Source organism: Leptodactylus fuscus, chromosome 1 (assembly GCF_031893055.1).
Source record: "Leptodactylus fuscus isolate aLepFus1 chromosome 1, aLepFus1.hap2, whole genome shotgun sequence".
Classification (NCBI taxonomy): domain Eukaryota; kingdom Metazoa; phylum Chordata; class Amphibia; order Anura; family Leptodactylidae; genus Leptodactylus; species Leptodactylus fuscus.
Genome location: NC_134265.1, coordinates 134465561 through 134580088, shown reverse-complemented (window position 1 = coordinate 134580088; position 114528 = coordinate 134465561). Strand labels below are relative to the sequence as shown.

The window sequence follows — 114528 nt, the reverse complement described above, 5'->3', positions numbered from 1 at the left end:
GCAGCAAAATCTGCAATATTCAGTCTTAATAACAATCTGAGGTCTGTGGAGCTTATAGAATTACACATTTATAAACCTTTACTGTAGCTCAGGGTTTGTTATGTTGGTCAAAAATGTTCACTCCCTAAACTAAGATCTCAAAAACCCAGCAATGATTTACTCATAGCGCTGCCTATATGGATGATTTGTGTGTATTTTTCAATATGTCTCATTGACTCACTGATCTGTTGCGTTATGTATATATTCTAGGTTGTATGGTCATGCATGTATACATAGCAACATGGTCCTCATACAACACTTGTCATACAGTCTTCAGTATAGATACTTTCTTTAAAAAAAAATGTACAAAGGTCAGACCAATGGGTTCTTTGCCTTATGAAAACCATTCACATTATTATATTATGACTAGAGATGAGCGAACACTAAAATGTTCGAGGTTCGAAATTCGATTCGAACAGCCGCTCAATGTTCGTGTGTTCGAACGGGTTTCGAACCCCATTATAGTCTATGGGGAACAGATACTCGTTAAGGGGGAAACCCAAATCCGTGTCTGGAGGGTCACCAAGTCCACTATGACACCCCAGGAAATGATGCCAACACCTCTGGAATGACACTGGGACAGCAGGGGAAGCATGTCTGGGGGCATCTAACACACCAAAGACCCTCTATTACCCCAACATCACAGCCTAACAACTACACACTTTACACACTCAATACCACCTCTCTGACAGTAGGAAAACACCTTGAAACATGTGTATTTGGCACTTGCAGTGAGGAGAGCTTGTCACCAGCAGTGAATTTGGCCCTTGTAGTAAGTTGAGGTTGGCACCAACATTTGTTTTGAAAATCAGGGTGGATTGAGCCTCTAACCAGCAGAGTTTGGGCAAATTCATGGTGGAGGGAGCCTCTAAAAACCCCAGTTTGGACCAATTCATGGTGGAGGGAGCCTCTAAAAACCCCAGTTTGGACCAATTCATGGTGGAGGGAGCCTCTAAAAACCCCAGTTTGGACCAATTCATGGTGGAGGGAGCCTCTAAACAGCCCAGTTTGGGCAAATTCATGGTGGAGGGAGCCTCTAAAAACCCCCAGTTTGGACCAATTCATGGTGGAGGGAGCCTCTAAAAACCCCAGTTTGGACCAATTCATGGTGGAGGGAGCCTCTAAACAGCCCAGTTTGGGCAAATTCATGGTGGAGGGAGCCTCTAAACAGCCCAGTTTGGGCAAATTCATGGTGGAGGGAGCCTCTAAAAACCCCAGTTTGGACCAATTCATGGTGGAGGGAGCCTCTAAAAACCCCAGTTTGGACCAATTCATGGTGGAGGGAGCCTCTAAAAACCCCAGTTTGGACCAATTCATGATGGAGGGAGCCTCTAAACAGCCCAGTTTGGGCAAATTCATGGTGGAGGGAGCCTCTAAAAACCCCCAGTTTGGACCAATTCATGGTGGAGGGAGCCTCTAAAAACCCCAGTTTGGACCAATTCATGGTGGAGGGAGCCTCTAAACAGCTCAGTTTGGGCAAATTCATGGTGGAGGGAGCCTCTAAACAGCCCAGTTTGGGCAAATTCATGGTGGAGGGAGCCTCTAAAAACCCCAGTTTGGACCAATTCATGGTGGAGGGAGCCTCTAAAAACCCCAGTTTGGACCAATTCATGGTGGAGGGAGCCTCTAAACAGCCCAGTTTGGACCAATTCATGGTGGAGGGAGCCTCTAAAAACCCCAGTTTGGACCAATTCATGGTGGAGGGAGCCTCTAAACAGCCCAGTTTGGGCAAATTCATGGTGGAGGGAGCCTCTAAAAACTCCCAGTTTGGACCAATTCATGGTGGAGGGAGCCTCTAAAAACCCCAGTTTGGACCAATTCATGGTGGAGGGAGCCTCTAAACAGCCCAGTTTGGGCAAATTCATGGTGGAGGGAGCCTCTAAACAGCCCAGTTTGGGCAAATTCATGGTGGAGGGAGCCTCTAAAAACCCCAGTTTGGACCAATTCATGGTGGAGGGAGCCTCTAAAAACCCCAATTTGGACCAATTCATGGTGGAGGGAGCCTCTAAAAACCCCAGTTTGGACCAATTCATGATGGAGGGAGCCTCTAAACAGCCCAGTTTGGGCAAATTCATGGTGGAGGGAGCCTCTAAAAACCCCCAGTTTGGACCAATTCATGGTGGAGGGAGCCTCTAAAAACCCCAGTTTGGACCAATTCATGGTGGAGGGAGCCTCTAAACAGCTCAGTTTGGGCAAATTCATGGTGGAGGGAGCCTCTAAACAGCCCAGTTTGGGCAAATTCATGGTGGAGGGAGCCTCTAAAAACCCCAGTTTGGACCAATTCATGGTGGAGGGAGCCTCTAAACAGCCCAGTTTGGGCAAATTCATGGTGGAGGGAGCCTCTAAAAACCCCCAGTTTGGACCAATTCATGGTGGAGGGAGCCTCTAAAAACCCCAGTTTGGACCAATTCATGGTGGAGGGAGCCTCTAAACAGCCCAGTTTGGGCAAATTCATGGTGGAGGGAGCCTCTAAACAGCCCAGTTTGGGCAAATTCATGGTGGAGGGAGCCTCTAAAAACCCCAGTTTGGACCAATTCATGGTGGAGGGAGCCTCTAAAAACCCCAGTTTGGACCAATTCATGGTGGAGGGAGCCTCTAAAAACCCCAGTTTGGACCAATTCATGATGGAGGGAGCCTCTAAACAGCCCAGTTTGGGCAAATTCATGGTGGAGGGAGCCTCTAAAAACCCCAGTTTGGACCAATTCATGGTGGAGGGAGCCTCTAAACAGCTCAGTTTGGGCAAATTCATGGTGGAGGGAGCCTCTAAACAGCCCAGTTTGGGCAAATTCATGGTGGAGGGAGCCTCTAAAAACCCCAGTTTGGACCAATTCATGGTGGAGGGAGCCTCTAAAAACCCCAGTTTGGACCAATTCATGGTGGAGGGAGCCTCTAAACAGCCCAGTTTGGACCAATTCATGGTGGAGGGAGCCTCTAAAAACCCCAGTTTGGACCAATTCATGGTGGAGGGAGCCTCTAAACAGCCCAGTTTGGGCAAATTCATGGTGGAGGGAGCCTCTAAAAACCCCAGTTTGGACCAATTCATGGTGGAGGGAGCCTCTAAAAACCCCAGTTTGGACCAATTCATGGTGGAGGGAGCCTCTAAACAGCCCAGTTTGGGCAAATTCATGGTGGAGGGAGCCTCTAAAAACCCCAGTTTGCTCCAATTCATGGTGGAGAGAGCCTCTAAAAACCCCAGTTTGGACCAATTCATGGTGGAGGGAGCCTCTAAACAGGCCAGTTTGGGCAAATTCATGGTGGAGGGAGCCTCTAAACAGCCCAGTTTGGGCAAATTCATGGTGGAGGGAGCCTCTAACCAGCCCAGTTTGGACCAGTTCATGGTGGAGGGAGCCTCTAAAAACCCCAGTTTGGACCAATTCATGATGGAGGGAGCCTCTAAAAACCCCAGTTTGGACCAATTCATGATGGAGGGTGCCTCTAAAAACCCCAGTTTGGACCAATTCATGGTGGAGAGAGCCTCTAAAAACCCCAGTTTGGACCAATTCATGGTGGAGGGAGCCTCTAAACAGGCCAGTTTGGGCAAATTCATGGTGGAGAGAGCCTCTAAACAGCCCAGTTTGGGCAAATTCATGGTGGAGGGAGCCTCTAACCAGCCCAGTTTGGACCAATTCATGGTGGAGGGAGCCTCTAAAACCCCCAGTTTGGACCAATTCATGGTGGAGGGAGCCTCTAAACAGCCCAGTTTGGACCAATTCATGGTGGAGGGAGCCTCTAAAAACCCCAGTTTGGACCAATTCATGGTGGAGGGAGCCGCTAAACAGCCCAGTTTGGACCAATTCATGGTGGAGGGAGCCTCTAACCAGCAGAGTTGGTGGAAATCAGGGTGGAGGGAGCCTCTAACCAGCAGAGTTGTGGGAAAGCAGGGTGGAGGGAGCCTCTAACCAGCAGAGTTGGTGGAAATCAGGGTGGAGGGAGCCTCTAACCAGCAGAGTTGTGGGAAAGCAGGGTGGAGGGAGCCTCTAACCAGCAGAGTTGTGGGAAAGCAGGGTGGAGGGAGCCTCTAACCAGCAGAGTTGTGGGAAAGCAGGGTGGAGGGAGCCTCTAACCAGCAGAGTTGGTGGAAATCAGGGTGGAGGGAGCCTCTAACCAGCAGAGTTGGGGGAAATCAGGGTGGAGGGAGCCTAGTATTAGCAGAATTGTGCAACGCTTATGGTGGATGAGTATGAGGATGAGGAGGAATTGCAGAGGTTGAGTACAGACATGGAGTTTCATGTTGGGGTGCTTTACACAGGTGGGCACAAAAATGAAGGCTCTATCCAGTGGTGGTTCATTTTTATCAAAGTGAGCCGGTCGGCACTCTCAGCTGACAGACGGGTGCGCTTGTCAGTGATGATGCCACCGGCTGCACTGAACACCCTCTCAGATAGGACGCTGGCGGCAGGACAGGACAGCACCTCCAAGGCATATAGGGCAATTTCAAGCCACAGGTCCAACTTCGACACCCAATACGTGTAGGGCGCAGAGGGGTCGGAGAGGACAGGGCTGTGGTCGGAAAGGTATTCCCGCAACATGCGCCTATACTTCTCACGCCTGGTGACACTAGGACCCTCCGTGGCGGCACTTTGGCGAGGGGGTGCCATCAAGGTGTCCCAGACCTTAGACAGTGTGCCCCTCGTTTGTGTGGACCGGTGAGAACTTGGTTGCCTACTGGAGGAACTGCCCTCCCTGCCGCCAACGTCACATGCTGGAAACATCTCCATCATATTCTGCACCAATTGCCTGTGGCAAGCATTGATGCGATTGGCCCTCCCCTCTACCGGAATAAAAGACGAGATGTTGTTTTTATACCGGGGGTCAAGGATTTCAAAGATCCAGTACTGGTTGTCCTCCATGATTTTGACAATACGCTTGTCGGTTGTAAAGCACCCCAACATGAACTCAGCCATGTCTGCCACAGTGTTAGTTGGCATGACTCCTCTGGCCCCACCGGAAAGTTCAATCTCCATTTCCTCCTCATCCTCCATGTCTACCCATCCGCGCTGCAACAATGGGACGATTCGAAGTTGCCCGGAAGCCTCCTGTATCACCATCACATCATCGGACAACTCTTCTTCCTCCTCCTCCTCCTCCTCCTCCTCCATTAAACGCAGTGAAGCGGACAGATGTGTGGACCTACTCTCCAGCTGTGACGGATCGGATGCTATCCCTAACTCCTCTGTGTGATCTGAGTTATCCCTGATGTCAATCAGGGATTCTCTCAGAACACACAAGAGCGGGATTGTAAGGCTCACCATCGCATCCTCAGAGCTCACCCTCCTTGTGGACTCCTCAAAGACCCGTAGGCTGTCACAAAGGTCTCTCATCCATGGCCACTCATGGATGTGAAACTGAGGCAGCTGACTTTGTGGCACCCTAGGGTTTTGTAGCTGGTATTCCATCAAAGGTCTCTGCTGCTCAACCACTCTATTCAACATCTGAAACGTTGAGTTCCAGCGTGTGGGGACGTCGCACAAAAGCCGGTGTTGTGGCACATGCAGGCGTTGCTGGAGAGATTTTAAGCTAGCAGCGGCTACTGTCGACTTGCGAAAGTGGGCGCACATGCGCCGCACTTTCACCAGTAGCTCTGGAACATTGGGGTAGCTCTTTAGGAAACGTTGCACCACTAGGTTGAAGACGTGGGCCAGGCATGGAACATGTTGGAGTCCGGCAAGCTCCAGAGCTGCTACCAGGTTCCGGCCGTTATCACAAACGACCATGCCTGGGCCCAGGTGCAGCGGCTCAAACCATATTGCCGTCTCATCGAGGAGGGCATCCCTCACCTCGGAGGCAGTGTGCTGTCTGTCCCCCAAGCTGATCAGCTTCAGCACAGCCTGCTGACGTCTACCAACGCCAGTGCTGCAACGTTTCCAACTCGTAGCTGGGGTCAATCTAACAGCGGAGGAGGAGGCGGTGGCGGAGGAGGAGGCGGTGGCGGAGGAGGAGGCGGTAGAGGAGGAGGAGGAGGGGGGTGTTCTTCTCGTGTCCCTGCCAGGAATGTTAGGCGGGGAGACGAGGTACACCGGGCCAGTTTGGGAAGCAGTCCCAGCCTCAACTACATTCACCCAGTGTGCCGTCAGTGAAATGTAGCGTCCCTGTCCGCATGCACTTGTCCACGCGTCGGTGGTCAAGTGGACCTTTGTGCAAAGCGCGGAACTAAGGGCCCGCCTGATGTTGAGTGACACGTGCTGGTGCAAGGCGGGGACGGCACACCGGGAGAAGTAGTGACGGCTAGGGATGGCATAGCGAGGTGCCGCAGTTGCCATCAGGTCCAGGAAGGCAGGAGTTTCAACAAGCCGGAACGCCAACATCTCCTGGGCCAGCAGTTTAGCGATGTTGGCGTTCAAGGCTTGCGCGTGTGGGTGGTTAGCAGTGTATTTCTGCCGCCGCTCCAATGTCTGAGAGATGGTGGGTTGTTGTAAAGAAGCGCCTGATGGTGCCTTTGATGGTGCAGGAGAAGGAGATAAGACAAGAACAGGGGAGGATGAGGGAGAAGTCAACAAAGTGGCGGAGGCAGATGAAGTGGTGTCCTGGCTCGTCCTCTGGAGTGCATCGCCAGCACAGTCAGCAGTGGCAGTGGCAGAGGCAGAGGCAGTGGCAGAGGCAGTGGCAGTGGCGTGAACGGCAGGCGGCCTTTGTCCTGCCGTTGCTGCCTGCCACTGATTCCAGTGCTTGGATTCCAAATGACGGCGCATTGAAGTGGTGGACAGGTTGCTCTTCTCAGAGCCCCTAATCAATTTCGAGAGGCAAATTGTGCAGACAACACTATATCTGTCCTCGGCGCATTCCTTGAAAAAACTCCACACCTTCGAGAAACGTGCCCTCGAGGTGGGAGTTTTTCGGGGCTGGGTACGAACTGGAACATCTTGGGAGATTCCGGGTGTGGCCTGGCTTCGCCTAAGCTGCTGACCTCTGCCTCTGCCTCTAGCTACCCTTTTTGGTGCTGCACCTGCCTCAACATCCACACTACTTTCCCCGCTTGACATCCCCCCTGTCCAGGTCAGGTCAGTGTCCTCATCATCCACCACTTCCTCTTCCAACTCCTGTCTCATCTCCTCCTCCCGCACAATGCGCCGGTCAACTGGATGCCCTGACGGCAACTGCGTCACATCATCGTCGATGAGGGTGGGTTGCTGGTCATCCACCACCAAATCGAACGGAGATGGAGGAGACTCTAGTGTTTGAGCATCTGGACACAGATGCTCCTCTGTTAGGTTCGTGGAATCGTGACGTGGAGAGGCAGGTTGAGGGACAATGAAAGGAGCAGAGAACAGCTCTGGGGAGCAGGGACAGTTGGGGTTATTGTTCTGTGAAGCTTGGGAATTTTGGGAGGAAGGAGGACAAGACTGTTGGGTAATAGGAGGAGAGGAGGCAGAGTCTGACTGGCTGCTGGACAATGTGCTGTAAGCGTTCTCTGACAGCCATTGCAAGACCTGTTCCTGGTTCTCGGGCCTACTAAGGTTTGTACCCTGCAGTTTAGTTAATGTGGCAAGCAACCCTGGCACTGTGGAGTGGCGCAATGCTTGCTGCCCCACAGGAGTAGGCACGGGACGCCCTGTGGCTTCACTGCTACCTTGCTCCCCAGAACCATTCCCCCGACCTCGCCCACGGCCTCGTCCACGTCCCTTTCCGGGAGCCTTGCGCATTTTGAATTCCCAGTTAGAAATTGGCACTATATACCAGTAGCAAAAATTGTGGGTGCACGTAACCGCAATATATTCTTTGAATTCCCAGTCAGACAATGGCACTATATACCAGTAGCAAGAAATGAGGGTATTTATAACCCCAATATATTCTTTGAATTACCAGTCAGAAACTGGCACTATATGGCAGTAGCAAGAAATGAGGGTATTTATAACCCCAATATATTCTTTGAATTCCCAGTCAGACAATGGCACTATATACCAGTAGCAAGAAATGAGGGTATTTGTAACCCCAATATATTCTTTGAATTCCCAGTCAGACAATGGCACTATATACCAGTAGCAAGAAATGAGGGTATTTGTAACCCCAATATATTCTTTGAATTCCCAGTCAGACAATGGCACTATATACCAGTAGCAAAAATTGTGGGTGCACGTAACCCCAATATATTCTTTGAATTACCAGTCAGAAACTGGCACTATATGGCAGTAGCAAGAAATGAGGGTATTTATAACCCCAATATATTCTTTGAATTCCCAGTCAGACAATGGCACTATATACCAGTAGCAAGAAATGAGGGTATTTGTAACCCCAATATATTCTTTGAATTCCCAGTCAGACAATGGCACTATATACCAGTAGCAAGAAATGAGGGTATTTGTAACTCCAATATATTCTTTGAATTCCCAGTCAGACAATGGCACTATATACCAGTAGCAAAAATTGTGGGTGCACGTAACCCCAATATATTCTTTGAATTACCAGTCAGAAACTGGCAGTAGCAAGAAATGAGGGTATTTATAACCCCAATATATTCTTTGAATTCCCAGTCAGACAATGGCACTATATACCAGTAGCAAGAAATGAGGGTATTTGTAACCCCAATATATTCTTTGAATTCCCAGTCAGACAATGGCACTATATACCAGTAGCAAAAATTGTGGGTGCACGTAACCCCAATATATTCTTTGAATTACCAGTCAGAAACTGGCACTATATGGCAGTAGCAAGAAATGAGGGTATTTATAACCCCAATATATTCTTTGAATTCCCAGTCAGACAATGGCACTATATACCAGTAGCAAGAAATGAGGGTATTTGTAACCCCAATATATTCTTTGAATTCCCAGTCAGACAATGGCACTATATACCAGTAGCAAGAAATGAGGGTATTTATAACCCCAATATATTCTTTGAATTACCAGTCAGAAACTGGCACTATATGGCAGTAGCAAGAAATGAGGGTATTTGTAACCCCAATATATTCTTTGAATTCCCAGTCAGACAATGGCACTATATACCAGTAGCAAGAAATGAGGGTATTTGTAACCCCAATATATTCTTTGAATTCCCAGTCAGACAATGGCACTATATACCAGTAGCAAAAATTGTGGGTGCACGTAACCCCAATATATTCTTTGAATTACCAGTCAGAAACTGGCACTATATGGCAGTAGCAAGAAATGAGGGTATTTGTAACCCCAATATATTCTTTGAATTCCCAGTCAGACAATGGCACTATATACCAGTAGCAAGAAATGAGGGTATTTGTAACCCCAATATATTCTTTGAATTCCCAGTCAGACAATGGCACTATATACCAGTAGCAAGAAATGAGGGTATTTGTAACCCCAATATATTCTTTGAATTCCCAGTCAGACAATGGCACTATATACCAGTAGCAAAAATTGTGGGTGCACGTAACCCCAATATATTCTTTGAATTACCAGTCAGAAACTGGCACTATATGGCAGTAGCAAGAAATGAGGGTATTTGTAACCCCAATATATTCTTTGAATTCCCAGTCAGACAATGGCACTATATACCAGTAGCAAGAAATGAGGGTATTTATAACCCCAATATATTCTTTGAATTCCCAGTCAGACAATGGCACTATATACCAGTAGCAAGAAATGAGGGTATTTATAACCCCAATATATTCTTTGAATTCCCAGTCAGACAATGGCACTATATACCAGTAGCAAGAAATGAGGGTATTTGTAACCCCAATATATTCTTTGAATTCCCAGTCAGACAATGGCACTATATACCAGTAGCAAGAAATGAGGGTATTTGTAACCCCAATATATTCTTTGAATTCCCAGTGAGACAATGGCACTATATACCAGTAGCAAAAATTGTGGGTGCACGTAACCCCAATATATTCTTTGAATTACCAGTCAGAAACTGGCACTATATGGCAGTAGCAAGAAATGAGGGTATTTGTAACCCCAATATATTCTTTGAATTCCCAGTCAGACAATGGCACTATATACCAGTAGCAAGAAATGAGGGTATTTATAACCCCAATATATTCTTTGAATTACCAGTCAGAAACTGGCACTATATGGCAGTAGCAAGAAATGAGGGTATTTGTAACCCCAATATATTCTTTGAATTCCCAGTCAGACAATGGCACTATATACCAGTAGCAAGAAATGAGGGTATTTATAACCCCAATATATTCTTTGAATTCCCAGTCAGACAATGGCACTATATACCAGTAGCAAGAAATGAGGGTATTTATAACCCCAATATATTCTTTGAATTACCAGTCAGAAACTGGCACTATATGGCAGTAGCAAGAAATGAGGGTATTTGTAACCCCAATATATTCTTTGAATTCCCAGTCAGACAATGGCACTATATACCAGTAGCAAAAATTGTGGGTGCAAGTAACCCCAATATATTCTTTGAATTCCCAGTCAGACAATGGCACTATATGGCAGTAGCAAAAATAGTGGGTGTATATAGCCCCAATTCTATTGCTAGGGGACTTGCAGTGTATTTCTGGGGTGAAGGTGGGGGGGCACACCGTTGGAACGGGTATCGGGGGTATATATCGGGTATACGGGAATACACTGTCAGTGTATTCCATTCAGGATCCTGGGAAAGCTGGGTTGCGGCGATTGAGCCCGTCAGTGCCACGTTACACTGACAAGCTTCTCCCTGGAATTGAAGTTATATGTAAGCCCAATATATTCTTTGAATTCCCAGTGAGACAATGGCACTATATGGCAGTAGCAAAAATAGTGGGTGTATATAGCCCCAATTCTATTGCTAGGGGACTTGCAGGGTATTTCTGGGGTGAAGGTGGGGGGGCACACCGTTGGAACGGGTATCGGGGGTATATATCGGGTATACGGGAATACACTGACAGTGTATTCCATTCAGGATCCTGGGAAAGCTGGGTTGCGGCGATTGAGCCCGTCAGTGCCACGTTACACTGACAAGCTTCTCCCTGGAATTTAGCTCTTATAAGAGCTGTTGGTTGTCTTCTCCTTCCTATCCTAGCCTGTCCCTGCCTACCCAGAATCTAAGCCCTAGCTAACTGGACGGAAACCTCCGTCCCCGGTGAATTGCAAGCTCAGAATGACGCGAAGCTGGGCGTCGCTGTTCTTTTAAATTAGAGGTCACATGTTTTCGGCAGCCAATGGGTTTTGCCTACTTTTTTCAACGTCACCGGTGTCGTAGTTCCTGTCCCACCTACCCTGCGCTGTTATTGGAGCAAAAAAGGCGCCAGGGAAGGTGGGAGGGGAATCGAGTAATGGCGCACTTTACCACGCGGTGTTCGATTCGATTCGAACATGCCGAACAGCCTAATATCCGATCGAACATGAGTTCGATAGAACACTGTTCGCTCATCTCTAATTATGACATTAGATACTGTATATGGGCATGGATGTCCACTCCTAGTAAGCTCCCCAATCAAAAAAAATATAAAAAATATTGAAATGCTACCAATTCAAGGAGTAAATCTTAGCATCTGTGGCTGTAAGTAAACAGGTATGGTGGTAAGATTCCTTTGGTGGTAAGAGTGGCATTCATCATCCTTCCACTCAGTGATATGACAATTAACTCCCTGATCCATTGGATATTCTTTTGATCTTCCTAACCCCTTGTGACAGGGTGCCTTATGAAGTGTGAAGCAACATACATCTAAGCATGTTTTATGCATAAGACAGATGTTGAGATGAAAGGCATGGATAAAAGACTGTATTGAGCTGAGAGCAACAGTCAGGAAACTGTACAGCAGCTGAAGTATGGTATGAAAAGCCACAGACAACCCTATAATTTGTATTAGATAAGGATTGTACGACTTTGAGGAATCTAGTTCAACTTCTGGCAGAGGAAGAGGAGAGCTCACTGATATATATTGTGGAGAAGGTAGCTCTATAGAAGCAGTGGTGCGGATCCAAACAGACAAGACAGGGACACAAACTATGCAGCAAACAAAAAAAAAAAATATCAAAAAAGGAGAATAAATAAACCTTTACATCAGATGCAAATGAGCAAAACAAAATACAGCCTTGACTTCAGGCAAAAATAAAACACATTCCTGCTCATCCGAGCCACTAACTAAACAGAATTAATAACCTAACTATACTTGTGGCTTACTACCAGCCACACAAAAAAAACACAAGCACAAATTGGTCTTGCTGGAGTCAGGGTTACAGGACAGACCCAGGCAATTCCTCTCCTCCCTGAATCTACCCTGAAGTACAGGTTTTGCAACTTTTTATGGGCCAGTAACAAGCCTATGTCCCACACCTGTGGCTGAAACTTATTCCAGATCCGCACTGGACCACATCGTGGCAACATTCTTCCTGCACAGTGGCGGATCCAGGCTTTGCGGCACCCTGGGCAAGGGGGGGTCTGGGGTCCCCTCCCCCCCCCACCCGGATTTTTTTAAAAATTAGCCCTAAAAATGCGGTTTTGAGATTTTTTTTAACTAGTTAGCTGTGTTTGACCAACTTATAAAACTGACCTTATTTGTGTACTATTATAGTAGTTTCTAATGTGTATGCATGTGCATCGGGAGCGCGCACGCAAGGCCAGAGGCATAGAAGCGACGTCATTTCGCTGCTGGCTTTCCATATGAAACACCGCCCACCAATTGACACAAGAAAACCAGGAAGAAAGAAGAGTTTACAGCAGCGAAGACTGGTGAGTAAGGGACATGGGAATATCCCTTTAAGGGCCTCGCGCTTCTAACCTACCAACCCGACCTGAGTTTTGTTAGGTGCGGGCAGGGCCGGCTCCAGGTTTTTATGGGCCCTTGGGCGACTGAGCCTCAGTGGGCCCCCTTGTGGAGCACATCATGTTGCGATAGTAAAACAGCAGGTACCACAGAGACCCAAATATTTTACGCTATACGCAGATACGCTATATTCAGCCAGGCTGAGTTCCAAGTGTGGGGAAAAAAAACCCAGTCCTCAAGCTCAGGGAAGGTGCAGACAGACAACCAAAACAGGCTGAATATAGGGGATCTGCATTACTCCGATTAACCCCTTCCCGATGGAACAGGCGCACTGCAGATCCCCTATATTCAGTAGACTGGGCACTTTCAGACACAGGGATCCCTAATGTGTATGTGTTTCACAGTCATTTTCTACTTTGAGAGCGGGTTCACACCAGCGCCCGATCTCCGTTATGCAGGTTTCCGTTTCCTGCCCAAGAAACTTTGCAGGAGACGGAAACCGGCAGGCAGTTTTAAAACCCATTCATGGGTTTGAAAAGTGTCCGCCGGTGTGTGTCTTCTACTTTCCGCAGCAAAATCGTTTTTTTTAACCAGACACAAAGTCATGCAAGACTTTGTGTCCGGTAAAAAAAACAAACAAAAAAACCCGGTTTCGCCGTGGAGAGCAGAAGACGCTCATAGGCGCTCACTGGCGGACACTGAATGTTGGCTTCTGTCTTCTGCTGACAGAAAACGGAAACCTGCATAAGGGAAATTGGGCTCTGGTGTGAACCCGCCCTTATATGTATTCTAGGGAAAGGAGTGATTTACAACTTTTATTTATTTTAAAACTTTTTTTTTCACTATTTTATTAATTCAGAGGGGCATGGATAGCTTGGAGTCCAAGATCCTGGTTACTGTTCCATCCGGAAAATACAGCTGATATACAATCCATATTTTATAGACCCAACACAGCCATGTGAAGCTGACATTACAGAAATGGATATTGTCTGTATGTAGGTGTTAATGGTGACCAATGGATGAAATAGTAGTATTTTGTTTGAAGAGTTAACATAGACGGAGAAAAGCAGTTGTCTATGGACAGAACAGCAAGCCAAGTGGAAAGGGATGTGGCACGTGTGAAGTAGATTGCCCTGAAGGAGAGAGGAAAGCCATAGGAACTCAGTGTGCTAAATGCCAAGACAGTGCACATCGAATAGTAGAGAAGAGTGGCTGGTGTGTCAAGAGTAGAAGAATGATCAAAAAGAGAAGAAACAGGAAACACAACCTTTCCTTTGCCTCTAAGGTTATTGTTGACTTTTGTTAGCATCATGTTGGTTCACTGTGGTAATCAAAAACCAAAAAAAAGTTTAGGAGGTGGAGGATTTGTAAAATAGGGTTAATATGGTACAGACAGGTGGCTTCAAGGCATTTGTGAGATGGAAACTGCACAGTAATTGGAAAGTAGAGAAGGGTCAAGAGATGATGTCTTTAGTGTAGAAGGTACGATTACATGATATGAGACAGAGGGAATGGCACCTATGTGTAGGAAGAGGTCAGACGGTACAGGTATTGCCAGAGACAAGGTACAGTGGAGTAATTGCACAAAGCCCACTAAGCGAAAATTGGATCGGCAGACAGGTTGTAGTGTAGATTATAAATCCGTAGTTTGGCTTCAAAAAATAATAATAATAATAATAAATTTTATTTATATAGTGCCAACATATTCTGCAGCGCTGTACAATTTGTAGGGTTCAAATACAGACAGAAAGATACATTCCAAAGAAAGTCATTTCACACAATGGGACTGAGGGCCCTGCTCGCAAGAGCTTACAATCTATGAGGTAGAGGGGGTGATACAAGAGGTAGCAGGGGCGGCATTGCTTATGCAGAGGTCAGACACTTTTGTAATAGAGGTGACTGTCATTACACAAACATAAAACTTTATGAGCCGTCAACAGTCGTGTCCTTTAACATGTGGATGGAGCTTGGACCTATAAAGTTAGCATGAGATGACATCATATCATGTGGGGAAATGTGGGAGCGGGGACAGAGGAGGGTTAAATTTTGGGGATTCTAATTATAGTACGGAAGGGTTTACGTTAGAAATGCAAAAAATGCATTAAAAAAACTGTACATGGAAATACAGAGATGGGTAGGAAATCTTACACAGTGGCAAGTGTGCTGATACAAGGTTCTAAGCAGTGTAGGCTGTGGATGGGGAAGGGGAAATAAGCATTAAAGTGACTATGACCAGGGAATTTATCTTTTGTTTGGAACTACAAGCCCCATGCTATACAGAGTCCATGGTCACTCCGAAGCAGTCCTGTGTCATCTGCCCTATCACATAAGGTCCTGACCATAGCCAAAGTCATAATGTTGTGCATAGACGGAGGTATGTGAAAGTAAAGAGGACTTGGCTGCTGCATATATTTGTCTTTTTGTACATTTTCCCCATCAGTATGTCTTTGGAGTGTGGGAGAAAATCCATGCAAACACGGGGAGAACATACAAACTCCTTGCAGATGTTGCCGTTGGCAGGATTTTAACCCAGGACTTTAGCACTGCAAGGCAGTGGGCAGCACGGTGGCTCAGCGGTTAGCACTGCAGCCCTGCAGCTCTGGAGTCCTGGGTTCAAATCCCCCCAAGGACAACATCTGCAAGGAGTTTGTATGTTCTCCCTGTGTTTGCGTGGGTTTCCTCCGGGTACTCCGGCTTCCTCCCACACTCCAAAGACATACTGATAGGGAATATAGATTGTGAGCCCTATGTGGGACAATAACTGTCAATGCCTGTAAAGCGCTGTGGAATATGATGGTGCTATAAAAATAAGCATAATAAATAAATAAGGCTACAGTGCTAACCATTGAGCCATTGTGTTGCCCCTTTGTATTTTTTGTCTATGTCTGATGTGGGTCCAAGTTACTTAGGGGTTGAGGTCTGAACTAATTGAGGGGTCTGGAATCTAAGTTTAAGGGATAGGTTTAGTATTCAGATTTGATATGGGGAACCTTATGCTGTTTTCCATGCAGATTTCATAGTATATTTGTTGTGGGATTGATGACAGATGATGTCAGAACTCCATCCTGGTGGTTGTAAAATTATAACAGAAAAATGATACTAATTAAAGTAGTTATAGGAAAGTTATATTATGTTAGAGACGGTACTACAGAAGGAATATATTATGGAAGTTACAGCCTCTTTGCATGAGCTGCAATGATCAGGAAAGGATGTTCCTCAATTTGTTCCGGATGTTTGTCTCATTATTTACACGCAGTACATCATCACTTACAAATAATTCATACATACAGTTTGCCCTGTCTACAGTTGTGATTTTTACACGTACATACATGATTCATTTACCTGATGATCAAGAGTTTGAGGCCTTTAGTCGGGTTGTCGTTACGTACATTTATACAGGTCAATTATCCGGAATGAGCAATCCTAGGAACACTTGTTCCCATTCATTACCCCATGTAAAGGGGCCTTTAGGTGGATGTAACAATGATTTTCCTGTTACTCCAAAATCATACACTTGGAATGAATACAAGCAAATAGGTGAATCTTGGCAATTTACTGACATGCATATTTATCTTTACAAACATAAAAATTAAGAATACCTATACTGACTGTGGATAGCCATGTCCCAGAAGCAGTAATAGGAATACCCAAAGATGAATGAAGATGTCCATGCCACACAAAATCATAGTAGAAGCTATAGAATCACTAGGAAGACTGATTCTCTGTTATGTGGCGGTACAGACATAAGCCTTTCATAGGTTTGGGGCAATATGACACAATGGAGGATAATGGAAAATTGATGTTAATTTGCCTGAGAACGTACAGCTAGAGTAAGGATATGTATAACAACTTAGTGGAGTTGTTAGAACAGCTGTAAACAGAGGTGAAACCACTAATGAACGAATCTTGTCGAGAAGGCATTACACCGAGCAAGTATTTTACAGCACTGAACTGCTGGGTATCCATAAATTATACACATCCAGAGACACAGCCTTATTAAATACAGCAAGACGAACAAGTGATGTAACTTATAGCAATGTCCATGGATCGGCATTCACATGTCTGGTTACATAAGAGCAGTATAAACTATTATCTTATTGCTTGCAAAAGGGTGGCACCATAGGGAGGTCCAGGAGCCTTAGGGGTCCATAAGCACTGGCTTCAGTATTGAGGCTGCAGCTTCCATCATAAACCAAGGAGACCCACAGATTACCCTAACTCGTACCCATCACTATCGAGAATTCACTGCAGGGATGAGGTAGGGGGCCACCGACAAAGATTGCACCAAGGTCCACAAGACTTTAGTTACGCCACTGAATCTAATGTGTATAGCAGGTTTATCACAGTGGCTTAGGCTGGAGGATAAATGAAGTGCATGTACTGTCTGTCTAAAAGTGTACACCGCCTATTTGGTGGCCTAGTTTGTATCAAAATTGTGTGTCAAAAATGGCCAAGATTTTTGTGTGCAGAAATACACACAATTTGGCACATTATAGGTACAGAAACATTAGTAAATCTACCCCAGGTTGGTATTTTATGCTGCTGTGGTTGGGCTGCCTCCATGTATCTACAGACAGGCCTGCACTAATATACTTTGGAGCAGATTTCATTAGCTAAAAATGCACCAGAATTGGGGTTGAATTTGACTGCCATGCACCACATCTATTACAAGGGGTAGCGTTTCTCAACTAGTAGACTATATAAATGTTGACTAGACAGTCTGGAGATAAACCTCAATCTAAAGGCCTTGTTATATGGGACAATGAAATGATCAGGCCAGTTCCTGAGAACAAGAGTTCCAACAAACAGCCCTAACATTCGATAGTCAGGTGATTGTATCATCTATGTATCTTTGTGTAAAATCATCTATATTGTAGATATAATAATCTGTATATAAGCACTGGCTTCAGTATAGTGTCAGCAGCACATCTCCCTGTGTACATGGGACAACGTGCTGACCACAAATGCTAACCGTATGGGGATGAACAATTTGTACATGTATGGGGATGAATGATTTGTACATGTATGGGGATGAATGATTTGTACATGTATGGGGATGAATGATTTGTACATGTATGGGGATGAACGATTTGTACATGTATGGGGATGAACGATTTGTACATGTATGGGGATGAATGATTTGTACATGTATGGGGATGAATGATTTGTACATGTATGGGGATGAATGATTTGTACATGTATGAGGATGAATGATTTGTACATGTATGGGGATGAACGATTTGTACATGTATGGGGATGAACGATTTGTACATGTATGGGGATGAATGATTTGCTACATATTAATCCCGATCATTGATGCAGGTGGGCCCATCTAAAGATGGTTTTAGTTTGCAGCGTCTCAAAATAAGACAGAATTGATAAATCTGTCCCTATGTTTTTACATGTATAGAACCAATTGACCAAGCATTTTGTTTATTTATTTATACAGACTTTGTATTTATGGGCTTTGTAATTTGGCCCCATAAACCAAAAGTTTGAAAATGTAATAAAGTTGTATTAACTTGATACATGAGCTATCTGTTGGCTTTCTAGCCAGTGATATACAGCGTTTAAATAATAGCATCATATACTTGGAAATTCTACTGGCATAACGTGGTCAAATAATACCACCACTGCATTCAGTGCCATACCCTGGAAAATAAAAGTGATATAAAGTGTCCAAAAAACAGTGCCCTGGTTATTTTATCTTTAAATCATACTATGCTGGGGAAAATAGAGATTTACCTCAAGGTCGGCTGGAGGTCTTAGAATGCCAGGTTTCTTGAAATTCTGTACATTTGTCCACATCTAGTCTAATCTACCATACTATAGACTGAGTATGAGGTGGATGCCTCTACATACCACATGTATCAAGGTCTCATCATCATCTTTATATGCCAATGTTATCTCTTTTTCTCATTGGTTCCATGATAAAAACAAATATTACTGTACCTCTACACTCCTGGAAATCTCTTTATTGGGCATCCTTAGATTGCAAAAAATGATGCTGTCAATATATACAGTATTGTGGACATGGTTCGTATAGAGCTGAATAAGCTCTCTGAGGACATTACAAATATAGATAGAAATTAAAGTGATTCTCTGTATATTGCATGTATACATTTTTGTCATTAAAGATAACGTATCACCTTGAAAGTAATATCAGTATACAGTAATTTTACATTTTGGGCCACGGAAGTTGATCCTATCAGGATAGACACACCGTAAGTAAGTTCTGTATGTAGTCCAGTTTGCTCTAATAGTGGCGCTAACATACATGTGCCAGACTTCTGTGCTGCTGGGGATGGCACATACAATGAAAAGCCCTGATCACGTCAGCTGGAAGGTAAGAGGTTACTAGAGAAATATGATATGGTTGATAACATGTTATATTAATTTATATGAATTTAATTTATATTATAAATTATATTTGTTTTGTATATTTTTGTGTACTGTATGTCAACCATCAAATGTAAAGCAACATGGAATTAATGGTGCAATATAAATAAATAAAAATAATAATAATAACAATGTCATTAAATGATTTCATTTTTGTTTATTGCTAATAACAATAGTATGTAAAGGTGCTGCCGTGGCTTTTATCTTGTATACTATACTATACTTTTATTGGAGTATGTATTGATCTCCTTTACAGAGGGATGCTGAATATCCATAACTAGTCTATTACTGTAATAGAAATCTCGTAGTGTTTACGGTCCATGCCTTGAATTTACCCACAGCACCAAAAATGCAAAAAGCGACACATATGTAGTAGAAATGTGTTACAGAATTTTCTGACCCAGCCATACATTTAAAGGCATATGACACAAGCAGATTTTGCCCAGGTTGGTTGGTTGATAGAAGCAGAAGCAGTTAAATGGCACAATGTGCCACCCCCATCTCTCGCCACTTCCCTTCTTTTCACTGCCTCCCTGTCTTGCACACACTCTCCCTCTCCATCTATCTCTCTCTCACCAACACATAAGCAGCACAGACTCTGTCTGTCTCTCTGCCTCTCAATCTCACACATATACGCAGTTCTGCTGCTGGATCCGCTCTCTTTATCCCAACAACCAGAGTGAGAGACTGAGAGAGACAGACACGCCAACACAGAAGCCAGCAGAACACCAAATACACAGGCAAGCAGGGAGGATAGCACACCCATTGCACATACACAGTGTATGCGTGATATGGGGGCATACTGTATAGGGGACATACATGGCTACTGACTCATAACCACTGTATATATTTCTATACATATCCTTAATCCTTGCAGTGAGGACACAAGCAAATACATATATATCTATATCTACATAGAGATAGAAGACATAATATACAGCCTACTCTGTACATATAAAACTAAACCCGATCACTCACAGGGGCTGCATGCAGCTGATGTTATGACAGAGCAAGAAATGCAGCAGCCATGAACCAGCTGTGTATGGAGCCCTGCAGAGCACTGCAAGGTGAGATGGAAATGTCTATCTATCTATCTATCTATCTATCTATCTATCTATCTATCTATCTCTATCGATCTAGCGCTGTCTCCATCATTTGTATGTGCAGATTTGTCATTATCTTGTACATTGTTTATCCTTTTTGTTTCAGTATGTTTCTTATGAATCTTTCTGTATATATGGTTATCTGTGCCTATATCTGTCTTATGCTTACACGTCTATACATCTTTTTTCATATGAAAGATCCAAAAGGTCTTGGGCACTTATTAAAAATAATTGGTTCATATACAACGTCCATTTGGACATATCATAGGTTGTAACTAGTTAGTACTATACACACCTACAGAGTGCCTTCTGCCCTGTGTATCTATGTGCATATCTAACTATCTATCTATCTATCTATCTATCTATCTATCTATCTATCTATCTATCTATCGGATTATATTAAAGCATAGTAAGGTATAAAATATATAAACTGGGAATATGGTGATAAAATCTGTGTGTTTTATAATTTTCTAAGTAATTGTGAAACCTACTAACGTATCTGCCGAGTGTTTACCCATTTTTGTTACAACTGTTGCTGGATAATGTCAGTCTTAGCCATTTTCTATCTAACTGTAGCATATACACTGCATGTCATCTGAGCATATATTGCCTTTCTGTGGCATTGGAATGGTTCCCAGCTAGCACTATACTAGCCCTACATTCTGTAGCTAGGCAGACATCATATGATAGTTCAGATTTACTGCTGTTTTTCCGTTTCATATCTGAAGTATCAATGTGCTCACTGGATTGTCTCACATTGTTTCCCCAGACAGCATTAGACAGCTGCTGAGCAGGGCTGGTGGAGAGTTTCGTCTCCAGAGAGTGCAACTAGAGACCAGACCAAGAAAGCTAGAAGACAGGATACTGGTGAGTAGCAAATGTGTACCAGTCCCTCATCCCCAGCACATATGTACCTGTCATCTCTGAATAAGGCTTCAGATTTTCCCTTATATAGATAGAAGATATTTCTTACTTATCCTCCAAGAAGGTGTTTCTGTGTTGAAAAGTGCTATAAGTAGTATTGATGTAGTAATGAGTTTTGAAATGTACATGATATTCTGAAAGCAGATATTTAGTCTTTGATGACAGAAAATGTATCTGCAATACTTTGTTGCTAAATTGGCCAATATCTTGCCCGTAAATGAGTTCTGAAGTTTTCATACTGATGACCTATCCCAAGGATGTGATCTGTAGGGGGTCCTATATCTAAACCAGTGGAACGTCGCAGCAACTCTGTTGACTATATAGTGGTGGTTCCAGGGAATTGCAGCTCCACTTCTATTACTTGAACAGGAGCAACCTGCGCGCTTTTTCTGTCCACTGTAAAAGTTGATCGATGTGGGGATCAGATGTTGAGCCCCACAGGTCACATAATGATGACCTATGCTGTGAATAGATCATCAGTATGAAAACTCCATTTGGGGCCAGAAAACCCCTTTAAGCTGAGGCCCCACATTGTGGAAACGCAGTTTTTTTTGTTGCAGATTTTGCTGTGCTGCAGATTTTTGAGCCAAAACCAGGAATGTCTAGAAAAGGAATGGAAAATATATAGGAAGTTCTTATACTTCTACCTTCTGTTCCATCTACTCCTGGCTTTAACTCAAAAATCTGCAACAAAAAAGGCCTCAGCCTTAAAGGGCGTTTTACACTAGGATCAACCCCTTTCTGTTGTTATTTCCATTATTCTGCTGTGTTGTAGGATCAGAGCAGCTATAAAAACCAAAGTTCTTGATTTGTTAAATGATCATAGACAAGGACAGCAACCAACAGACCCCACTGACTATAATGGGGTCCATTGAGTGTCTGTCATGGAGAACAGAAAGTCATGTCATGTCTGGTAAACTTTTCCAGTCTCTGACAATGTGAAACTGCTAAATCCCTCTACCTAAGTGAAAGCAATGAGAGTTGCATTGTAGGAGGTGTGCTTAAGATGCACTATATTAAAAAGTTTGTAAGGCTTGAAAGCAGACATAGGTCTATCCAGCTCACAAAGATAAAAAGACAAACACCGAGCGGCACATGGCATAAATCTGTGTTGTATTTTACACAGAAATTGGGTATTGAGGTATTAGGTATAATGACCAGTTGGCCTCTCATCTTAAGGTGCTGTGAAATTGTCACAACATCAAAAAGAAGCTTTATATTACTCAATTGGTGAGGTTGGCAGCAGATGAGTCTCGTGTCAGCAGTTCCCAGAGGTCAGACAATGCAAATGGAGATGAGTGCTTGCACTCAAACAAAAATAGACAATCCACGCTCTCCAAAACTCGTAGCAGTTTCAAAACGTCAAAAAGTTCATTGTGGTTTAAAATCACAACGCGTTTCTGGGTTAAAACCCCTTTTTCAAGTGCAATAATAAAACGTCATGGTTTTAACACAGGAAAATGTTTTGACATACCACAGTAACCTAGAAATCTATAACCTGTAATATAGTTACACTCAAGAAAGACATCCAGGCCCTTCTTGAACTCTTTTAGTGATTTCCGCATGGCTATCTCTGGCAGAGAGTTCCATAACCTCACTGCTCTTACAGTAAAGAATCTAATATCAGACAAAAGGCTACTGAGCAGGAGAGGATGAACATATTGATATTTCTGGGGGAAAAAATCAGTATATCCAGTCACTTACTCACTAAATCTCTGTTTATTCTATGCTTAAGAGTCCTGTGGGCAGTCTCATTCATTGAGGCTATATGACAGTCTCCCTGTACAACTATTTGCACAGATATAGATTTCAGAAGCCTAGAAAGAACAAGGATTTTGGTGACTGAATTACATCATAATGAACATTTTCCCTCAAAGCTATATATGAGCCTACTCAACTCCTCCTGCTCTATAACATGCTACTTACAGACAGCACCTCAAGAATGTCATCATTTCCCTTTAAGATGAACAGATTGATTTCTTTCTATTTACTTGATACAACAACCGGTAGAATACGATAGACAAATCGTTTCCACTTCGATTTCCCAAAAGTAAATCACAAACTCAGCAAGTCAATTCAATGTGTGCTAATGGGAGACTGGTGGAAAAATCAGATGGAAATCTCAAATTAGTTGGATCGATTTGCTAATCTGTATTTGTGAATTATAAACCATTGCTTCTATTCAGTGCATTACTTTACTATAAACATTACAATATAGGATTGCAACTGTATCCACAGCAGGGCATTCTATTCAACCTTATCAGTGGTATAAACTGATTTAGAACTAGTTATATTACTTTATGGATCAACACTGAGATACTTTTAGGTCCCATATTGTGTACTGAAGTAGTTTTACATTATTTGTTGGCACTACAGTAGAAGGTGATAGCGGTTTTTCTGATATACCTCCACTGAACTAGTTTCCAGAGCACAATTTATTGTATAGGAGTCTGAGTGATGTATATGGTCACACAGAGGCATCCAGCGCCGCACCTCCCATGAGGCGACCTGAAGTGACCGCTTCAGGCGGCGCTATGCCAGGGCCCCGGGGAGGGCGGCATTTTTGCTTACCTAAGTCAGTCCAGGACAAGCTGTCCTGGACTGGCTTAGCTTCACCGTCACCGAGCAGTGGATTGGGGAGGCCCTGTAGACGCAGCACTGCTCCAGCGGCCTCCCCTCACTCTCAGGCAGAGAGCAGGTCCTCTCCCTGCCTGCTCTCTGCCTGCTAATGCTGCTCCGCCACTCCCCCTTTGCTCCGCCCCTTCCACTCTGGCCCCTCCTCCCAGGGGGGCGGCTTTCTGTCGTCCGCTTCGGGCGGCGACAATGGTAGGTTCACCCCTGGGCATAACTTGAAGCTCCTGGGACCCCAATGCAAAATCTATTATGGGGTCCTACGTACCATGTGCTACCTATAATTCTCGTGTCCTCTTATCTTGTAGAAAGGCTTTTGTGCTCCCTCAGGCTTCAGGGCCTGGTAGTGATTGCTACGTGTGCACTCCCTATAGCTTTGTCACTGTGGTTGCATGCCCATCATATGCCACCATGTTATGCACAGGGGCTCGACAAAATGGGGCTAGCTGACTGGGAGAAAAATTACCTATTAGTAAATATTAGTAAGTTCAAAAGCATCATCATAAAATTATTCTGTACACATTACTTATAAATCAGACAACCCTCTTAAATGGAGACATTCTGTCTGTGTGCAGTCACCATTAGGGTAAGGTTAGCAATGTTCTGCATACTGCTTTTATTGCGTATAATGTGTAAGACAGGTATATTTTTAGCATTTAATGGGGTTTTGCCATTTCAGTGTCAAATTGGTGGGCAGGCCTAGCCTGTGAGTTGTACAGTTCAGGCCAATCAGGTGAGACTAAACTATACACTGTTATCTCTGGATTTACATAGATAACAGTGGCACTATGCAAGCACTGTTCTAGCCCTTATCAGGGCACAGCAGCTAAATGCACTTTGCAGAGCTGACAGAAAGCTCCATTAACCATAAATCTCAGTGAAGAGACAAAAATATACAAGTGGGTGACAGGGAACAGGGACTTTTAACACCAGCCAGCCACTGAAACCCATGTAACAAACTGTAAAAAAAACTCAGAGGCAGCACAGTGAGCAGTATCTAACAAACAGAGAAAGATACAAAGGTAGTCTGAAAAGTTTCTGACCTCCACGTGTAGATGGCAACACTCGTCAACCAAAGTTGGGGAATGTGTTCGCGCATGTGTTGGAATGTACTCACAAAAATTTCAGCCATTTTGCACCAGCGGTTTTTCTTTGACAGTCGTTGTAGTGAGTTGATGCGAGTGATTTTGTGAAAATGGATAAAATCGAATATCGAGCTGTCATTAGATATTTGTTTTTGAAAGGCAATATGCCTTCACAAATCAAAGATGAGGTACAGGGACTCTGTACTATCATGTACCACCGTCAAATTTTGGGCAGCTGAATTTAAACGTGGCCGTACCAGCTTGGTTGACGATGAACGTTCGAGACGGCCAAAAACTGCAACCATGAACGAAAACTTTGCTCAATTTCACCAAATGGTGCTAGAGAGCCTCTGCTATCTCTCTAGCCTTCATACGACGGTTCTCTAGCAGGTATGGTATGTTAAATCCAAAATGAGGAAGAGTGCAAAATGCTATCAGACCCTTTTGGCATCACTTATCTCATGGCGGGAGCAAGAGGCGTAAAGTATTTGGGATGCAAAAATCCAGTATTACTGGTTCTTGTTTGCCAGAGGACAGTCTGAGCATTCAGATGCAGACCGTCAGTAGAATACCCCAAATCTTATCTAATATGCATGACCAAGACCATATAAAGAGCTTGGTGGAATGTGGTCGAAACAAATTGCTATCTAATATTACCAGCTACCACAGCTATAACTGCTGTCACCTGCCCCAGCACACATATGACGTCATCAGACCACCACAAATATTACCAAATAATGCTTTGTACACAAGAGGGTAGAGATAACAGGGAGAAAAAAAAATAGTTCATATATTATTGTATATTTGTGAAAATAAGTGAAAAGTGTAAAACTCCATGTTTGTCCATTAAGGCCCAAATTATTACCCTAGCAAGGTAACTAATGTACAAAGGATGGAGAAGTGTACAGTTTGCGCTCACATCCCATCTTTGGTATAATAGGGGACCATCATCCTAATTATAATGTGATATGGTATATGATAATTGGGGCCCAGCTACAGGTTTTAGCTTAGGTCTAGGCAGGGGCAGGTTTGTGTTTGCATTGAGTTTCAAGCAAAATTATGTCTTGGTCCCCCATAATCATATTTTTAGGTCATACCGCCTCTTTACTGAAACTACCAACGCATTTGCAGGTCAAAAAATCCACCTTTATTATCCCACACTATATTGTCCCCTTTACAATATATTGCCCCTTTTTTAGGTACTGACATAGTATATTAACACCTTTACTTTGCCCCACACAGTACATTGCCGCTTTTAATGATCCCAACATGGTAGATTGCCCCCTTTTAGGTCCCCTGCCCAGTATATTGCTCCCTTTTATGGACCACATATTTTACATTGCCCCTTTTGCTGGGCTTCATCTGATTCATATAGCATATTATATTGTGTGGAGTCACCATGTGGCATTATACTGTGTAAGGCCACTGTGGAGCATTATTCTGGGGGGCACTGTGGGGAGCCCATTATACTGTGTGGGATTCCTAGGGTGTATATTATACTGTGTGGGGCCACTGTGGTGCATTATACTGGTGGAGCAATGTGGGGCTGCTGGGGAGTATATTATACACTGTGGAGCATTGTACTGGTGGACATTGCTGGGAGCATGTTATACTGCATGGAGCTACTGTGGAGCATTATACTGTGTGAGGGCTCAGGGGAGCATTATACTGGTGGCTCTGGGGGAGAATACTATACTGTGTGGGGATGCTGGGGAGCTTATCATACTCTATGAGGCCAGTGTGGAACATTATACTTTGGTCGTGGGGACTATAGGGAACATATTATACTGTGTTGGGCCATTGTGGAACATTATACTGTAAAGCAATATACTGTTGACGGCACTGTATGCTATGTCTGAATTGTAGCTCCCTCTCTAAAATCCTGTGCATTTGTGGTCAGTGCTCTGTGTTATTCCCCTTACAGTACTGTGCATGAACTGGCCATGGAGCTATTGGAGCATGCACAGTACTAGAGGGGAATAATGATACTGGGAATAACACTGGATATTCATCAATAATTCAAGATATCAGTGAAGAAGCCACGGTATAGGCTATTAGCAGGAAGATGTTGGGTAGGCCCCAGAACAAGCTCCTCTGGTGGGCCCTAGGCCCTTCAGTCCGACACTATGCCTCACCATATGTATTCTGCTGCTGCCACTGAATCTCCTCTAAGCTCCACTTAATGGAGGTGATCTAAGGTTATTCCGATACAGTTATCCTTGCTTCTACAAGTAATGGGGTTTACTACTATGACATGTTGTCTGCATTCTGCCACAGGGCACAGTTTTCAGCCTCATCTTATGTATTAACCCTTCACCTATAGCTTGGATTTTCATGTCCTAAACAAGGCATCACAGGACATGTGACGCTGGGTTCACACCAACGTCTGGACTCCGATATTAGGTTTCCATCTTCTGCATGCAGAAGACGGAAACCTATTATGCCGAGTCCGGCTGTGAGCACCGGTGAGCGTTTTGAGCTCTCTGCGGCTAAACGTTTTTTCTTTAACCGGACGCAGAGTACTGCATGTCCGACTCTGTGTCCGGTTTAAAAAATCTGGTTTCGCTGCGGAGAGCATAAAACGCTCACCGGCGCTTACGGCCGAACACTTTTCAAACCCATTCATTTGAATGGGTTTGGAAAGAATACGGCAGGTTTCCGTCTCCTGCTCTGTTTTGTGCAGGAAACGGAAACCTGCAGAACGGAGTGCCGGACGCAGATGTGAACGAGCCCTTACGGTTATTGCCTTAAGATTCAACTGAATTTACACCTTAAATAGTAAGGGCCAGTTCACACGGAGTTTACGGGCACGCATTCTGGCACGTATGTGAGCGCTCAAAACAGATCCCATTCATTTCAATGGGTCGTTATGGGCGTGGGATCTGTTTTGAGCGCTCACATTCTGACACATGTATACGTGCCAGAATGCGCGCCAGTAAACTCCGTGTGAACTGGCCCTAACATCTCTTTTATTGACCTCAATCCATATGGTGTAGAGGTGGGTCTCTCCCTTGGAATTCCCTTATATTAGCCAAAGCAGAGGGCCATTGTAAGTGTAGGTATGGGCTTGTTAAATTGAGGACCCTCCTGAGGTGAAAAGTGCGGTTACGTGCCAGTTCCCGGGGTCATGTCACAAAAGGATTTACTGCCAGAACTACAACAAACAAATAATGTTCAGTATGTTTTAGACATACTGAAATATAGAGGAGTGGTGGCAGGAAAAAAAACCTCCTGATTCACCTAGACTGCCCTTATATTATTTCCATTTTATTTTTACAATAGGATTGACTTATTGCTGAGATTTTAACTGCATCTGTGGTTGAGTTTTTCCCCAAACTTCTACTAGTATTACTTGTTCAGTGAAATAATATTTTCTGGCATTGCATATGATTTTACCCTCAACTAATATCACATTATGAACTTTTTAAATCTTTTTACATATTTTTTTCAATCACGTTATTCTTTTGTTGTTTCCTTAAACCTTTACAAAGTTTTTACATTTTTTAAAGGGATTTGCCCAACAAAAGAACTTATAAGTTGTAGATTGATGGGAATCCAACTGCTGGGATGCTCACGTATCACAAGAATAGGGTCTTAGCACCACCTAAATGGAGCCTTTGAGAAACAGCAGAGTACTAAGCTTGGCTACATCCAGCATTCCCTTTTTTCAACATTAAAAGTTTATTGAAAGTTTTACAAATTTTTACAAAAACCGGGGGGAAAAAAAAAAAAAGGGGGGGGGGGAGGGGGGAAATAAAAAAACAAAGGAGTCAAATAAAGGCGGAACATAGGGGTGAAGGGGGGGAGGGGGCGGGGAAAAAGGAGGGTACAAGGTGAAAAACGAATAAAGAAAAACAAATAACCAAAACGGGCAAACGCTCTGGCGCAGCAGAGCTGAAAAACAAAGCATATGTAAAAACCTCAGAACAATTGGAAATCAAGTATCAGAGGAAATAGGTACATGTTGAACAGACAAAACGCACAGGGGGACACTACACAGGGGACACAGAAGGGAAGAGGGAACGGAAGTCGGCAGAATAGTAAAAATGGTTCCAAAGGAGCCAAGTCTGCTGATGCTTAGTATCATCTTGGCGAAGCTCAGCAACCAGGGTCTCCATCGTTCGAAGAGCTAGAACCTCATTCAGCCAGCAAATGAGCGAGGGAGGGGTCATGGACTTCCATAACCTGGGAATGACAGAGCGCGCTGCCACCAACAAGAATCCGAGAAGTCTACGGGTAGGTTTAGAAAACGTCCGGGAGAACAGGGAAAGAAGAAGCGGGGCCGGGTCGTCCTCCAAGTCAATCCCCGTCACCTGCCGAATAACCTGTCTGACCCCAGTCCAAAAAGGGCGTAATAGAGGACATCCCCACCAAACGTGTGCCATCGTGCCGCGGTCGGATAGACATCTCCAGCACCTATCAGAGGTGGAGGGGTAAATATCATGCAGGAGGGCAGGAACTCGATACCACCTGGAAAGTATCTTAAAATTGGTCTCCTGCGCCCTGCATGACATAGAGAAGGTATGACACGCACGAAATGCCGAAGACCACACATCAGGAGGGAATGAGGCCCCCAATTCCCTCTCCCACCCACCAGTAAATGACGGAAGCGAATCCTCAGCCCCGTCCAGCAAGAGACCATACAGAAGGGAGACAGTGTGGGAGGGAGGAGTGGAAGAGATACAAAGACGTTCGAACAGCGACAAGGATCTATGAAGGTCCCGAGAGGGCCGCAAAGAGGAGTAGAAGTGAGAAAGCTGGGAGTATTGCCAAGAGGAGAGAGGTGTATCCGAACCAGAGGATTGAGTCAAAATCTCAGAGTGGGAGAGAAGCGAAGAGGCAGAAGTGACCTGCTTAAAGTGAAGGGTGGGAGAGCCGACGCGATAAGATAAGAAGGAAGAGCCCAACGCTGCAGGAAAGTCCGGGTTACCCGATATGGGAGTCATGGGGCCATCGTTCGTATAGAGGAGACGCATGGCACTATATCTACGGCATACTCCCGTAGTCTGGCGCGCTATATAGGGAAGCGGATACTGTTTATCATCAGTCCAATATTTCTCATGGAGCCAGGGAAGTGCAGTGAGGGGGACAGGGCTCAATGAGTCCTCGAGGGAAACCCAGAGCTTAGTCTTAGCCGAATGATGCCAGTCAAGAATACGCGTAGCGACCGCTGCTAAGTAGTATTTCATACAGTCTGGAGCCGCCAGGCCTCCTCTTCGTTTGGAACGAGCTAGCGTACTGCGAGCAATACGGGGGGGTTTCGAGGCCCAGACAAATTTGGTAAAGGATTTGTTAATCACCGAGAAAAAACACGAAGGCAGGATCACCGGGACAGTCTGAAAGAGATACAGCATTCCCTTTTTAATACATGGGATGGCAGCATGGCTATACCATGATTGCTCCATTGAAAATGGAGCATAAGCGAAACTGTTCTAGTGATCTATGGAGGTTCCAGCATTTCGACTCCCACCAATCTACAACTTATCCCCTGTCTTGTGGATTGAGTATATGTTTTTTTGCTGGATAAACCCTTTTAAAACTTTTCTGATCTGTTTTCTGCTCCACAATTTTGACAGCTCATCTTGGGTCCTCCAATTTTATCATTATTTATCTATAAGTGAGACCTCCAAAACAGGGCACAGTATTCCACAGGGGGCGTTCACACTCGCGCCCCATGTCTGGTTTGTGCATTACACCGGGTTTCCGTCTTCGGCCCCGGCGAAACTGGGCAAGGGACGGAGACCCGACAGTCAACTTTAAAATCCATTCACTTGAATGGGTTTGTAAATGTGATCACCGCCGGCTGTGTCCTGTCCCCGGGAAAAGCGTTCTTTTTAGCCCGACACAAAGTTGTAGATGCAGGACTTTGTGTCTGGCTAAAAAAAAAAAAAAACGGTTTCGCCATGGACAGGCGATCACATTTACAAACCCACTCAAGTGAACGGGTTTTGTGCTTCTTTTTGTGCCACTCCTTTGTTGCCTTGGCTGTATGTTTTGGATTGTTGACCTGCTGGAAGACCCAGCCATGACCCATTTTTAACCCCTTAAGGACACAGGGTACTTTGGGCCTTAAGGCTCAGACCCTGTTTTTCAAATATGACGTCTTTTACTTTATGTAAGGATAGCTTCGTAATGCATTTACCTATCCAGGTGATTCCAAGATTGTTTTTTCGTGGCACATTGTACTTTATGTTGGTGATAAATTTTGGTCATTATAATTTGCGTTTGTTTGTAAAAAAAAAAAAAAAAAAAAGGACAATATACTGAAAATTTCATAAAATTATCAATTTTGAAAGTTTCTGATATTCTCGTATAAACACAGACAGTCATATCACACAAAATTATTCCTAATTAACATTAACCATATGTCTACTTTATATTGGCATTGTTTCTTCAATGTCCTTTTACTTTCCTAGGAAGTTAGAAGTCTTATAACTTTAGCAGCAAATTGTCAGATTTTCAAGAAAATTTTCAAGATTTTGTATTCTAGGGACTTATTTAGATATGAAGTGACTTTGAGGGGCCTATATAATAGAAAACACCCATAAATGACACCATTGTAGAAACCGTAGTCTTCAAGCTATTCTAAATTGTATATAGGAACTTCATTAACCCTTTAGGTGTTCCTCAGGAATTAATGTAAAATGGAGGTGAAATTTCCAAATGTCACTTTTTTATACTTATTTTCCATTTTAAACCATTTTTTTGTAACAAAGAAGGGGTTAACAGCAAAACATACCATAATATGTATTACTCTGTTTCTGCAGTTTGTAGAAATATCCCGCTACTGTGCCCGCGCCATTACTGCTCAGTAATAGTACTGAGCTGAGCGTGAACGTGCTACTTGCGAGGACATACTATTACTGACCAGAGTGTTAAGGGGTTAATGTCCTGGCAGAGAGAAGGCAGTTGTCACTAAGGATTTTATGGTACATGGCTCCATCCATTCTCCCATTAATGCGGTGAAGTAGTCCTGTGCCCTTAGCAGAGAAACACCCCCAAAACATAATGTTTCCACCTCCATGTCTGACAGTTAGGGACGAAGTTCTTTGGGTCATAGGCAGCATTTTTCTTCCTCCAAACACGTCACGTTGAGTTAATGCCGAAGAGCTCAATTTTCGTCTCATCTGACCAATCTGGATGATTCTGAGAGTGATTGGGAGAAGGTGCTGTGGTAAGATGAGACAAAAATTCCCATAGAAAACTTATGGAGGGAGCTGAAGTTTCAAGTTGCCAAGCAACAGCCTCAAAATTAATGATTTAGAGATGATCTGCAAAGAGGAGTGGACCAAAATTCCTCCTGACATGTGCGCAAACCTCATCATCAACTAAAAACGTCTGAATGCTGTGCGCGCCAACAAGGACTTTGCCACCAAGTATTAAGTCTTGTTTGCGAGAGGGCTCAAATAGTTATTTTTCTATGCAAAATTCAAATAAATTGTTAAAATTTATACAATGTGATCTTCTGGATTTAATTTTTGATATTCTATCTTTCACTGTTAAAATTAACCTACCCTTAAAATTATAGACTATTCATGTCTTTGTTCATGTGGTACTGTTAGGAAATTGCTTTGATGACAATTCCCCAGTAGCTGCTGGAAACTCTGGAGGAGGGGGCACAAGAGACAGTGAGCCTTAAGCTGAAGCCCCTCACTGTCCCTTCCTCTTGCCGGTCCTATCCTAGGTAATAGGTGGCAACTTGGAGACAATCCCTTCCTATATACGTGAAATACAAAATGCAAACAAGACAAACAACAACAAAAGGAAGTCAGCTAGCCGAGGGTCCAGTAACAGTCGAGCAACGCAGTGTCAAAATTGAAATCCAAAAGAATAGTCAATAGGGAAAGCCAGAGGTCAAGGATTAGAATACAAGGAATTAAAAAGCAAGAGAAAGCCAGCAAGCACGAGGCAATAACAGGCACCAGTGTGAATGTGAGCCAAGACTAAATAGGGGAGGATGAACCCACCCTGGACTTGACAGGAAGGCAGGCTGTCAATCACAGGGCAAGACCAAATTTAACTTCATGAACAGAGGCAGACAAGGGCCAAAGACGGGTGTGGTGCAAATTCAATTAAAGAACTAGAGCAGTGTTCACACAGTGCAACCAAAAACTCTAAGCAAGGAACTAAACTGCACACGCCTCCTGCACCGCCACATGCGAGCAGAGGGTGGCGCAGTGACCTGAACAGGTAGAGATGTTACAATACCCCCCCTTTTATGAGGGGCCACCGGACCCTCACCAGATAAACCAGTTCTAGAGGGATTCTGAATTTTCTCTGCCTTGTATTTTAAATCTGCTTGAACAACAGACACTTGAGGACCAAGCGAACGTTTTTTTATTCACCTGGCTTTTCTGATACTGTTGGGTTTTAAGACTGGAGGGGCGCTCCCAACTTTTAGTAGTTGAGACCTTCTCCTCACAGACACAATGTAAGGAGTGCAAAGCAATACAATGGGATGAGCACTGATCTCCCAACTTTAACAACTCCCTTTTGCCCCAATCAAAAATAGGGTTATGGAGGTTCAACCAAGGGAGTCCCAAAACAACATCAGAAGACAAATTTTCCATAACAAAGAAACTTATGACTTCAGTGTGTGTTGAGCCCACTTGCAAGGAGATTAAGGGGGTTTTAAACCTGACTTTACCCCTGGCCAGTGGAGTAAAATCCGCTCCAGTAACAGACATAGGTGTGGCAAGTGGCAAAAGCTCAATGCCCAAAGATGAAACAGACGAATATTTGATAAAGTTTGCTGCAGACCCAGAGTCAACTAGGGCCTTGCCAGAAACAGATCTGTCCCCAGAGGACAAAGACACAGATAACATCATCTTATACCCCCCAAATACCTGGTTGCCTGAGTGGTTCTTCTGATTACCACTCAGGCACTGAAGTTTTTTCGCTGGTGTCAGGGGTCTGATCAAGCAGTCTCGTATGACATGACCAGAGGAACCACAGTACAGGCACAGGTTATTCCTGAGACGATGCTCTCGTCGTGTCTTGGTGTCCACAGCTCACAGTTGCATGGGTTCCTCATCAGAAGTGATGCGAGGAAAGGTAAGTTTTTCAGGAGAGAGAAGGAAGAGATAGAAAACTTGGAGGAAACAAGCCCTACTCTCTCTTTTAAATTTTCCCGGATCTTACGGTCAATACGGACCTCCAAAGTCATGGCCTGCTCAAGAGTAGGGGGATCTGGGTGACCAACCCAGAGCTCCTTCACACGGTCACACAAACCTTATTTACAGTGAGCTTTTAGCGCTGACTCACACCAACCTGCCATTACACTGTACTTACGGAACTCAGAGCAATACTCCTCTGCAGAGCGTTTTCCCTGCCGCATGGTGAGGAGTTGAGATTCCGCAAGCGCAATGTGGTCTGGCTCAGCATAGATAGAGCCCAGGGACTTAAAACATTTTTCCACATCAAACCACTCCTCAGCCTCAGGAGGGAGTTTAAGGGCTCAAGCTTGTGGATCCCCCTGTAGAAGAGATATTACTACTCCCACCATTTGGGCCTGGGATGCATGTGGATTAACACGAAAGTACAAGCACAAGACTCCCTGAAAGTCTAAAATTTTTCACGGTCCCCTGAGAAATGATCCAGCAGTAACATCTTGACCTTGTAAGGTGCATAAACAGCTGGGGATGATGCAGCAGCCTCAGTAAGGGTCTGAACCTGTTTAGCTAGCTCATCTACCAGGCCTGCCAATCCCTCCAACTTGGCTGCAAGGCCCTGAATAGGATCCATGCTGACCTGGAGGGAAGCAATGGTAGTAGGTTTTTTGGGCCTATTATTCTGTTAGGAAATTGCTTTGATGACAATTCCCCAGTAGCTGCTGGAAACCCTGGAGAAAGGGGCACAAGAGGCAGTAAGCCCTAAGCTAAAAAACCCCACTGTCCCTTTCTCTTGCCGGTCCTATCGTAGGTAATAGGTGGCAACTTGGAGACAATCCCTTCCTATATACATGAAACACAAAACGCAAACAAGACAAACAACAACAAAGGGAGGTCAGCTAGCCAAGGGTTCAGTAACAGTCGAGCAACGCAGTGTCAAAACTGAAATCCAGAAGAATAGTCATGACTTTTGGATATGGGATGTCCCTCACTCCTTCCTAAAAGCACCCAAGCTACGGTAAATATTGACTTCGGAATAAATGCACAAAACACTTTATTTTGGGTGTCAAAATGGCCACAGCTTTATTAAACTCACAGAAGTAAAATAATGACAGAAGGAGTCAGGTGAAGTGCTAGACCATTGGGATTCACAAATACTGTGAGATCCCCAGCTGTCTGACATACAGCAGACAGCAATAAATAAATAAAGGGGGTGGCACGCTCCGGCTTGCAATTCTAGCAGAGCCAGTACACTTTAAGGGCACCAACGACCCTGTGCTTAACCACTGTGCCCGCCCCTGGATGACGTTACTATTTCCAAAGCTCAGCCTGTTCACCACCATGAGGTTTAACCTCCTCTATTAGTTAAAATAAGTCCACAATAACTTTCCTGGCTCTTCCACCTGACTCCTCAACCGCAAAAGTAAAGCTGTGACAGTTTACCAATGGACCATGTGACATGTAACACTTTATTACACACGACTGACTAAACAATGGCAAACCCCTGACTCACAAAGAGTCATCCTACAGCACTCAGGAGAGGAAAAAACCCCTGTGGAGGAAACATCTAGGGAACCATGGCTGGAGGACTGCCCTTCCCTTGGGCTTAGAAGGATAATGCCCAACAATAACTCATCAAAGTCATCTCATAATTGAATATATAGAGCCAGATACACAATTACAGTAACACAGCAATAATACATTAGACAGGAAAATGTGAAAAAGCAAGTGTAACATAGTGATTAAAAGAGGGCGGGTGTGGGGGAAATGCTTCATCCAGGTCTTGTGATGAGAAAGAGGATGAAGATGGATGAGACAGGAAGTGACATCTATTCCTAACTCCTCCCTCCCTACAGTAACACACTAAGCACTATATACTAAAGTTGAATATACACAGATATATACTCCTAAAGCAGAATATACACAGATATACACTCCTAAAGCAGAATATACACTGATATATACTCCTAAAGCTGAATATACACTGATATATTCTTAAAGCTGAACCAGTCTGTATAAATGCGACCACCCCAGGAGAACCGTGCAGGAGGCTGGACTGTCACGGTGACCTTATTGGCACCAGAACTCCCAGGAGAGGTGCACAGGGAAATAGGCAGAGTCAGTTAGATGTGACGCCAGTTGGAGTATTGAGACACCCGCTGGTCCCTGGGCTGAGATGGTGATGTGGGTGCCAGTGCTCTACTCCAACAAAGAGCTTTAGCCCAGGGCTTAGCTGCAAGGAAGGCAATGTCCAGGCCAGGATCAGTAGAAGTGCTCACTGCTTTATTGTAACAGGCATCTGCTGGTCACTTGTCCTGTAGCAGTGAGCTGTGGCACAGTGGCTTGTAGCTGGCTGACACCTTCCCATGTATTAGCAGAGAGTCTAAGATGTCTGCAGGTCCAGCTTCTGGTATACTGCAGGGGCTCAGTTACCTTGTAGAGGTAGGTGCAGGCTGCCAGGGTTATAGCTCTGCTCAGCCTGATGTAATTCCTGTCCTCTTACTGATAGTGATGGGGGCGCTGTCACACAGCTTCTCTGCCCTGCTACTGCTGCTATGGCAATCCTCACAACACAGTGTCTGAAACACAAGATGGCCACTGCCACACTTCTCCTTGCTTCTCCTTCCCTGGCTCTTACAGAATACTACTTCCTCTCTCTGCTATGACTATTTCCTGTTCCAGCTACAGATCCACTCACCATAGTGTGTGTTGCTATGGAGACCACAGCTCACTAGGACAAGTGAAACCAGAGAACAATAGCTTAACAACATTACACAAATGAATACAGAATAAACATGACAACATATACAATCTATCATAACATATAAGGCACTTATATGGCCAAATAACCATTAGTAACTCCTGTGAGGGGGTTACATAAATCTACACAACTACTGCACGAAGAAGAAACTGCAGGAGTTATTGGTTCCCCTATCCCAAAGTCATGTCCCCCTTTGCTGATGGCTCCGGGGGTGTCTATAGGGAAAGCCAGAGGTCAAGAATCAGAATACAAGTAATTAAACAGCAAGAGAAAGCCAACAAGCACGAGGCAATAACAGGCACCAGTGTGAATGTGAGCCAAGAATAAATAGGGGAGGATGAACCTGCCCTGAACCTGACAGGAAGGCAGGCTGTCAATAACAGGGCAAGACCAAATTTAACTACTTCATGGACAGAGGCAGACAAGGGCAGAAGACGGGTGTAGTGCAAATTCAATTACAGAACTAGAGCCGTGTTCACACAGTGCAACCAAAAACTCTAAGCAAGGAACTAAACTGCACACGCCTCCTAGACCGCCGCATGCGAGCAGAAGGTGGTGCAGCGACCTGAACAGGCAGAAATGTTACACTTACAAAATTAGCAAGGAATCAAATACTTATTTTCTGCACTGTAAAAGCACCCATGTCTAATAGAAGAAATAACACAGGATATACAAAACAATCCATACATTTTATTTCATAATGTCATGTTAAAATCAACCATAAAAATCCTAGTGAAAATTAAAATGAAAATGGATAAAGCAGGTTGTGATTGGGGATTAGTGACCACATTGCTCTGTATAACATCATTATACTGGGGAACATACAGTAGGTCCTCTGTATATGTGATTTATGAGGTAAATACTATTGTTATTTTGACACGGCACTTTATGAACAATCCTTATAAGATATACACTCACCGGCCACTTTATTAGGTACACCATGCTAGTAACGGGTTGGACCCCCTTTTGCCTTCAGAACTGCCTCAATTCTTCGTGGCATAGATTCAACAAGGTGCTGGAAGCATTCCTCAGAGATTTTGGTCCATATTGACATGATGGCATCACACAGTTGCCGCAGATTTGTCGGCTGCACATCCATGATGCGAATCTCCCGTTCCACCACATCCCAAAGATGCTCCTCTATTGGATTGAGATCTGGTGACTGTGGAGGCCATTGGAGTACAGTGAACTCATTGTCATGTTCAAGAAACCAGTCTGAGATGATTCCAGCTTTATGACATGGCGCATTATCCTGCTGAAAGTAGCCATCAGATGTTGGGTACATTGTGGTCATAAAGGGATGGACATGGTCAGCAACAATACTCAGGTAGGCTTTGGCGTTGCAACGATGCTCAATTGGTACCAAGGGGCCCAAAGAGTGCCAAGAAAATATTCCCCACACCATGACACCACCACCACCAGCCTGAACCGTTGATAGAAGGCAGGATGGATCCATGCTTTCATGTTGTTGACGCCAAATTCTGACCCTACCATCCGAATGTTGCAGCAGAAATCGAGACTCATCAGACCAGGCAACGTTTTTCCAATCTTCAATTGTCCAATTTCGATGAGCTTGTGCAAATTGTAGCCTCAGTTTCCTGTTCTTAGCTGAAAGGAGTGGCACCCGGTGTGGTCTTCTGCTGCTGTAGCCCATCTGCCTCAAAGTTCGACGTACTGTGCATTCAGAGATGCTCTTCTGGCTACCTTGGTTGTAACGGGTGGCTATTTGAGTCACTGTTGCCTTTCTATCAGCTCGAACCAGTCTGGCCATTCTCCTCTGACCTCTGGCATCAACAACGCATTTCCGCCCACAGAACTGCCGCTCACTGGATGTTTTTTCTTTTTCGGACCATTCTCTGTAAACCCTAGAGATGGTTGTGAGTGAAAATCCCAGTAGATCAGCAGTTTCTGAAATACTCAGACCAGCCCTTCTGGCACCAACAACCATGCCACGTTCAAAGGCACTCAAATCACCTTTCTTCCCCATACTGATGCTCGGTTTGAACTGCAGGAGATTGTCTTGACCATGTCTACATGCCTAAATGCACTGAGTTGCCGCCATGTGATTGGCTGATTAGAAATTAAGTGTTAACGAGCAGTTGGACAGGTGTACCTAATAAAGTGGCCGGTGAGTGTAGGTATATACAACTGGTGCACATGCATTTTTCATCATGGGTATGTCAGTCTATATGGGTGAATTTAACTTCACATATAAATATTACTTTGTAGGACTCGTTTATCTTGTACTTGTTGTACCCTCTGTGACACCAGCAATGTATTCAGGTTTACTGTTTTGATTGTGTATTTTGCTTTTTTTTTTTTTCTTTATTTGGGTTTTGTCTTGTTACCCCTGTCCCCTCCCTTCCTTGCCCCCACCCCTCCCTGTGTTTTCCTTTTCCTTATCCCCCCCCCCCCCTCCTTGCTCCTGATCTCATCTGTTCTCTCTACAGTGACTTTAGTAACTGGTGTCTAGGAAATCCTTGTGTGTTTGGTTTTCTGGTCTTCATGTACACTGTTACATTTTTTTTTTTTACACGGATGTACTCTACACCTTGACCGCTGAATGGAGAAATGATCTTATGTTTAACTTTCTATTGTGCGATCCTCTGTTGGTTTTTGCTATTATTGTTTTTTTATGCTGTAAAACCTTCCTTTTTTCTTTTCAATAAAAATCGAATTTAAAATAAAAAAAATAAATATTATTTTGTAAATTCTGTGTTTAGTCTTCCATTATTTATAGCTGCTATTTTCTTTTGACAGTCATAGAAAGCAATGAGATTACTTTGACATTATCTTCTTTAAAGGAAAGCCATGCTGTTTAGGGTCCAAGAAGTTGCTGGTTTACAGGTGGTGACTTGTGGTCAATTTCACAATAGTTTCCATTGATTTTACCATGACTGATGTTAAAGGGCTTGTCCAAGATCTGAAATTTGACTGCAGACAGTAAAGGAGATGTCGAAAATAAAAATACATTTAAACTTACCGTATATACTGGAGTATAAGCCGACTCGAATATAAGCCGAGGCCCCTAATTTTACCACAAAAAGACTGGGAAAACTTATTGACTTGAGTATAAGCCTGGGGGGGGGGGGGGGGGAATGTAACAGCTACTGGAAAATTTCAAAAATTAAAATGGTCGGAGTTTTTGGGTGCAGTAGATGCCGGGTGCTGTGAAAGGGGAGGCGGTTTTTTGGTTGTCTGTCTGCCCCTTCCCTGAGATTGAGGACTGTTTTTTTCCCCCACTTGGAATTCAGTCTGGCTGAATATAGAGTATCTGCAGTGCTCCTATTCCATGGGGAAGGGGTTAATAGGAGCACTGCAGATACCCTATATGCAGTAGACCGGGCACTCTCAGACACAGGGATACCTAATGTTTATGTGTTTCACAGTCATTTTCTACTTTTGTATGTATTCTAGGGAAAGGAGTGATTTAGAACTTTTATTTTTTTAAAGCTTCTTCTTTTTTCCCCTCTATTTTATGGGAGATTCTATACATTGATATTGCAGCTGATCATAGACGCCCCCCACCCCCCTCATAAAAAAAAAAATTAATTTTTTTTTTGCTGACTCGAGTATAAGCCGAGGGGGGCTTTTTCAGTACAAAAACAGTGCTGAAAAATTTGGCTTATACTCGAGTATATGCGGTACCTACAGCTTCCCCTCCGTTCCTGGTCTGGGATAACCTCACCCTTGTTGTAGATGGGTACAACCTTGGTTATTCTCCAATCATCACAAACATTATTTACAGAAGGCACATTTAATGGGTTTTTGGGATTTTAATATTGATAACTTATCTTTACGATTGGTTATTTTAACAATGGCCCAGCTACCAGGCACAGCCACTATACAATGCCCAAGTGCCACAGCTTCTTCAACTAGATAATATAATAATACATTTTATTTATATAGCTCCAACATATTCTGCAACACTTTACAATTTCTAGGGTTCAAGAAAAGATAAAAATATACATTATAGAGTGATAGTTAATTCACACAATGGGACTTAGGGCTCTGCTAGGAAGAGCTTACAATCTATTAGGTAGAGGGGGTGACACTAGAGGTAGCAGGGGTGGCATAGGAGGTGACTAGCAAGGGTGCCAGATGTTGGACCCCACTTATCTGTTATTGATAAGGAATCAGTAAACAAGAGACTTCGTACTCGTAGAATATAGTGAGTATTATTCACCAATCAGTTGATTCACCAATCAGTTGTGAATAGGAATTCTATAGTAGATGTAATGTTTCGGTCAGTTGACCTTCATCAGACTCTGTAGTAGAATGTAGAAGAAGAAGGGCGCAATAGGAGAGTGATAATTTGCATAAGAGAGGAGATGGATATAGGATGGATGTTTATTTCCCTGTTAGTTCTCCATTCTTTATGCTGGAACCCATATAGAGAATGTTACACTATTCCCAACCAGTAGTGCTGCAATATAATTTATTGTATAGACATATATATATATATATATATATATATATATATATATATATATATGTATAGCTATATATATATATATATATATATATATATATATATATATATATATAGGTAGAGCTTCTATTCTGCACATGTGAATCACACAGAACTGAATGGGATACATTTGGTAGTGTTTTACTAAAGTGGATATCAAAATCCATTTTCCTAGTGAGAATCTGGGAAAGTAACTATTTATAGGATCTACCTGATTGTCTTCTCGGAGATAAACAATTCAGTGGGACACCACAAAGCAAAGCATGCAAGTTACCATAGCAACTGATCCGATTTTCCTTTTTGCCATGGTTGCACACACTTTCTCTTGGTATTGTGTGTATCGTAAAATCTATCACATCTATTTCTTCTCAGGTCACAACATGCTGGAGATTCTATATATTCTACGTCAAACTACCAGCAAAGGTGAGTCCATGAACAAGGTAATTCTAAAAGGAGCGCTAATATGATAAGAAAATCACTGCTACGTCTTGTTCAAGCGGCAAATTAATACAAATGAATTACATATGAATGAATTGACGTATAGCATATCAAAGAAAGAAGCAAATGAATCCTACCTAGACAATATGTAATACATGAGGAGTAGGTCCTTAAAGGGAACCTGCCTGCATATTGAATAGCATTTCCCATCTGACAGATTCCCTCCAGGAAGTTTTAGTCTTTTGTCTATATCGTATTCTGTAAATGACCTTGTTGTTTCCCTACTGTTATTTTTTTCAGGTTGAAAGCTCATTTAGTGTGCTGGAAATCCGATCTCTCACAGCTATCAGTCTTAGTCAGGTACTGAATATGTGTAAACCTAGCAGAACAGTGATATAAAACCACTTAGATCAATATTATAGCAATTCGTTTAAGGTGGTCTGATGATAAAGGACTTTTCACCGCCTCCACCCAAGTCTTTGCTTCCTTCAATAGGTGCACTTTCACTGCTTCCAGTTGGAATGTTTTCTCCAGCCCCCTGTTCTTGATCAGCACAATTTTACTGTTTACTGTCAAGTGGGTGGTCCCTGTTTTTCTACTCCCAGACCACTCACCTGACAGTAGAGAAAAAATCCATCTGCGCTAGAAACAGTGGAATGGTGCCTATGGAAGGATATGATGAGTTGGCATATGTGGCAGAGTCCTGTTTAAATCTTGCAACTGTCTGCCCTTATTAAAACACTTCTAACTTCAATTTTCTGTATGGATCAGGTCCAATGTAACACTGTGTCTTTCCTAGATAGTAATATATATTTTGGGATCCACAATATTACACTGTATGGCCCTATTCTCTGGGTTTGCGGTCCCCATACCACTATAACCTGATGATTATCCTCTTGCAGATACTTATCGAAACAGAGAAAGGAAGCTTCCAGCTGACGCTGACCGCTCAGAATACAGATCAGCTCATCAGCGGCATCCAGACCACATTGTCAAAAATATTCCCTTCACCGGATACAGTGTAAGTTTCCATTTTGAAATGCTCTCAGATTCGGGGCTTGTGACAGGCAATATCTTCATTAGAGCTCATCATAGTCCATTGGGAATTCTTTAGTTACGCCATTGTACAGAGGTATAATAAGATCATTCCTCTTTTCCCCAGCATCTGCCATTGGAGGAGAGTTGGGAGGCCCGTCATACACGATTAAATTCAATGCCTTTAATGCAGAATTTTACATCAAGCATATGTCCAGCTTAAAGGGATTCTATCATTAGAATGCCATTTTAAGCTAAATCCATGTCTTTATAGCCTTAAGAAAGCCTATTCTTCCCCAACCTTTAGATGTCTTCTCCGTGCCGCCATTCCTTAGATATCCTGGTTTTCCTCCATATGCTAATTAGATATCTCGCAGCACTGGGGGCGATCCCCTGCACTCAAACAACACTAGAGGTGTCCAGAGTGCTGCAAGAAAACCATCCTGCGACGCCTTCTTCTGTTCGCCATCTCCGCCTCTTCTTTCCTGTTCGGCCACAGGAAAATGGCCAACTGCGCACACTGTGCATGTTCGTCGGCCATTTTCCTGTGATCTCTCCCATTTGGCCACAGGAAAATGGTGACGGACATGCGCAGTTGGTGATTTTTGAAGAAGGCGTGATGGGACAAGGAAGAAGAGGCGGAGGCGGTGAACAAGAAGAAGGCTGCGATAAAGCTAATTAGCATATGGACGAAAACCAGGATATCTAAGGAACGGTGGCGCGGAGAAGACATCTAAAGGTAGGGGAAAAATAGCCTTTCTTAAGGTTATTCCGACGTGGGTTTAGCTAAAAACATGACTCTAATGATAGAATCCCTTTAAAAAGATGACACTCTTCAATCACTTGATATTGTATTGTATCAATGTCAATATAAAAGTAATACATACAGTAATGTGAAAAGTTTTAGGCAGGTATGGGGAAATGCTGTAATGTAAGAATGCTCTAAAAATAGAAGTGTTAATAGTTTATTTCTATAAATTAGCAAAATGCAAAGTGAGTGAACAAAAGAGAAACCTAAATCACATCAATATTTGGTGTGACCACCCTTTGGCTTCAGAATACTATCAATTCTTCTAGGTTGTTCCAAACATTTTTGAGAAGTAACCAAAGATCTTCTGTAGATTGGCTTGCTCAAATCCTTCTATTTCTTCATATAATCCAAGACAGACTCAATGATGTTGAGTCCATGTCTTATGAAAGTATTCTTACTATACAACATTTTTTCTACAACTGCCTAAAGCTTTTGCACAGTTCTGTATTTGTACTTGGAAGAAAAGGCAGCGAATGACTCCAGATAGACTAGAGTGGGACCTTTCTGTATGATGTACTTGGTATTAGTTACTGGCTTACTGTTTGTCTGCAGTGACCCTAAATGGGAGTCAACTACTTTTATATATTGATCCTTACAAAATGTATTCATGTAAATCCCTGCTGTATGTTCTACCACCCTCACTTATTCTTGTTGCTTATGGGTAACAGATGTCTGGTCAGGCGACAGTATCCCGAGTCTGCAGACAGTTCACGAAATTCATCTCCAAACTCTGACACTGCTGCGCTTCCTGCTACATCTGGGATCTGCGGTGAGGCTAAATGGCTGCGAGATGACATTTTATGCATGTATATTAATGTATAATATAAGATATTATATAATAGCCACAAAAATGTTTTGGTTTTAACTGAAACTTAGTTTCATATAAAAATATAATCTCTTTATTTTTTTTGCATCAATAAGATTTATAATTTATAGCTATAGATACACCCCAGAGCAATCAGATGTATCCATAGACATGAGGCATTACCCTTTAAGGCAAAAATTTTATTTTTTCTTCCTCTACACCCGTCTACATTATTTCCATAAATGGCATTAGACTTACAGTATATACCCATTACACATGTATCCAGTAACATACATGTATAATACTAGGAAATAATGTAGATGGGAAGAGAGGAAGAACCATTTTCATTTTGTCTTAAGGGGAATGCCTCATCTTTATCCCTACATCTGATCGCTCTGGGGTATATCTGTACATTAGGGTTGAGCAATCAGGATCGGAAAAGATCGGATTCCGATCGGCGATCGAGTAAATTTCACGATCGAGATCGGAATTCCGACCCGATCTTTTCCAGCGGGATCGAGATCGGAGGTTATCTCAAGATCGGCTCAACCCCAAAAGTGACTTTTCCCATAGAAAAGCATTGACTAGGGTTGAGGATCGGGATCGGAAAAGATCGGATTCCAATCGGCGATCGAGCAAATTTCACGATCGAGATCGGGATCGAGATCGGCTGGAAAATGATCGGAAATCGGATTTTAAAATCGATCTTGAAATCTCAAGATCGGCTCAACCCTACTGTACATATAATAGTTTGCTAACTTTTACCTTTATATAAGTCAGTATATTTATTTGCCAGTCACATTGTTCTGTTTGCGCAGCACTTCAGGCCTTTACTCATGTTGGTAATCTGTTTTCTTATTGGTTCTCAAGCTTCTTTCTGACTTCTTTGAGCTTTCTATTTCAGCTTATTTTATGATAACATAGAATATACATATCAGATCACAGATCTACTCCATTTATATATTAAAGGGGGTGAGCAAGGGCGAAGGGTCAATAAGTATTTCCTAATTGTATCTGTCCTATCCATATATTACGTGGACAGCCATTCTTCTGAAGTAGCTGATCACCTGGGGTCTTAGAAACAGTCAGACACGGGGTTGTTATTGTCATGTCACTATAAAGGCATTGGGGAAAATTTACTAAAACTGGCGATCCTTCCGCCAATCTTAATTCATTCTCTGCCCGGCGCATGATTCGCTACAGTTACTAAGAGGCTCTGACCTAGTAATACTAGCATATGTAGATGCGCCCGGTCGTAGATCTACTCCAGCCAGGGGCTGGTATGGATTTGTGGTATAACTCACGCCAGAATATATTAAGTTGTATATTATATACAGCATATACAGCAGATCATTATTATAGCTGCGAAGGTCTGACACCCAGGACCCCCGCAGACTACCTTCCATAGACTTTAGGATATGTTCACACAGCAGAAAATGGATGCAGTGCATCGGCATCCCGTCGCAGCATTCAGCTCCGGATTAGGCCCGAATGAATGGGTCTAATTGGGAGGGAGTCTCGTGGCGCAGACGCCGTGGTTGAGTCAGGAATCCGTGGGAAGAAAGGAAATGTTGCTTCTTTTTTCTGCTACTAGCTAGCGGAAAAAAGAAGCGAGCGGCTCCCATTGAAATCAATGGGAGCCGTTTTTGGCAGCGGATTTTGAGGCGGATTCCACCTCAAAATCTGCTGCCAGAAAACTCTGTGTAAACGAGCCCTTAGTGTGGTAGCACTGCAGTACATAAAGACACTACTACAGTTTGTACAAAGAGTGAACAGCATGGCATGCTATAATTTCTGAGAACCATTCAGTCTCAAGGTGAATTATCATCTGGGGTTCTGAGGTAGGTTATCAATATTAGAAAGTTGATAACCCGTTTCACCCAACACAGGGCCTGATTATTTTTCACCTTTCATTATAAGGGTTGTCCCATGGTAGACATTTATAGCATATCCACCTAATGTCTAAGAGATGCGGGTCCCAACTCTGGGACCTGCAACTTTCTCTAGTATATCCCACCCCAGACCCCTTCACGTTTTACCCAGTTCTTGCTAACAGCCAAGCCCAGGTAGCAGTACTAGATAGGATTACAAAAACAGCGGATCGGCCTTGGTTTTGCCTATCGGAGGAACTGGAGTCTATGGGAGTCCATTTTGGAGATGAGAGATACAGTAGATAAATAGGAGATAGACAGATATGTTCCTAGGAGAGATATACAGCAGATAGGAGATAGATAGATAGATAGATAGATAGATAGATAGATAGATAGATAGATAGATAGAAGATATAGAGATATAAATAAAGAAACCACAGATACCGTGTTTCCCCGATAGTAAGACGTAGTGGGACTTTTGGGGGGGTGGGCTAATGTAAGACGTACCCCGAAAGTAAGACATAGCTCGGGTAGTCAGTGACTATAAACAAGTGACATTACCGGACACAGCCCTCAGCCTGCCCGCGGGACTCCAGGCTGTCTGCCGTTATAATCGACCTATCCGGGTCTACTACGTCATAATGGGCGTGGTTAAGGGCAAGCCTACTGTGAGGAGCGTGTGGTAAAGATGGAGCAGGGCTGGGGGGGTGAGGTGAGCAGAGGACGGGCAGGAGCCTGAGGGGATGGCCGGGACTGGAGGAGTCACAAGAACTGATACCGGTATGTACGGATAGCTGGAGTGCGGCCCGCGCTGTGGTGTGACGTCATTGCATTGCTGCCTTAGGTGTCGCACGGTGAGGTCATAAGGGCGCAGCAGGAACCACGTGCGGTGATTTCTACAGGTGACATGTAAACTATGTATTACCCCCTATAAACTGGCTGCACAGTGTGAATGCAGATCTGATACTTCTGACCCATTTTTTTTCCAATATAAGACATATCCCGAAAGTAAGACATAGTGGGACTTTTGGGGGTAAAAAGAATGTAGGACACTGTCTTACTTTTGGGGAAACACGGTAGTTGGATATATCTTAGATAAATAGACAGATTGTAGATAAAGAAGGAAATGAAATTGTCTCTGCACCTTAAACCTATACTGTTGGGACTTGGAGAACAAGGAGTTGCTGACTTTCCTTGTGGAGCTTCTCACATGATATTCTTGTTAGCTGCAGGGCAGAGGTCTGTATAGAGAGAAGCAGAAGCTGCACAAGGAACATCTAACATCTGCTTCATCCTTGGCGCGTCTTTTCTCATTGCTCCAAACATAGAGCATTTTTTTGCTTTCTTATTGTTGGTGGTGCCAAAGCTTGCTTTGGGAGCCTTTGGTCACACCATGAGTGCTTCACATGTTAGCAGCAGAAGCATTCATGGCGACATCCAGCTCTAAGGGTTGTGAGAGAGTGAAGGGTGTGGTCTGGGAAGACAAGTATATTCCAGCCAGGCACCTAAAAGGTGTATGGTAAAGATTCACACCAGGGAGGTCAGCTGACTAATCAGGCCCTAATAACAGTCTGAGTGTGAAGACTAGCAGGGTGGCACCACACTGACAGAGTTGAACTGTCCAGACCGGACCTCCAAAGCAGGTACTATGCCACCCGTTGTTATTGCCAAGGTGGGAGACTGGTAACCAGTCTCCTGTATAGTCAGGGAAAAGTTTCCTTACGTTTAAGTTAGTTTCTCAGCCAAGAAAGGTTTTGTTTTGTTTATTCTGCGCGTCTGCAAAGGCAGTGTATGCGCTACAAGTGAATAAAGCCTAAACTTGTGTGCTACCCAGTGTCTGTGTCCCTGTTTCCTGCACTGCTACAAGCATCTACCTGAGCGATTCCCCACAGGGTCCATTCACACGAAGGAGAATGGCACTTCCCTTTGACTTCAATGGGTGCTGCTAGCTTTTTTTTCCACTAGTTTTTTTCTGCTAGTGGAAAAAAAAAGCTAGCAGAACTCATTGAAGTCAATGGGAGGCTTTTTTTTTCAGCATTGAAAATAAAGCGCCATTTTCCTCCGTGTGAATGAACCCTAACAGAAACTAGTGGAGGCCTCTGCTTCCTCTGTAGTGATGGTGGCCTCTGGATATGTGCCATGCTGAAACTGACCAAAAAAGGATAGCTCTATATTTAATCCAGATCCTAAGGAATTAAGCTGGTACATTTTGTACCACTTTGATTTAATGTTTTTTACAGATATCTTTTTGCAGGAAATTGAACAAACTCAATATTTAATTTGATATGTTTTACTAAACCAAAAAAATGAAAGAAACACTTAGACCTTGAATGTGAAAGATAAAGCTATTTTAGTTGTACAGATGGAAACAAAAACTAAATATAGATTAGTATTTCTTGCAGAAAAGGTGTGTTGAAAGGATATCTTATGACAGCTATTGATTTATACAATACCGTGTTACCTTAATATTTCATATGTACGATACATCAGACAAGTCTAATTCTAACTGCAGCATTTGCATCTAGGCCCGTCTGCTTGAAGGGGGCACAATGGCCACTCTGACAAGTAACAGGCCACTGGTATTAAACAGTAATTGGGACAAGATAGTTCAAGGTTGTTTTATAGATATTACCAACAAAGAAAGAGTTGACAAATGTTATTAATTGTATAATTAAAACTTGATGTATAGTCCATGGTCATGTGACGAGTATACAGGTGCACCGCTCATTATAGTCACAGCACAGTAATCAGACATCTACCTGATAACGAGCTGTGCACCTGTGTGGTCATCACATGACCATGGACTGATCTTTATCCAATGGAAGTAAGCCGAAGGAATGACAGCAAGCAGCACTTTTCTATCTGCATGTTTCGTGCGGAAACCACATGGACCCCTTTATTTAATGCATATAGGTTTCTGTTCTGGGGTCCCCATGCAGACTCCCTGAACGGAATACCAAATGCAGATGTGAACCAGGCCTTAGACACCTCTGCATCACACCGCCTTGTCTGCTCTGGTACATGACCACTCAGTTGATAGTATAGAGCCTAAGAAGCAAATCATTTGCCAAAAACCATCATCATTACCATGTCAGAATGACCATATTGGCAGTGTTTTTCAGTGATCATTGATCATTGTCTTTCTAAGTGGCTTCATGCAATTAAAGGGGCTCTATCAGCAAAATCATGCTGATAGAGCCCCACATATGCGTGAATAGCCTTTAAAAAGCTATTCAGGCACCGTAAATGTTATATTACACTACCCCCCCGTTTCAAAATAATACCCTAAAAAATAATGTGATCTACTTACCAAACGTGCACGCTGGGCGGGCATTCAGGGTGTGTCTTCATCTTCATCCACGCCTCTTCTTCCTCCGATGTCTTTGGGTCCCGTCCTCCTCCGGCGCTCGTGAACGGACATTGATAAAAAAAAAAAAATGACCTGGGCGCATGTGCAGTAGCACGCGGCTTCTACTACGGCTACTGCGCATGCGCCCAGGTAATTTTTTTTTATCAAAGTCCGTTTGTGAGCGCCGGAGGAGGATGGTACCGGAGGACGTCGGAGGAAGAAGAGGCGTGGATGAAGAAAACGGTGCACCCTGAATGCCCGCCCAGCGTGCACGTTCAGTAAGTAGATCACATTCATTTTTAGGGTATTATTTTAAAACGGGGGGTTAGTTTAATATAACATTTACGGTGCCTGAATAGCCTTTTTAAAGGCTATTCACACATATGTAGGGCTCTATCAGCATGATTTTGCTGATAGAGCCCCTTTAAATGTTGATGTTCTACCTGCCTGTGGCTTTCTCTCCTGCCACCCACTTCACTGTATACCAAATTTAGCCTTGGCATTGTTTCTAGTAGAGAATGTGACTCATCTGTAGTGTTTCTTCACTTGTTCTTTCTCTACAGTGTATTACTTGAATTAGCACACAAAATAAAATGTACATTGCAGTCAGAAACACAATGTTTCTAACCTATTTCATTTATTTCAAATCATTGTGTGAAGTGTTTCTCAACAATTTGGTATCTCAAGTGTAGCAAATGCAGAAAGTTAGTGTTACAAATTTTTTTGGTATATTGATTTTTATACTACGCTGTTTCTTCTCTCTTATTTTTGAGATTATCATCTATATTCCTAATAAGGTGTGTTCAGTTGGGGGTCCCACACCTAGACTTTGTGAAGATCAGATGGTCTGACTGCCTTTAGGCACCAGAAGTGATTGCACTAGATAGGGTCGGGAGCGGCTCTGTGCCTATAAAAGTAATAGGTGCAGAGTTACAAACCGACTTGTGCACCTCTGCACCTATAACTATAAAAGCAGGGCTGCTTCCAGCCCTGTGCGGTGCAATAGATTCCAGGCCAGAGTCTATCAGAGTGGCTGATTGAGCAGCAGACGTCCGCCTCGCGACACCTCCCTCCCGACTAAGCCCATTCATTTGAGCCTAATTCGGAGCAGAATGCCGCAACCGAATGCCGTTACACTACAACAGCATCCAGTTGCAGCTAGCCGTTTTTTAGACCGGTATCTGAGGTGGCTTCCGTGTCAAATTCTGGACCAAATAACTCATATGTGAATGGAACCTAAGGCTGGGTTCACACAGAGTTTTTTGGTGAGGATTTTGGAGAGGAAAAAATGCGCTTTAGGAATTAGGAAATGGTTTTTTGAAGTGTTTTTTGCAAAAATTACCTCAAAAACTGCTAGTGGTTTTACGGCCTCCCATTGACTCCTGTTGTTTTTTTTCAGGTAGAATCTGCCTGAAGAAATGTCATGTCGCTTCTTTTTTCCGCTAGCAGAAAAAAAAAGCTAGCAGATTACATAGAACTCTATTGTGAGGCGGTTTTTGGAGGTGGATTTTGACGCGGCTTCCATGTCATAATCCTGACCAAACAACTCTGTGTGAACTTACCCAAAGGCTGAGTTCACACGGAGCTTTTTGCAGGCGGATTTTGACACGGAATCTGCCTTAAAATCCGCCTGCACAAATGGCTCCCATTGACTTAAAAGGGAGCCACTGGTTTTTTTTTCCACTAGCTAAAAGCGCAAAAAAGAAGCAACATGACTTTCATTCAGGCCTAATCAAGAGCAGGATGTTGCAATGGAATTTAGATGCACTGCATTAGCATCCTGTCGCGGCTAGCCACGCCAAAAAGCCACACGGAGGAAAAAATTTTTGCTGTCTGAGCGAGCCCTAATGCAGGGGTCAGCAACCTTCAGCACTTTAGCTAGTCCCAGCATGCTCCATTCACTTCAGTGTCAGTTTTTTAAAACAGAAGAGCAAAAATGCATGCTGGAACTTGTAGTTTCACAACAGTTGCAGTGGTAAAGGTTGCAGACCCCTGTTCTAAAGTTTAATATGGAAATGGTCATCCTACCGACCCTACAGTCCGTCCCAAACCCTGGACCATAAAATCCAGTTACTCTGAGATTTATGTTATGAGATTGGCAGCCTCAGTGGTCTGTAACTACCATCCAGCACTTCCCCTGCTGAAGGCTTACATAAAATATAAGATATATTTATAAATATATAATTATATAAAGATATAATTTTAAAGATATTCTAAAACATTTGCATTATTGGTGACATGTAATATTTAAGTAATATTTACAATGTCCATTCCTTTAGGTGGTTTTTCAGAGACATATGCTGCACTTTGTGACTATAATGGTGTTTGTTGCAGAGAAGAGGTTCAGTGGGTAAGTGATATATAAGTAGTTTTACCTAAAATAAAGAGCCAATTAGACTCTGTCAATGTTGACAAAACCATTGCAAGGTCAACAGAGCTGGACTATTATAAAATGTACAGTCATAGTAGACCAGCCCTCATGCATGTAACCTATAGAGAAGAAACTGAATAGAAATCTACAATAGAAAATATATCACTCTCTCAAAAGGATAGCTGGAAGCACAGCATTAAAGAGGACTACATTAATAAACTAATTGGCCCCTCATTCCCTGACCTGATGCCAATACTAGATGCCCTCAGTGGAGTTAACCCTTGCTAGTGCTACCTCTGCCTGCTTCCTTTGGGAGCGCTGTTTTTTTTTTTTCCTTTTACCAACATTGGACGTTTCCAACAAAGACTACGCAGTGCACATATGAACATAGCATTAGGCCAGGTTCACCCGGTTGTAATACTAATATACAGTATTCTACGCTTTGTGTTACAGCCATAAGTAACGTTACATGACCTACATCTAGGGAATGAACTCCCTTTTTTTTTTTTTTTAACCATTATGCCATACAAAAAAGTTTCCCTACCCCATACAGTTATCTACTGTATATGATTGGCCATAGTGATTCCAGCTGCTACATCCATAATATGGATTCTGGAAGCACTAACAACGGAAATTGTGAAAATTGTTGAACACTGTAGGTAAATTTAGCAGATGTTCCCATGTAGCCTACATGCTGTTCTGTTCTAGCTTGCTGATAATGTCTATGTGTGATTTTTTTTTTTCTCCACTATGGCTTGCTTCCAATGTTTTTCTGTAAAAGTTACAACTTGCTGGTACAACAGAGCTCATACAGTATTTTCAGATACAGAAATGTTACTTTGTCTCATTTCAGGACGTGGATATGATTTATCACTCTCAGGACAGCCGAGAATTTAACTTGCAGGACTTCAGCCATCTGGAAAGCAGGTCAGGGGAAAGAGGTAAGAAACTGCTGTCAGTACTCATTGGCCACTATATTGCTCACACTGGATCTTTCTGTTCCTCCACAGGGACCTGGCTCTGGTTGTTGCAGCTTTGGCATATAATCAGTATTTTCTCAGGCTTCAGGCCGCAAATCTCAAATTGGTAAATAATAAATTAATGTTGTAAGTATTTCTGTTCTGTTTGTACACCTAAATGATAATATCTACAAAATACCTAATTTTGCTGTTTTTTTTTATAATCTAGGGATCGGAAGTGACAGAACAGATCTTACATTGCGTGGGCCGATCGCAGCACCTAGAGGAGCTTATCCTAGAGGACTGCGGACTGAGAGCGTGAGAGAGGGAGACAGAGAAAGAGGGATTTATAGATGGGATACCGAGATAAGGGTAGAGAAGGAGCTAGGGAGATATTGGAGGAAATCAAAGAAATTGGTAAATAATGTTATATGTAGAGAGGGTGGTAAATAAATGGTGGACGGAGGGGTGGCTAATGAATAAACATAATGGGAGTTATTATTAACACATCACAGGATATAATATACCACTGACTGGGTAAAACTGGGCAGAAAAATAAGAAATGAGATAGCAAGGCAGGAATTGAGAAATTGATGATGGAGATAATGTGAGATTAGCTTTTTATCTCTAGCAGTACAGTACCCCTTCCCCTCACCTTCCCTCTCTCTCTCACCCCTTATCCCTCTCTCTCCATTCCTCCTCTCTCTGTCCCTCTCTCTCCTGCAGTGATTTTGCTCTCCGCTTGGCCTCTGTGTTGTCAGATAATGCAGCCTCCTCTTTGCATTCGCTGAACCTGTCACACAACCCGCTAGAAGACCGAGGTAATCCATCTAGTACAGTGCATATACAATATATTGTGGTTCTGTGTGTGTGTATTACAGCATGATACAGGTTATAATACACTAGTAATCCATACTGGGTAGTCATATTATTTTATTTTTCTTGCTTAATATCACCATCATATTCTGTAGAGCTTTTCAGATATTGTCACTACTGTCCCAAGTAGGGCTCACAATATAAATTAACTATCAATATGTCTTTGGGGTTTGAGAGAAAACCAGAGTACCCAGGGGAAACCATGCAAACACAGGGAGAAAATACAAACTCCTTGCAAAGTTATCTTTGGCTTAATGCGAACCAAGGACCAGGGCTGCAAGGTTACAGTGCTAACCACTGAGCCCTATCTAATAAATAAACATATCCTACAATATGGATATTATCGTCATTGTGGAAGAAGTCTTCTCAAGCAAAATCTCAAAAATCTCAGCATTTTTTTTTTGGATGTAGATAGAGTTCTCTGTGCTCTCTATTTCCTCATGAAGCCTCAGTGTGACCATAAAGTATTCTGACCAGTCATCCTTATAAATAAATCCTACTGCTAAATAACTGCATCAGGCTCAGTTCACATCTGCCTTGTGTATTCCATTATTCTGTGAAAATGAACCTAAGCTCAACAGATACCAGTGGTGCCATCATGGTGTCGGTCATTTTGACTGTGCGCTGCATGCTGTGCTATTTCTTCTTTCAGATGTGACTAAATCTTTGACAAGGGCTCAAAGCCAAGGGCTTAATTTGAGGGAGTGTAGATGGTGCCCATAAGGTGTCTCTTTCCAATAAGTGAAGTCCAGTACTATAAATGATACATTATAATTGAAAAGACTGGTACAGATTTTGCAATGGGCAACCTTCATATTAGACAGCAACTACCAATATCCATAGCCATGCACAGAATGACTACCTAGGGTATACATATCACAGAAGCCCATTCAGCTGCCACGGGCCCATAAGAAGGTGAACTTATCTTCTCTGTCCTCTCAAAGATCATAGCAAAACAAGACCAAACAAGTTATTGAGGAAAGAGGACAGAGGCTTATGTTATTTGCTTTCTCCTATAAGAGTTTGTGAGGACAAGTCCTGGAGCTACTGTATTCCAATGCATAGGTAGAAACATCTTTGATCTGTGAAAGTTATACTAATATAAAATATGTTGCTGCTTTCAGGAATCTCTGCTCTCTCCCAGCAATTCCTGTATTTTCACGCCGGACTTCGGAGCCTAAATTTGAGCAAAACAAACATTACTGCTAGAGGTACAATAATGTCTAATACTCTACTGCATGTAACTGTGGCACTGTTATAATGTCTTACAGTGCCTGCCTAAACTGTGTTCTTGTTTGTAAGAAACTGGGTGATAGTGGCACTGTGTGTGTGATAACCTGGCATGTGCAATGCTCTACATGTACGTATATTACTGTTGGGCTTTCTTTCTGTAGGAGCACTCTCTCTGTGTCAGTCTCTCTGCCAGAATGCTCTTTTCTCCTCTTCGTTGCACTCACTGACCCTCAGTAAGAACCCTGGACTTCTCGGGAGCGAGGAGACCAATGTGAGACTGACCCCTAACAACACCCCCCAGCATGCATTTATAACCCTCACCTTATCTGTTATTTCTACTGTAATTCTTCACTGTCTCTACATCTTATCTGCATGCAGGTCATTCCCTACTAAAGTATCCACTATCATTTATACACACGTTTACTTATTCTCTAACCTGCTTCTACTTATTAATTGCTCACTATATCACACTATATACGCTATACTCATCACATTTTTAGCCTCATAAACATCCCTATTTGCTCATTTGTATTTTTTAAGCATTTACATTTATAAGTATCCATATCTATTGCGACTTCTATACCATACCTACATTGTTTGTTACTTACATATCATTACACATGAGTAATATTTAGAATGATGATTAAGTGATATTATACCATTTCATGATCAAAGGGTTACACTGTCACTTGCACATATTACTGGGTTGCGATTGGCTGGAGAGTCATCTTTCCATTAATATCAGAGCTTATATTAAAAAAAAAACAAAAAAAAAACAACTTGATAGTCTTCAGTAGTTAATACCTTTTTAATGGCTAACTAATAATGATGACAGATTACAACGTTTCGGAACTCTAGGCTCCTTTCTCAAGTAAATTTAAAAACCATTTCTGGAGGATGCATAACATACCCAATGTAGTGTATTTAATAATGTGCACCAAATGTCCTACTGAAAATCTGTATGTTGGAGAGACTGGTCAGAAGCTTAGAATGAGAATGAACGCACATCGCCATACAATTAGAGAACGAAGAATAAACCTTCCCGTATCAAAACATTTCTGCAATGAAGATCATATTCATAATATCACCAATCACATGAAAATTTTGGTTTTAAGAAGGAATTTTATGGTTGTTTTAGATAATGATGGGCTTTCCACTTCAACTGATATGTTAAATGTTAGAATAGGAGGAAATGGCACGTAGAATTCTGTAGAACCTGGCATGTACAGCTAAAACGTAGGTTTGTAAGAAAGCTGTAGAATTAAAGGTATCCTGGACACCATAAATTGTAGTGATATAGATAGCCATTAGGGCAGAAAAAATATGAAAAAAAGGGCCCTTCTCCACTGCCCATTGACTGCAGCTACCGCATGCACAACTCATAGTTCTCATCTTTCTTTTCTGTCATACCGAGTTTGAGCCCTGATCATGTCCTCCTAAGCATGTGCCCCCTATTTATATACCAAGTTGACTCTTAGTAAAATACCTCTCATATCCACTGGAAAACCAAGAAAATCCTGAATTGTGGCATCTGACTGAAGAAAGCCCCACTGGATTCTGAAATCTCCTCTCGAGAGCGCCCTTTATATCGGTATCCCCTTCCACAGGACCACTGGACAGAATGCAGCATTAAGACCATTATATTTTGGTCTAGCCCAAACATCAGTATCTTGTAATTACCGTTTTTTTATATTTCACGTACGGATATAGAATTACTTAACATGACTTTCTGTGCCTTGATATAACAAAAGACAACCAAATTGATTGAAAGAGTTGAGTCAACATTCTGTGTTTCAGTGTTGTTGACGTGTGCTACATCTATTCTTCAATGTATATTATATATTTTTCCTGTTAAACTTAAATAAGAAATGGAAAGACAGGCGTCAAACATAGAACATACATTTCCAGGAATGTATGTACCATATATACAGTGATAAATATAACGGAGGAAAGGCAAGTTTTATAAGGACACCCCAACCCAATTTATCAACCCAGCCCCAGAGATAGGTTAGGGTCACCTGAATCAAACATTGTTTTTCCCTTCTTTGCTGAGATATTGTCTATATCAAGGAGTACAAGTAGGAGATATGGGTGGGGGGTGGGGGGGGGAGAATGGGACTCCATACTTTGTCTGCACGCGGCCCTGCATATAGACATGATATAGAAGTCTCAGTATAGTCAGTGATAGTAAAAACCAACATTAAAAATGGATGTTTACTGAACACATAAAAACAGATGGTAAGACATGTGACTTATTGTAACAGACAGCGATGATCACCATAGTCCAAATGTTTTATGTTTTACTTTATTATGCTTTATAGATTTTTCACTACAGATTATTGCAGTTAATTTACTAAAGATTTCATATACAACTATGTAGAACAGATGGCGCTATATTCAATAGTCTTATAATAGGAAAAGACTGTTCCTTCCGTTAGTAATCTAAGAAATATGTTTTATTAAATACATGTTGTACCCAGTATTGGATGTAAGAGTGCTTTCTATGAAAGGTAGGGGTAGGGGTAAGAAATGTCAGTGGACATAGAAGAGAAAGGGTCACATAAGCAGATATCCCACATACTTTCCTCTCCGCATGTTTAGTGCGGAGATCGTGCGGCAAGCACACGGACCCCATTATAGTCTATGGGGTCCTTGCGCATTTACTGCACACTGCTTGCAAATGCATTTGGTAGTCCGTTCAGAGGATCCCTATGCAGACTCCCCGAACGGATTACCAAACGCAGATGTGAACAAGAGGTAAGAGCTTCCTATATATTTCCTATCCTTTTTGTGGCCATTCTTGGCTTCGGCTCAAAAAACGCAACAAAATCTGCAACAAAAAAACCTGCGTTTCCGTCGGGCCTCAGCCTTACCGCTCGTTCACATCTGCGTTTGGTAATCCGGAATACCAACGCAGATGTGAACAAGGCGTTACATAGGTTCTTGTCAGAGTAGGGAGGCAAACAGGTGAACACTAATCCAATGCACATGGAAGATACTCAGGCCGAGCACATGGTATAACTACAAAACAAGAAACTAGAAACAAATCTATCCAGCACCCCGATAAGTATAAATCCACAAAAACTTTATTCAGTGCTTATTCAATTCTGCAGTATAGCGAACAGCAAAGACAAGATCTACATGTTGTGGACACAGATACTGCTAGCTAAAGGTGTTATCCTTGCTGTTACTGTGGTTTGCGATATGAACCAAATACAGTGATAAGTGATATGAGATAATGCAGGTCCTTAAGGGTTCTTGTGACTTGGTGGCAAAGGAAATGGGCTAGCTAAAGCTGATCAGCCTCTGTCTATGCCCTCAAAGGTTAGAATAAGAAATTCAAATGGGGATATTGGTGGGAGTTGATGGAAATTGGTTGATATTTCTATGTTAGAAAGGGGAAAGCTTTAGGATACGCTACTTAGCTGAAACCAGGAATAAATTAATCGAACATGGACAGTTAGTTGGCACAATGTGTAAGGGGAGAATAAACTATGTACAGAAGTAATACATGGGGAACATGGCCCCAGATGGATGTTGTCTACTCACTAAGACTACACACATACATAATTTACATTGAAATCCATCTACATTTTCCAGTCTTGTAGTTGACAAGTAGCTACCTCTAGAGTTGTTAGATAGTGGACATTGGGGCTACCCATTTCCATCTACCACTCCATAAGCAATCATTGTATTAGTCTTCCATGTTTTATACATCTCACATAACCTTAACTTACAAGTACCTCTGATATAAACTACATTTCATCTATGTTACTGTTTCTTTTCTCTGCATGATTTTAAATATCATATAAATCATATAAATGATCTTAAATAAATGACAATAAAATCCAGACATCTTTGAATCCTTACACTTACTTAATGCTCACATACTTAATAACATATTAAAACCCCCATTACCACTCTGTGTCCCATTGCCTAATAACCACTAAATCTCTGTTTTCTAGGCACTTTATACTTTCTTGTCTCATCCAAATTCGTTGGTTTATTTGGATCTCTCAGGAACAGACTGTGCTGTGGACACTGTAAGAGAATGAAGGCAAATGAGCCAAGTGTGAGAGTAGTGTATGGGATATTAGCAGTGCATGATGTGACTGGGGGCTGTATATGGAGAGAACTGAGTGCTCAATATCAATTATGCAGAGGAATGAATGGAAAAAAAAGAAAACACTTCAATAACCTGAAGGTATTGCAGCTATGCTTTCTCTTGATTCAGATTTTTGGTGCATTAGCTCTTGGCTGTTGCTCCTGTCTTTCACATCTTGACCTCTCTAAGAACTCTCTATCACATCGGTGAGTGTCCTAAGTTTTTCACAGTATTTCACAGAATATCATAAGGGTATCACATAGGTGTCTGTTATGCTATACTGTTTGTGAATGTTGTTGTTGATGATCAATTCTCAGTGTAATAATCCTAATACCCTAAAACATATCATGTTTGTTTTAGTTCACCAACTATAAATGGGAATATACAGTACAACCATATTCTGCTCTGATTTCCTTTCTAACAGAAGAACACCAGAAACACTGCCATCTGTGGAGAAATTTTTTGGCAGCTCCTTGTCCCTGTCCCATGTATCATTAAGTGGAACCAAAGTGCCCCCAGAACTCTTGAGGTGAGAAACTAAGGTTCAACCATTTGATAACCCACTACTTCAGTAGACTAAATCTATGGGGAAAAAAAAGATATAAAAATGGTATAATATAAAGATTTAGATGTTTAATATTTAGAAACATCCATGTTTAACTACTCTAGCTTTAAATAGTTTGTACAAAGAGAATAGAGATGACCATACACCTTTAATAGCTGCCTGCTCAAAGCTCATACACATGTGCACGTGTTTCAATAAGGAGAGGGTTATACCTTGTCAAATACTTCTGGTGGCACCTAATCTCTCCTGAGAAGAAAGGATTGGTCATACTAATATTAAACATGGCCAGTCCTTTGTTTCCCTGACAATTGTCAAACAAACATTAAACAATATTCATATCTTGACCTTCAGGAGATCATGCACATGAAATAAAAGATATTGGCAGATGAAAACACATATACAGCTCACACTCTAGACAATGTCTTCAACTGACTGTTTCTAGGTTGTATAATGGTTAGGGTCACAATTCCAGTGGCATATTAAAGCTGAGATCATTCTAGGTCATATACAGCCCAGATACAGCTATATAAAGTGCCCCTTTTCCTCCGGCCTCTGTTGCTCACCTCACATGGTGATGCATATTAGGTGAAACTCCAGAATCACCATTCTAGATCATAAACCTATATAAGGACCTGTTAATGGCAGCAGTGGCGTAACTACCGTGGTAGCAGCAGTAGCAGCTGCCACAGGGCCCGGGACATTGGGGGCCCGGTGGCAGCCGCTACCGCTGCGTTTTTTGTTTTTTTTTAATAGGCCGTTACCGGCTGGAGTTACTCCAGCCGCTAACGGGCCCTATACATACCTCCCAACTTTTGAAGAACTGAAAGAGGGACAAAATGTGCGGCGCGCGTAGCGCGCCGTGGCAAATTTAGCCCCACCCACTTTTATGTTGACTCCGCCCACTCGTTAATTTTTCATGTGCCCGCACACAGTATAATCCTCCTACAGTCACCCGTAAATTATATGTCCCCCCTCTATCTCTCCCCCAGTTTCATATACACCCTTCATCTGCCCCCAGTTTCATGTCCCTCTTCCATCTCTGCCCCCAGATTCATGTCCCTCCATCTCTGCCCCCAGATTCATGTCCCCTCCATCTCTGCCCCCAGATTCATGTCCCCTCCATCTCTGCCCCCAGATTCATGTCCCTCCATCTCTGCCCCCAGATTCATGTCCCTCCATCTCTGCCCCCAGATTCATGTCCTCTCCATCTCTGCCCCCAGATTCATGTCCCCACATCTCTGCCCCCAGATTCATGTCCCCACATCTCTGCCCCCAGATTCATGTCCCCACATCTCTGCCCCCAGATTCATGTCCCACATCTCTGCCCCCAGATTCATGTCCTCTCCATCTCTGCCCCCAGATTCATGTCCCACATCTCTGCCCCCAGTTTCATGTCCCCCCATCTCTGCCCCCAGATTCATGTCCTCTCCATCTCTGCCCCCAGATTCATGTCCCACATCTCTGCCCCCAGATTCATGTCCTCTCCATCTCTGCCCCCAGATTCATGTCCCACATCTCTGCCCCCAGATTCATGTCCCTCCATCTCTGCCCCCAGATTCATGTCCTCTCCATCTCTGCCCACAGATTCATGTCCCCACATCTCTGCCCCCAGATTCATGTCCCACATCTCTGCCCCCAGATTCCTGTCCCTCCATCTCTGCCCCCAAATTCATGTCCTCTCCATCTCTGCCCCCAGATTCATGTCCCCCATCTCTGCCCCCAAATTCATGTCCCCCATCTCTGCCCTCAGATTCATGTCTTCTCCATCTCTGCCCCCAGATTCATGTCCCCCATCTCTGCCCCAATGTCATGCCGTCCTCTCCTTCATCTGCCCCCAGATTCACGTTCCACCTCCACATTAAACTTACCTTCTCCTCCGCTCCCTCGCCGCCTCTCTCGCTGACACATGCGGCTGAAGGAAGGAGCTGACACAGGTCAGCTCCTCGCTTCGCCGCTGCCCGCGTCTCTCCCTGACACACGCGGCTGAAGCTGCTCGCGTGCTCGCTTCGCCGCTGCGTCTCTCTCTCTCGCTGACACATGCGGCTGAAGCGAGGAGCTGACCTGTGTCAGCTCCTCGCTTCGCTGCTGCCGCCGGCTCCTGGCGTGTACATCGCGTCTACAAGCCAGGAGCCGGCGGCAGCAGCGAAGCGAGGAGCTGACACAGGTCAGCTCCTCGCTTCAGCCGCATGTGTCAGCGAGAGAGAGAGACGCAGCGGCGAAGCGAGCACGCGAGCAGCTTCAGCCGCGTGTGTCAGGGAGAGAGGCGGGCAGCGGCGAAGCGAGGAGCTGACCTGTGTCAGCTCCTTCCTTCAGCCGCATGTGTGTTCAACTCAGATCTGCGTCCTCTGGACGCAGATCTGAGTTGAAATTGGGACATACCTCCCTCCAACCGGGACCGCGGGACATGTCACCCAAATCGGGACTGTCCCGCGGAAATCGGGACGGTTGGGAGGTATGCCTATATATTTACCGATCCTGGCAGGGGCCGGGATCGGTAAGTGACACTGCGGGCCCCACAAGCACTATTATACTCGGGGGTCTTTTCGGACCCCCGAGTATAATGATCGGAAGTGCAGGAGAGGTAACTGAACATAAAAAACTGTGTTACTTACCTCTCCAGGCTCCGCGCAGGCTTCGGCCTACTTGTGTGACGTCTCAGACGTCACATGATCGGGGCCTGCGTCCTTATGCGTCGCGACGCAGGCTCCCGGTCACATGACGTCCCTGACGGCATTGAAGATGGCCGCCAGCGGGGAGTCGGGAGACAGGTAAGTTACAGTGTTTGTTTGTTTTTATGTTGTTCTTCCCCTGGGTCTCCGATTATTATACTCTGGGGTCTGAAAAGACCCCAGAGTATAATAATTGTTAATCGGTGTCCACAACGGGGCATAATAGTGGGTGAAGGGGCCACAATGGGGGATAATACTGTGTGTAGGGGCCACAATGGGGCATAATACTGTGTGCAGGGCCACTATGGGGGATAATACTGTGTGCAGGGCCACTATGGGGGATAATACTGTGTGCAGGGGCCACTATGGTGCATAATAGTGTATGCAGGGGCCACTATGGGGTATAATACTGTGTGCAGGGGCCACTATGGGGTATAATAATGTGTGCAGGGGCCACTATGGGGTATAATAATGTGTGCAGGGGCCACTATGGGATATAATAATGTGTGCAGGGGCCACTATGGGGTATAATAATGTGTGCAGGGGCCACTATGGGGTATAATACTGTGTGCAGGGGCCACTATGGGGTATAATACTGTGTGCAGGGGCCACTATGGGGTATAATACTGTGTGCAGGGGCCACTATGGGGTATAATACTGTGTGCAGGGGCCACTATGGGGGATAATACTGTGTGCAGGGGCCACTATGGGGTATAATAATGTGTGCAGGGGCCACTATGGGGTATAATAATGTGTGCAGGGGCCACTATGGGGTATAATAATGTGTGCAGGGGCCACTATGGGGTATAATACTGTGTGCAGGGGCCACTATGGGGTATAATACTGTGTGCAGGGGCCACTATGGGGTATAATACTGTGTGCAGGGGCCACTATGGGGGATAATACTGTGTGCAGGGGCCACTATGGGGTATAATAATGTGTGCAGGGGCCACTATGGGGTATAATAATGTGTGCAGGGGCCACTATGGGGTATAATAATGTGTGCAGGGGCTACTATGGAGCGTAATAGTGTGCGGGGGGGCCCATGTCAAAGGTTCGCCACGGGGCCCCGCCATTCCTAGTTACGCCACTGAATGGCAGCGACATATCTCTACTGAAGAAATGCATCACTGGCAGGGAAAGGGTTAATGTGTATGCTCTGTTTTGCCAATTGAAGCTTTTCAAAGAACTTGTCATAACACTTCTCGCTATTATCTTGTAAAAATTCAAGTCAATATAGGAATAAGGTATACTTCTTGTAATGTATCAGCTAAGTCTATTTTCTTGACATAGAGCCATGCTTCAGGGGCTGTGTTCCAACACTCACCTACAGGATGTGCACATTGACTTAAGCAGCTGTGAGGTAAGTGTGAGTGTATAAAATAGAGAATACTTACAGTAAGTGTCAAGTAAGTGTCAATCGCTGAATGGTCATAGAAACGTAACACAGTCTGTTACCCGTGCCAAAAACAACAAGTGTAAAGAATCACTAGGGTTTCTGTAAAAACTCTTACCCATTAGATACATGGAGGACTGCCATACAGTCAACTTGTCTGATGTCTGCACACGTTACCATATACCGTCCTACACCATATAATTTACAAAATTACTGAAAGATTTAGTGACTGAAGGCACTGACAGACCCCAGACAAGGTGACCTCTTCAGTCAATTTAGAGGAAGTGTAGATCCACCATATTATGCTGAAAAAAGTTGTGGGCAGATGGGTACAATGTATGATTAAAATGGAGTCAGCCACGGCCCCATATACACAATGCAGTAAACATAATTATTCAGCACTGCCATACAATATACCGTAAGTTAAATGTGCAGGTACTTTGTCAACAACAGAGGGGCTCTCACAATTTGATCAAAATGTATGCTAAGAACCTCACTGACGTCATATTAATGCTCATGGGGTAACAAGAGTGCTGCTTCATATTGCTGCATTCTGAGTCTGTCCAACCTGTTTTCAACACATTATAATAGATCTACATTTCCACTAAATTCATTTGGAAGCCTAGGTCCAGAGAGAGGTGAGTTTATGTAGTGTAGGGATCCATCTAAAGTGGTTACTGTGTCACTGGGAGATGTGCTCTCACAATTTTGACAAAAAGTGCGCTGTGAAATCTATTGACGTCAATATTAAGTCCCATAAAAATAACACAGGCAGACAAAGAGATCACTTTTTGTGTCAGTCTTAGTGAAGTCTACTCTCGCCAAGTGTTGGCCTGGTCCTTCCTGCTGGCCTTCATCCTGATGGACTCCTCCTCTGCTTCTGTCTCTTCTACTCCTGGCCGTCTGGGTACCAGCTTGTTGTTAGTAAATGGTATGCGGTATCTGTCATTAATGGGACACCCGCTGTGGCTCAGGCTGTGTGAAATGTTGGAGGAGGCTGAGAGTGAGCTCTGAGGCCAACCAAATTTGATTGGGATTAGGGCCTGTGCAAGGCCAGGCCCTGGATGGCTACCTGATGGGGAGGTAGGGCAATAAGTGAGAGGGACTATGAAGCTACTACGTGACTGGGGTTGGGGTGGGTGGACTACGTGACTTACTAGGGCTGGGAGCTGAGCCCTTCATTCGTATTCACTGCACTAAAGCTGACTTCACAAATGAAGTGGCTTGCAGTTGTCTCTGACGCTAGTAGTAGCACAGGCTAGCTGCGTCACAGAGACACGGTCAGTGTATACGTGAATAGTTTTTACGTCTCTCCTTCTTCCTGCTGGGCTGAATATGGCGGCGGTGGGTGGTAAAATGAAGCAAATCCAGGGACAGCATCAGAGATGAAAATCATATATGTGTATATACCAACCCCTGGATCTCCTTTCTGTTGAGCTGGGGCTATACCTCTGCCAACATTAAAGCCAGTAGTGACCTGATGTAAGCTCTGAATACATGTACTGTATATAGCTATAGCTACCTGAAAGCTAGGTGGCAACCTACTGTACGTGGCAGCTTTATTTCAAGTCATACTGGTTGTCATCCAGTTTTTCCAACAATAATATAATGTATCATTTTTTAAACCTCATCAATTCATCAATTAGATTTTATTTCTTGCTATTTATGTTACCTTTGTGCTATTTTTTTAGCTGCGGTCTGCAGGTGCACAAATATTACAGGAACTTTTCCCACCGATCAGCAGCGTTGGGAGTCTGAATATTTCTGATAATGGTAAGAAGCATATGCTCTGATGTCACTTTAAAGGGAATGTATCATCAGAAAATGACCTATAGTCTAAATCATGTTTTGATATTAAAATGTTTTTACTCTTTCCACAAAATCTGCATAAACTAAAAGCACAGTTTGTGCATGTGGGGGAGTAACATTATTTTGTACTTTATATGACTAGTAATCTGCATTTTGTAGCAGTTTTATCCTCTGCGGCCCGCATCTTTAATTTTCAGCTGTATCAGGGCTAAACCAACCTATTCTGATGTGAATGAAGGACTAGGTGTGAGTTAGAAAGTGTCCTTCCTGTTCACCTGCATTAGGCTCTCTGTGCCTCTCTCCTCTACAACTAGATAAAGACCTCCGCACTCCAGTGGATTGTAGTTAAGCGGGTGGATTATTGTATTTGTACAGTATAGCAATCCATACAATATACTGTAACGTTTTGGTCTTCCCGAACCTTTCTCAGACAATCTGGATAAGAAAAGATATATAGATGTAACTAATGTCCAGCAACTAATATTGTAAAGCAATGGACAGTATAGGATATGCTGCATATATCACATCAATAGGACCATGACGAAGATAAATATACAGTCCATGATTACAGACAAAGTGATAGGGTGGTTCATCTATAGGGGGTCCGTGTGTTTTCTGCGTGAAAGAAAAGCACTGCAAACAGCACTTTTCTTTCTGCATGTCACATGCGGACACCACATGGTAAACACAAGGACACCATTATAGTCTATGGGGTCCGTGTACTTTCTCAGCTATCCGCTTTTTAATGTGTTCGGTATCCCGTTTGGGGGGGGTCCCCAAGTGGACTCCCCAAACGGAATACCAAACACAGATATGAACCAGGCCTGACAATTCCTGTTAACTTGATATCATTTCTCAGTCATCTCATTATCAAAACAGAGAGAATTACCCAGTAAGATAAAGACAAAGAGCATACCTAGAACATTCTATCATAGAAGTCATTGGGGGATTTTGAGGACTGGTAATTTCATCAGCAGCCTTCATATCTGTTGCGCTGGTGGCGGATGCTCTTGCACTAAAATCTATTTCAGGCATCATTTACACCAGAGGTTTGTGGTGTAGGTGACTAACAACTCTCAAGCAAAGAGCCATCTCCAGACTAAAGGTTCCTAAAGTCCTTGTGCCTTCTGTAAAGCACATGAATGATGTTATCAGCAGTGTAGACAATATGACAGCCCTGGTATTCATGTGCAATAAAAATAATTTTAAAAAATCTACGTCAGGAAATGAAAACATATTAGAAATGGACCTGAACATGTTTCAGTATCTGGCTTTGATTTGTAAAAATAAATTATGTCATTCCTTCCCTTTAACTGTTTTATTTCTTCATTTGTTTGTATCTTTACCTTTGATATGTTTATTGTGTTTTGTTAGGATTAGACTCTCACTTACTCACTCTTGTCCCTGCTTTGGGCAGAAGTAGACATCTCAAACACCTTTCGATTGGCAGAAACTTCTCAGTTAAGTCACGGTGAGAATTTCTCAAACAGTGATGAGTATAACACTTTGGTTTTACAAGATTTTATTTATACACTGAGTTCCATTTAAAAGGAAGATCAAACTTAGATACAATTGAGAAAAAATTTAAGCAAAAAGCAAACACTTACTTGGCAATGCTAGGTTCACACTTGCATCAACTGTCCATTGTTCTGGTATGTTAAAGGACCAGAACAATGGACAGACAGACTGCTAAGATAGCAGTTACATACAGACTTAGATGGACTCCATTGATTTTAATGGGGCCTGTTGGGTCTCCATTGTTTTTAAACTAAAAGCTGAGGATGAAGAAGTTGTGCATGCAGGATTTTTTCATCCCACATTTTCAGACAGACATTGCAACAGAATCTCATACAGAGACTTCAAAGCCCATGTGAATATAGTCTAAGACTATGTGTCATCAGCAAATATCCACACAAAAGTCTAAAGTAAAATAATGAACTTTATTATATCAATATATGTTAAACTAGAATGAGCTAAAACCATAAGACTGAGTGAGGGTGCATATGTTGTCAGTGATCTCTATAATGTAGAATACAATTGTGTAATTGAAATGAATGAATGAAAAGTTATATTACTAACCATACACATATAGCATATTAACATTCAGCCAGTAAAGTGAGCCCAACATAGATGGTAATACAATGGCATATACAGCCCACTAGCACCAATATGGAAGCGTGTTTCACGTCCAGCCTAATGCGCGTTGATATTGGTGTTTAGTGGTCTGTGTATGCCATTGTGCTACTTATTATTTTTGTTACATACACTTACTTATATATTCAGATACATATGTAGCTTGTAATGCAGGTGTTTTTTTTTCTTTGTTCTAAGTCTGTTTCTCAGTTTCAATATATTGACCAAAATGTTAAAAAGAGGCATGTTGGGACTTAAGGAGTAGGGGTTAGGCTTGCGCAGTATTACTTGCAGTTATGTCCAGTTGATGCCAAAGACAAAGTAGGTTAAAGGATAACTAAAATTTTGGACAACTTTTGATTTTCTGGCGATATTTGTCTCATTAATACATTTTGTAATATACTTTTGGATCCTTTCTGTGAAATCCTGCATTATCTCACTCTTCCCAATGTTTCTGTATTGAGATCTGTTTCGGCCTCTCACTGAATGTTGCTGTGTAAGGGAGACTAGGGGCTGTAACATGTAGACAAAATGAGGGTAGGAAAGGGTCACTTCAGTTATATCTTGGTAGTTTAGTGTCCCAAATATATCATGTAGTATGACTGTCTGCCCTGGGATTGTTTAATTAAAATGCCATAATACGTATCCAGAGAGTCCGGTGAGTACAAAGTTGGATATTAGATACGTGTAGAGTAAAGTTGAGGTGTACTCCAGGTTCACTGAGAACTGTCCATGCAAGTAATTTTATTAAACCGCTCCAGTGTACATACTATTGGCTTATTGAGGACAAGAAACCACAGGTTCATAAGGACATGCTATAAGGAAAATGTTTGTTTTTGTACCGTGTTAGCCAGTGGTTATGAAATATAAAAAACAAAAAAACTTTGCAAGTCTTCAGTAGGTGATACCTTTTTTAATGGCTAACTCATAATGATGACAGAATATGATGTTTCGAAGCTTCCTCTGAGCTCCTTCTTCAGATATATCTAAAAACACTTTCTGCAGGCTGCATATATATTATATGTATATATAACTGGATACAGGGATATAATTTCAGGAGGGAGGGGGGAAGAGGCTTATTACTATATACATATAAAAACAAATAATCAATCCCCAGTTCCCAGAGTCTTTATCTTTTTGGATGTCTTAGTTCAAAGATTTGTATAAAAAGACATAAATCTAGACATGCTAGTGGATTAGTGTCCCATATTTACCTGACCGCTGCCCTTTAAGGTAAAAGCTATATGGTGTTTAATGTTGGTTTTAAATGTTTTCCCATGAGGACATTTGGAGAGAAATAAGTGTGCTGAGGAATGTCTTAATAATCAAGAAAAAATATAAAAAACTTTATCTCAAACTGCTGCATTACAAGCTGTAGTGTTTGTCTTTGTCATTGTGAAAAAAACAGGAGAGAACAGAAAAATTCCAGATAGATGCCATATGGGAAGCTGTCACTGGGGCATTGGTGCTTTGTGTTTGTACAAAGTGAGGATGTTAATGTATCTGTATTCTGTGGACTTGTACAAGAAAACATTGCAGTTATTAATGAAAGACTGTTATATTCTGTAACCTTGCACATAGGGTCCTAGAGGAAATTCTTCAAAGAATTGTGAATGTTCTACAGGATGAAGACTGTGTGAGTACCACTGAAATACCCACAGCACATGAAGAAATGTATTATAGACAAATGTTCCTAGTTCCCTGGGACAGTGACAGATCTTAACTATTGTCCTGAGAGATTATTTTGTCTACAAGTGGCTGTATGCACACCTGTGGTATCTTGGGTTTACATTTAGCAGTATTGTCTTCCATCCTATGAGCTAGTTCAAATTATTGCTTATTAAAATTACTATAAAATACCAAATTAAAAATTTGACTTCCTTTTACGTGCAATCTAAGATTTAAAGTTCCTGAAATTGTACATACAGTGGTGCTCATAAGTTTACATACCCCAGGCAAAAAGTGTTTCCATTATTACGAAAAGTTATTAAATGAGGCCTAAGAAGGAAATAACAATGAGGGAACAAAATGTTCTTGTTTAAAACATTCTGTTTGTGCTTCATATTGTGTATTGTCTTTTTGCATCAATGATCATTTGAGGTCACTGTAGAACATTCACTGCCACTGAACAATCCCCAATTGGTTTTAGTCACAGACCCTTCATTCACATCCGCGTTCGGTATTCCATTCGGAGAGTCCGCATGGGGACCTCCCCAATGGAATAGCAAACGCAACTGCAAGCACTGTGCAGTGAAAGCACACGGACCCGATAGACTATAATGGGGTCCATGTGCTTGCTGCACACTGCCCGCACAAATCATACGGGCAGGAAAGTAGATTGTGAAGTGCTTTCCTGTCCGCATGATCCCTGCGGAGATTTGGCAGTAAGCACACAGACCCCATTATTATCTATGGAGTCATGTACTTTTACGCCACCACCACTTGCAGTTGCGTTCGGTATTCCGTTCAGGAGGTCCTTATGCAGACTCTCCTGGATTGAATACCAACGCAGATGTGAACGAGGGGATATTTGCACAGCATGTAACAATGCAGAGCTCTGATACCAGTACTGTAATACCAATATTCTAGCAAGCACACAATGGCTGATGCACATATAGGAGCTGAAGAGTCTAGGCCAACTTCTGTTCTAATGTCCCAAACTAAAAGTATAATCTGTAACTACTATAATGTAAGTTTGTGTCATTAGACTATCATTCAGTTGAATCCCTATGGGGCCACAATACAGGTGTAATGTTATTGTAGTTGTGTGAATCCAAACTTACACTATTTACCTATAGCTAGATAGAAGTTCATACCCTGGAAGCAAACAATGGAGATTTCTATTGAATGACAGCCAGCAGAGATCCTGGAAACATGAAAATTTGATACTGAAGTATATTGTAAATATATAAAAATATAATGTTTTATTACATCAAAATAGATAAAATTGAAAAATGAATGATAAAACTGTTATGGTAGCATATATTCATGAATAAAAATATACACCACTGAATATTCATGATTATTGTGTGTATGATAGAGTGGGGCTCAAATATCATGTAATAAATCTCTTGCCGAGATTGTCAACCAAAACTGTAGCCTGTGATTTATCGTCCTTTGATGTGAAGTCTGTGATGGAAATGGTGGTGACAGATGTAATTCCAGATTAGCAGATACTCATGCTTTTCCTTCCACTGTGCTGTTGTCTCCCAGGGTGAGATTAGAAATATTCCATCGGCTGTAAAGCATGTGAATCAGTAGTGCAGCTTGTAAATCCTGTCCCTATGGAGAGAGCAGTTCTGCATATTTACTGAATCGTTCCCGCAACACCATTAGCTAAAGCAGCAGAACCTATCACAGTGTAATATACCCAGATAGCTAATGACTGGAATAATCGTCTAGCTGTATGTAAATGAAGTTTAATCACTGTATAATGAATAGTAATGCAAATTTGGGTTGTGATTTCTTGCCATTTCCATGATCCCGGCTATCTGCCAGCAACATTCTAATGTACAGATAAAAATATAATGCCTTGTTGATTTGTGGCAGCAATGAGTTAATGTTGCATCATGTTATTAAATCGGCCCTGAAGTATTTCACTTGCATATTTGGATAGACTATCTTTGTGCTAAAATATATATAGATTAGAAGAGAGACTGCTGTGTTATAATAATATAAACATCTACAATACATACAAGCTACATTTGTAAGCATCTATTTCCATATTCATCTAAAAGTACAGCACAATAATATACAAAAGCATTTATCCCTGACATGTTCTCTCTGTCTCTTCCAGTGTCTCCAGTCTCTGTCTATCTCAGACTCTCGCCTAAAGTCCCGCACATGTATTGTTCTCAATGCTCTGGGGAGTAACACATCTCTTCAGGAGTTGGATATTAGTGGTAATGGGATGTCTGACATTGGTGCCAAGATGCTAGGAAAAACCCTGCAGATAAATAGTACATTGCGGTGAGTGCACAGGAATCATTGCTTGTATTACTGTTACATTGTCTGCATTAGAGCAAGCCTATAGGAAAAACAATAGGGCTGGACCACTAATGTCTTTTGTTGTTCACTCCTGTTTCTATCAGTGCAGGTTTGCCTCTTCTTTCTTCCTGTCTATTACTACCATCTCTGTGGGGACTAAAACGAAATTAGGGGATGATGAAGACAAGTGAAGGCTACATGACATCTGGATAGAAACCCTATGTATACATTATTGATCTAGTGAGATAGGGCTATATCTTAGGTAATTGTAGGGTCTTACTCAATCTCTTCTACATAGTTAGCACTAAATAGTGACTTTTCTTCCTTTGACATCAGGTATAAGGAAAATGTTGTTTTTGTACCGTGTTAGACAGTGGGTAGGAAATATATATATAAAAAAAAAACTTGAAAGTCTTCAGTAGATGATACCTTTTTTAATGGCTAACTCATAATGATGACAGATTACAATGTTTCAAAGCTCCCGGCTTCTTCTTCAGATATAACTAAAAACAATTTCTGAAGGCTGCATATTTATGTACAACAGGACACTAGGAATAGAATTTTAGGAGGGAGGGGGAAAGGGGGAAGAGGCTTATTGGTATATTATACAGTACATGGGAGAAATTGTGTTTTCATTGGCCAGCTGTGGTGATAAAACAGCAGGCTTTAGAAATATACCATAACAATAATTTTGGTCAGCTGTGGTACATGAGTACCTTCATTATAATGCATGTTCAATAAAAATTGTGTTTTAGACTTGTGTTAGATACAGTGATACAATATTACATGGTCCAGAATAATCTGTAGTAAAAGAAAAATGTAATGTTATAGTTGACTGTTTTGTTTTCTTAGCTCATGTGTTTATTAATTGTTTTATGCGCTAATTTGATACTACATCTAAGCATATTCATCCTATAAATGTAGATATAGCAATAGGGAAGGCACAAGTGCAGAGGTTAGGCATGAGGCTATTCAACCCCAAGTGCTATCAACCACAACTTTGTGGCATTTACACATGGCAAGAAGACAGATCATCAGAATAATCATTTTGTTCACCGTCCTCAACAACCTTAAATGGGTTGTCCCATCACAAGGATCCTATCTATACTGCTTGTTAATGTGAATGTAAGACTTTTCCTAAATACACTGCTTCAGCAAAACTACTTTGTTTGTCCACTATCTTACTTTATTCAATTCATTGTTGACACAGCCCCTGACTTATCTGCTCAAAAGTCAAGTGATGTAGCTGCCTGCTCTCAGGGGGGAGGGAGGAGGGGCTAAGTGCACGGGAGCGAGCCTGTGTATCTAGCTATTCCTGTGTCTACACCATGTGACCTAGCTTCCTGATCTCAGATAGGGGAGAGGAGCTGCTTTCATTTCTGAACTTGTCTTCTGTTCTCCCAGTTATCAGGCTAGCTAATTCAATTGTGTTCATTATGGCAGAGACAGGCAGTCTCTGTATGTAACACAAAATGGAGTTGCTCCTGCCTGTACTTCATAGTCCAGTGCATATAGTGTTCCTTGAGGACCTTTGATGACATCACAGGCCCTTCAGCCACCCCATAGGATCACGCAATGTGTTGGGCGGAGCTACACACTAATTTGGGGCGGAGCTAAACGGCAGGTTGCATGTGAAACCCCGCCCACCAAATGACACAAGAAACCAGGAAGAAAGAAGATTTTACAGCAGTGAAGACTGGTGAGTATGCGATGTGGGAATACCCCTCTAACCCACCTTATATTTCTGTGCAACAAATCACTAAACTATCTGCGGTGTCTCTCCATTCTCCTGCTACTAGCTGCAGTGGACATCTCTCCAAACCATAGTCCTCCTTCTGCTAACTTCAACCTAATACCTGTCTCACTAAGAAACGCTGTTAACCTTATTACTATTCGCTGTCTGCCTCCTCCTATACCAATCTCTTTCTCTTGTGCACTCCGGATTTCGCATTCAGTCTGCAACAAACTTGACATTATTCAGGATCTCTTTATTTCACAGTTTTTTAACCTGCTGGCTGTCACAGAAACATGGATTACGCAGTCTGATACAGTCTCCCCTGCTGCTCTGTGTTATGATCAACTACAATTTTCACACAACCCTAGACCTGATAATATGCAGGGTGGTGAGGAGGTGTTCTTCTATCACCGCAGTGAACTTTTAAGGTCATTGCCCTAGTACCATCGTTCTCCTTCCCCTCTTTTGAGGTCCACACTATCCGACTTTTTCTACCCTTTCTCCTTCTGAATAGCTGTCATCTACCGCCCTCCTGGGTCACTCTACCAGTTATTAGATCAAACATTCACAAAAAAAGTATGTCCAGCAACCATTGAATAAAATATAACTTTTAAATTATCAAAAAGATAAAAAGGAAACATCTTACATGCTCCAGGAACAAGACAGAAGAAAAAATATCAGCTTACGCGTTTCGGGACATGTTGTTGCGTCCCTTAGTCATAGCACACTAAATAAAGTATCTGACTACTCATATATAGTGTGTGTAATCACACCCTAAACAATTAACCCCGTCACTACCTCCAAAATAAGGAAGCTGATATGTGAAAAATCACTACATGTGAATACAGCCCTAAACATATATACTACGGTCATAGTTCTCAAATACAAATATATGCATGACCAAATTACATAATACGGGAACACAGATGCATATATGGAAAACCTCAAAGCTGTATGTAGGGAATAAATAATTCCCATCCTTTGTCTCTACTTGTGAACTCTTATTCTTTGACCCAGTAACCAAAGAAGAAATCTCCTGACTTCTTTCTTCTTCCTGCCCTACTACATGCAAACGCAACCCTATGCCATCACACGTTCCCCCAGTCCCTCTCCCTGTCCCCTTCTGTTACAACTCACCTTACTCGCCTTTAAACTCTGTCTTTCTTCTGAAATCTTTCCATCCTCTTTGAAACATCTCAAAACCCCACTACTGAAAAAGAAAACTTAACTGTAATTTAATGATCTCCCTCCCCCCCAAAAAAATACTATATGGACAAGATAAATAAAATCTAAACCTCTCCCATAAACTGATTTAAAGAGGACCTTTCACCACGTCCTCCACTCCCAGTTCTTAGCACCTGTTAATAGGTTCTGCTTCATCAATTCTGATTGAGTTGGAATTTTTTCTCTAGCCCCCGCTATTACTGAGCAATCAGTGCTATTAGTTTTGATGCCTGATCTGCTGTTTAGGCTCTGCAATGTCAGGAGGGCACTGTCTGGCAGGAGCAACCAAGGGGAGTGATTCTGAGCTCTGACACTGGACCTTCCTGTCTGAAACTGCCCTTCTGACATTACAGAGTTTAACTAGCACTTCTGGCACCAAAACTACCAGCGCTTATTGCTTGGAAACGACAGGGGCTAGAGAGAGAATTGCAACTGTGCTGGAATCAGTGGAGCAGTGCCTAATACCAGGCGCTAAGATCTGTAAGTGGTGGAAATGGTTTTTATTATCATTATTATTATTATTTATATAGCTCCATTAGTTCCATGGTGCTTTACATTTGGGGGTTTACATACAGTATATGAAATAATTATAATACTAACAATGACCGACTGGCACAGTGTGATAGAGGGATCTGCCCGCAAGAGCTTATAATCTATGAGATGGTCATGGTGAAAGGTCCTCTTTAACTGAATACCCTTTAATAAAAGGCATTGCATTTTTTTTTAAAAATATCATAAAATGTGTTATTAAATATAAAAAAAAAAACAACAACACTTGCCACCTCTTTCTCCAAGTAATCCAGTTCTGGTGGCACTTTGTTTACGAGCAGTTACTGCAACAATCACATGTCAGACGCTTGTAGACAAAGACTGGGAAGATCAGTGGTGCTTCAGCACTGGATGGCTTGGGAATACAAGAGGTAAGTAGTGTTAATTGTTTTTCATTTAAGAGCATTTGGGGCATATGATTTTATCATAAAAAAAAACAAAAACCTTTCAGGTATTATGCCCTTGTGACGTGCTTCAGAGTCATTCCAATTATTACTCAGTCACTAAAGATTTCTAACTAGAAAAGTGTCAAGAAACAACAGCAGGTTACCGTGTCAATAATCTGGTACATGCAGTTTAATAATAAGCAGATCAATAGTACAAGCCTAGATGAGGAATTGTGAATTTATCAGAAAACAAAACTATTTCATTATCAGACCCCTCTTTTCTGCTTCCCAGCCTCACGTCCAGACTGTAACTGCTTGACAACTCTCACTTCGCTGATAAAAAATCCATTTTTCACCGAAGTACAGTTTACATGGATTTTCTTTCTTAAGACCTTTTCACACACTCAGGACTTGATGAGGATATTGCACCAAAATCCTCACCAAATATGTTAACATTATGCTCCAATACATGTGAATGTGAATTCCATGTTGCAGAATAAAAATAATCCAATATATTTATTCTCATCACAAATTCTACATTGCATGACATTCAACAGAACTAGGTCACTTGGATTTCTGCAATCAGTTTTCTTAGGCACATCTAAGATGTGTGAACATATCTTTACTGAGAGATTAGGTTACATCTGTGGTCCAAAGACTGCAATCTTTGGAACGGAGTGGGCTTCTGCAGACAGACAGAAAGACACTGCTGCTTCTAGCAAGACATCTACTATCTGAAAGCTGCACTGTACTAAATGTTCTACTGTCTCATCGCTACTCTGCTCAGTACTGCTGTATCATGCACTCCATGCTTCTGCTTGATATGAAGGTGTGCTGCGGAGTCAGTGGAACAGGATCTCCTCTTCTCTCTCTGTGCTATGCATGAGTATATTTTAACAGCTAGTCTCTGGCCCCTGTGAAGTCAAGTTCAAGGAAAGCTGATGATTAGAGACAGAATCTGAAAAAGAGATAAAACTGGTGGAAATGCACAGAACAAGTCATATTGTGGATAGAAATATTTATATTACTCCTGATCACAAACAATGGCTAAGCCTGGCTAAATGTATTGATTGCGGATTTCTTGGTTGCACAGTCTGCACCATAATTCTGCTCCAAAGTACAGTACAATATTGGTGAATAAACTTTTACAGATAATCTGTCAGCAGCAGAAAACTGCTGACAGTGCTATATAGGAGCTCTGGAGTGCTGTTTATACATACAGTATCCTGGTATATACTGTTAGGAACAGCATGACTGTGAAAAGCTTTTACGCTAGGGCTGCAGATACTGTAAATGCTTTGAGTGTGGTCATTCACCATAAAATTCTCTGTATTCACTACCTCACAGCCCCCTCAGAGGCTCCTGATTGGACCCTAAAACTTTCACTCAGCAGAGGGATGGGCTGTGCAGCATCTTAATGTAGAGAACACTTCAGGTTCAGAGACCACTCTGGGTCCATTCACACAGAGTTTTTTGGCATTGATTTTGACACTGAATCCGCGTCAGAATCCACGTGGAAAAAACGCCTCCCATTGACTTTTATGGGTTCCTTTTTCCACTAGGCTTTTTTCCACGTGGATTCTGACGCGAAGTCAGCGTCAAAATCAACACCAAAAAACTCCATGTGAATGGACCTTCAGAGAACTTGCTGAAACAGTACATTTGTATCCATCCTCATTTACTTGAATTCATTAACAGTCTTATAGTCTTATATCTTGTGTGGCAGAATTTCTTGTTGAAGCCCACTTTTTTTTTTAAATCAGATAATTTTTATTAACAAATTTTTCTTAACATAAAATCAAACAATCGACAAAACAACAGCAACACAATAACAATTCGAAGTAAATATGGAGACACAATCCGACACATAAAGAGGGAGGTGAAGTCCATTAGGACCCCCCGCTAAATCTCCCGGAAGCCCACTTTTAGTTCCATTATCATCTTTTGTACATTTCTAAATCAGCTAGCACTCGTTGATATGCACTAAAGGAGTCTACAAAGACTTAATATAATCAACGTTTTCCAGAAAGATGTATACAGATGTTCTCAATGTCAGTCAATGGAATTCCTATACTAGAACAGCTTAATGTTGCACATTTGTGATGCATGTGTACATATAATATTGTTTGCTAACATGTCCATTCCTTTGTTATTAGGTCTGTTCTTTGGGACAGGAATGCTGTTTCAGCCTCTGGATTTATGGATGTAGCTCGAGCTCTTGAAAAGTGAGTTAACAACAGAACATAGTTACCTATTTTACTGTCTGCATTTTATTTGTGCTTCACACAATGTTACTCCGATATCGTCTAGGAATAGAACCCTGCGCTTCATGTCCTTTCCTGTTGGTGACATTTGCCAGGCATACCAGAGACACCCTGAGAGAGCTGAAAGTGCCTGGAGGAAGGTAACAGACATGGATACAAATTTACCTTTATCTCTGTGGACAAGTGATGCAGTGTGAACATAGAGCACAACATGCTAAAGTCTAAGGACAATATTCATTAGCTTTCATGAGCAAACCATACAGCAAAGAGCAATGTATGGGTATACTATATAGTGTGGCTCTGTGCCAAATAGAAGAACAAATGCACTGAACTGTGTACTGTTTCTATTGAAAATGTTGTCTGGGATTTTTATTTTGTATCAGAGAGGGGCCGATAGTAGTGCCGCATGCTTCAGGACTGCATCCTATCTTCGTAGTATGAAGTGCACAGAGTAGGAGGCAGATAGCTCCATACTGTGTATAGTGACCAGACAGCCTTACAGAGTCCCAGCTTTCACTGATGTCAAAGCCTAAAGATACATGTTAAAAAAATACTCCAGACAACCCCTTTAAGCAAGCAAACAGGTTGTCACTAAACCAGCTAGTAACTGAGAGCCAAAGTACCACGCATCAAGAAATGGCATGTAACACAAATAAAGAGCATAGGATGTATGGACAAAGCATAATGGAACAAAATTGATGTACAAAAAATATAGACAAAACATTGGAAACAAACAATAAAGACAGAGACATTTAATAGCAGAAAAGGTACTAAACAGACACACTTCTATGTTCTAAGTCCTCGTTCACAGCTGCGTTGGTACTCCATCCGGGGGAGTCCGCATGAGGACCCCCCTGAACGGGATACTGAATGCAACTGCAAGCGGTGTGCCAGTTAAAGCACACGGACCCCATAGACTATAATGGGGTCCATGTGCTTGCCGCCAGATCTCCGCAGGGATCATGTGGACAGGAAAGTAGTTCACAATCTACTTTCCTGACCACATGATTCGTGCAGGCAGCACGAGGCAAGCACATGGACCCCATTATAGTCTATGGGGTCCATGTGCTTTTACTGCACAACACTTGTAGTTGTGTTCGGTATTCCGTTGGGGGGTCCCTGAACGGAATACAGAACACATATGTGAACAAAGAGGAAAACGGGGTGACATATAACTGTAGCTGGCATGAACATGCAGCATAATAGGTGCATGTTACTAGGTGCAAAGATTTCTAATTGGCATACTTACACTAGGTACACACTGGCCCATTGGGGGATCTGAACAATGGAGAGGCGGACACCTAAAATAGCAGTTACACATAAACCCCATTGACTATTGATAGTGTTTTGAAACTGCAAAAGGCAAAGGAAAAAGTCCTCTTCGCAGAACTTTCTCCTCTGCCAATTTTCGGCAGGCACAGCAATGGAGTATCCAACGGAGAACTTAGCTGTTATATGTATTTATATTTATCATAAAATATCCTCATTGTTTGTACATAGACTATTTGATAATATAATAAAAATGTAGTGTTTCTTCTACATAGATACATAGCTGCCTCCTTCGAAACTCTCAGACATTGGCTGTCTCTGACCAAAGAGCACTTCGACTTCAACAGGGTGTAACAAGCAGTGCAGAACAGGTGAAGTATGCTTGCTGTCTGCCGCTTCCACTGTGCTTATCCTTATGCCTTCTTGACAATTCCTCATACTCTGCTTCATGAACCAACAGATGCTAAATACATTGTCCATGCTGATACATGACCACATTAATGCCCTGCGCTCCTGTGACCTGGAAACTGTACAAGAAGACATCATATGTGCAAGACAGCTCCTCAGAGATGCCAAAAACTGTCGAGCAGTGAGTGTCTCAGAAGTTTCCCATGGTGTTATATATACATGTAAATGCTCTTGTAAAATGTCAAGGCACATTAATAAAATGAAAAGGCAAAATATGTGGAGTAAATATAATAAAATCTCAAATTAATTTTAAATATCATGGATCAACAATGAAAATTCTTTCTTTAATGTGTTGTACTAGTGTAATTTTTATTCCAGGTGGAAATTGTGCAGATAGCAGATATGGTTTGTTTAATATCACAGACGCAGTAAATGTGACCTTTATAAAATATGCATGCGTAGTCTGTTTTACATATTTTTTATAGAGTCAGCACTCCATGATAAAAAGCAGGAAATTAGTGCAGAAAGCAGGTGTTTTATATGGCTTAGGAAAGGATCTATTTACCACTTTATAGGAGAATGAGTTATACAATGCTGTATCTGTTCTATACAAGATGGATTCCGCTATTCCAATATTTCCTTTCTTTTATATGATGTCAGCTGTAGAACCCAAAGACTTATTTGGATTTTTCTCTATATTTTATACAGTAGAAAGCCCTATATTCCCTGGGCACATTCTGCACCATTGACTATATTAAGTACAATAAGCCTCTATTTGTGCTTGCATCAACACAATCTATCTTTGTACTATATTATACAGTAGATATAAAAAATAAAAAGTGAGTGTCTTCAGTAGTTGTTGTTCAGTAGTAGTTCTAGCGGATCCCATCCACACATTGTCAAAAAATATACTCAGCGGACACTGAGATTTTCGTTTTTGGAAATCGCAGCATTTCAATTATACCTACAGAAACACCAGGAAAGTGAAAAAAACAATGACTACTTAGGTCTCTCCATCAACCTCGGGTAGATGCCAGGGCCCACTCAATTTAGAGGGCCTATAACAAACTGTATTAATATGAATTAAGACTGGGGTTTAATTTACCACCTGTTTAGTAACCAGACCCTTAGATACAGTATCTAGATGATTCGCTGAACCCTTGTATAGATATCTGTGTAGATATTCCGGACAATTCTGTTGCTATGTGATAGTAAAAAGGCCTTTAAGAATGGGAAAATTGAAGAGGAGCTGGAGACAGACGATAAATCACTTGTTAATCTCATGAAATAGGTAGTATTGTATCCAAAATATTCTAAAGAGGTATTCTAAGAATAAAATGGCCACTTCTTAGGCACTGCCAAACTTTTAAAGGTTCTTTACAAGCATGGAAATCTGTGAGGCACACACAATATAATGGGGGATTCGAGTAGTAAGCATCATGCTTGAGAAATGGCTTCCCCTGCTGCCAACTCTTTCCCTTTGTCTACATAATTATCACAATGTAGATGTAGGTATTCTACCTGTTTAGTACAGTTTATTACATATAAATGCCCACTTCAGATATTACATTTGAATAGCGTTGAAATTCTGTCATATTTACCGTAACAACTTTACCACAAAAAAATCGTACCGCGTTCTGTGATTTATATTGACAACCTTACTTTAGCAGGACATTTTTTCTGTCTATATTACTTTTCTTTCCAGATTCTGATTCTACTTTATTTGTTCCTCTTTCCTTCAGTTATTACCACGTCTCCTGGAAGCAGGCAGCTGGCTGTCTCCTTCAGGTCCTGCTCAGAGGCTTCTTGAGACTGTCTCGTATGAACTCTCTCGGGCAGTGGACAGGGAATTGCAGGTATCCATATTTGCTATATGGCTCAAACATATTATGGCCATTTACGTCAGTCCCTTTTGGGGCCTATAAACTAATTTTCCTGTATCAAATATACACACGAGAACCAAATATGAAGCCAGTTACCCTCTTAATATTGTTTATGGAATCTTTATGTCAGAATTGAGGCCACAATGGGGGGAGGTCAAATTGTCATCACTGAGTAATATTACCTTACTAACAATAGCAATGATATTTTGGTATATACCATCGATTATTATAAACCACTTCAGGACTGGGTCACTATCCCTGGTTCAGAAGCAGACACGTTTTTGTGTTTTTTCATACATATGATGTTGAAGGCTACCCTTCTAAGCTCCTGATCCAGCAGCTCATGCAGTTCCCATCCCCTACTGGACCAGAAAGGGATCCGCAACATGTATACAGCAATTGGAAAGGCAGGGATGGTAACAAAGTGGCCCTAAGCTTCTGCAGCTGCACAATTTTGTGGTTAAAAGTGGATGTATATAGTTAATGCATATATAACATGAAGTGATCAAGTCATAATACTTATTGTTGTAAACATAGATCTAGGTATGATCTTTCCAACATGAGACAACATGTTCTAGTACTGTCATTTTAATAAATGTCTTGTAACTTTACTCAGAACATTGCAGACACCATGTGGGAGGCTACTCAGGATCTTTTTCCAGGAGCGGCAAGGGATGCACAGCGTGGAGGAGCAATGCTATGCAGACTTCGAGAACAGCATGGACTCAGTCCTCCCCATATACGTGATATGCTTAGGCAGGTGGGGAATGAAATCCATAATAAGCTTAGGTAAGTGATTTATAGTGTTGATGCCTGACTGGAAAAGAAGATGAAATAAAAAGCTAGAATATTTTTTATTATAACTATAAATATAGGGATATTTGCCCAATTGTGGCCAGCATGCTGGATAGGCATTGCATATCATGGACTGACCACTTCTGATAATAGTAAAAATACTTTAGATGAACATAAAATTAGCTATATTATAAGGTAACAATTGGGATCAATTCCAGTAAATGAGCATGGCAGACGGAGACAATTTTTGATCTGCTTGCTGTTGTACTCCTACCATATAAAGGACCATACAAAGTCACAAATAGCCAATATATATAAAAAAGTTTTCTATATATTTTATTTATCAAGATTATTAAAAATTCATTGTGATCAGCAGATGTAGATGGAACAATAGCAAATACATGGATATATACCAAAACACAAACAACGCACCAGACTTATAAATATAAAGTGAATACTGTTATAATAGTCAGAACACACAGAAAAGTTAATAATCGGGATGACATAAGGTAAGTATATTGCAAAAGGGCATCTAATAAATGTGTAAATATCTCTTTAAGTGACATAAATATCAGATGCTATGTGCAAAGGGTTCTCCAAAAATATATGAAACAATCATGAAATATTCATAACATATGTAGGCAAAAGATGCAGTCAAAAATTCAACCAATATAATATGGCTTGATTTGAATAACCAAATGACTACACTAAGGTGTGTATAGATACCAACACCTTACTAGTACTAAACAAGTCCAAAAACGCCACACATGTTTAGTAATGGAGAAACCATTCAGAATTTACAGTCCCTATATCAAATAAATCCCATTACCTGTGGTCATGTTAAAGCCGTGTCCGTGCTGCTAGTGTCAAACCCTGTGGGCCGAACGCCTCGACGCGTTTCGCCTGGTGTCAGGCCTCCTGAGGAAGCCTGACACCAGGCGAAACGCGTCGAGGCGTTCGGCCCACAGGGTTTGACACTAGCAGCACGGACACGGCTTTAACATGACCACAGGTAATGGGATTTATTTGATATAGGGTCTGTAAATTCTGAATGGTTTCTCCATTACTAAACATGTGTGGCGTTTTTGGACTTGTTTAGTACTAGTAAGGTGTTGGTATCTATACACACCTTAGTGTAGTCATTTGGTTATCAAATCAAGCCATATTATATTGGTTGAATTTTTGACTGCATCTTTTGCCTACATATGTTATGAATATTTCATGATTGTTTCATATATTTTTGGAGAACCCTTTGCACATAGCATCTGATATTTATGTCACTTAAAGAGATATTTACACATTTATTAGATGCCCTTTTGCAATATACTTACCTTATGTCATCCCGATTATTAACTTTTCTGTGTGTTCTGACTATTATAACAGTATTCACTTTATATTTATAAGTCTGGTCCGTTGTTTGTGTTTTGGTATATATCCATGTATTTGCTATTGTTCCATCTACATCTGCTGATCACAATGAATTTTTAATAATCTTGATAAATAAAATATATAGAAAACTTTTTTATATATATATTGGCTATTTGTGACTTTGTACGGTCCTTTATATGGTTGGTGTTTGAAAATTAGGCCCGTTGTGCTTATTGAGGAAACCTGTTTGTATGCTGTTGTACTCCTGACATGCTCTATTTAAGGCTGGATTCATTGTACATTATAGTTTTAATATTAAAAAAAAAAAACAATATTCCTTCTGTAATATTATTATTCAGGCTCCATTCACATAGCATTTCTGGTTTATGCTCAGGGTATATATATAATCTTTTACTGTATGTGTCAAACATGAACTCTAGTGTGGTATGACTCGACCATAGGAAAGTATGCTATTAAAGGTATCAACAACTGAAAAGTCTCCGTTTTTTGGGGAGAAGGGGAGTCTCATGTGTTTTTTTGGGGATAAGGATTAAAAACTGTAGTTGACTAAAATTTTACAGTAAAAAAGAAAAAAGGGGATGTTTGAACATAAGAGAGAACTACATTTATGTGTTATAAGGTTGTATACATACTGTCTTTCCAGAGCTGCGCAACTCTCCCTCATGACACGTCTCAGTAATTCTGTTTTGGAGCAAGTTCTGCAAGAAATGCAAAGAACCCATAGAAAACTGGTAAATAGACACAATAAGAGGGCCATGATGAGATGGGGCACAATATGGAATGAGATTAATCATGAGCAACCTAAAGGCTGAGTTTACTGTCATAACCAATTTCTTACATTGTTTCAATGAAAAATTAGTCAATATGACAGATCTTATTTAAGAACCTAAATTCTCCATGGTAACAGCCTACAAACAAACTCCTGTGTAGTCTGATACTACTGTCATACTATTTCCCATTTGTCCTTTACTTCTTGCTATCCTGCTAAATGTAAAAATGTAGAAAATGTTAACATGACTGATAACACGCTAACAATACTGTGGCACTGAAAGTCAAGTTAAACAGTGCTATAACTGTACGCCAGCAAGACGCAGGAAACAGATGGGAGGGAATAACATTGCAAGAGCAGACTACACAAAGATTGTCTATAGTGACACATATGTGTGCATGTTAGCAGTAACTAAAGTAGTTACTGAAAACCTATTGAAAAGTTGCTTACGGTAATTTTAAATGCAATGGAACACTGAAACAAAATGGTTGTGAATTTGGAAATATGCTATCTGGCACAGTTTAATATTGTCTAGTCTAAATTTACACCGTCTGGGATAGAATTGTATGTATACTCTCCTAGTATACACACAAAGTCATTCCACCCTTTTCATGGTGTCATATGGAAAAATAAATCATATCCTTAATCTGACCTATTATTTATTTACATGCAGTCACAAGGCTAAACCAGTGCAGTGTATACCCAATGTAGATCACTAGAAACATCTACTTATTCCTTATGTCTCTTCATTTCATAAACCGGACAGGCCCGTCACCGTTCTCAGCTGCAGGCTCTTATGGAGGAGGAGCAAAGGATTTTAGGATATCTCCCACAGACACCACCAAGGAATAAACAGGAAACACATGAGGGAGAGATGTACTCCAGCATTGTAAGTCATGGGTATTCAGATTTTAGTTACCATTAGACTCCACATGTATGTAGGTATTCTTCCCTCTGTACGGCTTCATGCCCTTACCCTGCAAGCTACTATTTACCTACGTTCCTTTCAACTAACCTCAGTCTGCCTATAGTTAAGAGACATCCTTTAGCCACTGTTCCTCTGTGCTCTACCATGCCTAGAACATTACCCCCAATTTTATAATATGTTTCAAGAATTTGGTACTGGAAGTGTTAACAAATTAGAAACATCAAAAATAAAAATCAGGTTGCTGCATCCTAAAACCGTGCTAGTGATACAATTTTTCGTGCACATTTATGTGTATAATCTGCTCCTAATTACATATTTTTACCATTTTCATGAAGGGAACTACAGTATATTCCTCTGATGCCCTACCTATATACAACAGTAATCCAAGCATATATGAAAGGTCACTTTCTCTTGTTTGGTTAGATCGAGCTCTCTAAAGTTACTGGTGTAAATACTGGAGTAACACTTTTTTTTTCTTATTTTTCATGTTATATTCTATCTACAGGATACCATGGTAATAAAGAAACGTCTTCAAGGCAGGAAAATCCGGCCCGTGTCTGCGTTTATCAGTGAGATCTCTCATATGTACTATTTTCTCAAATTCATGCACAACTTCAACTTATACTTCTTCATTCTGTATGCTTTGTGGAAAACATCCCTTTACTTTTCTCTTATGGAAAAAAAAAGACGTATTAACTTATTAATATATTACTATATTATAATATTAACTAAATCCATATGCCCCTCATTTGGTAGGTGTGAGTGAGCAGGAATTAAGCCCCAAGACCCTAGATTTGGGTTCCCCTGGCTCCCGTGAACTCAGTTCTCCACCCGCGCTCTCCTCATCTGCTAGCAGTCAGCTCTCTCGCTCTCTAAGCGTATCTCTAGAAGGTCTTTCTGAACTACCCACAGAAGGGAGTAAACTGCAGCACCAGACCCGGGACAGGCCGAAACAACAGTCACGCAGAGCACCAGGAGGAGGCAAGGTGAGTATGATGACACATTTACATTCATTACATGTTATAGTCATTAAAAGGGTACATAACTATTTCCATTCATTCTTGAGGTCCGAGGTCCAGCATCTGACTCAGAACGCCCTGATCCTGCTATAGATGAAGGCCTGGATGAATTTTTCCATCGGACTGTATTAACACAATCACACAGGTATAGTAAAATACTTCAGAAAAATTCCTTACAGAAATGTAACTCTTACATAATATGTATCCTTAATCATTATATATTCATCAGTGTATCTTCAGCTCCACAAAGTGATACAGATGCCCCCCCGAAAAGAAGACGTAGGAGTTTGTTCCATTTTCGCAGAAGCCGAACCCCAAAGAGAGAACGCGATAGAGGTACAGCTGTACCACCACCTTCCCCTGGTCCTGAGCCTTCAGATCACATCAAACTGGAGAGCTTTCCAATTACTAATGGGACATCAGTCAGCAATGGTGCTGAACTCCACAGTATTGGAGGAGTTCGGGGGTTGCCAGGCAGAGGCACACCGGTAAGTGGCTAAGATGATGACAAAACAGCATCAATAAAGGCTAGAGAAACTGCAGGGAAATATCAAACTGAGACAACTGCTCAATATTTAAGAAACCACACAATAAAATTAAAGGTTTCTGTTATTTTCTGGGGGGTTTAGTCTTGTGAACACCCTCTGGAAGAAGTGCAGCCTGCAAGAGTACGAGGAGTTCCCCTTCCTGGTATGGATGGAGTCCGGGCATGGAAGGAGGTATGTAAAGGATTAGCCATGGACCAGTACCAGGAAATTAAGCTGTTGCTATGTATGGCCTGTACTAATTACACTAATTATAATGGTAATTAATTGAAAGTTATGCAACTTAATTCCAGATGGAAACAGCAGGAGGAACTAATTGTGTTCCTGAAGACAGGAGGCGCTCCTCTGGGGATGGGGGTAAGTATTTACTTAGTCCTGTCTTACTATCACTTCTTTTTTCTATTTCTTACATTCCACATGTTACACTCCATACCTCTGACCTCTCTCTCAGTCCATAAGCAGATCAATCCATGCTGGCTCTTTGTCTTTTCTCTGGTATTCCTCCCAATTTTTTCCCTACTCTGTGTGCTTTCTATGTGTATCGGCTTTGTCCCTCCTATTCCCTACACCTTCCTGTCCCTTCTCTCTCTGTCTCTCGCTCTCTCTCTCTGTCTCTCAGAGGAGGGTGCTACGTTTGAGGACAGACAGCCTTGTTTCTCCAATGGAGACAGAAACAATCAGAAGAATTTATCAAGAGAAGAGGTAATAACACTATTCATAGCTTTTAAAACCAGATTCACTAGAGGATACCATAGTAACAGTAAGAATGTATAGAAATACAGTTACAGTGAACTGAGGGAGGTATACACATTGTAATAATCATTGACTAATCATCCACGGTTAATTCAGTATCTATTGACTATTCATTATGAGGAAAGCACTAAGAACTATGTAAAATCAGTTCCAAAAAAGGTAAGTGGACCCTTTGTTATTACCTTATTTCTGCATTGATTACTAGTGGTCTGATGTTTATCACCATGATGGAGAACTACAATCTGGCCACAATGATAATACACAAACAGTAGTGTCATTCATGTCTTTTATCGAGTATATTGTGGATATTGATCAAGCCCTCCCCGACAGAATTCTGGCATAAAAAGTGTAATTCAACCTCGTGTGCACAAATTCTGCGGCTTGTTTATTTCTACACCACACACTACACTTTCAAAATCCGCTTCAGGAATTAGGAAATGTTTTTTTCCTCCAGCACAGTGTATGGACCTTGAAAAAAACGCTAGCGGTTTTTCCGCCTCCCATTGGTTTTTTCAGGCGGAATCCGCCCAAAGAAAGGTCATGTCGCTTTTTTTTCCACTAGCAGAAAAAATCCGCTAGCGGAAAAATAAGCTAGCGGAATACATCGAACTCTATGGTGAGGCTTTTTTGGAGGTGGATTCAGCGTCAAAATCCTCATCAAAAAACTTTGTGTGCATTGATCCTTAGACTCCATAGAGGTCGACGTCCTGTTAAGATCACTCCAAAAACACAATGGGCAATCATAAAGGATAGTAAAGAACCCAAGGTTAACAGCAAAAGGCCTATTGAAGACTCTACAAATTAAAAATAAACCCCAGTTCGTGTGTCCACTGTTAAAAATCTAAAAAACAAGAGCGGTGCTCCAGCCGCTTGATAAGTCGGGTACATGCCTGCATGTCAGAATGGAATTTTATGCCAGTTAGGAACTAGTGTAGACTTCCAGTATAACTCCAGTTTTCTGACATGAGTTATAATAAATATGGCGCGCCAAGAAGTTTTTGCTAAAGTGGGCAGAACGGGGATGTGGTGCATCTCTGGTGCAAGGATGGACTATGCACTAAAGATCTGCCAGATTAACATGTATCTACAGCAGAAAACTGATGTAGATAGGTTGATCAATTTCTTCCGATGTGCTCAAAATCAGACATGAATAGTACAACTGTTTGTGTTTCAGTTTAGTAACCGTATTTTTCGGACTATAAGACGCACTTTTTTTCCACAAAATTTGGGGGGAAAAGAAGGGTGCGTCTTATAGTCTGAATGTGGCGCCTGGCATCCGCTGTAATAGAGAGGCGGAAGCCGGCAAGGGATAGACGCCGGCACAGGTGCCGGGGCCTGAGACATCGCTGCGCTCCCCTGCCCTGCATGAAGCCAGCAGCAGCAGCGGCGATGCTATTCCGCTCCTCCGTCCCCCCGCCGCTGGCTTCAGGCAGGGCAGAGGAGCGATGTCTCAGGCCCTGGCACCTGTGCCAGCGTCTATCCCTCGCCGGCATCCGCCTCTCTAGTACAGCGGATGCCGGGTCAGTACCGGTGGCCCCTTCTCCCCCGGGGCCGGTCCCCACCGGCCCCGTACCTCTGAAGTTGCAGGCCGGCTCCTGCGCGGCGATATCGCAAGAGCCGACCTGTTCGGGTGACAGCCGGGAGCCTAATGAGGCTCCCAGGCCTGTCACGGCGATATTAGTATTGCGGCTGGTCTCTATGACCAGCCGTAATACTAATAGACAGAATGTCCCATAGACGGCAATACACTTGTATTGCCGTCTATTGGACTTGCAATCAAGTGACCGCAGGTTCAAGCCCCCGGGGGGGAATAAAATAGTAAAAAAAAAAAAAAAAAAAAGCTTTAAAAATATATAATAAAAATATGAAATAAATAAAAGTTCTAAATCACCTCCTGTTTTTTTTTCAATACAAGGTGATCTAAGAAATAGACATTCCCCAAAATGGTATAACTAAAAAGTACATCTGGCCCCGCAAAAAAAACCACTCTATGCATCCCCGTACAGCTGCAGGGTCACCTGTCAATGTGGACTTGCAGCTGTTGCAAAACTACAACTCCCATATATTAAATATTTTACCAGTTTTTGCTTCAATTTTTTTTTCCCCTATTTTCTTCCTCTAAAACCTGGGTGCGTCTTATAGTCCGAAAAATACGGTACATTGTGCATGTCTATAATTGTGACTTATGTAACAATCAAACTACATGTTATTAGTAGTCAAGGATGAAACCCAGGTAGTTCCAAAGGGTTCACTTCCGTTTCTTGCAAGTGTATAGCACAACCTTTTGCCAAGGCTAAAAAATGAATTTCAATACAAACCATGATATTCATAGATAGAAATATTATGTGATGCTTTGAGTAAACTGCATATTAGAAAGAAATTCTAAAAGCACATTGCAGTATATCTCACATTTTGTTAATTTGCCCATTTAAATGGTGAAAGTTGTTGTATTTGGAAATATAGAGTGATGTGAATCAGGTCTGTGACATTGCCTTATGATCCATTGACCTTGTTGATACAATTGTTGCTGCTGGTATGGGAGATGCAGTAAACTGGACTATCTGGTTTGCTTGCTGAGCTGGATTATGGTGACACTGGTGATTGTGAAGTAAGGAGTTAATACTAAGTTTCTTGAAAAGAATGTATTATTTGACCAGTTTATAAATATTGGTCAGTTACAGGTGAAGAATGCCATGTTCTGTATCTTGCTCTACCTGAAAAATATAAGATGGTTAAAACCGTTTGTCTTAAAAGTCAGTAAATCTAGTGGGAAGAAAGAGCCAAAAGATGGAGTCATTGATAGAAGAAGTAGGTAGCAAGATGTGCTAAAGACATGTAAAATTGAGCAGTAGATGTTGGGTTCCAAAGTCAGGAAAATAATAAGGCTGCCACCAATACTTCTTTACCTCCCTGCTGCTGGTAAACAAAATATTCTTTAAATCAATGACCTACTGATAGAAGTGATCAATTTGTCCTAATAACAGGGTAGCATAGCCTGTTTACATCCAATTCACTGCACCTTCCCCTCCCTTGTTTTTACAGGGGGGTCTTACTGATTCCTGCCCCCCTTCTGCAGAACTGCGGCCAGTTGCTGCCCCGCGAGGTAGGAAAGTGTCTTGTGGGGGGGGGCACGGCGAGACCGAATATTCAGAAGAGACGAGGAAGGAAATCCCAGTGCCCAAACCTCGAATCAGAGAACCTGGGAAAGAGGCGGCCCCCCCAGTGGGAGGTGGGAACTGCCCAGTGCTCACTGCAAACACTGTACACCATACACTGCACCCTCTCACTCACTACATGGACCCAAGAGTCTATATTTTTCTAGCTGCATCTGTTTTCGCTTTTTCACATTTCAGTTTATAACTGCACGCTTTGTTCTATCTGACGTTCTTGATGTTTATTTCTCCATTCTGCATGTGTTTTTAATCCTAATGTTCTCAAACCATTTATTCAGTTTACTCTTTACTGTTGCTGTCAATATGCATTCCTCAGGTCCTTCTTGCCCCCTTCTCTTTCTTTTCCTTAGTTAAATAACTTAACGTTCTTTTTACTTTGTCTCCAGATGGTGCGCCACCAGTCCGTCGACCTCCTCTAAAGCCACAACGCTCTCGAAGGATGCAATCATGTGACTCAGCTGAAACAACAAACTGCGGTGAGGGCTATATTTAAGGTAGTACGATTTACTGAAAGAATATACTGTATGGCACAAAGATTTACTGAAAGAATATAGTGTATTACAGAGTGATAGTCAATTCACACAATGGGACTGAGGGCCCTGCTCGCAACAGCTTTCAATCTATAACATAGAGGGGGTGACAGGTAGCAGGGGCGACATCGGAGGTAGCATTGTTTATACAGTGGTCTACACATTTTTGTGATAGAGGTTACTGTCATTACACATATATAAAGTTGAGCCTTCACCACTCAGTGTCCTTGAATGTGCAGATGGTGTATGACCATATAAAATTTCAGTCCGATACGGCATCATATCGTATGGGACATTGTGGGGGCCTGAACAGTGGAGGGTTAGATTCAGGGATTCTAACTTTGCAAAGGACATTAGGAATTGTGATAGACCAGTCTGAAAGATGCATCTTTAGTTTGCACATGAAGTGGTAGAAATTGGGGCAATACAAGGGAATGTACTACCACCACTAATCTACCTCTCCTAAACCACTGATATGCTATTGTAGGGACTGTTAATGTCAGGGTCCATTCACACGGAGTAAACGCGCGCTCATTTTGGCAAAATACACGTGTAAGAAATACACGTGTAAAAATAAGGCTCCCATTGACTTCAATGACATTTTACACGTGTATTTTCATGTGTTTTTTGATGTGTTTTTTTACATGTGTAAAAAAAATGTCATTGAAGTCAATGGGAGTCTTATTTTTACATGTGTATTTTACCAAAATGAGCGCGCGTTTACTCCGTTTAAACGGATCCTAATAGTGAACCTACTTGTCTTGTGCCACAGTGCAATCTTGCTTCCAAGCTTGCAACTTTTAATTTGGATGGAAATGAGCTGCTCAGTGCACCTGGGGTCTTGCTGTTGGCGCACCCGTTTTTGCCTGTGGGCCACACTTGGGACCTGTCAATTTTTATGTTAGGGAACAGTGCCAGAAGCAACCACAGGTGAAAACAGGTGCTCTGGCCAATGCAGTCACACCTCAGGTGCAACAAACAACCTATTTGAATAAGGATATAAAGTTGACTTTTGACACACTTCCTAGTAGCACAGCAATTTAGGGTTTGTTCTAAATATACTGGAACCATAGGTAAAACTGTAGCACATATGTGTTAGGGAATTGCTAGGACAGCAATTCCCCAGTAGCTGCTGGAAACCCTGGGACGGGATACAAGAGACAGTGAGCCCTAAGCTGAAGCCCCCAACTGACCCTTCCTATTGCCAGGCCCTATCCTACGTAATAGGCGGCAACCACGAAGACAGTCCTTTCCTGTATATGTGAGACACAAAACGCAGACAAGACGAACAACAACAAAGGGAGGTCAGCTAGCCAGGGTTCGGTAACAGTAGAGCGATGCAGTGCCAAATCAGAGTCCAAAGAATAGTCAGTGAGGAAAGCCAAAGGTGAAGGATAAGAATGCAAGCAAAATAGGGACAATAAGGAGCAAGTATGCACACGGCAATAGCAAGCCCTGGTGTGAATGAGAGCCAAGATTAAATAGGGGAGGAAGAACCCGCCCCTGGAGTTGACAGGAAGGCAGGCTGTCAATCACAGGCAAGACAAAATTAACCATTTAATGGACAGAGGCAACAAGGGCAGAAGACGGGTGTGGCGCAAATACAATCACAGAACTAGAGCCGAGTTCACACAGTGCAACTAAAAACGTTAAGCCAAGAACCAAACTGCACCCGACTCCTGCGCCACAGCACGCGAGCAGAGGGTGGTGCAGTGACTCGAACAGGCAGAGATGTTACAATATGGCAGTGAGCAGACTGTTGCCATTCACTGCTGTGCAAAGGTTTTAGACAGATGTGAAAAAATGCTGCAAAGTAAAAATGTTTTTAGAAATAGAAGTGATAATAGTTTATTTTTGTTAATTAACAAAATTAAGTGAATGAACAAAAAAATAATCTAAATCACATCAGAATTTGGTGTGACCAGCATTTGGATGTGGAGTCCAGGAAATGATGATTTGGCCCCCAGAGTTGTGATCTTAACATCATCCAGTCTGTCTTGGATTACATAAAGAAACTGAAGGATTTGAGCAAGCTTCCATTCACAGAACATCTGTAGTTAGTTTTCAAAGATGTTTGGGACAACCTCCTTGCTGAGTTCCTTCAAAAACTGTGTGGAGACGTACTTAAAAAAATTGATGCTATTTTGAAGCCAACGGGTGGTCGCACCAAATATTGTTATTATGTTTCTCTTTTGTTCATTCACTTAATTGTGTTAAATGAAGGCATTCTTACTTTACAGCATTTTTTTCACAACTGCCTAAATCTTGTGCACTTTAATTATATCTCCTAGAGATTGGTTTCATCAGACCTACAGATAATATCCTATCTCATTCATGGTTAAGATGTGGAAAAATCATGACAACGTAAGACATTACTGGATGCAAAAAATTTGAAGAATAACCCTACATTACCATATTTGCTTCGCTTGCACTGACACCCTGGGGTTAGCCTCCAAATAATTACAAAGACCACCATTATAATCCCAAGAAAAACAAAGTGTACTCTCTCTGAATTCTGTGTTTCTTACTTAGAAGGCCTTAACATTAGGTAAATATAACCTTGGATGATCAACAACAACTCAGATACTACCAAGTCCACCCCATGAATCAATAGCTTGTAGAACCACCTTTAGCAGCAATGACGTGAAGTAATCATTTTCTGTATGACTTTATCATCCTCTCGCACCATTTTGGTGGAATTTTGCTCCCCTTCTGTCTACAATGTTGCTTCAGTTCTTTGAGGTTTGAGGGCTTTCATTTATTGAAAAATATCTCAAGGTCCTGCCAGAGCAATTCAATTGGATTCAAATCTGGACTTAGACTGGCCCATTGCAATACCTCGATTCTTGTTGTTTTCAGACATTGTGTTGTAGATTTGCTGGTTTGCATGACTCCCTTTTGGCCATGCTTTAGCTGTCAGATACATGGCCTCACATCTGACTGTAAAACACTCAGTGACTACAAAGTGCCTTGGTCTTGTGGCTACAAAACATGCCCAAATCATTATCCCTTCAGCATCATGCTTCACTGTTGGTATGAGATGTTTGTGCTGATATGCTACGTTTGGTATTATCCAAACATGGCACTGGGCATTGTGGCCATACGTTTCCAATTTGGTCTCGTCTGTCTAAAGGACATTGTTCTAGAGGTTTTGCAGTCTTTTCAGATGTAACTTTGCAAACCTAAGCCATGCTACCATGTTCTTTTAAGAAAGAATAGCCTTTCTCCTGGCAAACCTTCCAAACAAGCCGTACTTATTCAGCCTAATTAGACTGTCTTGAACTTTCAACATTTTGACATTGACATTTGATATTCTAACTGAGGCCTGAAGAGTCTTAAATGTACAGTAGCTCTTTTTTTTTGCCATTTCTCAGCATTGTACAATTTGACCTTGTGGTTTATTTTCTGGGGCATCCTAGATTATCTTGAATGTTTTCCACTCGTGAATAATCGTTCTCAATACAGAATGATATACTGTACTTCAGATTCTTGGAAAATTGTATTGTATTCCTTCATAGATTGAAGGGCAACAATTGCTTCTAAGATAATTGCTGATGCATTTCCTCCTTGACACACTTGAATGCTCCAGACCAGTAAACCGCCACAACTTCTGCTTTTACGGAGGTGATCGAACTTGCTGTTGATCAATTAAGGGAATAAGATTAAGAGCACCCAGCTGTTTTTCCTATGGATATAGTAAGAGACCTTTCAGGACCTATTAGACATTTTAGAATGGGACCCAGGAACTTTATTGAAGATCTTTGACTGTCTCCACAAACTCTTTGCATCCTTCACTTATTTGCGGTCTAGTCATTAATTGTTTTGTATTTTAGTGACTGGTACCAATTTGACACTTCAAACAAATGAACAGAAAATGCCTCAGACAGGTGATGCCTTGCACCGTGGAATGCGCCACACGGCTGGTAAGTTAATGGAGCAGTAGTACACAGAATAAACAGCAACTTTGTTAATTCTATAACATATGTGTGTTCTATATTACATGGTATTCTATTGTAATTTTGTAAACAAGTAGGGTGGCTCTATACAGTAATAATATCTACTTACAGTTTTGTTGCCTTATTCATAATAGAGCTTTATAATTTAGCAGAAAGTATATGCAAAACTATTTTAGAAATCAGCATAATAATTTTAAACTATTAAGCTGTAATGAGTATAGACTGTATAACCGCTTAAAGGGTAATCCTTGAAAAGGGAACACTCGCAGTACTCATTTTTATGTTTTTATATACAGTAGATATTTTGCAGTATGGCATTGTGCACCTGCACATTAAATTCAATTGGTTTGGCAGTGCTAACTGTTTGTATGCAACAGTTGCATGAACAAACTTTACTTATCTCTCCCTTGGCCTGCATTAGCAGATCCAGTCTACTGTACACAGGTCTCCAAACTGACATCGGCAGTGATGTCCTGTTTGTGACTGCTATGATGTGCCATTTGTGAAGAGGTGACTACTGAGGCCTGTGATTGGCTGCAGTGGTCACCTGGCACAAACAGCCCAGAGATTTGTAAACTGAAGACCAGACCCTGCCATTGGAAATGGAGGCCCAAGGAGAGATGTCTAAAGTTTTTTTTATGTTCAAGACCCCCATTACCAGCCCTATTTAACATGAAAAAAGAATTGAAACACCACTTCAAGCTATTCTTTTTGAGCATAACTCCTTTTCTCATTTCTCTCTTTCCATGTCTCAAAATAGAAGCCAAAGAGAGAGATGCCAAGAGTCTGCCATCGTCTGCCTGACTCTATCATCTGGAAAACTTGAAATGTGGAAATCTGCCTGTGAATACACCATATACAGTCTGCTCAACCTGACAACGGGTTGCACTGAGAGGCCTATAACAAATGAATGTGCATTTTCAGCACCTAATAAAATGATAAACCTTGCAGCGGTTTCCTTTATTCATGTTCATTTTGTATGTATGTGTAGACAATTCTAGATTCCAAGGGAGACATAGTGGTTTTACCGAGATCTAACCGATATGCCTTAAAAAGGCATGTTTATGTGCCTGCACTAAGTTTTCCGTCTCAGGTTCATGGCCCCCAAATAGACCTATGAAAATGACTGTTGTGTGCATGGTTTCATTGAAATGAATGGGTTTGAATTAAATCCATAAAAAAATGGACATCACACCAACAAAAAATATGGTTGTGTACATGGAGACTTGACTCACAAAGAAAGTGCATTTGGCTGCTTTGTGAATCAATAACCCAGTCAGGGTGCTTGTGGTGCTGCTGGCATCAGGTATGGGGGAGGGGTGCGTCTTGCATTTTAAGGGGGGCTTGGGTGCTGTTGACATCTAAGGGGGATGCTGCTGGCATGGATAGGGGGCTGGAGTCCCTGGTTACGCTTCTGGCAAACAAAGAGGGTGGAGACACCCTGGGGTTCCATTAGCATCTAAATATGGGGGCATGTCTCCTTGGTGTGCGTCTGGCATTTAAAGAGGGGCAGGGGTCATTAGGGTGCTGCTGGCATGTAATCGGGGGCAGAGTCTTGTAGGGCTCAGGTCCCTGGAGGGCTGCTGCATCTGTCTGTGTGGGATCCCTTGGGAATTGATTTTGTGTGGGGTTCCTGGAGTATTGCTTGTGTAAGAGGGGGTTCTGGAGTGGGTCCCTTGGGTACTTGCACCCGTGTGCATATGGCGGAGGGTCTGAGGGACACTGTTGTGTGGTGTACGGGTCCCTGGGGTACTGTCTTCATGTAAGTGGGGGGTTCTTGCGGTGCTGCCTATGTGTGCGGAAGGGGGGTTTCTGGTGGAGGCTCCTGGGGTGTTGCCAGTGTATTGGAGGGATCTGGCCACCTATGTGTTGGAAGGAGGGGGGCTGCCCCCGGTGTGCTTTAGCGGTAGGAGGGGGCCTCCAGTCCCTGGGGCGCTGCTGCCTGTGTCCTGGAGGAAGACTGGTCCATGGAAGGCTGCCACCCATATGCTATTGTGACCTGGACCTTGGTGGGCTGCTGCCTATGTGCTGTGCGGGACTTATGGTTAGACATCAACCCTATGCTGACTTTCACAGAAAGCAACGAGACCATGAACCTACCTACAGCAACTCCATTCTAGTCAGGTTAGTAGTGAGACAGACGGAGGGGGCAGTAAACTGAGGGCAACTGGAGGGGGACATTAAACCTCGGGGGTAGCTGAAGGAGAAATTTATAATGGGGCAACTGGAGGAGGACATTAAACTGGGGGGCAACTAGAAGGGGACATTAAACCGAGGGCAACTAGAGGAGGACATTAAACTGGGGGTGGCTACAGGGGGACATTAAAGTGAGGGCAATAGGAGGAGGACATTAAACTGGGGGCAGCTGGAGGGGGATATTAAATCGGGAGGGAGGCTGGAGGAGAAAATTAAAATGGGGGCAACTGGAGAGGGACATTAAACTGTGGATGCACCAGGAGATAGCCTTTATACTGTGGGGTGAAGTTGAGGAGAACATTATAATGTGGGGACATATAATACTAAGGTTATTGTGTGGGGTGCACACATAGAAGTTGACTAAAAAATATGCAAATCTATTCTCCTGGATGGAATTAGAAGAACAGAGTGCACTCTGTACACCACCCTATAGAGGGCAGCATCCTTAACATCATGAACGACTCAGTTATAAAGTCTTTATAATCATAATGTGGATTTAGTTGCCAAATCAGTATTTCTGTCCCAAAAGGAACAGATTCCCAGCTATGGACAGCGCTGTTTCGGCCTATTGGGCCTCCTCAGCATAGCGTAGGGATACTGATTTGGCAGAGTGAGAGACTATAGACCAGAGTCAGGGGATAATCATACACATCAGGGAGAGTGTTTGCCTACATAGGGTGGTGTACAGAGTGCACTCTGTTCTCCTAATTACATCCAGGAAAATAGATTTGCATATTTTTTACCCAGAATCCCTAGCGGAGCAGGAATGACTCGTAAGTCTCCGTACTAAACACTCTCCCTGATGTGTACATAGAAGTTGACCAGAATGGGCGGAGTCAGTTTAGAAGTGGGAGGTGCTAATTTGCCACAGCGCGCCGCATATTTTCTCCCTCTTTCTGTCCTTGAAAGTTGGGAGTTCTGCTATTGTATAACTTCAGTACATTCAAACTTGCAGAACATAGCGCCACCTAGTGACCGAGCTTCTATACTGAACAAACTCGGACCCGATATCTCATTATATCCCCTTGGTCTATTCAGTCATAGCCAGCAGTAAGCCCTCCTATAAACTGACGTGACGGCCGTGAGCGTACTAGTCCTCAAGGCCAGAGGCGGGGCGACTACGGGCGCGTGTGCAAACTGTAAAATGGCGGATGTAGCGTCACTCGTTGCCGCACGTAAAGCGCCCCTCACCCCGCACTTGCTATGCTCCATAGCTGACGTTTCATGTTAAGGGATATCTGTGAAATAAATCTGTTTTCATCTGCGCTCACGCCCTGGTGTTGCTATGGCAACTCCTAGTTGTAACTGATTGGCCCTCCATATAGTCACCTGACTGAATGACGTCAGGTTAGCTATAGACGCTCTGGGCAAGATGGCGGCGCCCATGTTAGGTGAGAAGGTTGTATGTGTACCGCTATAAGCACATGGTGCGCTAGATGATGGGCTGGTAGTATGGAGGCTCCGCGGTGTCAGAGACATGTGCCTGTCACCTGCATTGGGTTATCCTCGCTCTTCTAGTTCATATTGAGTCTAGGCTTGTCATTGGCAGATGTTGTGTGGTATAGGGTGAATAGGCTTAATAGGCTGCTTGCACGTTCCTGTGCGCTATCTATAGTGTTCATTATTTTCTATGGCCGCATAGAAACGCTCGTGTAGGGACTGTGATGCAAGGCCAGGTACTATTCCTGTCTGTCCTGTGAGGATGTCATCCATCTGACCCATAGAATAGCAGTGCAATTGTAGGCCAGGCCTTAGGGCTTAATATACACCTTCCTATTTCTTTTCCACATGCAGTCTGGTATGCATGGACTACACTCAAACCCATTCTAGTGAATGGGGTCATAGACACTTTATTCAATGTCAAAACAGCAGTGTGTTCTGATCTGTTTGGCAGATTACTCCAACACACCAAGCTGCATGCTATATTTATTATCTTCTGAGGTTTGTGGACACACCACTGATGAGCAATAAAACAAAGGTTTCTAAATTTACCTTTTAAGGGGTTTGTCCTGGTATGAAAGAGGACCTTTTATGTGCACTGACATTGGCGGCATTTCATACTGCTAAAAGCTGACACTACGCTGAATTCAGGACCGGTGCGGTTTTGGATATTGCAGCATGTCAATTATATCTACGGAATTGCTGGCGGCTTCCCCGTAGATATAATGTGAGCAGAAAGTCAGAGGAGGAAAACTGCAAACTTTCTGTTTAAAGCGCTGCAGGAAGAACTGCGATGCGTTCCTGCCACGGTTTCTCCTGCAGAACTTAATTGCTGCGGATCCTTCTGTAGGGCTTTAGCCTCAAGGGGTTTTCTAGGATTAGAAAACCATGACTGCTTTGTTACCAAACTATCACAACACCTGTCTACAAGATGTGTGTTGTACCGCACCTCAGCTTCATTGTAATGAATGGGATGGAATTTAAATGCTACATAAAACCTGCAGACAAGTACATTCCTGTGTTAGAAAGAAGCAGTCATGTTTTTCAAATCCTTGAACACCCCTTTACTGAAGTGTGCAAATTCATTCTCTTTGGGGGGGGGGGGGGGGGGTCTTCAAACTATGAGAAAAACACAGAATGTATATAATGTGTAATTTTTGGTGGGAATTCTGTATTGCGCCAGCAAAGTGGATAAGATTTTTATTTTTTTAAGTATTAAAATATAGGGTATCAAGTGTACTAATTCATTATAACAAGTATCCCAAAGTTTCATATTAAATCTCATAATGAACTATTCATAATATTTAAAGTATGTAAGACATAAGTGCCATATACCATAAGTCTGCTGCCATACGGTGTTCAACATATACTGTATTTCACCCAAAGCTTCTTCAGAGTTTCTAAAGGTGAAGGTGGGAGTGAGCAGATGCTCAGCCTGTCCAGCTTTCTTGTGGTGTCTTCTTGTGCTAAGTGTATTACACATATATACTTCAAGTAACCATAGACATTCCAGTGTTTATATTACTGATGCCATTATATCCAGAATATTGCATTGCTCCAGCCTGTCAGTAATATCACTGGGCAGTCCCTTTTCAATAAGTTATATGATGTTTATATGTAATTTTATATAATGCCATAGTATTTTACAGAGCCTTACAGATATTGTCAATACTGTACCATATAGGACTCAGGAACTAAATTTCCTATCTTTTACCAGGTCTATTAAAGGGGTTATCCAGATGTTATCGGATATGGGAGTAATGTATTACCTGGGATTTAATTGCAGGGGAGAGTGGAGAAGGAAGAGGCACATAGAGATTGAAAGCAGGCAGATGAATAATGGGAAATGTAGTTTGTCCACAGATCCACTACATGTAAATAACAGTAATACAAAAAAGCAGAAAGTAAAATAAAGCCAAGAAAATGCTTCACAAAAGAACAGTGATGATTTAGTACTGCTATGGGTGTATTTGCAGATAATTTTTGGAAGCTGGATAACCCCTTTAATTCTTAACCCTGGTCACTCGTGTAAGTTTTCAAGGTGCTGTGCAAATAATAGGTTACAAGATGTTTTACTGTAGAAGTTGGCATAATGACGCCCCCTTCCTGCTACACAACTTTGTTTCTATCCTTCTGTTATTCCTCCTGGAAATCTATGGAGATGGGAAGAGATGTGTATGTGCCTATATGTAGTTTCAGTAAAGTATATTATGGTATTTTTCACTACATATCAGTGGAGTTCTGGCTGCCAAGACCCCACTGATCCATACAATAAATTGGTTGCAGTGCTATTCAACTTCGCAATTTCACCCCCAGCCACCCGTTGTGCAGGAAACAACACAGTCACTTTCCTCCATCCCTTCGTTCTCCAGATCAGTAAGGGTCCTAACTAACTATCTTTGCATTTTTGCGTTAGGAATTTTTAACATTGTTTCTTTCAGAATGCTGCTAGATCAGTAATATTTTCTAGTCATCCTGCATACAGGGGTTATCCAGTTTCTAACATTGGTGGCCTATTCTTAGGATAGGTCATCAATATTAGTTCTGAAATTGGCAACAAAATCCAAGACACAATTCTCTTGCAGGTTATGGTGTGGAAAATCTACAACAAACACATTTACCTGTACATATAGCCTTAAAAGGGCTGTCCAGGAAAAAATGGATAACCCTTTAACATTTAAATGAGCTGGGGCAGTGGAAAATAAAAAAAAAAAAAGCCTACTCTCCTGCCCCAGTTTCTGCGGTATCCTACTGCACCTCATGGTGGGTCTCTACCGGAGTGACCAGTGAGGCCAGTCAGCGGCTTCAGCACAAGTCCGGAAGAGACCCACTGGAGTAGAAGAACCGTGAGAGGACGCCTGTTCATACAGTGTGTCTGTTTTTGGTGTGGATTTTACAGTGAAATTCACAGCAGAGTAATGTACACTGTAAGCAAACCTTGAAAATAACTTGCACACAACTGAATTGGTGATCTGTTAGATGCCTAAGGAGGTTTTTATCACACAAAACTATGATATTAAAATATGCTTTGGATCATTGTCTTGTAATATCTAGCCTTCCAGCTTCAGTTTCCTTACTGACTGTTGGCTTGTAGGATTTATAGACATTTGTGGCTGTTTATGTGAAAAGGGCCCACACTGTCGATATGGAGTTCTTGGTATCATTGTAACGGTTATGGTGTAACATTGTCCGAAACAGCAAAAAAATTTTATTGAAAGCACAATTGACATATTTTTAAATAAAATTTTTGCATAAAACAAAATTGTGATTTTTTTTTACCCAAATATGTTTTGGACTATTTTCTCTATAATTAGTATCGACGATCTGGGCCCTTTTCACGTAAACAGCCACATTTAATCAGGTTATGCAGGATTAGAAAACATGACTCCTTTCTTCTCTTCCTGAAGTCACCTGGTGTCTGTTGGCCACATGGCAATGCTACACCTCTATCCCATTAGTCCTGCCAAATCCTTTAATAGAATCCATTTTTCGTTCTATCTGTATTCTTCCAGTGTCACTGGCTGCCATGCAGTGACTTCTTTAGATGGGCAGCACAGTGGTTCAGCGGTTAGTACTGTTTCCTTGCAGCACTGGAGTCTTAGGGTGGTTTCACACGGAGTTACGCTCCGCTCATTCAGACCTGTAAACACGTGTCAAAGTGAGCGCTGTAAAACAGAATCCCGTAGACTTCAATGTGTGCCGGTCTTACGCGCGCTATACATTGAAATCAATGAGAGGCTTTTAAACCGATTGATTTCAATGTGTAGCGCGCGTAAGACCGGCACACATTGGGATTCTGTTTTACAGCGCTCACTTTGACACGTGTTTACAGGTCTGAATGAGCGGAGCGTAACTCCATGTGAAACCACCCTTATGTTCGAATTCAGCCAAGGGCAAGGAGTTTGTATCTTCTACAAGTGTTTGGGGTTTTTCTGGGTAGTCAGGTTTCCTCCCACACTCCACAGACCCACTGGTAGGGAATTTAGATAATGATGCCTATACAGGACAGTGACTGAGAATGTGTTGGTGCTATACAAGTAAGAGAAATAAATACTCATTTTATGGTTGCACATTTCCATTTAATGTCTAATGGAGGATACTTTTGGTTAGATCACTTTAAAGAAGTTGTGCGGGGGGAAAAAAAAAAATTTGAAATAGGCTGGGTGACGTCCCAGATTGCTCACATGGGAGCTTCTGCTGGAAAATAAGTTGTAGCCATGCAAAATAGGATTTGTTTCTGCTTGTTCTGTTGGTGCAAAATATAGAAAGAAATGAAATATCTACCTTATCAGTCTACCAGATCTGGGCAAGATGGTGGCAACTTTAAATGTTCTAACAGCAAAATCAAACTTGACAATATCATAAGCAATGAGCAGGTCCCATGTTAGTTCCCTTGCCACCTCATGTGAATACACCCTTATCTTTATTCTCAGATACTCAGCCATAAATCGGTGAAATAAATGTCTGAATACACATTTTTTTTTCCCTGGTATGTTTTTCAGTGACCCGTCTGCAGTCAGGGCTGTACCACAGTTTAGCACAGTACCCATGGAAGAGAAGTCTGCATAGTAGTGTAGTATTGTGTGCTGGACAGGACTGGAGAATTAGGTAAGCGGTACGGATTACTTCATAGTACCTATCCAGCCTCACAGGAATATAACACATTTACATGCTTCAAGACATTTTTTTACTTTTGTTATTTCCTTTAGGCATAGTTTTGCTCGCAGTGGTTCAGAATATGGTCCCTTAACAGATCTTCCAGATTGGAGTTTTGCAGGTAAATGAGAATGTATGTCTGTAGTACAGTCTGCTGGGGGATATTGAAGAACTAGAATGGAAGAGTATCTGGCGTGGCAATTCTTTGCATTACTTCCATTCCACACACAACTAATCATCTCCACCCACCCAATACCCTACAGGCTTTATGAATGACATAATGAACTCAGGCAGCAGGTGGCAGCATCACATAGTGAAGTTTTCTACTGCTAATATGGAAGAGTTCAAGAGAGCCATCAGGATTCTGCATGGGGGAAGGGAGTACATGTAGCTTTGGGGCAGTAGCCACACTGTGGAGTCAGTTGGCCCAACCACCAATAATAACTACTTTATTATTCCCGACCCTGACTCCGACTTCATAAATGACTGACAGCCAAGATTACACAAAAACTGTAAAACTGTATAAAACTAATTATTGATTGTATAAATGTAAAAATGCAACAAACTATATCTAATTAATTATACAATATGGATCTTTTTTTTTTATATTTAAAATGATTTTCATTTAATTACGGAGCGAGTATTTTTTTTCCCAACTCCACCCAAGTCTGCACTTTATGGGCAACTGTAGATAGACTAGGATAGGCCAACAGTATCAGACAGTTTGGGGTCTGATATCCGAACCCAAACTGGTCAGCTAATGTTTGTGGATAGGTCATTGGTATTAAAAATCTTAAGTTCTTTAGTTTATTTTATTCTTCCTTAGCTCCCAATTCATTATGATCTCTTCACAGATGGACGACCAGCTCCTCTATGGAAAGCACAGATCAGGAGAAAAGAGGAGAACAAAGAACTGGCTGTGAGTGTCTTTTCTGTATATACAGTAGGGTTATATGTAGGGTCCTTATCATTCCTTCCAATGTTAACTAATATTTATAATAGTTGTAAAAGTAGGAATTAGTTAACCACAGAAAAGGGCTATCACTCCAGATGGGCATTTATTTATTGAGATAGAACTGTGTTTTGTACTGACCGTTTTCTGTATATAGGGCTAAGTGATAAGGACACAACACCATAATGTCCAATTTAAAAAAAAAAAAAAAAAAAAGAAGAAAGGTGTATGTTGGATTTGGGTTTACTATCTGCCCATCTGATAACTTGGCCTTACTTGTATTATTCCATGATACAACCTTTGTTCTCACTGCATTCAGTGTTCGTTATTAGAGATGAGCGAACACTAATAGAAACAGCCGTTTCGAATAGCATGCTCACATAGAAATGGCCGGCACATAGACTTTGCCGGCAGCCGGCTGCTTAACCCCCCACGTGCCGGCTACGTCCATTCATTTCTATGGGAGCGTGCTATTCAAAATGGCTGTTTCGAATAGTGTTCGCTCATCTCTATTTGTTACGTTAAAGTAAGCTCAAAGCATATATGGCAAACCCATCAATAGAGCGCTGTTGACTATATGACAAGAGTCTCTGCTAAGCATAGTAAACAGAGTCTTATAAATTCTCCACTTTTAGTGATCATTGATCAATGGTATGCAAGTGGTTCAGTGCTCCTTATAACTTTTTCCTGGTGCAGTGATTGTGATGGGGATAATTCACTTTACATTATGTCAGCAGCACATTCTCTGTATACACAGGGAGATGTGCTGATGACAAACTGTACTTTTATGCCTGCAAAAATGTCAGAGGACAAGCCTTTGCATCCTGATTGATGTACTACTTACAAAGGGCAGTGAATGTGAACAAGGGTTCAAAATTGCGCTTGCTCATCCATACACATGTCTGTGTAAAAGGACATTAAAGGGACTCTGCAAAGATCCACCACTAGAGACAGCCAAGTGCTCTATTCAGCTTCTCCTGTGCATAGGTGATAAGATATATATGTATACGCGCACACACACACATTTGTTATACTATACATGCAGAATCCTACTTACTGTTACATGTAGAGGTAGACATTTTGGCATGTTGCTGCCTACGTGCATATGTCTAACTACATTTTTCCCTATATTCTGTAAAACTGAACGATTTTTTTTTCAACTTTAACAGAGTCGTATTGTCATGCTTAGTAATGAAATCGATGAAGGAATGAAAAATTGGAAAGAGAAACAGGAGCGTATCAAAGAGCAACAGCTTTTGAAACAGAAGAATCAGCTAAAAACCAAGGCTGTATTTAAGAAAAACTCAAAGTCCTAATAAATATGTGTGTCAACTGTCCTTTGTTCTTTCCGTCTTTTTGTTTATTCATGAAGAGTGCTGTTTATTGCATTTATTACATGGTTATCATGATGGAAGAGAAGAAAAGCGCTATATGTCTCTTTTCTGATCCTGCTTTTGGTTATTCCCAGCAAGACAAATATGGCATGTCCAAAGCATTGCCATAAATGTCTGATAGGTGCTGGTCTTACCTCTGGTACTTGCTCCTATCTCTAAAACAAACACATACACAGCATCACCTCCATGCCCTCGCTCTTAACTCATCACAAGTTCACTGAGAACATTATACTCATTGGTCAAGTCTACGGAAACAGCATAGCCCTCTTTTTTTTCTATACGAATCCATGTGTACTGTTTTATACTTATGTTTGAAAATGTCAGAAATATAGAATAAAAAACAAAACAAAACATGCTTTTCATTTTTGTGCATTTAAACATTGTGAATCCCCGCACTCCCATCTATAATCGTCAGTTTAGCTCCAGGAGGGGCGTTCACTTTAAGCTATAAAGTTCTTCCACACTTAGGAAGACTACATGCAGTGGTCAGTACTATTGTCTCCCTGCCCCATACTCAATACAGTGGTCAGTACTATTGTCTCAATGCCCCATACTCAGTACAGTGGTCAGTACTATTGTCTCAATGCCCCATACTCAGTACAGTGGTCAGTACTATGCTCCTTCATGAGCCATTTGAACTAGAAGTCTTTCTGCAGGTACTTCCCTAGATACAGCAGGATTACTGCTGTGCAGGGAAATACTATGAAGGAGCTGCAGTGTTTATCGAGTGATGTGGCCTCTTCATTTGTCAGGATTGCTGGGGGTTTATGACAGTTTTGCCAGCATGATGGGATAACATTGTGATAGCAAAACCCTTTTAACAGTATAAATAATAATTCACAAATGGAAATCAATATAAAATAATAGCAGGGAGTCTAAAGGAGGCCTGGAGCCTATCTCTGCAAGTTATAAAAGCCTTGGTGGAAATTCATAAGACTGGCATTTTGTACACTAGTCTTAATCAGTATCTTAGCTGGAGTGAGTCTGAAATAAGAGGCTCCCTAGCAACCTTTCTGAAGATACTTCCCTAGACACACCAGGAAATACTATAAAGGAGCAGCCCAGGTGGGACGGCTAATATTGGGTAGGAGCCATGTTTTGTTGGAGTCACCTATTCAGTTCTGTTAGAAGTGGTTAGATAGAAAACAGTCAAACCATAGTACCCAATCATGGCCTTATTAAAGGGACACTGGGGTAAATTATCAATCTCTCTATGCCAGTTTTCTGGCGTAGAGGGATAATATTGTGGCGCACATTTGGCATAAGGCTTTTTCTTGTGCCAGACGTCCACCACAATCCCTGTTCTGCACCTCTCTTGTCACATTGTGAAATGTGGGTAGAGTGGACTGAGGTGAGATCGCCTTAGCCCAACATTTATTATAACCCCCGTAAGTTATGATGAAAATTTACGCTATTCAGGCACACTGGCGTGTGACTGATTTATGTAGAGGTTGAAGCCTGTTCATAAATCGGTCCATTGAGTCTTTCTGGATGACTGAAGTGATATTAAGTGTTTTGTGGCTTGAAGTATAGCTCTGCACTAAAATTGCACCAATTTTTCTGCACTAGTTTGAAGGCAGTAGGAGGCATTTTTAGTAATTTTTCAGTAATTTTACTACAGGCTAGTACACGGCTCCATAGAGAAAAAAAGGGCCCTATTCACACAACTATCTTTTTGGCCGTGGCCCCACATGGCATAAACACAATTATAGTGAATCCCATCCACAAATTGCAGAAAAATATGCGCAGAGGACATGTTGCGATTTCCAAAACCGTTGCAGTTTTGGAAATCACAGCATGTCACTTATACCTATGGGACCGTTAGTGGTTCCATAGGTATAAGTTCCCAAAGTCCGCAGAGGAAACGTGCAGACTTTCCGTGAAAAGCATTGCGGGAAAAACTGTGATGCGTTGCCACTGTGTTTTGTCCTGCAGCACTTTTTTTTTTTTTGCTGTGGCCTGCTACACGGGCCACAGCAAAGCCTTACCCTTGAATGGTCTGTCTTTCCAGCCCATTTTCATGGATCCTTCAATTTATTCAAGTCTATAAGGGATCTGTGAAAATGATTACCCTTAGGTGTACTCTGGGCCATGAAAAAGTACTTTTCACGGCGGAGTGCTCGCCATGTTCAACTGCATGTGTGCACATATACAGACCTGTAGACATCCAGGGGACATGTTGTACAGCTGTGAATTCAGCATTGCTAGCAGATGTCTGACCAGAGCACTCGTCATGGCAAATTATATATTGCCTGTTTATTGGTCAGTTCTCCCCAGAGCTGAGGGACATAACTCTCATAAAAGCTGTTTACTGTGTGTACATGAGGAAATGGAGTCCTAATGGTTAATGATTTATTGAAGCGCGTTATCCTGATCACTCTGCATTGAAAGCGACCACAAAGAATATGTCTGTTACTGATGGCCTTGAATGGGAACAGTGGGCCATTCAGCATAAAGGAAGTTTGTTGTATGACTAGTCCATTACATCAAGGGAAATTAATTAACCCTTTATAGATGGGGGCAGACAAGTGACTCCCAGCTCTGGTCTTCCTCACATGAACTCTCAGCCTTTTCTCTGTTTAGTAGCGATGGCTTTCCTTACCTGTTAGCTATACAGGGCTTCTATATTCTTACAAGGAATAAAATAAATACATGTGACGTACCATTGCCTCTCGGGCATTTTTCAGTTAATACTACACCCACACAAATATGTCTATCTTATATATGCCAAAAACAATCCAGTTGAAAGGAGATACTTTGCTTGATAGTAAATATTAGCAGCTAGATTTATTGCTGGGTTCAGTTTAGGGTTACTTATCAATGAAATAAACATCTACAAATACTTAACGCCATATTTTGCCAAGTATGGATGTTTTTGGGTTGTGTGTGTTTGCATTAATGTCCCCGTCTAGTTGATCCCAGTTTAATGCCACCTCCAACTACCCCACTGGAGGATGACTATGGGGCAGCTGGAGGGTGACTTTAAACTGCAGGTGCACCAGAAGAGGGACTTTATATTGTGGGGACAAATGCAGGGGAACATTATAATGTGGGGGCGTATAATATTACAAATATCAACGATAAAAAAGATCCAGCAAGAGCCGTGATGGTTAGTTGAAAATATGGAGAAACTTCCTTCTTTATTTATTCACATCTTCATGTCAAAAAACGCAATTGGCACAAACATTGCAAGCAGATAGCGTCAGACTGACGCGTTTCGGATTTTTCCGTCCTTTCTCAAAGTCTGAACTTCAGACTTTGAGAAAGGACGGAAAAATCCGAAACGCGTCAGTCTGACGCTATCTGCTTGCAATGTTTGTGCCAATTGCGTTTTTTGACATGAAGATGTGAATAAATAAAGAAGGAAGTTTCTCCATATTTTCAACTAACCATCACGGCTCTTGCTGGATCTTTTTTATCGTTGATATTTGTGTGCATCGCTCCGAGTCGAGGGAGTCTACTTTTCCGGGCATAGCCGTATCGTATACACCTTGGTGTGAAGGAATTCAATTGAGATTCAACTTCCATTTGGGCTGAGTATTTAACTCTTTTTTCTTTTCTATTTTTTCATCTATTATATTGCGTATAATATTAGGCTGACTGTAGGAGCATTATACTGTGTGAGGGCACAAAGAGAAATGGATGGCAATGGAGAGGGTCAATGCAGAAATAGATGGAGCTAAATTTGCTGCACATTCTGTCCATCTTTTTGTTCTTCGAAAATTGGGAGTTAAGTATATGTACTGTAAAAAATAAAGAACTATTGGGGCCATATTACCCATAGGGCAAACAATGCATCTGCGTCAGGCCCTATTGCAGCCGAGGGCCCCCTGTCAGTTGTCCCGAATCCAGCAGTGCAGTCTTGCTTTTCAGGGACTATTCTGCTGCTCTGAGTGATGGGTCCTGGTTTCACGCCGACGCCTGTATCCTGAGGACACAGATAAAGGTGAATATAATGGTGGATTTTAGATCCATCAGCTTCATGCTCTCTGTTCAGGCTGCGAATTATGCTGTTTGTGTCAGATAGGTGTGAAATGTGCCAAACTGGTGACTGCACTAGGGCCAGAGACAGCAGACAAATAGGTGAGTATTGTCTTTTTTAACGTTTGTATGCATTATACGATTTGGGGCAATATGTGGGTATTTGTCTTTTTGAACGGCCAATAAGGAAGCACTTTACTGTGTGTAGGGGAAATTATACAGTGTGGGGTTACTAAAGGCCCTGTTAGCCAATTATTTCCATCAAGTCACCTGTCTAACAATGGCTCTGCTGCTGATAAACTAAGAAAGTATACGCTGGGGAAATGATACTTCCCCCGTGTCCTCTGCATCAGCCTGTGTAATCTATGAAGAACGATTTGTGTCCAGTCAATGCCCATTCAGAAATATCTTTAAATCTAATAGGACCTTAACGTGGCATTATAGAATGTGGGGCCACTTAGGGGACATTATATGAGAACTAATCATAATCGTGTATTATACATAAAGGGCATTACCGTGTTGGGTAAGTGTTCCTAGAAAATGAAAGATATGTGGAGATTGTGAAGCAGATCAATGAGTCAATATGGAATCATCAGCAACTCAAGGAAGAAGGGACTTGATCAGACAGGACATGGTCATTACAGACTTCCCCATTTTCAGAATATGGCCTTCATATAGTGATTCTATTGAACAGATTATTCATTCATTATGTTACATCTCTAGTCATAAAGGAAATATATTTTTGTAAATTTCAATAGATAATAATATAATCTGACTTACTTCCACATATTCATTTTTTTTCTGTAAATGTCCTGCTTTAAAAAGGAAACATTTCCATAATGTAAATTCCTATGTGGTCGTCTGAAGAAGTCTGAAATGACCATGTCCTGTCTAATCACTTCCCTTCCCTGACTTGAGTTACTGGTGAATCCATACTGACTCATTACTCTGCTTCGCAATCTCCATATATCTTTCATTTCCTAGTAACACTTACCATTTAGTGACGCCGTGCCACCCTGACTATGATCTGAACTCTTCATCAAAGGATCACCACCGAGCTCAGGAAGTCACAAAGTAGAAACACCTGGATAAGCAAAGAGAGGATGTAACTTATGGCTAAAGTAAGAGGATTGAAATGATGTTTCATGATATCCATAAATAGTCACAACCCAAAGAACGATAGGGCCAGTCTTTCTGTATTAGGAGTCATAAAGTGTGTGTGTGTGTGTGGGGGGGAGTCACTGTGACTAACCACAGGGGTGGATGCTTGTTAGGATTAAAGCAGTTTTCTGGGATAATGATCTTGTTGACCTATCTTTGGGGCATGAGTATCAGATCAGTTGAGGTCTGACGTTTGACAACCCCCAAGATAAGCAGGAACACACTACGGCCTCTTCAGTGCTTACAAGCACAGTTCCATATACTGCATAGCAACTGCATCTCAACCCCATTCACTTGAATGGGACTGAGCTAGAAATAGGCTATATAACCGATGAATGTAACTTTATTGGCCTGGAACTGGAAGCTGTGCTTAACAAACCTCTCACCATGAGTCTCACCATTCAATCGGCATCTCTCTTTATATGTATAAAAGTCCACTCCTTTTCATGTGATGGGACGCCGCAGGCAGGCCTCGTCATAAATGACACGTGATTGCTGTGAGGTGACTGCTTAGGCCTGTTTTCCATCCTTTCGGAGGAGTTATTCTGGCTTGGCTTGTATTCCGTTTATGCTATTAGGGTTCAAGAAAACCACACATTGATCTATAAGGTACTGCTTTCCAAAAGGTGGCGCTAGACCAAGTTCCTCTTTTCCACCAAGGAGGTCTTATTTGCATATTCCTTACCCATGCCATGCATGGCCTCAGGCGGGGTTCACATCTGCATCGGAGTCTTGCTGGAAACTCTGTCACAAAGTCCGCCAGAAATTGGCAGTGAAAAATATTTTTCTCTACCACTTTTAGTTTCAAAATGGCGGACACCCGACTGACCTCATTATAATCAATGTGGCCCATTGGGCTCCATATGTTACTGCAGTTGTAATGGTTTGGTTCTCCATCGTTCAGGTCCCTTGAAGATTATAACATAGTCTAACAATTAGGTTATAGGTACGATCACCTTTATGATCCCACCTAGTCGAACTCAGGTAGCAAATCCCTTTTAATCATCCTAAAGGGATCTTCTTTATCTAGTGTGTTACACAAATGACAGACACATTTCTAAAGTGTTAAACACTTCCATTCTGCTTTACATATTTAGCAGCTGGATCCAGGTTTCTCCAGTCCGCTGGAGCTCTTGGTAGACCAAAACAGAATAGCAGCGCAGTCACTGTCCTAAAGATATGCTTCATTTTTAATTGATGGCCTTTCCTAATAAGAGATGGGGCGGGGGGTCCAATTAGTTTTTTGTACTACCGTAGCTGGGGCAATTGCTTATATCGCACACTGTCTGTTTTATATCAGCTGTATGATATCAGTAAAACAATTCTAAATGGTCAATATACATCTACATGCGAATATTACCTGACACTTGTTGCTGCCTAGCCCTTTCCCCTGATTGTTTCTGTCATAGGGTCTTGTCGGTAGTCTGCTGCCTGGATCTTACTTTTAACTTGGTTCCTTTTAGCTCTGTGAGCCAGGGATATGTGGTCACACAGTAGCAGGTCTCAAGCAGAAACAAGATGAATGGTTATTGGGGCCCCTGCAGTGTGATTGTGAGGATGGGGCCCACGGAGGAAGGACACTGATTGGCTTGACTCTGCATCTAGACCTGGGGAGCCTACAGAATATAACAATAAACTGGACAGTTTCTTAAATAATGTACTCAGTATATTGTACAGACACATAGCCTTCTTAAGATGCCATACAATGAGTATCTGTGTAAAGTACAATAAGTGTAAAATGTGACATGCCAAGATGAGTTGGGGGCCCACCTGGTGCAGGGGCCCTCCCCACCTGTTCACCTCTGGGTCATTTCATGCCTGTGTATTGGGACCTCCTGACTATGCCCAACAGGCAAATGTCAGAGGAGATTGCCTAATCCTATTGTTTTCAGAGAAATAATCCTCGGCCATAGTGAGCAGTTGAATCCCTGTTCCAGTTCAGTACACATGCTTTGGTCAGCCAAGTGACGTATACATATGTATGGAGAAGTTTGGCAAGATAGCTATTGGGCAAACATTTTTATCTGAAGTGCATGGCTGGCTTTATGTTATAGTTTATCAGGCAAGGCTTTTACATATGGATAAACATTTCAGGCCATTTTGTCTAAATTTTGTAGATTACTATATCAAAGTCTTACAACATAATGTACATACAGAGGACCTCTCAGCAGGTTTGAAAAGCCCATTGACATACATCATCTAATACATGCTGCCTTCCGGAGCATTTTGGTGTTTTGTTTACCTAAATCCATTCAGCTGTTCCACAGATATAAGCCCTTTTAATGTTGAAACAAATTAGGGTATACTAGTCAAATGAGTGTTAACACTGAATGACATACAGCACACAGAGACCCCCACCTCCAGAGAAACCACAGTGTTACCACCCACTTACCCTAATTTACATCAATTCTAAAAGGACTTATATCTTTGGAATGGCTAAATTGATTTGGATAAACAAAACACCACAATGCTCAGGAAGCCAATGCCACCATCAGGTGAGGTATGGAATTGCGCTGTTCAGGCCCAGTTAAGAAGACTTAACTTTCAGGATATTTTCAGTAAGTAAAAATCCGGTGCTAAATCTGCCTTCACAGAATTTGGACACAGATTATATGCCAAATTTGCTGCCTTTGTTTTTTAGTAGTTTTTGATGAAGAATGACCACCAAGGATGTTGCTGTTTTCTGTCTGGTGCAGAGGTACAGAGTCAGTACCAAAATGAGCGCAAGGAACTTCAGTACTGTGCTATCATAGACACAGCCAGGGGCATAACTGTAGTGGGTACAGTAGTAGCAGTCTCTACTAAGACCTAAGGGGGCCTCAAAGGTTCCTTTGCCCCATAAAATGTAGTAAAATACAAGTATCTCAAAAGCAAAAGGCAGGTAAAGGAACGCATTAGAGATTTTGCACTGGGACCCAGGAGCTTCAAGTTACAATTGTAGAATATATAATAGAAGAATGCTGCCCTGTAGTGTCAGGAGCAAAATTCATCTGGGAACCAATATTAAGAAGATACCAGGAGATCAAGAATGGAATCCACAACAAACATTCTTGTAGTGCAGACCTCCACAGAGACATTGATGACAATCTAATTATTTATCTGAATAAAAATGTCTCAAGGAACCACAACACAATTCTGGATACACAGGTCACCTTTGTCAAGGAGTACTGGCTCTCTCACTTGACCTCATTTTTATATAAGTAAGAAGGTCTCAATGTGTTTCAGAGAATGCAGGTCAAGTAAGAATGTCAATACCACTTGACAAGGGTGACCTGTGTATCCGGAAATGTGTTGTGGTTCCTTGAGACATTTTTATTCAGATAAAAGATACTTATACTGTCATGAACATCTTTGTAGACATCTGCACCAGAAGAATATTTGATAATGTAGATTCCTTCCTTGGTCTCCTGACATCTTCTGTATCAAATACATGAAAAATAACCAGTATAGAACAAGTGTACAGTGACTGATAGCAAGTATTTGGAAGGAAGTGGTTGTTTCTGCTATTATCTCTCTTCACTTTGTAAGTTTGTATTTCTTATATGTGTATGCTATTTGCCATTTCAGCTCCTATTTTCCATTGCAGGTTACAGATGGTTAGTGGGACATTCCAGAACAC

The 114528-nt window shown here is 42.0% G+C and overlaps 2 protein-coding genes across 4 annotated transcripts; both read left to right on the top strand.

The window, feature by feature from the left end:
* Positions 1-19571: 19571 nt before the first annotated feature.
* On the top strand, positions 19572-96077 carry CARMIL3 (capping protein regulator and myosin 1 linker 3). 3 transcript variants are annotated; one of them, XM_075276727.1, is made up of 40 exons: positions 19572-20124; positions 20930-21027; positions 41515-41565; positions 41881-41940; positions 42483-42601; positions 44095-44195; positions 51731-51801; positions 52676-52749; positions 52833-52908; positions 53011-53099; positions 53508-53602; positions 54782-54868; positions 55052-55161; positions 58856-58933; positions 59125-59201; positions 59420-59524; positions 63523-63592; positions 65317-65398; positions 66809-66905; positions 69149-69203; positions 71364-71536; positions 77605-77673; positions 77759-77852; positions 79257-79352; positions 79442-79570; positions 81132-81245; positions 81889-82061; positions 84100-84187; positions 84992-85114; positions 85659-85722; positions 85910-86139; positions 86220-86317; positions 86402-86660; positions 86802-86891; positions 87011-87074; positions 87337-87419; positions 90513-90699; positions 91030-91119; positions 95007-95096; positions 95890-96077. In XM_075276727.1, the coding sequence occupies exons 1-40, from the start codon at positions 20085-20087 to the stop codon at positions 95931-95933; spliced, it is 3993 nt and encodes a 1330-aa protein (XP_075132828.1). In that variant the 5' UTR covers positions 19572-20084; the 3' UTR covers positions 95934-96077. The 3 variants fall into 3 exon arrangements, 2 of the variants coding, with proteins under 2 accessions (XP_075132828.1, XP_075132829.1); XR_012716885.1 differs by lacking the exons at positions 90513-90699; positions 95890-96077; XM_075276728.1 differs by lacking the exons at positions 87337-87419; positions 90513-90699.
* Positions 96078-98672: 2595 nt separating this feature from the next.
* MRPL52 (mitochondrial ribosomal protein L52) lies at positions 98673-105710 on the top strand. Its single transcript, XM_075263238.1, has 5 exons — positions 98673-98716; positions 103268-103373; positions 103475-103542; positions 104276-104340; positions 105543-105710. The coding sequence occupies exons 1-5, from the start codon at positions 98698-98700 to the stop codon at positions 105687-105689; spliced, it is 405 nt and encodes a 134-aa protein (XP_075119339.1). The 5' UTR covers positions 98673-98697; the 3' UTR covers positions 105690-105710.
* Positions 105711-114528: the final 8818 nt, after the last annotated feature.

Coding starts and splice junctions, on each gene's coding strand:
- MRPL52 (XM_075263238.1), top strand. Junction 103,374..103,474: donor GGACAGGACTGGAGAATTAG/GTAAGCGGTACG, acceptor TATTTCCTTTAG/GCATAGTTTTGCTCGCAGTG. Junction 104,341..105,542: donor AGGAGAACAAAGAACTGGCT/GTGAGTGTCTTT, acceptor CAACTTTAACAG/AGTCGTATTGTCATGCTTAG.
- CARMIL3 (XM_075276727.1), top strand. CDS start 20,085: ATGAACCAGCTGTGTATGGAGCCCTGCAGAGCACTGCAAG. Junction 84,188..84,991: donor AAAGAACCCATAGAAAACTG/GTAAATAGACAC, acceptor TAAACCGGACAG/GCCCGTCACCGTTCTCAGCT. Junction 95,097..95,889: donor TGGAATGCGCCACACGGCTG/GTAAGTTAATGG, acceptor GTCTCAAAATAG/AAGCCAAAGAGAGAGATGCC.